Source organism: Marmota flaviventris, chromosome 14 (assembly GCF_047511675.1).
Source record: "Marmota flaviventris isolate mMarFla1 chromosome 14, mMarFla1.hap1, whole genome shotgun sequence".
NCBI classification, from domain to species: domain Eukaryota; kingdom Metazoa; phylum Chordata; class Mammalia; order Rodentia; family Sciuridae; genus Marmota; species Marmota flaviventris.
The window spans coordinates 37,707,625-37,851,803 of record NC_092511.1 but is presented as its reverse complement, the minus strand read 5'-3'; the positions used below and the strand labels follow the sequence as shown (position 1 = coordinate 37,851,803).

Below are 144,179 nucleotides of genomic sequence, written 5' to 3'. Positions count from 1 at the left end.
CCTAGTGAGTTTTTCTGGCTCTGACCTCCCACAGCGTATACTTCTTGACCCTCTTTTGTACTAGTTATCCTATTTGTCGTGTGGAACTTTAGCATAGAGGGTCCCCCCCCAAAAATCTGATTGCCTCCATAATAAAGCTGAGGAGAAAGGACACAGGGGATAGGAAGAAAAGTAGAAGATGTGGCTCCCTCATAGGGTACTCATTAGGAAAGTCCCAGATGACTTCCTCTGGGAGCACTCAGACTAGGAAGCAGTCTCATTCTCTGAAGCCACTCATTCACCTATCTTCTCATTCATTCATTCATTCACTTGTTTGATAAATATTTGTTGAGTCCTGCTTTAGCCTAGTGATTCATGGGATTGGTCACACTACAGCTGGGCCTGGCTGGTATGTGTGTATATAGTACCAGGAGCCTGGAAACCTTGTATGAGTTGCTTCTTTGTCAGTTCCTGTTCAGAGGTGCAAGTCTCTGTTGAAAAAGGTCTCAGGGAAAATTAGGTGGGTGTGGCAAGACCAGGCAAACCTGGTATAAGTGAAGCAGAGGAGGACATCAGCCTGCCCTGAGGGCCAGGCTCCAGACAGCCTGTGGTTCTCTCTGATTATTCTACCAAAACAGCATGTTCGCTTTAAAGTCCTTTCCTTCCATGATCATTTCTGTGTTTTTTTTTTTAATTTTATTTTTTAGTTGTAGGTGATGAGGTTTGAACCCAGTGCCTCACATGTGCTAGACAAGCACTCTAGCACTGAGCCACAACCTCAGCTCCTCATTTCTGGTTTTCTAACCAGCCTGTAAGGTCTTAGGTCAATCAGTAAGCCAGATGGGAGAGCTGAGGTGAGGAGATTTTGATTTTCCCATAGTCACTAGGCTATGGCTAGGGCTGAGCCTACATTGGTCTCCCCAGCTTCGTTAAAATGGGCTATATCCTAGACACCTTTGGGACTCTATATTCTATACTTTACACTTGGTCTGCAGTAGATGCTCAACCTGATCCATTTGTAAGTTCACCAGGCCTGCTGAGGAGCCAGTCAAAGGAATTTCTTCCCAGACAGGCCTCTGGAACAGAACAGTTTAAATTTCAGCTCAAACTGATGGCCTCCACCATGTCTAGACACTAGCAGCTCTCTGGCTTTCACTCAGAAATTTATGATAACTAATTTCTGAATCCTAACTCCAACTGACTTCCAAACTCTAATTTTAATGCCCTGATGCTGACCCCTCTTTAAATTATCACTTCCCTAATTCTAACTGGAATACATCACTCCACTCCTAAAGGCAACTTGACCGGCTCCCAAATATTCATTAGAGGCCCAATGCCATCGTTTTTATCCTTTATATAGCCCAAAGCAGGTCCTTGCTCACCAGGAGCAAGGAGAAGGTCCAAAATAAGATGCGGGCATGCCAGAGAGGGGCTGGTAACACCACAAGTCTGTCTTCATTATGAAAGCCACCCCCTGTCCTCCTCAGGTACCCTGGCCACCATGTTGTCCCAGGCCCTTCCAGAAGGAAGAAAGAAACAATGAATAACCCTTCTAGATATTTTCCAGAGAGGCCTCAAACAGGAAAGGCAAGGGCTGGGGATGTGGCTCAAGTGGTAGCGCGCTGGCCTGGCATGTGTGCGGCCCGGGTTCGATCCTCAACACCACATACAAACAAAGATGTTGTGTCCGCCGAAAACTAAAAAATAAATATAAAAAAAAAAAAAAAACAAAAAAAAACAGGAAAGGCAAGGCCTGACAGAAAAGATGAAGCATTAATGAAGGGATTTCAGGCACTTATTCATTCAGGGAACATTGTATGACCAATCAACGTGCCAGGGCAATCTCAGTGAATCATATGTATCTTCCTGCTTTCAGGCAGATTGCTATCTAGAGGCATCAGTTTTTTTGTTTTGTTTTGTATTGCACTTGCAATGAGTTAGGTACTTGAATTAACCACTTTTCCATATTTTATTGAATTGCTACAACCTAAAGGGAAGGAACATTTTTTTTTAATTAGGGATTGAACCCAGGGGTGCTTAACCACTGAGCCATACCCCCAGCCCTTTTCATTTTTCAAAAAAAAAAAAAAAAAAATTGAAACAGAGTCTCTCTAAATTGGTTAGGGCCTCGCTAAATTACAGAGGCTGCTTTCGAACTTGTATTCCTCCTGCCTCAGCCTCCCAAGCTGCTGGGATTACAGGTGTAAGCCATCGCGTCCGGCTATTATCCTATTTTGTGGATGAAGGAACTGAGGCTCAGCGCCAGTAAAACCTGTGTCAGACAGACTCCTAAGTCCCTTCCCTGCATTGCCTCTGGGTGGGGCAGGGAACAGTTCTCCAGTAACCAATCTGTTCCTGAACCATGTGGTCTTTGGCACCTCCTGGCCCCAAGCCTCAAGTCGTGGAGCCAGAGGATTGGCTAAATTCTCTCCGAGGCCCCACCTACTTCTGATATGCTGAGCCTATCAGATTGCAGGCTCGGCGGGCGGGCGGGGCTGTTAGAATGGCCGCCTGACATCTGTGATCAGGTCCAAGGACCCCAGGAGTTCGGTTTGCGGGTTGCTTCTGTCTTCCCTGATGTCGTTTTCTTCCCTTTTCCTATTGACCAGCATCGTTCCAAGCCATTAGAGAGTCATGGCCTACTCTGGCTTCTCATTACAGTCGCAGTCAAATTTGCTTTGCCCAAAAAGCAAAAAAGCACTTCCTTAAAGGAAGCAATTCGGCTTTCATTTTATGATTGTTGTAAAATAATCGGTATGTTAGGCAACTACTCTGCCCATCCTTGTGAGAGAAATGACCCCTGCCCTTAAGGTACTTACAACGTGGTCATAAAAAAAAAAAAATAGGAAATAATACACCATAATAATAATACCAGATCACATCTGTGAAGCACCAACTGCATGCCAGGCGCACCACTTTCAACAGTATTATCTCGTTTAATGTACAGCAACATCAGCACATATCACAGTAACTTTTCTCCTGCAATATATAACAGGTGGGAAGAGTCAGGGAAATGACATCAGAGAGTCAGGGAAATGACATCAGAGCCATTCAAATTTAAATCCTGTTAAAGACTAGCTATCTGACCCATAATGGGTGGGGCTGTGGGGAGAATGAACTTTGATTGGGCAAAGGGAAGGGAGGGAAGGGGAAAGGGCATGGAGGCAGGAAAGATGGTGGAATGAGATGAACATCATTACCCTATGTATGACTGCAAATATGGTGCCCCGCTACATCGTGTACAACCAAAGAAATGAAAAATTGTTCTCCATTTGTGTACAATGGAATCGAAATGCATTCTGATATCATGAATAACTAATGAGAACAACAACAACAACAAAAAAGACTAGCTATCTGATGCTTGGAAGTTACTTTAACCAGTTTGAACCTCAGCTTTCTTAACTGCAAAATGAGAATTTTTTATACCTTACGGTGGAGAGTTGTTTATGAGGGCTAAGTGAGAGCATGCCTATGAAACACCTAGAATGGTGTCTGGGACAGTGAATGGGTATGCATTCTTTCATTCTTTTTACAAATACAGACTGATTGCCTGTTACGTATGAGGCACAGTTCTAGGCTCTGATGATAAATATTAAAGAAAAGATAGAATGTAAGCTTATTGAGTCTGTCCTCCCCCGCAACCCCCATCCCCATGGTCCTGGGGATTGAACCCACTGAGCAAATCCCCAGCCCTTCTTATTTTTATTTTGAGCAAGATCTCCTAAGTTGCCCAGGCTGGCCTTGAACTTTCAATCCTCCTGCCTCAGCCTCTTGAGTAGGGATTACTGGCCTGTGCCACCATGCCTGGCAGGGCTTCTTTCTTTCTTTCTGAATATTCCCATATACTTTCATGTTCATTAGCTCATTTTAAGCAGATATATTTATTTACTCCATCTTCAAATCATCCTGGTAAAGTAGGGATAAAAGAGGATTCACTCCATGTGGTTGATGGCTGGAGAAAGAAAGACCCAGAGAGTAGATGATTCATACAACACATTTGTAACAAAATCTTTGCCACTGATTGGTCTTCTGTTGTCTGGCTTTATGCTCTCCAGGGATTGGCTCTCTCTTTTAACACCTTCTCTGGTTTGCTCTACATTTCTCCCGGGAGCTCTGAGTCTTCCAGAAAAAAAAAAAAAAAAAAACCAACAGTTTCTGCCCAGAATTCACTTCGGTAGGTCCTAGCCCCTCCCACTCTTAGGACACATCTAACACAGATGAGGCAGAGTACTGAGCACCAGGACAGAGCCCTTCCCTAGTGCAGACAGACTCAATCCATGTTGATGGGGAAGAATATGTGGACAAAGAAGTCAATGGGGACGGGATCTTCTCTGTCAACGTTCCTGCCAACCCTAACCTCCGTCCTCAACAAGCACAGAACACTACCCCCTTGGGTTTCCCATCTCTTTCTCCAGAGTTGCTCAGTTGATGAATGAGAACCTAGCAGGATCCCTGTGCAGAGTGGAAAGAACTCTATAGAGATCAGGTATACAAGGTCAGCAAGTAATGTTTAATAAAGCTGACCCTCAAATTTGTTAGTCTGAGGCAGAATTTATCCCAAGCAAAAGTCAAAGGAGCAAGCAAAGATGACATGCAAGTATGTTCATTCACTAAGGAGTTACTGAGGTTCGCAAAACAACGGAAGCAGGTGAAATGCCCAACAGTAGGGGGTTAATTGAGGGGAATGTGGCTTTCTCTACTCTGCAATATTAGGTAGCCAAGGGAAATTCTACTATAAAATATTTCTTGACTTGAGGATAGAATCATGATATGTTGCTAAGGGTAAAAACCAGGCCAGAATATCAAAGAAGGCCTCCAGGAAAAGGAGGCTAGGTCAGTTCTCTGGCTTTGCCATCTGTATGAAGTTTGTCTCCTGCAGGTTTGTATCCTGGTTTCTGATTCTCCTTTATATTCTTACTTTATTTTTTTTGTAACTACGATCCTTTGTTTCCTAAATTCCAATAGGAGCAGGATCTCATGAAGTCATGATAGCTCAACCAGAGTCTTTACACAAGGCGGTCCAGTTAAAGGAAGCAGGTGCTGAGTGTATATCCACTCCCCATCCCCCACTGCCCCCATGCCCTGCTCAGTCATCTCTGCATCCAGGAACCCTTCCTTAACTTCCCAGACGGGGTGGTCTCCTCTCTGACACATCTTCTCAGTCCCATATACTTCCTTCTCGTTGTTGCTCTTGCCTCAGTTATTATTTTTCATGGTTTTTGTAATCACCCGATGAATGTCCTTTTCCATCTCTGTTGTCTCCCATCATGATGACAAGCATCTCTTCTGTCCATGTTCCCTGCACCCTCAGCACTCAGCACTGCTTCTTGCCGGGGAGACACCCAATGAATGTTGACGCATTCATAGCTGAATGGCTGCTGCCCACAGGTGCACAGAGGAGCCTGCAGGCGATAGCAAGCAGGAGGGAGGGGAGAGATGACAGCAGATGTGCCTATGGGGTGGAATATAGCGAGGAACCAGGGCAGGCTCTCTATACTTAGGCAAGTAGGTGGTTGCCTGTGGTGCCATTTCAGGGTCACTAGGAAGGCCCTCCCCCACCTCTGCTCATGCCTGACAGCCCTTTTACAAAAGACAAAGCCTTTTGTTGCTGAAAGGTTCTAAAGCTCAGGCCTGAATCTCAAAGCTTGGAGGGAGCTTGGCTTACATTCCTGCTAAAGGGTAAATGACTGATAGAGGATTTTCCCTAAGAGTACACTGTGACTCGGGGACAGGGAATGTGGAGGAGGCGGGGAGAGGGAGTTGAGGAGCCAGGCTGAGACCCATGATGGGAGAAAGACACCAAAACAAGAATCTCAGGGCTTGAGGTCCACCTTGACCTGCTGTTATTTGTCTTTGCTGCTTGTATGCAGCCCATTCCTACTGGGGATTCACAGCCTCTTTGGTAAATCTGGTTCTGCAAATATTTTACGTCTGGAAAACTTTCAACAAAGATGGCGTTCAGAAGCCTGGCTTGGAGGCCCCAGGATGACAACCTAATTACGTTCCTTTTAATAGATTCTTCCCAAGTGCTCAGTCAGGGACATCTGCTCTGCTGCGGTTGCACCTTCAGGGAGGAATATTTTTAACACCATCGTGCCACAAAAGGAAACTTCTGAAGCTGGATGAAAATGGCCTATGCCTTCCCAGGGCCCCAGGGCCCAGGTAGGGCCTGATGATCTCCCCACTCCCACCTCTAACCCATCAGCCAACAGGGCTGAGCTCTTTTTCATAAGCAGAGGACACATTTGGTTACTAGGAAGTGGTTCTTTTCATTTTTCTTTCCAAATTTTTCCTTTTCACAGAGGTAAATTCAACATGCTAGACTGACACACCCAGCATTCTGGGTAAGCAGGGCGGCCAATTCTTTTTTTTTTTTTTTTCCCTTTTGCTGGGGAAAGGGGGATTGAGCCCAGGGGCATTTCACCACAGAGCTAATTCCCCAGTCCTTTTGTTTGTTTGTTTTTGTGGCTTTGGAGATTGAACCCAGGGCCTTGTGCATGCAAGGCAAGCACTCTACCAACTGAGCTATATTCTCAGGCGTTCCCCAGCCCTTTTATTTTTTATTTTCAGACAGTCTGGATAAGTTGCTTAGGGCCTCCTTGAGTTGCTGAGGCTGGCCTCAAACCTGGAATCTAAATTGCTGGGATTACAGGCATGCACCACCAAGCCCAGCCACTCCGGCCAGTTTTATCATACTTACCTCATGCCCTAACTGAGGGTCTTCTCCCAGACCCTATTTATGTCAGAGAACAAAGGGAAGGAGAAAGCTAGGAAGTGAAGGGCTTCCTGATATTAGTAGATCAGCTTACTATGAAGGTCAATGACTGGCGGGCCAAAGGAGAACCTCTGAGATTAAGAAAAGTGAAAGGAGTTCCGGAGACCATCTGCTCCAAATCCTCTCCTCCCTTTCTACATTCAGATTCCCCGAGGCCTAGACTGGTAAGGAGACATGCTTAAGGGATTAGCACCATGCCTGTGTTCTCTCACCTGTTTCAGCCCTTTCCATTAGTTCATCACAACATGTCAGCTGACCCCTGATTGAAGAGTGACCTCTTTAGCTAGGCAGAAAATTCTCTTTGACAGAGGAACACCCTTGGAGCAGAGGGAGCACGTAGTGACCTTCCCTGGTCCCAGTCCCTCATATGTCCTCCAGGAAGGAGCTGCTGAGCAGGAGGGGGCGCTGCGCGGTGCTGGTGCTGAGATTCTCCACCCCCACATCATTCGTGTAAATGATGTCTGCTTTTTTTTACTAAGGGTTATAGCGCATCATAGGGATGCTGTGGAAGCTTTGTGCTTACACTTCCTCCAAGTCCCTCCCATGCTTCTAGGGAAGACAGAAGCAGCAGCCCTCCTGCCAGGGAACAGCAGACTCAGTGCTATTTGTTTGTTTCTCTTCATTAAGTATCACTTCCTCCCTCTGCTCTCACTTGACCTTCAGAGTCTTCCTTGATCCCCTCTCCTCCAGCCTCTGTGGCTGCTCTGCTGTCCATTTATTCAAATTCGGGAGAGAAGGAATTGGAGTCCATTTGCCTTGAGTTCCAGATACCTTCCCTCTGGGGGGCCAGCATCTGGTGCTTTGGTCTTGGGTCAAGTGGAACTTCAGGGCCAAGACTGTTCACCCTCTTCTAGGAGGGGAAGTCTGTGCTGCTCCCCAAAAGGGTCTCTGGGGTCCCATGGTAGTCTACCACTTGGCCTGCATGGCACTTGGGTATGGCAGAGGCAGGCAGCCACATACCTGGGTAGAGATGGAGCAGAATCTTGGTGACATGACCCAGGAGTCATTCCTAAAACTAAGGGAATGAACAAGTGCCCAATAGGCACCATGATAGAAAATCCTCAGTGGTGTGGGAGAGGCTCCAAGTAGCAGCAAGAGTGACACCTGTGGTGAACTTGCCTTGGTCACAACCTTCTCCAAGGCTGTAATACAAGTGGGCAAATACTTCCACAGCTGCTGCTGCCACCACCAGCTGACGCTGGTCCATGCCAGATGTGGGACTCAGTGCCTACCATGTAATAATTTATTTCATCTTTCCAATGCCCTCTGAAGTAAGTACCATTCTTATTTTGTCTGTGAAGACACGGAGACTCAGAGAGATTATGTAAAGCCAACTTACGCCACCAGTCATCAATGGAGCTGGGATTCAAACCCAGAAAGCCTGTGCCCCTTTTGACTTTGCTATTCTGCCTCATCGATAGAAGCAGTGGCCACTTCCACCAGACTGTCTGAGGGACATCATACAGTCCTAACCCCCATCAGTTCTATCCTGCTTGCCTTCTGTCTAAGGGTTCCAAAATTTGCAGTCAGTCATTAATATACTGGAGGATTTGGGAACCCCGAAGAACCTTTTGCATTCTCTGGTAAGACCTTCAGCCTAAGCAGGTACAACATGACAGGATGATTTTATTTTTAGGAGGGATAGAGGGAGTGCTCAAAGGCTGAGTGTTGAAGGAAGTAAGCAGTAAAGGCATCGTGGGTTGACATTGTACTTAGGGAAAGGAATGTCCCAATATTGGGCTTGCTTTGAGGCATCTCAGGGAAGAAACCCACCACCCCAGTACCTGTCATCCCATCAATGTCATTCCAGAGTAGCCCTGAACCATAGAACTCTCTGTGGTCATGAAAATGTTCTTTGTCTGGATTGTCCAATTCAACAGCCACCAGCCAAATGTGGCTATTGAGCTCTTGAAATCTGGCTAGTGTGGATGAAGAACTAAATAGTAACTTCTAATTAATTTACTTTTAAACTTAAATTGTTATATGTGGCTAGTGGCTATCATAATGCACAGAGCAATTCCTGAGGCCTCCTTAGAATCTTTATCACTGGGAGGATTATACCATTAGCAAATAGTTACTAAAACCTTAGCACCTGCCTGAGAGCTGGAGGACCAAGCTATCAGGTAGGTAAGGCCCATTTGGCTAGTGTGGGTGGGGCTTCAGGATCTTCAAATCCAGAGCCTTCCAGCAGGGTAAATGTGACCCAGTATCTCCCTGCTTGATTTACACACATTTTGTCACCTTGGAAGGCATGGTTATTTGCAAGTCTTACTTGAAAACAGGTCTTTATTTTATTTATTGAATAAATAAATAAACTGGGGATTGAAGTAGGGGTACTTTACCACTAAGCTACATCCCCAGCCCTTTTTAAGTTTTTATTTTGAGACAAGGTCTTGCTAAGTTATTGAGAACCTCACTAGATTGCTGAGGCTGGCCTGGAACTTGCAAACTTCCTGCCTTAGTCTCCCAAGTTGCTGGGATCTACAGATGTGCACCCCCATGCCCAGATGCAAAAGTCTTTCAGTGGTTTCAATCTTATTTCATTTGTTCCTTATAGCAGCGGCCCCAAGCTGGAGATAGAGTTGAGATTCTTGTGCCCATTTTCAGGTAAAAGGATGAATGGCCCCAGGAAGCCAGCCACCTTTTCTGTCTCATTTTAACAGATATTGGAGACCAAAGGCTTGCATCTGGGACTGAGAGGGCCTCCCTGGGAACCCTGCTCCAACCTGGCTACTAACCTTTGCCATCTGTCCTCTGAGTGTTTCTTTCTCGGTGCTCGGTGTTTTTATTCAAATAGCATCTTGATTTATTTTTAATACAACCCAGTTGCTGTTCCATGGTTTACTTGATACTGTGTATCCATTCACCAGTGTGCCTGCCTCTCTGGACTCCCAGCCTTTGTCTGTGCTGCCAGAGTGGAATGCAGATTCAACTAGGCAGACTGGGAAAGAAGAGCTGGTCCTGCCACTCTACCACCAGCCTGTGCCTCAGACCTGCTCTCTGCACCAAATATGATCCTAGCTCCATCCTAGTTTTCCACTGCATCATGCTGCTTATCTACTGACTTCTGGAATTTAAAACCTTGCTTGACCCATGCACCTTTTCTGTATGACTGCCTCGGCCCCGTTCACCCACCCATCAGGGCCCCACTCAAGTTTCCTGCCACCCTGACCACCACTGCCCACACTGAACTTTGTCTGCGCCTCTGACTTCCCCACACTTACTTCCCCTTTTTAGCAATTTATTATTTGTGCTACCTTATGCAGAGTAGCCTAGGAAAGAGGCCTGCTGGCAATCAGGAAGTATAGGTTACATGACTTTTGGGTAAGTAATTAGACCTCTCAGACTTCTGCATTTGGGATTTGCAGGGATTGGGCCAAATTGGTGTTTTTTGTACACTTTTTCCCCCCAGGACAGTTCCTGGAGTCTATGCTGGACAGAGACATAGGAAGGAGAGGAGTCAAGTCCTTCAGGATTTCCCCATTCCCTTTAACCAGAGAACCCACCTTGGTTTCTCTGGTTGGATTAAGAGACTAGGCTTGTGAAAGTGCTGCTGCTAACTGGGTTTATAGCACACACCTGTAATACCAGCAATGTGGGAGGCTGAGGAAGGAGGATCTCAGGTTCGAGGCCAGCCTGGGCAACTTAGGGAGACTCTGTCTCAAAAAATAAAATAAAAATAAAGAGAACTGGGGTGGACATAGGCTATAACTCAGTGATGAAGCACCCCTGGGTTCAATCTCTAGTACTGGGAGAATAAATGCTGCTGATTAAAGAGAGAGAGAGAGAGAGATTGCTACCTTCAGATTATTCATAGTTAGATTGACAGGAAGAGTTACAACTCTAACACAATGGAGTCTAAGTCTTTTTTCTCCAGATGGGTTATAGGCACTCAGGGGCAGAAGCCACATCTCTACCCTGTGGTACGCAGGCCACTCAGTTGAGACAATCAATGCCTGTGGAAGGACACCCTCTGGACACTTCTTGCTTTGTTTTGATATTCTGAGAATCTCCTCTCACCACCAAGCTAAAAGGCCTAAGCCTGGTATCTGCCCTTCTCAGGCCTTCTCTAGCACAAGGCCTGCAGAGGACCTCAATCCCTCTTTCTGATTGGGAGATGGGGTTTGGTGGGGTGAGGGAAGCCCCTCACTCAGGTCTGTTAACCTGAGTGTGAAATATAACAAAGCCATTTACTGAAGGCTGAGTGAGTCTCTGTTCCTTTCCTACCTGCCCTGCCTCTGAAAGTAACCTTGTCCCTCTGCCCCTCAGCTTTCTCACTAGAGAGTCATGCTTATCATTTGCTTATTATTATTATATTTTTGGCTTCTGTCTCAACTGAGTATATATATATATATATATATATATTTGGTTGCTTATTATTTTGAAGCGGATTATTGTTTTGGTATATCCCAGGGTGCTTTACCATGAGTCACATCCCCAGCCCTTTATGTTTTTTATTTTGAGACAGGTCTTGCTAAATTCCTTAGGGCCTCACTAAGTAGCTGAGGCTGGCCTCGAAACTGCAAACTTCCTGCCTCAGCCTCCCACTAGGATTACAGGAGTGCACCAAGTCTAGCTTGAAGCTGATCTTATATCTAGACCCCAGACTGGGGGAGCAGGGTCAGAAGTATCCCTTTTGCCCTGAGGCATTGTCCTAGCATGGGAAGTGGGAGGAACACATTTTCTTCAGAGTGACAGATTTGTAGTTAAGTCTTGAGAAGCAATCACTTGCTAATAAAATCCACACAGAGAGATGGTTCTTATAAAAAACATTACTGAAGGACAGCAGAGGCCAGTATGGCTTGGCCAGGAGGGAGGGGGAGGGAAGAGTGGTTCAAGGAGGGAAGCAGAGGACCAGCTCCTGGCTGGTGTGACCGGCTCATTGCATGCAGAAAGAAGCCATGGAGCTGGTTTGGCCTCAGAGCTACCTTTACCTCCCAGGACCTGTGTCTGTGATTGTGGCTGGTGGGGCCAGCACACAGCACTTCTGTGGGACAAAACAATGAAGTCATATGAAGCTAGAGAGGAAAAAAGAAAAAATAGGCGAGGATCTCATGAAAATCAATGGGAGATCTGTAAAAGGAAAGGGATGGGGGAGGAAGAGAAGAGGGAAAGGGGAAGTACTGGGGAATAATATTGGCCAAATTATGTTGTTATATTGTGTGCATGTATTGATATGTAACAACAAATCTCATCATTATGGACAACTGTAATGCACCAGAAATATTAAACATAAAAGAATGAAGTCAGAGAGGCTTATTCTTAGCCTCGTGTCTCTTCTTTCTTGCTTTCTCCTACCTTTCCCATCTTCTTCAGCACCCAGAGCCTCTGGAACAAGAAAGGAGGGTCTCAGGGACTAGAAAGGTACCACTGAGTCACATCCCCAGCCCTTTTATTGTATTTAAAGTCTTTTTCTAGTGTATAAGAGTGCACTGGAGTAGCACTCCCCCCTGAAGATATTGGGGACCCTAAGTGAGACTTATCTCAAAGGAGCTGCATCTCCAAGGGGTCCTAGAGAATGGAATTCCCAAGCCAGAGGCCATGTGTGACCCACAGAAATTACAGAGCAGCAGAAGAAGCACAGAGAAGGCAAGATGTTTAGGCAATTGGAGTGGGGTTTAGTGAGATTTCGGTCCCCACCACCTCCTTAGCCTAGTACCTTATGCATGAACACACAAGACCCTGAGTAGGTTTGCTTGAGCCCTGACTCCCAGCCATTCCTGACTGGCCTCATCCTCCCACTGACCAGGCTTCCTTCTGATACCCATCTCCCAGTTCCTATCATTCCTCTTCCTTCTCCTCTGATACCCATTCCTGGGGAAACAAATGAGTAATATAATAATAATGATAATTGATATTCTGTCTGAGGTATTATATTAAGCATTACACATGCATTATTGTATTTATGTATTATACAGTATTATTTATTTATCTTTAACCACCATACAAAGTAGGACTGCAGTGCTCATTTTCCAGGTGAGTAAATCAAGGCATAGAGACATTAATGAATTTTCTCAAGACTCACCATTAATGAATGATAAAACTGGGATTCAAATCTAGGGATGTGTATTGCTAAAACTTAAGCTTTTAACCAGCTCTGTCCTCCAAATCAAAGAAAGCAAGAGGTTGGGGATGTAGCTCAGTGGTATGGTGCTTGTCTAGCATGAAGCCCTGGGTTCAATCCCAGCACCAACCCTCCCTGCAAAAAAAATCTGTTAGGGAGGCTCAGAGAAGCCAATACAGGACAGGCCTGTGCCAACACATCCAACTCTGGAGTTACTTTCTCCTAAACTCTCTCCAAATTGTTTGCACAAGGCAAGCACTCTACCACTAAGCTACATCCCCAGCCTTCCAAAGTACTTTGATGTCAACCAGCATGGCCTTGTCCTTAGGTAGGATGTTAGCTCAACCTCCATTCTCCCATCCTGGAGGGCCTGGGATTCCAGTCCAGAGTGTAGATTTCCTCAAAAGGACATGGATTATAATAAATTGGATTTAATGTCCTAACATCTCAGGATAGATGAATTTTTCAGAAGGTTTTCTGACAAGAAGATCTAGTTGCAGGGAAGGAAACTAAAGTTCTCATGTTTGGGTGAAGACAACGGGGCTGAACCTGTTTGGCAGGGTGTGCAGACAGATTTCTCATAAAATGACTGTCAATCAGGGCCTTCTAATTGTGCTTCCTTGAACTGTGACTCTGGGTCTGACCTTGTCTTTTGGGTCCTAGAAGCCCTCGGACCAGGCCTCTCTTTGTAGCTGGGGGAGTAGCTCAGACACTGCTGGAGAGGGTCTGGAGACAAGCAATGATCTAGGATAGGGCCAGAAAAATGCCACTTTCACACAGCAAGCTCTCACACCTGTCCCCTTCAGGCAGTCCTAGATCTGGTCACAGCCTTGGGAATGGTCCAGCCAACTAGCTTGGCTTGTTAGTGAGTGAACTGGACAGTACACTGTGAGACAGCCTGTAAGATCTTTGGATCCCCAGCCCATGTGAGGAAAGTAGGTTTCTCAGAGGCCTGTGCCAGACTTAGTTCCTGGCAGCCTGGTTAGGATTAAGGACTTTCCAGAACTTTCACCCAATCCAATTTAAATGAGCAAGGATTTACTTAGCCTCCCCTGAGTGCCAGCACTGTTTCTGGATACCAGCGTAGGAGACATCACGCTCTCCTCCTATTTCAATCCTTTTTTACATCCTGATAGCAGATGAAGTTTCTCAAAGCCAGCATGGCATAGAACATAGAGGCTTTGAAGTAACACAGACTTGGGTTCAAATTCCTCTGCATTCTGTAGTCCATCCTGTGACCCCATCACTGAACCTCATTTTCCTTATCTATAAACCATCAACCTCGTGAGGCTGAATATGATTTTGTTTGTTTGTTTGTCTGTTAGTTAGTACTGGAGACAGAGCCAGGGGCCTTCTCCTGTTAGTTACTCCCCAGCCCCTTCTATTTTGAAGCAAATCTTGCTCAGATGTCCAAGGTGGTCTTGAAATTGCAATCCTCCTGCCTCGGCTTCCCAAGTAACTGGGATTACAGGCATGTGTTACCACTCAACTTGAATATGAGAATTATCTGAGATTGGGCATGAGTTTAGATCAGGGTTATCTGTGGAAAGCCATGATTCATGATTCATCAAGAGCATTCATAAAACCAATAAGCCAACACAATCTGAGAGCTTCCTCTGTCTCCATCAACACACCCATTTGTTCAGACACATCCCATAACTCCCTACCAGTCACAAAGCAAAGTTTTATCTTTTTTTATCTGGTATTCAAAGCGTTCTGCATAAAGTCACAATGTAAGTACTTGATAGCCACATGTCGCTGATGGCTATCATACTGGGCAGCATATAACAGCACATCCCACCACTGCAGAAAGTCTTGGGCAGCCCAGCTGTAAACAATGTCATAGGTCACTAACCTGAGCCCCTCATCCTGAGCAACTTTCACTGAGGATTTAGAGAAAAGATGGTGAGCGCAAGTGCCCTAGAAAGTGGGGAGTAAGTAACCCCAAGCCAGAGAAAGAAGCAAACAGAGCCCAGGGAACCAAGGTCAGACCTTGAGGGCAGCTGCCAACACCTTCCCCGCAATACACCCCACTACTAAGTGACCCTCTGGCTCTTTTCCTCATTTTGGCCTTAGTCCTCCTAGGGGTGCCGTGGGAGGGTAAGGAGATCAGATAGAGTATCCAAGCAGGGACTTTGACTTTGTGGGCCTCTGTAATTGACCATGTGTGACCTTTCTCTCCCCTGTTTCATTATCCCTACTTCTCCAGTTATTGGGAGGAGGGAATGCCCTGCCCATGCCCCGGCATAGAGGGAATGTTTAACAGGCAGACCTTCTCCTCACCTTTAGCCCTGATATGGAAATCTGTCTCTGTCAGAGGAGGGTGTGTGTTTATGTTTTTATAAAGAAAAAAAATAATTAAAAATTAGTAGGGGCTGGGGATACGGCTCAGTTGGTAGAGTGCTTGCCTTGCATGCACAAGTCCCTGGGTTCAATCCCCCAGCACCAAAAAGAAAAAAAGGAAAAAAAATTAGTAGACGTTTCCTTACAAAAGCAGGTTATCTTGAAAGAGTATGCTCCTAACCCCCTGCACAGTTGGGGGAAGATGGACAAAAGATTGACCATGTATTGATCATTTTCAAAGCTCACCTAACAAAAAAGGAGGGTTTACTATTCAAGTCTTCCTATAAATGGTTAAAAATGTATTATAATAGAAAAAGCTGAAAAATTAAGAACACACTCCTACTAAGACTTAATGTAGGGCTGGGGATGTGGCTCAAGCGGTAGCACGCTCGCCTGGCATGCATGCGGCCCGGGTTCGATCCTCAGCACCACATACAAACAAAGATGTTGTGTCCGCTGAAAACTAAAAAAAAAAAAAAAAAAAAAAACTAAAAAAAAAAAAAAAAGACTAATGTACCCAGGGTGACCACTGGTCCCAGACTTGGAGTCTCTTCCAGTAACCTGAGGTGCACCTGTTCCTGATGGGGGGAGCAGGGAGTGTGGGGAGGGGCAGTGGGTGACTGTTCACTGTGGATGTTTCCATCCTGGTATCTGTTTATTTTACAGGCAACTTGAGCCTGTGGCCTCTCAGGTGTCGTTTTTGATTCCCAATGAAGGGATCTGAGGCATGGGCCCTGGTGTCCAGGTGTCCTGGCCTCTGGCCAGGGTTTCCAGTCACTTCTTGGTCTCAACCTGGCTAGGCTAGCCGGGCTCAGAGCCTCAGTTTCCTGGGTTGGGGGGAGTTATGCAGGGCTGCCTGGGCTCTCTGTTCCACATCTGCTCAGCCTGCTCCTTCCTCGCTGTGGCAGCTACCCCTACTTCCACCCTCCTGCAGCCTGCCAGGACTTTGCTTCCCTCACTCCTGAGAGTCCCTTCACTTCCCTGGGCCTTTCTCTCACTACATGGACCATATGGGGTGCTCTGAGATACTGGGCCATCCCTGGGGAAATCACTCCTTCAGGGTCCTTTGCTAACATCTTATCTTGTGGTAGTTGTTTCAGGGGCTAGCCTGGTCTCCTTGCTAGCATGCCAGTTCCAGGGGCTGGGGCTCTATATCTCCTCATTTATTTCCCACAGCACCTATCATAAAGCTGGGTACACACAGAGGGAGAATGAATGAATGAATGAATGAATGAATGAATGAATCTGACAGGCAGATGGCCCCAATTTTTTCCCACCTGCCACCCTCCACCCTCACCAGGGGCTCTGAGCCAACCTGAGAACCATGAAGGATGGTCTTCCATCCCAATTCCAGGAGGCCAGCAGCTCCAGACAGCAATCAGCTACAGAGATACTGTCATTCCATCTGTCTATCTGCCCCTGCTGGGGAGTGGTCGGAGGCTGAATGATTGCAGCCTGGGAAGGGTAGAAGGTACTTGAAGTCTCTTGAGGGGGATACTGAGAGAGAATTGGAAGAGAGAGAGAGAGGAAAGTGGGGGCGGAGTAGAAACAAGAGAGTGGGGGATGGGAGGCACAGGGAAGAGGATGGAGGAAGAAAGGGTCACAAAGAGAGAAAGGGAGAGATCCTCACCTTGCACATCTCCAGCTCTCTGACGTGGCTGTGCTGATATCCCCCAGCACTAATTGCTTCAATTAATAATACTGCTCTATAAAATTTCAGCTGCGGAGAGCAAGTGCAAGGAAAGATGACATAATGCATTAATAATGCAGGCGGGCGATCGGGTTGGGCTCCTGGGGAGCTCCATTAAGGAGCGGGCTGCTGCAGTCCCCTTACCAGCTAACGCTCCCAGCAGGGCAGTGTGTGTCCTTGGGCCTCTGCAGACCGCAGGGCTCTGTTGCTGTGGGGGCAGAGGTGGCGCCAATGGAAGGGAGGCTGGGGAAGAGTTTAACCTTCTCAAAAACTCCGGGAAAGCACCCCTCCCATTCTTTGATCTGGACAGTTGACGTTCTCTCATTCTTATGTAAGTGCTGTGCAGTTTCTGGTTTGCTGCCTTTCCCTCCAACTGCCCCTTCCTGGATCCTCTCAGATTAGCAGCTGCTCCCCCACATTTGACAAAGGCTGAAGTTCTTGAACAACACTGTTGTTGTTTTGCAAATTCTGCATCTGTATTCACTCTCTCTGCATTTACTTCTCTGGCTTTCTGTTTCTCTCTTTCTGTTCCTGGATTCTTAAATGCTTTGGGGGAGGTAATTCTTTGTTTTAGGACAAAACACTTGTATCTAGAAAGACAGAGTTAGTACCACCGTCATCATCACTAGCCACCCCACCTGCTCCCATTAAGTATCTGGACATATACACAGTCCATGCCCCAGAATAGACAAACAGTGCCCCAGGTTTAGCACTTGCAAATGCAGGAACCCAGAACTATGCTATAATACAGAGCTTCCTATGGAGCAGGAACAAAGGGACCAGCAGCAGGCATCCCTGATCTGAAGCTATACATCACTGAGTGATTTTAGAGTGATGCAAAACCAGTTCTTTTCCTATTTGCCTGCAGAAAGCAGGCTTGAACCATTCCAAATGACCCCTGTAATTCAGGCCTTCTCATTCTACCATCTAAATTGATGCTATAGAATGTTCCAGCAACTGTGGGGTTTATATGCAAAAATCTTTGTTGCTATGTGCATTTTTCTGATCAAAGGGTCCACAATTCTCCAATCTCTGATGAGTCTCCAATCTCTGATGGGTCTGAATGGTCAAAGGCTACTGAAACACATCTCAGATCTCCTGGGGAAGTTGGGAACTTAGATGACCAGGGCGCTTAAGTGAACCTATCTGTCCATCTCTGTATCCACGGCTTTATGTTCCATCCATGGACCTCCTGTTTCACACTTAGATTTCTGCAGTCAATGTTTATGTCAAAAGGGTTCAAGGTCTGGAAATAGAGAAGGCATGAAAAGGTCCACTCTCCTCTAAGACTCAAGTTCAAATGAAAATTCATGCTTTTAAGTCTTGGCATCCAAGCCCAGACTAGTGTCCCTACTTTATAGTAGGACTGAAGTATGTGTTGGCAACTCACTGTGTCTTCTAGAACAGACTTCATTTCCAAGGAAGGAAGGAGACAAATACATGCTGAGCAACATGTGCACTTTCTGTTCCAAACAGCTTGGGATGATCCTGACCATATTCCCAGGAGGCAGACCCTCTAGCTCCACTCCATTTGAGGAGAATATAGATTCCAAGAGGGTCAGAAACATGAGTAGCAGAGTTGAAATGTGAATCCATGCCTTTTTGTCAAAAATATACAGCTCTTTGCATTATGGAGAATTGTCTGGATTCAAACAGTAGCTCTTGGAAGCATGTTCTAGAGCAAGCCTGCTTAATCCCCACCTCTGGGTCTCCATTTTTCATTGACTGTTCTTCACATTTGTTCAAGTCCAAGCAGGCTTTAAAGACCTAACTTCAATCTCACTTTCCCCATCAAGCCTTTTCTAGACAATTTCAGCACAGAATGACCTCTCTGGACGAGGTGAAGGGTATGAGTAGGTTAGGTACACAAAGGAGCGGCTGTGGTGGACACTGTTGATTTTCATCCATTTTCCATGTATTCATATCTAACAAACAGATCCTGATTTTTGTGGAATATTTTCTCCTCCTTTTTGACACAGTAGGTAGTGACCTCATCCCAGTCCCAGGAGGGGACTGTACCTAGTGTGAGCCAGTGGTAGAAATCGGACCCCCTCACCCATTGGGAATGGTCAATAGTGAGATGTCAGGAGAAACCTTCTGGAAAGCTCTGGGGGAAGAGACACAAGACAAGACAGTCCTTCCTTCTTCAGAAGTGTATTTCCATGTCTAGAACTGCTATGGGCATCCTGCCACCCAGCTTGAGGTCAAAGCCCACTCAAGGACAACAGAGAAGAAGAGAAAGGACTACTTGAGCTACTGAATCCAACATCCCAAGCCTGTCCTTCCTCCAAACCTCTGCTATGAGAGGAAATAAATTCCCTTGTAGTTAATGCTTATTTGAATTGAGAGTTTTTTGACTTGCTGACGAAAACATCATCACTGACACATACACTACCACCACTACCCTTTATTTTTTTTGCAGTGTTGGGCATAGAAGTCAGGGCCTCATGGATGTTAGGCAAGTGCTCTACCACTGAATACAATTTTGAAATTTTATTTTAAGATAGGATCTCTGTAGGTGGCTCAGGCTGGCCTCAAACCTGTGATCCTCCTGCCTCAGCCTCTCAAGTAGCTGTGATTACAGGTGTGTGCCACCGTGCCCAGATGCTCTTCTTGACATTTATTACAATGTCATCTCTATTGTACTGTTGTCCTGTTATTTAACTTTTTCTGTGTTTGTCTAGTCTATATAACAAAACCTTCCAACTCACATGGATAGCCTCTGAATTCTCACGGAGCTTCCAAGTAGCAGTCAAACCTGTCGACTATTCATTTCAGAAATATTAATTGAGTCCTACTATGTGCAGGATACACAGATACAGTACTAAAGAGTGAGCAAGTCAGGCATAGTTCCAACAGCTGTGAGGCTTATGGTCCTAATGAGGAACACGGGTATTAGTGTTAACCTCAGAAATAAGCCTTGAATGACAACTGGGAAGAGTTATGAATGGAGGGACCAAAGCTATGCTATGGTACAGCAGGAGGACTTGCCCTCCTGGGGGTCAGGTAAGTATCTCAGAACCTGAGATCTAAAGGATGCATGGGCACAAACTGGTGAAAAGGTGGAGTGGGATACTCCAGGTAACAAGAATAGAGAGTGTCCTCTCTTCTCCCCAAGTCCCCCTGCTTTGACTCAGGCCTCTGTCACCTTGTTGGACTGTTCTTGTTGCTTTTTAACTGGTTCTTCAGCTCACAGTCTTGTCCCCCTCGCTCTCTCTTCCTCTTAGCTGTGAGAGCTAACTATTAGAGCATGTTGGGGGCCTCCACTATCCACCAGGACAAGGTCCATTTCTTTAACAAGGTCTGCGTGATCCAATCTCTAGTCACTTCTCTAACCTCATTTTCTGCTCTGAGAACACCTTGCTTTAATTATCAACCAAACAAGACCACTGGATCTTTTCATACTGTTCTCTGTGCCTACAACATCCTTCCAGGCTTCCTCCGCATGGTTGCCCCGACTCTGTTCAGATGTTACATCCTCCGGATTGGGCTCAGTAGCCCTCCTCTGCTGTGCCCTGTGCATACCAAATCATTCCCTGATGGGCATCTCCCCAATTAGAATGGAGGCTTTCCAATGCAGGGACCCGGTTTCATATATCTTCATATTCCTTAAATAGTATGCCCCCAGGAATCATTTGTTAAACTGCACTTTGACACTTATTGTCACACCACAGAATCTGTCACTGCTCATCTTATATTCCATCGGCTGTTTCACGTGTGCTGCCTTAGGCTAGAACTAAGAGAATCTGGGGCAGGGCAGGGTTTAACCCTCTCAAGTTGGCTCCTACTCATGTGCACTTTTTTTTATTTGGGGGGGGGGGTGATGCTAGGGATTGAACCCAGGACTTTGTGCATTTGAAGCAAGCACTCTATCAACTGACCTGTATCCCCAGCCCTAAGGACTTGACTTTTGTAGGGGAGCAGGAGCAATTCTCTTTTCCTTCACCATCTAGATTCTAAGTTCCAGAGGCCAGACCTTGTCTTGCACTTCTCAGCAGTCCTCATAGTATTGAACACAGCTGGTCCCTGAATAAGCATTCAGTAAGTATTAAATTAATGAAGGGATGAATGCATAAATGGATGGATGGAGTTGAATAAACAGTTACACATATTGCTTCTACCTCTCCAGTTGGGAAATTACAAATGAGTCCTTCTCTTATTGCCAAAATCCTCGCAGGCAGGCCTCAGGAGGAAAGGCATCCTAGACAAAGGAATATCCACGGGGATATTCGTCGAGCCTCTACCCTTCCAGCGTGTTCTGTCATGTTTATTGCTCAAGTTGCCTTCATCCTCCTGGCTAAGGGGGCTGAAGGAAGGGGAATCCAAAGGGTTCTTGGAACACGTGATCCTGAGCTTTCAGGCTGGAGCCCACCGCTCCCTCCTCCCTGACTGTGCAGCTCCGTGGCTAAGTCACCCTTATGGATTATGGCCCAGGAGCTCCCCTTTCTCTTTTCCTGCTGTGATAGCTTCCTCTGGAAGTGCTAATGCTCTGGAAGTGCTCTCTCCTGCAGGCCCTGACACTCAGTAGGCCTTGAGCGAGCAGAAGTCTGGAGAGATAATACAGGCTGCTCACTCACTTCTGGAAACACTGAGCAGGCCCGCTCCTGGGGTAGTCTAGACAACAAAACCAGCACATTTTCAGAGGGTTTACTACTGAATTATAGCCCAGGCCCTGGGAAGCAGGCCTGGAGGAGGAGTTGAAGGGAACGCTGTGTCCCTTGGGAGATGTCCCCTTAAAAATCGATCAGCCAGGCCTCTTTGTAGGTGACAGTGAGGACTAGCCTGCTGCTAGACATAGAGAGAAGGTGGAACTTCCAGCAGAGGCTGCTGAGGGCCTGGCTGTACATCTAGCCTTGCTTGGAGTTTGAATGCTGACCCCTTAAACAACCCCATGTGGGACTGTTTGTTCATTACTGTCTCTGAGAGGGCAGGACTACCTACATAACTTGGGGAAAATAAAAGTCTGGGATCCCTCGTTCAAAATAACATATGAAGAATTCTAAGATCATGGCAGGAGAGCCTTAAACCAAGCAGAAGGCCCATCTAAGCTTGAGGCTCTGTGATGTCACAGGTGGCCCGCCCTGAATTTGGCCCTGCAGAGGGTTTAGGTGAGGAGAATGTGAAAGAGGCTACAATGAGGAGAATGTGGGCAGGGCAGGGTTTTCCTCAGCATCAGCAACTGCACTTAGTTGACCCCCATCCTACAGGCTTTAAAGGCAGGGACTTTACCTTTGTGGGGGGCAGGAGCTCCTTTCCTCATCCATCACAGCATTCATGGCTGGCATACCACCTATAACAAAAGTCAGATTAATAAGAGAAGAACAGGACAAATTTATTTCACCGGAATTTTACGTGATACTGAAGTCTTTAGAAATACCTAGGGGAAACTAGCTTTCTGCTTAGGTTGAATGGACAAAGTGTGCTGAGGGTCATGGTGCATGCCTATAATTTTAGCAACTCAGAAGGTTGAGGCAGGAGGATTGCAAGTTCAAGGCCAGCCTCAGTAATTTTGCAAGACCCTAAGCAACTTAGCAAGATCCCATCTCAAAATTAAAAAAATATATATATAAAATAAAGTAAAAAGCTTAATGAGACCCTGTTTGGGGATGTGGCTCAGTAGTTAAGCACTCCTGGGTTCAATCCTCAGTAATAAATAAATAAGCAAATAAATAAATAAATAGGAATGGGGATGTAGCCCAGTGGTAACCAGACCCTGGATTCAATCCTTGATGCTGCAAAAAAAAAAAAAAAAAAAAAAAAAAGAAAAAGAAAAAGAAAGAACAGTTGTATAAAGATCTAATAGGTATGATTTAGACAAAATGGGCATGATCTAATGGCAATAAACAGGAGAATTTAGTTAGCGAAGGCTGTTTGTTCAGATTCTTCTTCTGTTTTCTTCATTTTCTTTTCTCTGGATACTAGGTCAGGGCATCTGTCATATGAGAGCTTCAGAGGAGAAGGGAGAGAAATTTTCTTTTGGCCTGAGGGTAGAAAGGTGGAAGAAGGTCAGACAGTGACCCTCCTGTCATATTTTGGGTATGCCCATCACCTTCCTTAGTTTTCCTCCCCAGGGCCCAAGGCACTCGCTGTGGACTAGATGAAGTGAGGGCTATTCTAGTTTAGTTGGCCTTAGAGATTTCTTACGTATGGTGTGGAACCAAAATGAAGGAGGCTGCAGGACCTAGGGCCTAGGTCAGCATCAAGGCCCACATACCCTAGGGGTGGCTGTTTGTTCCAGTACCTTCTGATTAAGTTAAGGCACCCAGGAAGCCTGCTCTCAAAATGTACTTTATCTGATAATCAAGGAAGAGGTTAATACATTATCCCCTCAACACTTAAAATTCTATAGTTTCTTCAGCAAATAAGCCTTTAAGGTAGGTAATTCAGAGCCAATATGGAGTATTAATTTATTTATTGCGATACAGGGGACTGAACCTGGGGGTGCTCTATCGCTGAGGTACATCCTCTGCCCTTTTTATTTTGTTTTTTAAAAATTTGAAACAAGGTATTGCTTTGTTGCTCAGTCTGGCCTTGAATTTGTAATCCTCCTGCCCTAGCCTCCCAAGTCCCTGGAATTACAGGTATGTGCCACTGCACACAGCTTAGAGTTTTAAAACGTACTTGTACAGCAAGAGTTTATTTATTTTTTCTTTCTTTCTTTTTTTTTTGTAGTGCTGGGAATTGAACCCAGGGCCTTGTACATGTGAAGCAAGCACTCTACCAACTGAGTTATATCCCCAGTCCCACAAGACTTTATTTAAATTGAAAATATATTTTAACTTGAAGATTCAGTTTTGTGAAAGTCTGAAAGTTTTTGTGAAAGATGGCAGAATATGGTACCTCAAAATATGCCATTTTGGCATATTATTATATAATTATAATTATATTATATATTATATATTTATATTATATATTAATATATAATATTAATATATATTAATATTATATAATATAATTATATATTATATAATATAATATTTGGCATATTATTATATAACATTTCTTGTAGTGCTAGGAATTAAGTCCAGAAGAGCTTTACCGCTGAGATAAATTCCCAGTCATTTTTATTTTATTTTTTTTATTTTGAGACAGGGTCTTGAACTTGAGATCCTCCTGACTCAGCCATCCAAGTAGCTAGGATTACAAGCATGTGCCATGTCATAGGGTGACATAAAAATTACTTTGAGCTAAAAGCACGTCAAAATAGCAGATTATAGTCTGGTGCTCTGATATTCCCCCCCCTTTTTTTTCCTTTTTTTATTATATATATATTTAGAGAGAGAGAGAGAATTTATATATATATATATATATATATATATATATATATATATATTTTTTTTTTTTTAGTTTTCGGCAGACACAACATCTTTGTTTGTATGTGGTGCTGTGGATCAAACTGGGCCAAACGCATGCCAGGCGAGCGCGCTACCACTTGAGCCACATCCCCAGCCCCTTTTTTTTTTTTTCTTGAAAGCAAGAGATAACACCCCTGAGCGTGTCCTCCCAGTAGCAGAAAGAAGCAACATTCTTATCACCAGGGACGGGGATTCAAGGCTGAAAGACATCCATACCAACCAACCTTGTCAGCTAACCCTTATTTTGTAGTCACTTCTTCATGATTAACTACTCCCGATCAAACACAAGTTACTTTGTGAAACTCTTTGTCCAACTCAATATATAAGCGTCTAACTCTATTTCTTTGGCTCTTTGCTTCCATATGAGGGTTCCTGTGCCATGTAATGTTTATGTTAAATAACTGTGTGCTTCTCTCCTGTTAATTTGTCTCATGTCCATTTAATTTTCAGGCCCAGTTGAAATTCCTGAGAGGATAGAGATAAAGTTTTGCCTCTCCTCCAGAGTGAAAAATTTCCCTTAATCTAGTAATTCTGCATAGTCCCAACCAAACATCAACAGGATTATCTTTGTTTTGAACGTGACAGAAACAGTATTAAAATTTATTTGGAATAAACATGGGAGAAAAACAGGGAAATAGTAAACATAAATAATATTTTGAAATAAGGGGCTGGGATGTTAGGTATTAAAGTATCTTCTAAAGGACGTATGACAAGGTCCCTGGGACCATCTGGGTGTCACACAGTTGCCTTCAATTCCCAAGGCCAGGGATCCTCAGGCTGTCCTCCATGAGCCCATGCAGCCCATCACCATCAACACTAGCTGAGCAGAAGGTCTTAGGAAGGACAGGGACAGAGCCCCTCTCAGTTATCTAGGGCTAGGACACACACAGCTGTGGAGGCTCCAGCGCAGTGTTTCATCTTTCTGCTGGTTATTACCTGGGTCCTTGGGCTTTGTGTACCTTGAGTGCCTCTATCCAAAATCCAAAGCATTAATTTAGAGGACAGGGAATAATTAGGGTCATGATTTGCTTTAGAAAAAAAAGTTGCACTAATGGAAATTGGGTGTGATGTTCCTCTGGGTGTAGTTGGATCATCCCTCATCCCTCTTCCCAGCCCTTCTCACTTGCACAGATAATTGAGAGTGGGGACTATTCCAGAAAACAGTGGGGATCCAGCCACGTGGACATTTTTTCTCTCCCTCAGCCTTCCTGGCAGCCCTGGACTCCCTTCCCACAGGGGCACTACTTGCTTCTCTATGAATTTGTTTTGGGGGAAAATGGTTTACAGGGAGTGTTGGAAGCCAAAGCCCACAACAGCAGTTCTCCCTTGCAGAAACTGCTCTTTGTTTTTGACAAACACTGGATATTCACAGCAAGAAGCTTTTATATTCAACTGGGAGCACAGACCTTGTTGAGCCCAAGGTAGATTTCCAGTCTTTCCCTGTCTCTCACTCAGGACTAGTCGTCCCAGGTGGAGTTATTGCTGGGGTCTGGGAGAGAGAAAGCAAACGTGCACATCCAGCAGGAGTCCAAATGGGGTCTGGGTGCTGTCACTTGCTGGCTGAGACAGATCAGTGTCTTTGCAGACTGAGCCTGCTTGTTTATTTGAATACTGCAGCAGGAACTGGAATGCAGGTTCTTGAAGCCCAAAGGCAGCAGGGGCTGGAGCTCAGGGCCTATCTGGTTCTTAATGGGTCCTCAGAACAGGCCTGCAGAGACTGGCTTCCCGGGAGCCAGAGGGCTGGGGCTGTGGGCCCAGCACCGCCCCTCCCCACAACACCCCTCCATCCGCCCGCGGCTTGCTGCATTGCACCACTGATTTTAGTGAAGACATCAGTCAGCCTCACTCCCTCCTGTGAGCTGCTTGCTGCTCTGCTCTGACAATTACATTGGCTGCTGCAGAGAAGTGCTCATCCCCACCGACATATGGCTTTTTAAAGTGATAAATTGCATTAGCAAATTTCTTATTAGCTCTGCTGTCAGGAGGGAGCTCCTGCCACGTTAGCTTGCTAAGGCTGATGCATAGCTTCCTGGCCATTAATTACCATGCCAAGGGCTAAAGAGACTCAGGGGCTTGTGGGTGGATGGGTGGAGGCCCTTGTTCTCCCTTCCCTCTCCCATGGGAGGTTGGGGAAGGCTGACCTTGGTGGCTCTTGAGCTGTCTTTGTTCTGATTCTGCAGTGGCTTTAGACTTGGGGCTCCTGATTTTCAAGGAAGGGCACAGAATGCCTATTTACCATCTGGGTTGCTTGAGGTTGGGTTCCCACCCTGGGCCTCCAGGATTTGGCAGCTTGAAATCTGCACAGTGTCTCTTTTGAAGCTGCATGTTCAAGGCAGAGCCTGGACTAGGTCCCAAAAAGGTGCTCTGGCTTCTCCTTGGGTTGGAGGCCAGTGAATCTCCTCATTCGTCCTCTCTTCATTCCAGACAGCAGAAGAGTCTCCTTCCTGAAGGTGACGTCATGTCTCCTGCTTCAGGCTTCTTTCCGTGGCTATCCAAGGAACTGCATATTCAAGATGCTCAACCTAGATTTCCATGGATTCAAGCTTCCTTCTTGTATAGGAATTACAAAAATTTAAACCCACTGGGGAGCAAAACATTTGAGAGGGGAAACATTTCAATTTCTTGTTTTACCTACCACCCCAAAATAATAGAATCAGACAAAAGAAACAGATCCTCATCCCCAGGAAAAATGCATTTCAAGGTCTTGCTAGATGCCCCACAGCTCATTTTTGAATTCCCATATTATAGGTGCCCTTCTCAATCTCCTCTGGGCAGCTGATCTCCAGAAACTAAGCATATCAGCAGCCCCAGCCACAGAATTGAGTTAGCTTTGACCTAAAACAGCAGTGAGAGCTCCCCAGGGTGACGCAGGGCACAGTTTGGGTGGAGGCCACTTGACACAATTGCATCATTTCTTGGGTTACATTAGACATGGTGAGACCCAATGACCTTGTGGCCAGGTCTGCATTAACTACTCATTCTGAGAAACCAGAGCTTGCGGCCTGGAGGCTCCTGTAGTAATATTTTCATGTCCTGGTATGCTCCTGCTGAGAAGGGAGGTGGCGGAGGAGGAGGCAGAGACTGCAGCAGAAAAGAGAAGATTCTGAAATGGGTGCGGGGGAGGGTACATGCATGGAGAAAGGCAGAGAGGACTTGAGGAAGAGCATCGAATTCCTCATTATTCAGTTCAAGGACACTTGAGATGGAATCTTTGAAAAATTTGTGAGAATAGATTTGCACTTTAACACACGTGGCCTCAAATTCTACATTATCTTGAGCTTTGGCAATGAGTAATCAGAAAAGTATTCTCCCTTCTTGTCATCTGTCAAAAGTCTGGGCTTTCAGAAATGGAATGGTGGAAGGGGTCCTCCAAGAAAGTAAGTGGCTACCAAATTATTGTCCAGGTCCCCAAGTTGTTTCCAACTGGATTCTTCTGACAACGAAAGGCACTAATTGCCAGCCCAACATGATCGCCTCCCTCTCTGAATGTCAGGAGCAGGACTTGACTTTCATTCAGGTCCCAATGTAACCTATGGCCGGCAGCCCACCCAGGGCCCAGCCTTACCTGGCCCTCCCCGTCTCTCTAGGTCTGTGCAGTCCTGGGCTGGGCTTTTGCTCAAATTGTAGTCTAGCATCTGTGGAGTTCCCACATCTACTTTCAGGATGAGTGCCACCCATCCTACCCACTTGCCATTCCCTTCCGGGCTTGTTGCCCTGAGCCCCAGAGGCACTACCTAGTCCTGATGTTAGTCTCATTTTGTAAGAAGCCACTCCTTGGACTTTCTAGTCCATTCCTTGCCCACTTTGCTTCTCCAGCTCCATGGTCCAGAGCTGAAGTGTGACAACCCCCATATCATCAACCTCTTCTTGCTCTTCCCTTTCTCTCACGGCACCAATAGGCCCACTGAGGGGGAAAATAAGACATGTTCACAGGGCCAAGATTCTGTGAACTGGAGAAGAAACAACTCAGGCTGACTTAATTTCTCTTAGGACTCATCAGGCCTGTTGCAGGTCATCTTCTTCCTGCCATGAAGGAATGAGTAAGAGGTGATCCAGTGGGACTGGTTCAGAGGAAGAAGGACCTTGTCAGCTGCCAAGAGGATGAAATTCTGCAATGGCTTACGAATGAAGGGAAGGAAACCATATCTGAAAATGTTCCCCAAACATCCTCCATCTGTTCAGCATGGCCTCAGCATTTCCCCCTCTCCACCTCTGGGATTCTGAGACGGCTCTCTCTGGCTGTCCCATTCTGTGTCTCTCCCTGACTTGCCCCCAACCTTCACCATGTCAGAATCAGTGTGGCTTTCTCTCTGAAGTTATGTATGACCTTTGGTGGGTGTGGGGAGGAGCAGCATGGCAGCTTAGGAATACAGGCAGCACAGAACCTGGTTCTCTAAGAACTTAGCTTACCTTTAGAAATGGATTTGAAATGGGGGTCACTGAATATCTCTCAACTCCCTGTGCTGAGACCCCTGTACCCTTACTAACAAAAGCTTCATGGAGAGAAGAGGAAACAAGAATTAAGAGAAGTGAGTGATTATCATAACCCACTTACACATGCTTGAAGGCTGTTTCCCAAGCCTTGCTCTTCCACTATACCAGGTTTCCTTCAGCAGACCTGGGTCCTCTCAGGGTGGACATCCTTCTTACCCCGGTGATGATACTCAGAAGTGCATATCTGCCTGATGGAGCTTGGAGGCTTCCTCTTTGAGAACAAAGGATCAGGTGGGCATAGGAGGCTACAGACATGTATGTTGTGAAGTCCCAAAGCTCCTGTCCAGAAAGGAGCCCAGCCTGCTATTCCCAGGTTGATGGTTGTTTCTGCCTGAATGGAAGGCTGGAGACCACCATTCTGTACAGCAAGAACTCTGCTGGAAATTCCCAAACATCAAGTACCCTGAGTGTTTCTCCTAAGCCAGGGAAAGAAACCGGTCTCTGCCTCCTCTCAGTTTCCCTGTCTCTTCACAGCCCTTCTCATAGCCAGGTCTCAAGATAGCGGCCACTGCCCTCCCAGTCTTCCTTCATCCCTGGAAGCATACAGAGGCCCCAGCCCCCCACTCTGTCTCACGTGAGGCAACAATGCCACTCTTAATGGTACCACCAATTCCCTGGGTACACTTCCCTAAGCTTAATGGCTGCCACCAAGCCCTTGCTAGGCCCTGTGGTGCTTCAAGGCCAGCTCTAGACCTGTAGTTCAATTAGTGGGAATCCATCCAGTTTCCTGTGGACCAAGAGCAGCACTGTGTTCCTGAAGGTTGTGGAGAGAGTGGGAGCAGGGCTGGGGTCCTGTCTCCAGGAGCTTATGGGAAGCAGGGGAGGGGTAGGCTAGGCACAGTAGGAGGGGCTCCAACAAGAGCTAGGGGATGGGTTGAAGAGGGTCCCAAGGAACTCCACGAAGGGCAAGCCAGTAGTGCAGACTTCCTCTGTCTTCCCATCTGCTCTCATTCTTCAAGCCTCCTTTGGAAGTCACTTCTTAGAGAAGCCTTCCCTGTTTGTCCAGAAGAAAGCAGCCTCCCTCCCTCATTGCTCTTATCCCATTTCTGTGTTTTGTTTTATTTTTTTTTTTGGGGGGGGGCAGTGCTGGGATTAGACCCAGGACTTCATGCATGCTAGGCAAGCACTCAACCATTGAGCTACACCCCCAGCGTGGTGCTTCATTTTTATGGCAGTACCTATCACTAGGCAATGATCTCTTTCATTTACATATATTTTTTATTGTTATCTGTCTCCCCACTCCTCCCTCCTCATTGTTCCATGAAAGTTGTCTTTATTTTGTTCCTTGCTATCTCCCCAGCCCCCAGAATGGTACCTGGCTTACATTCAAGGTACACCATCCACCATCCATATGTGTTGAGACGGATGGGGAATGATTAGGACTTGGAGAGGAAGCTAGAAAGGCCATCAGGGAAGAAGGAGAACAGAGACATTTGTCATGGACCTTTTCACTATCCTTTAGAGCCACAGCTAAGTGGATAAAATTCATAGTTGTTATCCCAACTGACATTCAAGGCCCCAGATCACCTCCCAGGCTCATTTCCTGCCGGCCCACTTTGTGCCTCCCCTGCCCTAGCCTCTCCTCTCTAAATGTTCCCCAGAACCTGGGGTTCTTTCACATGTCTTCCCATTTGGAATACTTTTGTCTGTGCAATTAAGAGTGCTAATATCTCTTTTTACAGGACTGCTGGATGAAAGGCTGGAGTACAGAAGGAGCACGACACAGTGCCTCTTTAGAAGTGAGTCTTCACTAAATGCTGGTTAGCAGTTGCTTTTCCTCTTTTGAAGGAGTGCATCAACACGGGGGTGGGGGGGGTACCTCCTCCAGGAAGCTCAGGCCCAGGGGCATGAATCACCCTGGTCTCCTTAGCACTTTGTTTATGGTCTCCATAGTTAAAGACCTGTTAGGGAGCCTGTCTCCTAGGCAGAGACGTCTGTGCTGCTTTTGTGCTTAAAATGATGATTTGACATATAGTAAATGCGAAAAGTGAGTTCACTAAGTGACTAGAAACCAGGTGGGTCTGGGGCTCATGAGACAATGGAGTCTGGCTCAGGTAGAGTGTTTCTTCAACCACCCAGACCCAGAGCATGGACACCTTGAGACTCACTGGGGAAAGAAAGTTGGTACCTGCACCTTCCTATGACCAGGGAACCAAGGCACTTGGGGGTGTATGGGGGCAGGGGGGATCTCTCTGAGGCCTAATCAGCCATCTGGATACTTCAACCGTGAAATCAGAATCCACATCCCAAGCACCATGGCCACATCCAATTTTCCATCAATGAAATATTTAGCTGTTCCATAGCCCTAACAAGATCTGTGTCTGGAAGGGAGGGGCCCCCCTCTATTCCCTGCACACACAGTCCCTCAGTCTCTAGGACAGGCCTTTTGCTCCCCTATCTCTGCACTTTTATTAGTGCTGTGTCCTCTATTCCTCAAGTCAGAATGGCCTTTCCCCTCCCTCCCTACTACCCAGCTCCAGCCCCCACTTGCCCAAGGCTCAGTTTTCCTATGACATTTTTCCTTCCCCTGAACTCCAGATACTCATCGGAATAGCAAATCCATATTTCACAAGCCCAGCCAGGAGGAAGTAATTCTCAGTGGGACCTATCCTCATTCTTTTGGGGTAAAGACCGTTGACTCTGGCTTGAAATAATGGATTTTTGCTGCTGTTGATTTCCCCTATGTTGATTGGTGTTGGAGCTAGGGTTCTTAGTAGGAAGCAGTAGTGGGGCTGGGTGCAGTGGTACATGCCAGTAATCCTAGCAAATTGGGAAGTGAGACAGGATTACAAGTTTGAGACTAGCCTCAGCAATTTAGCTAGGCCCTAAGTGACTTAGATCCTGTCTCTACATAAAAAATAAAAAGGACTGGGGATGTAGCTTAGTGGTAAAGGGCCTCTGGGTTCAATCCCCAGTTTTAAAGAAAGAAAGAAAGAGAAAAAGAAAAAAAGGAGTAATGGGAATTTCCAATGAAAACCATGGGGCATGTTCAAGGACCTCTGTCTGTCCTGGACACCTAAAGCCACTCCACTTTAACCAAGTACCATTTTCCAGTCTTTTCCCTGGTACAGACCAATTACCTGCAGGAGCAGGTTAGGGAAGAGGAACACTTGGGTTGACATATACAGCACTGTCCAGTCACAAGATGCTGCCTCACGGGGCACGGTGATTACTGCCCAGTGTGGTGGATTTGGGCATGTTGTGAGACTACCAAGTAACACAGCCATGAGCAGAGGGTGGCACACAGGCAGAGATCTGGGAAGAAAGGACCATCAGTGTAGGGCCTGTTGGCCAACCCTGTATAATCAAAGCGATGGAATCTTGCTCTACATATTTTGAAATTAGGTATAAATAAGATGGGTGATTAGGTGTGAATAAGATCAAATCTAATTTTTATACACAGTATTCAAATGACTTTGATAAATGGTGCATACAAAGCAGCACTGGTTAGCCCATAACCAGCAGAATAATGTTATGTGGAAAATGGGCTTAGGATATGGATTTGGAATAGGGCAAATGGGGCCTTGAACCTGAGCTCTGCTATTTACTTAGCCAAGTGACCACAGCTAGACCTTGACCTTCGTAAGCATCGGACAATATATGTACAAGCATGTTGAGTGTATATACACACATAACACCCATTTTATTTTTTAGTATTCTTTATATGCCAAGCACTATGTTGAGCTCACTCTTTGCTCCCTCCTTCCTTCTGTTCCTTCCTTCCTTTCTTTCTTTTTCTTTCTTGTGATGGGGTTGAACCTAGAGCCTCCTGCATGATAAGCACATGTTCTACCACTGAACCACACCCCGAGCTCCCAAGCATTTTTTTTCTCAGTTGTCTCATTTAGTCCACATCTTTGGGAGGAAGACATTGTTACCCCCATTTTATAGTTGGGTAAACAGAGATTTAATAGGTTAAGTAACTCGCTGTAAAATATGTTTATTAAAGGATAGATTAGGGATTCAATATCAGAGTTCCTAAGCATAATGAAATGCTTCATTTTTATAAAATGGGAATAAAAATATCTCCCTCAGGAGTCTGATGAGCAAATGAGGTGATCTGTATAAAGAAGTCTTTTTAATTGTAAACATTATTTTCAAAAGGAGAAGACTCAGTTCTTGCCTTCAAGGATTTATAATCTGGGTTGATTAATAAGAGCTGCATGAGCCAGGCATGTGGCACATGCTCAGAAACCCTAAAATTATACATATATATGTATATATAAGTGTATATGTGAATACAAAATAAACACATGGAAAGAGAAAGCAAATAGTAAAACATTAACACTTGGTGAATCTAGATGAAAGATTTATAGGTTTTCCTGTACTATCCTTTCAATTTTTCTCTAGGTTTGAAATTTTCCCGGTAAAAAATCAGAGGGTTAGTAGAGAAGACAAGTAATTTACCATAAAACATATTTATTAAAGGGCAGATCTGGGATTCAAAGCATTTTTCATTGCTAAGGGAGAGGACTACTTAAAGGAACCTAGAGCTGAAAACTTTCATAAGGTCAAAAAGATGTCCACCACACTTCTCTGTTTGCTATTTGTTGTTTGCTACTTTGCTGTTATTTTAAAATTGGGAGAGTGCAAGAGGGACCCGCGTTCCCTGGTCCTAAGGCAGCTCCTCGACTCTGCTAAGGAATGACTAGTAGTTTCATCAGGGCTGCTTTCCCTTTGGCTGCAGCGTAGTCAAAATAATTCCTGCCCCAGACTCCAGGTTCCTAGGAGACGAGGCTCAACATCCTTGCTGAAGCTGGGGAAACTTCTGAGGCCCTGGGGTTTCCATGGTGCAAACAAAGCTCCTGCTCTGCCCACAGGCCACACCTGCTGCACAGGAGGGACAAGATGGCAAGAGGACCTTCAGCAAATGTGTCCTGTCTGCTGCCATCAGTCATGATGGATTCTTATTTAAAATGCTCCATACCCACAAAGGCAAGTCCAGGAACATTTAGAGTCCAGCACCCCTCTAATACTATTGAGAAACAACAGTTAGTCAGCATGGCTGCACATGCCTATAATCCCAGCTACTCCTGAAGCTGAGGCAGGAGGATTGCAAGTTTGAGGCCAACCTTAGCAACTGTCTTGAAAGCAAATGTCTTGAGAGACTGTCTTGAAGCAAAATAAAAAGAGCTGAGGATGTGGCTCAGGGATAGAGCTCCTCTGTGTTCAATCTCCAGTACCAGCCCACCCCTCCACGAACCCATTCAAGTCCCACCTGCTCCCTGGAGCCTTCCTGATCACCAAAGCCCACTTCTAAGGGTCCCCTTCCTTTTTCTGATAGCATTTGATGTTCATTTGGTAGTATTCAGTTTAATACTTTATGATACATGATCCACTGTGGTTTCTCACTTGCTTCACTTGAGTCAATATTATCTGACTGCAACATTTTTGAGGGAAGGGATCACATCTTTCTCACTTCTACCCTCCTTGGTACTAAGAAAAAAGTTCCAGTTGCAGTTTGGTCTTCAGAAACAATTTGCTAATATCTAAACTGAAAAAGAGATGGGAGAAGAATAGAAGCAAAAGTGGGTGGCTGGAGACGTCACTCAGTAGTAGAACACTTCCTAGCACATACATGCAAAGCCCTGGACTCGATCCCCAGAAACACACACACACACACACACACACACACACACGGAGGGGAGAGAGAAAAGGAAGGGGTGTGGCTACGGCTATGTATACCCTGAAGCCTGGGATTCCAGGCTCTGTGGATGGGTGGAGCTAGGATGACCATCCTGCCTCCCCCATTACTATTTGCATTTAGGGGGTGGCTGCTTGGGGTCCCTGCCCCCACAAAATCATTTGCATCCATAAATTTCCATAGAACTAAAGGAGCTTCCTGAGAGAAAGGGTGGCTCTTGCCACCTCTTCATGTTCCTCCTTTGTCATTCAAAGTCCTGAATGGTGACTGGGATTGGGTGTGTGTGTGGGGGGGTGCTGGCAGATACTGTGTAGTGTGGCAGCATCCTGGGGGAGACAGCTTAAAGGGAGGGAAGGAGATGTGGGGGTGCCTAACCTTCTTCCTGGGGCTCTTGGTAATGAAGCTGCCACAGGCATACTGTCCTAACTCCCTCTGTTTGGGATTCCCTCCTTTCTCTGATACTGCCTAGCTGCTCCTCAAGGCTTGGATTCCTGCTTTCAGGACCCTGCTTGAAGGCCTCTGTCAACAGCTTGCTCTCCTGTTGCCCTATTTTGCTGGTAAGGCTGCTGACTCCATGCTCCCACCTTGCCCCAGGTGGTCTGTTCCATGGGTGCTGAGGGGGAGCGTTCCTAGGCAGAGAAGGCTCTGAGAACTCTGGTTGCTTCCAGACTAGGAGCTGCCTGTCCCAGCTCAGACAAAGAGCGAACTCAACCTTACCCACCACAGAACAAAAAAACAAGGTGGCAGATGGAAGAATTGTTGCAAAGATAATAGTCATTGGAGGAACAAGAAAAGGTCACTGACCTGTGAAATATAAGCACAGTTGGGACACAGAAGGTCAGGAACCACAGAGTAGGTTCCTAATGGAGACAAAGTGAAAGACAAAACTCGATGGTGCAGGGAAGCTTCTCCTTTCTCCTCCCATCTTGCAAACGGCTGCAGGGGGCGGAGGGGAGGAGGAGCTGGGAATATGTGAGCCGCCACTCCCGACTGTTACCAAGGGAGTGGTGGAGTCCGGGTCCCTGGAGGCCGCTCCAGAGATGGAGATAATGACGTATGTGTTTTAATACAACTCTGTCTCATGGCAAGCAACGGAATATGTGACCCCTCCAGAGTCCCCTTATCTGTTTTGGAGCAGGTTACCACAGGACAAAGAGAAGTCAGGAGGCTGAACTATAATTATTCATGTTGCGTGCTTCCTTTAGCTTTCGAGAAACCTAATAGAAGTAGTCAGTGCTCTAAGACCAGAAAAATTTGGTGATTTTACTACCTCCCCCACCCCCATCTTTTATTTAAAATAATCATGAAACCTCTCATCTGCTGTATTCCTTAAAACAGAAGCTGTAGAGTCCACAAGAACAGAATCTGTAATTTTCTTTGCCCACATTTCTCTCTGGTTAAAGGAGGGTGGAGTATGTTGGAATATTAATGAGGAGCATTTAGATGAAGCTCTTAATTTGGGAAGTATGTGAGAATTAATGCTTGAGTTTAATGGAAGCCCGAATCATCACAAATAGATTTTTACCCTCTTCTCCTTAATCAATTTCACCCTAATTAATTCTTCTGTGGCTAAGTCTTGTTACATTAGATAGTCTGCTGATTATTTCCACAATCAAGAGGCTGTATATTCATGCATTTTTAATAAGGAATGACTGCATCCTTTTTCATAAGTGATCCTGCTGGTTGGCAGTCATAGCCGCTGAAATAATTATGGAGCAGATTACTTACTTTTAAAGCATTGTTTACTGTCATATTCATCCTAGGTGACAATTTGGAAGAGCTCGGGAGGTTGCTGTAATGGACACAGTACCTCAGAATTTAATGTGGCAATTTTCAATGTCAAGTGCTGTTTATTCATAGGTCATTGACTTTTTAAAAATAAACATAGGGGTAATTTGTTCTTGCTGGCCAATAAAGCCATGTACTATAGTCCTGAAGACTATTCTAATTGTATGCTTAGTTTAAAACCTTAACTCCTGGAAGGACCTACTTCTGCAGGCTGACCAGCACCTCAGCCTCCATTCACGACTGACCCAAGTCTTGCTGTTCATGTGTGATTACTATTTATGTGCTGCTCTCATACCAGACCCTGAGACCCCTGAGAGCTTGAAGGCTAGAAGCAGGGCACACTGTAATTCTAAAGCTTCAACTGTTTCCTGTTTAGCAAGAGGAAGAGGGAAAATCCATCTAAGAGAAAAGCCAATGTTTTGTTTTGAGAAAAACACTGGACCTTTGGGTATTCAGAGGAAAAAGCTCAGGGCTGACCCTGGAATGGCCATGCATGCTAATACAAAAGGCTGCCATGGGGTTGGTGGCAGCCAGAATCTCCCTCACCCCATCCCTGTAGGAATCTTTACTCTTCTCTCTTGGGAAAACAGAGTATTAGGACCTGGAATCCAGGTAGGGGAACTGTGACCAAAGGCCCTCCTGTCTGTGGTAGTCAAATTGGCTCTGTGGTTGGGAGATAGGCCTGAAGGGGGAAGGCAAGCTGGGCACCATGAGCCAGCTTGGGTGGATTTCAGGGGAATCCATAGGCCACCTCCAGTTTAATTGCTTTTTTCCTCTAATTAACTCCCTTTTGCCTATATGGAGCCTTCGGCCTTGAAGGTTTTAACCTTGAGAAATAAGAGAAGACTCTGTTTCTGTGCCTTGATCTGGGAAGGGGATATAGCATGTGATCTTCATTGTAACCCCCTCCTCTAAAGCCTGCTCAAGGAAGCCTAGGGGTCCTGGAGCCCATGTGAGAGGCTATGCATTGGCCATGGGGAAGGAAGAGGCTCACAGGATCCACATAAAGATGGAGGCTTAGGTTGAGGCCTAGCCCAGGTAGAGAGGTGCAGGAAGTAAAATGAGAATTCCTCCAACTGTGGAGAGAGACCTTCAAAAGGAGAGGCTACAGCTTGCAAAGCACACAGGCATGGGTGGTTGGCTGGTGGCCATCTGGGTCGCCCTTAATAGACACTGCAGTTGGCTGGAGTCTCAGAGTTTGTCCTGCCCTCCCTGCTCTCCACACCAGCTGTTCGGGAAAAGAGCCCAGCTACAGCAGCCTCCAGCTTATTTCCCAGGAACATCACTGCCAGCTGCTTGGCAGAGCCCAGGGACAGTTAACTAGAGGTGTCATTGAACCTTAGGTCATTACTCTCATCCCTACCACAGATGAGGAAACTGAAAAATTCTGATGCAACTATTCTCTATAATGAAATGGGTCTTGAAATTGCCAAAGGCATTGTGGAGATTGGAAGGGCAAGACATGGACAACTGTTTGGCTATATGGTAAATACATGGCAAGCTGTCTCAATGTCTTGTGCCAGTTCCCTCTCCCCACACTGCACCCATAGGGAATCTAGGACGGAGAGAGATACATTGCTCAAGGTCATTTGATTAATTTGGAACAGATTTAGACCTCAGGTCCCAATCCAATAGACTCTTCCTTGGGTAACTTTTCTTTTGGCCAGAGAAAAAAGAGCTGGAGACACCTCACCAACTTGCTGTGTATTCGCATTTATTCAGATCTTGACCTTCCCATCTCCTCAATTCCTTCGGTAGGCTTCAGGACACTCCTCTGGATCATTTCACTATAAATAGTAAGTGCATCAGAAGTTTTCAGCTTCCTCCTCTGTACCATGGACATAACAATAGCAGAGTAAGGTACTGAGTTAATGCATGGAAAGAACTTAGAACAGGATGTGGCACATAGTAAGAATTTTCTCAAAAAGGAGAGACAGGGATAGATTGCTTGTCTAACATGCATGAGGCCTTGGTTCATATCCCCAGTGCTGCAAAAAAAGTGGAGGGAAGGAGAGGGATGTTAATCCACATCACTTTCATTATTTATGGAAATCTCAAACAGTTGCACACAAAGGAGACTGAAGTCCAATGTGAGTCAAGTTCAGGGAAGAAGCTTTGATTCCCTAGTGTTATATCAACCAGTCAGGGGGCCCAGAAGCTAGGAGAGGAGCAGCAAGACCCTAGCAGTCCAGGTTACCTTACCTGGTCAAGCCATCATGTCCAATCCAGCCCCAAGACTGGGATGCTACAGGAAGAATAAATGCAACTGGTTGATTGACTTACAAATTCATATGAACCACTCTCCTTGGTCTACACTGGACTGACTCAGGTTTAGTTATGCAACGTCTGTCCTGGGTTTGGTGGTGGGGAGCCTTGATCAGGGAGGACTCCAGGAAGGTCAAGGTGTAGTATTGGGGAGGGAGGGGATTTCCACTTCCTTAGAATACTGGGAACCTCCTGGGCTATGTGTAGGGAACTAATTTTGTTTATTGTTTGCCTTTATTGTGTATCCCACTCCTTTCCTTCATTTCTCTCTTCCTTTCATGTTTTTCAGACTCTTACCCACATCCTAATCACAGAATTTGCCTTAGAAAATAAAAACAGACTGGAGACAATGGGGGAAGGGAATGGGGGGAAGAGGGCTCTCCCAAGAACACACTTCAGTGAAGTGATTTAGCTCCACCAAGGTGAGAAAAGTTTTCAAAATTAGAAGAAGGGAGTTTTCAAAGGAAGCTGTATCCCCGAGCTCCAAGGCTGCTATAGAGTAGACAGACAAAACTCCATCCCAAGAGCTATACTGGCTGCTCTCTTGGCCTGACTGCTTAGTGGGGCCAGAGCAGCAGGTCTTGACTCTCAGCCCCCATAGGGTGGACACTGGGTCTCATGTGTGCTTTTAAAGATATAGGTTGGAAGTCAAAAGATCTGGGCTTGGGTTGGGGCTTGTCTACACTTAAGCTGTTTGAACTGGGGTCTGAACTTCAGTGTCTTTATTTGTTAAGTGGGGAAAATACTCACAGGTCTGGCTCAGATGATGTATATCAAAGTGTTATGTGATGTACATTACATGTCAAGTTCAATACAAGGGATATTCATTAATAGTATTACTGATTTTTTTTTCAGTACTAGGATTAAACTCAGGAGAGCTTTACCACTAAGCTACATCCCTAGCTCTTTTTATTTTATTTTGAGACAGGATCTTACTAAATTGTCCAGGCTGGCCTTGAACTCACTATCCTCCTGCCTTTGCCTCCCAAGGAGCTGGGACAGCTAGGTTTATAGGTGTGTGCCACCATGCCCAGCTATATTAGTGTTTTTTTTTTTTAAATCATCATAATAATTTTCAGTTCCTCTTGTGATACTTTGCATTTTTCAGCACTCAGTATGTAACTGATCATTTCAGATTTTTTTTTTTCTTTTTGCAGTGCCAAGATTATTTCAGACTTTTCTGCCTCAAGCTTTTATCAGTCAGCTTAGATAAAGTTATACTGTGTAGGGCTGGGGGTATAGCTCAGTTGGTAGAGTGCTTGCCTCCCATGCACAAGGGCAACCACAAAGGATTCTTTCTTATTCATATTACATGTTCATTATTCAGCACTGTTCCATGTCCTCTTTATTCCCGATTCAAGCTGGAGAAGTGGAACTTCTTATGTCTGCCTTGTGGCAGAGGAAAAGAACAATGAGGAATCCCACTCTTGAGACTACCTGGATGTGATGTGTATCAGTTCCTTTGGATAATAAATCATAAGAACAACTCTGACACCAGAGTTGGTGGGAAGTGTAGGGGTGGTAGCAAATATTTTTGAATAAAGAATACAGTCTATCCACAGAGTGGTTTCAGATTATACTGTATGGATTTTGATATGCTAACATTTATATAATAATAAGCTGTGCATTACAAATTTTTCTGTTTATTAAATCTGTGTGACTCTTGACTGTTTACCTAAAATTTGCCCATCCTTCACTGCCCACATTAGGCCTCACCTCCTCCCTGCATCCTTCTTTACTGACTGATTGCAGCATTTATCATCTCTACAATCCATTCTGCCACTATTGCCAGTCTTTTACTGACTGTTGTTCTATATGTGTAAGTCTTTTGTCCCTCAGTAGAATGAAAGTCCTGAGGATAAGGGCTACATTCTGCATTCCACTGGGGGTCTGTTACTTTAATCTGTTCGTAGAAAGTATTCACTAATTACTTATGGAGTAAAGTTTAATGTTTTAATAGAGAATTTTATTTCTAGAAAGTAATCTTACATGCTGATGTGACACTAGTTCTGCTTTTACAGATGGGGAAATTGAGGCTCCTAGGGTTTCAGGACTGACCTTCCAGTCCTCTGAGGACTTAAGGGCTTTTACCACCCAAGCTGCATCTCACCCCTCCATGGTCCACATTTATTTATTTTTTCCCCTTTTTATTTTTCAGTACTGAAAATTGAACCCAGAGCCTCATTTATGTTAAGCAATTGCTACACCACTAAGCAATATCCCTAACCCTTTTTTGAAAATTTTATTTTGAAATAGGGTTTTGCCCAGGTTGGGCTGGGACTTTCAATCCTCCTGCCTCAGCCTCCCAGGTAGTGAGATTATAGGTGTGCAACACTGAGCTTGGCAACACTTTTTTTTAAAACACATTTTTTACTCTTTTTTTTTTTTTTTGGTACTTGGATTTGAAACCAGGGGCACTCAACCAATGAGCCACATCCTCAGCCTTTTCTGTATTTTATTTAAAGATAGGATCTTACTGAGTTGCTTAGGGCCTAGCCAAATTGCTAAAGCTGGCTTTGAACTCACGACCCTCCTGCCTCAGCCACCCAAGCCACTAGCTAGTATTACAGGAATATGCCACCAACACCCATCTAAACACATTTACTCTATATAGATCTTTTCTAAGACTCATTTGCGGATTTGTCTGTGACCTGTGTCCCTGAGGTAAGATAAAGACGGCATCTACTAGAAGGTCAGCTGTTGCGGATATTGGGTTATAGTAAATCACTTGGTAAGTTAACTTAGAAAGGCCAAGATATTAAGTACCGAGCTAAACAGAATTTATTTTGTTACTGAGGTCAATGCCCCCCCCCCACCCTTTTTTTTTTTCTTTTTAAGAAACTACGTGCTTTCATAAAAACCTGAGCTCTGTGGTCAAGATTCCAGAGAAATCCTAGTTGTCATTTTTTCTTCCATTGGAAAGAAAATGGAGACACTGTCAAATTCAGGAAGAAAGGGAATAAAGAAAAACATATAAAACATTTCTTGCCTCTCCTGGTCTGCAGTCTTAGTTTCCAAAACAAAAGGAGTCGTGTTGTCTTCCTCACAGTGTCATGGCTGGGTTTCCCTTAAGATAGTTCTCTCTGGGAAGAGAGATCTCTTCTTGAGCCATCCTCCCTTCTTGGTTAGCCTGTTGCTTTGGACCATCTTATGGCCTGGATGTGTCCCCTCCAAAACTCTTGTTGGAAGTTAATTTCCACTGTGTAACTAAGAGGTGGAGCTCTTAGAAGAAATAGGCCGCAAGGGTTCTGCCTTATGAATGGATCAGTGATTTAAAAAAGCTTGGTTCACCCCTTCTTTTTTGCCATGTGAGGACATAGTGTTGTCCTATCTGGATGATGCAGCAACAGGGTGCCACCTTGGAAGCAGAGAGACCTGGTCCTCACCAGACACTGAACCTACTATGGCTTTGACCTTGAACTTCCCAGCCTCCAGAACTGTGAGAAATAAATTCCTATCATTTGTTCATTATCCAGTCTCAGAGATTTTCTTATAATAGTACAAAAGAACTAAGACAGATGAGAAGGTGAATAATATGGCAGAAGCTGGGCAATTTCCTATGTAGAGCTCAACAGAGAAGTCTGAAGCCCTGGATTCCCTCCCCCTACTCAAACCTGTTTTCCAGATATCTTTGGCTCATTCTGTTAGCTCAGATCTACTGCCAACTCCACATGTGCCCAGTTCACTTTAGACTGAAAGTCACTCCAAAAGCTTTTTCTTGTAGAATTTCCTCTCCAGTTCTATAGCCAAGTCAGATTTCTTCCCTGCCCCCACACCTCATATAAAGACTCTCTGTGAGATGGGGGTCTAGATCAGTGGTAGAGTGCCTGGTACACACAAGGCATCTTGTTTGATCCCCAGCATAGCAAAAACAAACCAAAAAACCCTATATTTTTTCAAGGAAGAATACCAGATTTGCATTCATCTGGTGCTATCATTCTGGGATATGTTCCAATTTAGGACAGTTATGCAGAGATATGTATCTGCTTGACAATAGTATGGCACAGGAGAAAGAACACCCGCTGGAGGAGTTAGTTAGGAGACATGGAATCTGTTCCTTACCCAGATAGTGACTGCATGTGGGACTATGGGACATTTGACAAGCCACTTAACTTCTCTGGGCCAATTTTCTTTACTGACAAAGATGATCAGAATGCTTTCCTTATTGACATTTTCCAGGGTTTTGTAAGAACCAAGAACAATGACATTTTATTCATTTAACAAATTCTCAATGGGAACTTACTTTTTGCTAGATCCTAGAGATACAGCTATGTATATGAGAAATCCAGGCTCTACTTTCTTTTAGGTTACATCTTGGTAGGGAACAAAAGTAATCAAATAACAATTGGAATACTCATGGGTCTTAGTTATTAATTGCTGTGTAACAAATCACCTGAAAATTCAGTGGTTTAATTTAAAACAACCATGATCATTTAATTATCTCTAGTGGCAATGGGGGTTAACTGGCCCCAGTGAGGTGATTCTTGTTCATGGTTTATCATGCACTGGCAGTTAGACAATGACTGGGGCTAGAGCTTGAGCCATTTCAGAGGCTTCTTCATCCACATAAGTGGTGGTTGATGCTGGGTATTGGCTGAGACCCCATTTAGGTCTGTCAGCTAAAACATCTACATTGTGGTCTTTCTATGTGGCTTGTGCTTCCTTATAGCATGAAGTTGGTTCCCCAAAGTGCGCACACAAGAGTACAAGGCAGCCAGGTGCAGTACCACACACCTGTAATCCTAGCAGCTCAGGAGGATGAGGCAGGAGGGTCACAAGTTCAAAGCTACCCTCAGCAACTTAGTGAGACCTTCTCAAAATAAATTTTTAAAAAGGGGTAGGGATGTGGCTTAGTGGTTAAGTGCCCCTGCTCCCGAGTTCAATTCAAACAAACAAACAAAAAGGAGTACAAGGCAGAAGAGCATGACATTTTTATGATCTAGCCTTGGAAATCAGATAACTTCACTTTTGACATAATCTATTGGTGAAAGCAGTCACAAAAGCCTACTCAGGTTTTTAAGAGGAGGAGATATAGTTGATGGATGGAGTGCCAACACCATTTTGTAAGAAGAGCAGCCATCTTTGAAAAATGCAACTTGATATACAATGCAATTATGTGTAAAGTGCTTAGATTAGTGCCTGACCCATAGGAAATATTCAGCATGTTCACTATTTGCTCTTAGACACTTTGAAGGAAATCACATTTTTTTAATGGTGCTTTGCTGTACATAATGGTGGGTTTTGTTGTTACATACTCGTACCCACTCGCACACACAAATATAACAATGTAATTTGACCAAAATCCTTTCCTGGTATTCCCCTTTTCCCTTCCCACCTCCCTCCTCCTGGTCCCTTTCCTCTACTCGAGTGCTCTCCCTTCAATATTCATGAGATCCCCTCAATCTTTCTTTTCCTTTTTCCTCTTTAGCTCCCACATATGATAGAAAACACACAACCCTTGACTTTCTGAGTTTGGTTTATTTTACTTAACATAATGTTCTCAAATTCCATCCATTTTTCTTCAAATGACATAATTTAATTCTTTTTAAAGGCTGAGTGATAATCCATTGAGTATATGTACCACATTTTCTTTACCCATTCATCTGTTGAAGGGCATCTAGGTTGGTAAAACTGCTTTATGAATAGTCACCTGGCACATAGGAGATATTCCATAACTATCAGTTGGGAAGAGTAAGAGAGGGAAAAGGAGATAACTAATTAGCACTCAGTTCTGTTTTATGATCTTGGAGATGTTCATCTATCCCTAAAACTTGGATTCACTCTCAGCCTGTGGCCACATGCAGTTCAGAGCCTGATGAAGGGTACTCCCAGACCTGGAGAACTCACTGGGGTCCATTATGGCCTTGGAAACCCTCTTGGAGACTGATGTCCCCTGCCCATGGCACCACTTCTCTCTTGCTACACATCTGCCATCTAACATCAGCTGATGTTGGGGCTTTCAAATCTGAGACTCTTTCCAGACTATTTTGCTTTCTACAAAGCGGCAATGGCTTCTAGACAGCACAGTCTAGCTCTGCTAGTCTGTCAGAGTACCCAAGGTGCTGCCTGAAGACACAGTTTGCTGGGAACCAGCCACTTAGCTGAGATGACCTTGGCACTCCTCCTCCAGCTGCCTCTGGGCTCTGCTGGGCTGTGAGAGCTGATCCAGGTCCGGACCTTGTGTGACTGTGTTTGTTACCCTCCCAGAGGTGGGTGTCGAATTATTACCCCTCAGTTTCCCAGGGACTCACTCTCTTTGGAGTTGGGAGAAAGAGCCAGATGGGAAGTGATACGCCCAGCAAACTGTGTTTTTGATAATGACTAATTTGGACACTACTTAACTTTGCTAGGAGTCATTTTATAAGTGTGTGTAATCTCATTTAATTCTTATGAAGACATTATTAGGCAAACATATCATTACTATTATCCTATTTTACAGGTGACACAATGGAGTCACAGACAGGTAAGTACATTTGCCAAGGTCAAACAACAAAGAAATGTCAATCAGGATTCACACTCAGGCCTCCATGCTGTGCTTTTTGGATCCCTACAAGATAGCCCTCCTTCACCCCCAGCAAGAAATAATTGCATTCTTCCTCACTCCTCTGCAGAAGACACAACTTTGGCTCTCAGTCCTGTGGTGATGCCGGCTATCTGGAATCTTCTCAGGGCACCCACTTCATGGCAGCCCCTCCAGGGCCTGGTGCTCCCCCAATGGGGAAAAACAGCAGCTTTAAGAGAAAAAGGAGGGCTGGGGTTGGGGCTCAGGAATGGAGTGCTCACCTAGCATGTGCGAGGCACTGGGTTCCGTCCTCAGCACCACATAAAAATAAATAAATAAAATAAAGGTATTGTGTCCCACTACAACTAAAAGAAAGAGAGAGAGAGAGAGAGAGAGAGAGAGAGAGAGAGAGAGAGAGAGAGAGAGAGAAAGGAGACACCCCAGCCTTGGCCTCTAGGCCCCCTAGAGCCCTGATTAGCAGTAACTTCCATAAGCCATTCAAGGAGACCTTAGAGCTTCCAACCTAGAGTCACTGAGATGGTTTATTGACTCATAAATAGTGCTCTGAGAGGTTGCATTGTGGGCTGTGTTGACTGAAATGCTCAATGTCTATATTTTCGGTTTGGATTTACCTTTCCTGGCTGTGGGTAGTTCCTTATTCCGGGCAGGCTGACCTTTGCCAGGGGCCGGTTAGTATGCTAGGCTGGCACAATGCCCTCCTGCCTTCCCCAGCCTGCATGACCAGAAGTTGGAGGGATGTCCTTCTTCTTCTCGTCAATCTGAGTGCACAGGGTTTACCTAAGGTGAAGAGGACTCAGAGAGGAGAGAGAAGAGATTAGGAGACCTACAGCATCCTGGTGCCACTGTTCCCAGGGCCCTCTGCTAAGACACTGTCTGAGATCCCATCAGTAGCTAATTTGTGCATTATCTCATGGAATTCACTTGACTTCCAGTGTCCCCGCTATAAATGAGAAAACAGAGCCCCGAGGTTGACAGCCCCAGGTTACTACGCAGCTACCTGGTAAGGACTAGAATCCTCTGAATATGGTTCAGATAAAGAGGTTTTGCTCAGAGAGATGAGGGTAGGTTAAAGAAGGAACAAAAGCTGGAGATGTACCCAGAGACTAACAGGAAGCTCTTACCACCAACAGGTCAAGGAAAGCAAAGACTATGACCGAAGTCAGGAGTAAGAACTGGAACCACAGGGGTGGACCTAGAGTCATGGAGGAACATGGTGACAGACAGGACCAAACCCCAAAGAAAGAAGGGAGCAGAAAAGAAATACCCTAACCTCTCTTTTCTCCTGCTCTCCTGTGCCCCCATCCAGGCCTCCCATTGGCCAAATCCATCCTGGAGCTGGAGGTAAAGGAGAGCCCAGGTGATATACTCTAAAGAGGGCAGTCATTTGGGCAGAGAGCCACATAAGAAAGATGGGAGTGGGGCAAATGGCATGTGGCCAGTAAGACCATGGAGCTGGATTTTGATCATGAGCTGCTAAGCTTCACTGTGCTTTCAGGCTAAGACACCTTTCTACCAAGCAGCACCACCAACCTGGGCACAAACCCTCTCTGAAGGGTGGCCTGGCTCACCTGCTTATTAATTTGAATCATCTTTTTCTCCATTTCTTTTTCCAGTTATGCTCCTACAGAAACCTCTCCTAGAGAATGAAATTGCCTGGCCCCAGGCTTCTGGCCAGCTGGATCCCACCACGGCCCCAATTGCTAAGTCCTCATTTTTTTCAATTTGTGCTTACGTGACCCCATTGTGGATTCTGGAAAAAAAGCTCCTTCAGTTTCTAACCAGCGATCTCCTCTCCCCACCCTCCATCCCCACCAGTCCAATATTTTCACCCAGGCCTTGCACTTTTTCTCGTAGATTTCCCTGTCCTCACCCTGAGTAGCCCGTTGCTAGCAGCATTTCTTTGCCCTATGGCTGTATCTGGGTCAGGGACTGAATGAGTGCTCACTCCAGTCACCCAGATGGCAACACAGCTCTGAAGGTGCTGATCTTCTCAAGTGACACCCCAGATCCAAGGTGAGCAGAGACTAAGCAATGAGGGGTGGTTAACTGGAAAGCCTTGGAATGCTGAAAGGACAGAGGACAGTCCATTTCCCAATTTGATTATTTCAACAGCAAGGCGTTTGCTAGAAAGTTGGGAATTTCAGAAAGGGTCCCCATACTGCCCGTCAGACGTCATCCTTATTTTTCATTCCCCCACCACCACCCCACCAGCTTTTATCCACTTATCTCTCTCCCCTGCAGTTTCTTTCTTTTAAAAAAAGTAATTATTAGCACATATGAATTGTGCAAGCTAATGCATTTCGTTGTGACATTTCTCCTGCAGTTTCTAACCTGGCTAAACCTGGTCTCTAGAGTTTGCCTTAAGGCATCACCAAGGGGTGGTGGGACTTCTGGGTACCAGTCAGACTTGAATTCTTGTCTTCTCCCCTATTCCCCTCCATCCATTCACCAGAATGCTGAGCTCTACTGTGCGTGTCCATTAGCAGCTTTATAGATGATGATGATGGGGAGTGGGAGAGGGGAAGGGTGGTGGCCAACATTTACCCTTCTTTAGCTGCTGTTTTAAGCACTTTACAAATACCAGATAATCTATCTTCACAACATTACTCTTATCTCTGTTTCACAGGTGAGGAAAGCAAGGCTTAGGTGGATCACATGGTTAGGCCAAGGTCACACAGCTAGAAACTCACACAATCTAAGTGAAGCCCCCAGAGCCCACATTCTAGCCATGACCCTGTGCTGCCTGAGGATGGCAGAAGGTAGATTTTTCCCCCCATCTTTCTTCTTTTTCTGAAAAGCTTTATTGAATTATAATTGGCATATAATTAACTGCACATATTTAAAGAACACAATTTGATGAGTTCTGACATATGTATACACCCATGAAACTACTGCTACAATCAAGATAACCAACATGTCCATCATTCCCGAAAGCTTCTCTGTGCCCCTTGGTAAATCCAGCCTCACTTCTCATCCCACCCTGTTCCTAGGCAACCAATTGTCTGCTTTCTGCCCCTATAGATTAATTTGCATTTTCTAGAATTTTATATATGGAAGCAGGCAGCATGTATCCTTTTTTATCTGGCTTCTTTCACTCAGCATAATTATTTTGAGGTTCAAGCATATTGTTGCATGTACCAATAGTTCATTCCTTTGTATTGCTGAATAGTATCCCATTATATAGTTATACTAAATTTGTTTCATCAGTTCACTTCTAAATGGGCATTTGAAGTGTTTAGAGCATTAGGCTATTGCAAATAAGGCTACTATGAACCTTTAGATGCAAGTGTTTTGTAAAGATATGTTTTCATTTCTTAGGGTGAATCCCTAGGAAAGTAAATATTGGATCATATGGTAGGCGTATGTTTTGCTTAGTGAAAAGTGGCCAAACCATTTAGCCAAGTGGTTGCGCCCTTTCACATCCCAACCAGCTGTGTAAAGAGTTCCAATGGCTCCAATTCATTAAACATTTGGTATACTTTTTAATTTTAGCCATTCTAGTGGGTATGCAAGTTTCTCTTTAAGATTTCAATTTGCATTTTTCTAATAAGTAATTAAATTAAGTATCTTTTCATATGCTTATTTGCCCTTCTATATTTTTGATGAAATGTTTGAAACTTTTGCCCATTTTTCTAAAAAAAAAATGAGCTCTCTTATTATTGAGGTGTAAGTGTTCTTTATATAGTCCAGACAAAGTCCTTTGTAAGTTATGTCCTTTGTCAATTTTGCAACTTTTTATGTCTCCTGCTTTCATTTTTACAAGGGTCTTTTGAAGAATAAAAGTTTGATATTTTCATGAAGTCTAATTTGTTAATATATATTTTTTCATGGCTCATGTCCCCTCTGATAGAATACCAATAGAAAATATTCTATGATGTTTAAAAATTGTGATAAGATACACATAACGAAATTTACTATCTAAGCCATTTTAAGTGTACAGTTCAGTGACATTAAGTATAATCACAGCATTGTAGTTCATGCTTTTCAAAGTCTTTGAAATAATTTTTGCCAAATTCAAGTCACTTAAGATTTTATCTATGTTTTCTGCTTAAGGCTTTATAGTTCTTATAGTTTTAGCCCTTACAGGTATCTTCAAGTTAATTTTTCTGCATGGAAGGAGATTAAAAACTGAGGTTTATTTTTGCATATTAAACATTTATTCCTTCACCACTTGTCAAAAAGATCATCCTTTTCCTATTCACTCACATTGACAACTTTGTCAAATGTCAATTGGTTGTTTTTAACTATTTTTCTAGTTTGCTTTTAGCTCCAACTCTTGGCAAATTGCCTACTGATTTCCCCATACTGTCTTCCTGAATGAAGTTCCCTACTTATCCCTGTATGGACCTGGCTCCTGACTTTCTCTCCTCATTGTTTGATAGACTTATAGTGAACTATTGCAGGCTCTACTAAATCCCCTGTCTATCCACTCATCTGCATTCAGCTTTTTCCAGCCTTCCTTATCTAGGCTCTCTGCACAGCACGTGAGCCCTGCTGCTACCCACAACCTGAGGCCATCAGAGTCCTGGAGGGCGAGAGCTGTATGTGAATCCTGCTCAGCCTGGGAAGCTCTAGCACAGCAGGCTTTCCTGACCACTTACTCAGACCAAAGACCCATCCCTTTTAGAATGGTCTGGCTGCAGAACTTCTAGAGACCTCACTGGCCATTGGTATCAGCCAGGTTGTGAACCTTGGTTGGATTGAGAAATGATATTTGGCTAAAAAGAATATTGTTGGATAAAACTGAACAAGGGAAATGCAGAACCTGGCAGATCAGTGTTCTCCCACATGGAAAGAAACCCTTTTACAGCATACCTGTGCACCAGGAGTTCTGTGAAGTCCATATATCTTATACTATTTAGAAGCACAAGGACCACAGAGGCTGATCTCCATCTAGTCAGCCATCTTGAATGACAAACACGTCCAGGAAGAAGGCTTGAGAAGACTTCTTTATGTTGTTTAGATTTCTCTTCCAGTCTGGAAGGGGACAGGCTGTCCTTTGAGTTTTGCAAATATTTGTTGAGGGATATCCCTCGGTATCCATCAGAGTGGATGCAGGAAGTATTGATCTTAGCAAGGACTATGTCCCTTGCCCCCCAGACTGGTTCATTTGAAAGCCTCAAAGCAGCCTCGGGGAGGGGAATCTTTTCTGGAAGAATTTTATTTTAAATTCAGGTGAAATGAGGGACAGCATAGATCCCCAACAAAGGCCAGGCTTTATTGCATTTTCCACAGAGAATAAAGAATCCCTGCAGTCAGCACATGTTCAGGGAGCATTTGAGAGAGGCTGTATCCTAGCACAAATATTCTACGATTCCGAAGAGGCTGGTAAAATGGGCCCTGTGAATGAAAGTGTTGTCTTGCCTAGGCACCAGGCTCTGAGTTGCTTTTCCAGCCACCAGCCATACTTAGGTTCCTGCTGTTGTGAGCCAACAGCCCAGTTTGGGAGAGAAACAGACGTGGAGACCAGGAGTTCTGCTTTGGTGTCCTGCCTGGTTCATTCAGGGATGACCCCACGAATAGCAAGCTCTAACCAAAGTCCCCACCACCTCTGGAAGGAAGCAAGCCACACACCTGCTTTTCTGGAAATGCATGCAGCCTGCTTCTCTTGTGGGCTGTGTCAAAACAAAGAGTACCTGGATGTGATGGCTGAGGAAGGGGTGGGGCTTGGATGGACATCATGGCACCCTGACCAGCCCCGTGGCCATGGGTCTTGTCCTAGAAGAAAGTAGACCAAGTTTCACTTCTTTTCCAGTCCTGCTCTTGGGAGCAGGCAAAAATCAAATACTTTACTAAATGTTTTACATGTATGCTGGAGCTTGCTTCTGACAACTCAAGACTCTAGAGACTTTCTTCTCTTCTCAGATTGTTGCTTCCCCAACAATAAGAGGCTGTGAGTACAGCTAGGAGAAATAACCTCCATTCTGCTGGGAAGAATGAAGGCGAGAAAACTGATGGAACAATTGCTCATGGTAAAGAAAGTCTTATTAAAAATAAAGCATCTTAGGACAATGCTCCCTGTGTGCCCACGTCTCAGGTTGGATTCGCTGGTAGGTAGATTAAACTGAGGCTTTTGTGGTTTGAGATTCAAATGGTGTCATGGGAAGAGCACATTCTTTGGAGTCAGGTATATTTGGATGTAAATCTGAGCAAGTTTGGGGAGTTGCTTAATTTTGTTTTTTTGTCTACAAAATAATATCTGTCTCATTGGGTTGTTAGGAAAATTACTATGTTTTTAAAAAGTAATAGCTACTTTTTTTTTTTTTTAATTTTTGGGTGGGAGGTACTGGGATTTAACTCAGGGGCAATTTACCACTGAGCTAAGTCTCCAATCTTTTTTTTTTTTTCTTTTTTTTTTATTGTGAGACAGTCTCACTCAGTTGCTTAGGACCTCAAAAAGTTGCTGAGGCTGGCCTTGAATTTGTAAACATTCTGCCTCAGCCTACCGAGCTATTGGGATTATAGGAATGTGCCATTGCACCTGACTGCTCTTTCTCTTTTTCTTTCTCTTTTTTGGAGCGGTTGGGGCAGCAGGACCAGGGATTGAACTCAGGGGCACTGAACCACATCCCCAGCCCTATTTTGTATTTTATTTAGAGACAGAGTCTCACTGAATTGCTTTTGCTTAGGGCCTTGCTATTGCTGAGGCTGGCTTTGAACTCACAATCCTCCTGTCTCAGCCTCCTGGGCCACTGGTATTACAGGTGTGTGCCACCAAGCCTGACCTACTTTTTCTTTTTTTTTGTGAGACAAGGTCTCACTATGTTGTACAGGCTGGCCCTGAACTCATGGACTCAAGTGGTCCTCCTACTCAGCCTTCTGAGTAGCTGAGACTACAGACATGTACCACTGCACCCAGTTAACTAATAACTACTTTGAATTGAGTATTTACTATGTGCCAGATACTTTACTAAATGTTTTACATGTATTAAATCAATTACTCTGAACTCATTATTTAAATATTTGCAAAATGCCTGGCACAGAGTAAGGTACACAGAAGGCATTCAGTAAATGGAAGTTGGTGCCATCATAATATTTCAGAGATATAGGGAGGGGCCTCTTGCTCCTCTTGCTCCCTTCCTTTCCAATTAATGCCTAAACTGTGAAATGTGGCCCTAAACATAATAGTCTCTGGAAAAGAGGAAACATAGGTATTGAAATTAATCCTAAAGTGTAAATAAGTGATAATAGAACCTGAACTGAGATTGGTTTTTTTGTTTGTTTGTTTGTGTTGTTTGGTACCTGGGATTTAACCCAGGGGGCACTCAACCACTGAGCCATATCCCCAGCCTTTTTATTTTTATCTTGAGACAGGGTCTCACTAGATTGCTTACAGTCCTGCTAAGTTGCTGAGGCTTCGAATCTGTTGTCCTCCTGCCTCAGCCTCAAGCTGAGGATTACCACTCAAGCCACTGGGACTACAGGTGGGTGCCATTGCGCACAGCCAAGATTTTTTTTTTCTTTCAATTTTTGACATCACTTTATTTATTTATTTTTATTTGTTCTAATTAGATATATATGACAGTAGAATGAATTTAGACATATTGTATACAAATGGAGCACAACTTCTCATTCCTCTGATTGTACATGGTGCAGACAGTCACTCTAGTGGTGTAATCATACATGTATATAGGGTGATAATGTCTGTTTCATTCTACTGTCCTTCCCATCCCCACAGCCACACCCATCCCCTCACTCCCCTCTACACAAACCAAAGTGTCTTCATTCTTCCCTATGCCCTTACCTCACCATGGATCAGCATCCACTTATCAGAGAGAACATTTGGCTTTCAGTTTTGGGGGATAGGCTTATTTCACTTAGCATGGTATTCTCTAGTTCCATCCATTTATAGGCAAATGTCAAATTTCATTCTTATTTATAGTTTAGTAATATTCCATTGTATATATACCACATTTTCTTTATCCATTCACCTGTTGAAAGGTATCTAGGTTGGTTCCATAGTTTAGCTATTGTGAATTGAGCTGCTATAAACATTGATGTGGCTACAACCCTGTAGTATGCTGTTTTTAAGTTCTTTGGGTATAGACCTAGGAATGGGATAGCTGGGTCAAATGGTGGTTCCATTCCAAATTTTCTGAGGTATCTCCGTACTGCTTTCTAGAGTGGTTGCAGCATTTTGCAGTCCCACCAGCAACGTATGAGTGTACCTTTTCCTCCACATCCTTGCCAACACTTATTGTTGTTTGAATCAAGATTAGATTTTGATAGGGGAAGGAGATGAGGAAGGGTGAAGGGCAGGGAAATAAGATGAACATTGAAGATGAACTCAGCTGGCCTAGCCTCATTCAGTCCCCTGCAGTGAGATGCCAAGTGGGTTTTCCTGGGCCAGAGGGGAACTTTCTATACATTTGTTTTTTAGCTATGGTTGAGTGGGGATGAAAAGTGACTTTCTAGAGAGCCAGTGAAATTCTATTTCTGCATTAATGAATTTAGAGGAGCACCTGAGGCTGAGGACCTGGAAGTCTTTGAGTCCAGAGGAACTTGCTGGGGACGGGGTGGGGAGAGCTGGGACTGTGAGAAAACCCTCTGACAGCTCTCTGGCCATTTCAGCCTACATCCTTTCACCTTGGGGGATGTCTGGCGGGTGACCCTAAAGGCTGACAGTGTTGTATAGTAGGGACCCTGACAATTTCAAATGGGTTTTCAAATGGGTTTGCCCCTGCGACAGGCTGTCCTTCAGATGCTTGCATTGGGCCCCAAACTGAGCTGAGCTTCTTATAAAAATATCCTTTACTGTTTTCATAACTTATAACACGCTTTTTCCAGGAAGCAAACACCTCCAAGGGCAATTAATAGAAAGCTTATGGAAATCTCCAAGGCAAGGCAGTACTGAAGCAAAGTGAAACATTTCCGAGAAAGGGTTTTGGGGAATTTATGTAATGCATCTCCTAAGATCTGATTTCAGGACAAAACAAAGCAAAACTCTCCCTGCTGGCCCTGGTACCCCAAGAAGCCAGGCCCCACAAAGGCTATAACTTTTGGGCTTTCATCACACTAGAAAAAATATATTTATGTGTCCTTAAATTTTTGTTTTGGTTTGTTTACTTCTCTCTGATTTTCAGAATTATTATTATTATTTTTGTATATATCTCAATAGATTTTGAATTTCACATCTAGAAACATATATTTTAAAAAGTGATTTCTGTACTGGAGATTGAACCCAAGGGTACTTTCTCACTGAGCTACATTCCCAACCCTTTTTATTTTTAATTTTGAGACAAGGACTCACTAAGTTGCCTAGGTTGTTCTCCAACTTGCAATCCTCCTGCCTCACCCTCCTGGGTAGCTGGAATTACAGGTATGTGCCACCATGCAGGACTTGAAAAAGAAAAGTGATTCTGGTTCTTTTGACTGTGACAGGGAAGAAAGCAAGCGCACAAGGCAGACCCCTCAAGTGTTGAAAGCATCCACCTAACACCGAGCAGGCTGACAGGATCTGCACGTCAGGGTGGCAGCGAGGAGAAGGGACAGTAAAGCGCTGGGCTGCCCAGAGCATATGTAACTGCTCCTTCATTCATTCATCAAATCCTAACCAACTTTGGAGTCTTTGCTCACTCTGCTGCGGATGAACAAAATAGACAAAATCCCTGCCCTCGGGGAGTTTGCTTCGTAGTGGGAGAACAGCATCTTTGGAGGCCCCGAAGGTGTTGTGGAAGAGCAATCAATCGTGTGTGTGTGTGTGTGTGTGTGTGTGTGTCTGTCTGTCTGTCTGTCTGTCTGAAGCAGGAACAGGATGCAGGCAGGGAGAGCCTCCGAAGAAGAGGTCAGAGAGTGGTGGAGCCAGACCTTGCATGCCATGATGATCAGAGTCAGCGCTGTGGCTTTTCTCCGTGGGAGCCAGAGGGAGGATGTGAGCCGAGGAGTGACATGTCCAACCTACAGTATAACAGGATGTCCCCAGTTGCTGTGCGGGGAGTAGATGTCAGGGGCACATGAGAAGCAGGACCTACAGCAAAAGGTTGCTGCCATAGCCTGGGCTAAAGACAATGGTGACTTGGACCAGGGCAATGGCAGTGGGGTGACAAGAGGTATTGTTTGAGTTTGGGGCATGTGTTGAAGGTACTGATGGAATGCGCTCAGCTTCTGGACACTGACTCAGTAAACTGTTGGTGTTTTCCTCTGATAGCAAATATTGGGCCTGTGGGTTTTTTTTTTTTTTTTTTTTTGCATCAAATATCAGGCCCTGTTCACATGAAATTACAAATGGGGATTTTTCTGGAAGGATATGCAGCACCTCAAGGACATCAAGGAAAGCTTTAGAACCAGGCTCTGAAAGGGTTGGGTTTGAGCTCTGGGTAGCAGGAGCTGTCCGTCAGGTACATCCCATTCCTGGGACAAAATGTTCCAGCAGCCTCATTTCAGGAGTTACATTTTAGTGAGAGCAGCCAGCAGGCCGACCTTGGGCCACTGTCATCTTTGTGTGGAGCCACCAGATTGGGGGAGTGCTTCACCAGAGCCAAAGTGGGTACTGGAATTAAAGAGAAGTGTCAGCTGCATGTTGGACAGGCAAACCCCAGAGACCCAAACTCAATTCCAGCCTCTGGTTTATGAGGTGAAAGAAAGGCAGGCCCAGGTTTCGACTGAGAGGCAATGGGCAGAGAAAGAAATCTGCTGGCTCCATCTGAGGAGCCTTGAAAAGAGTACTGCCCTGAGAGCCCAGCCTCTGGTCCCTGAACTGGGCTCTGCTGCTGCTCTGTCTATTTCAGGCCAGTGGCTTAACCTCTCTGACCTCCAGCTCACGTGAACCAGAGCAAATGCTATGAACTGTCTTCACTAATGACCACCTTGATTATTTCTCCCATCCCATCTCCACCTTCCCCTGAAAACCCCAGATTAATTCATGGCTTTAGCCTGTAGGAATGTACAATATGCGTTAGGGTTCTTGAAATTTCCAGACCAGCTGAAGAGGGGTGTGGGAGTGGTGCCAGAGCCGGGCTTGAAGAAGGGAGGGAATGAAGTAAGAGCATAAATTACAGGCACTACACAGCGCAGCAGCACTTCACAGGCGGGGTGGAGAGAATCTTAATATTCTCTCCCATTGTTCACTTTCTGCTTTAACTGAGACCAAAGAAACCATGTCCTCTGAAAGGTTTGATCCAGGGTTTTTTAGGCATCAAGATACCATTTGTTACTTTGTCACCTTGAATTCCGCCCCCTGGGGGTGCTGTGCAGGCTGTCAACGTTGAGGGAGCAAATTGCACTGGATTTCTTCTCTATCGGGGCGCCCCACTCCCTTCCATTCCCGAGGGCCCCCTCCTCCCCAGCACTTATGCCCACTTATGTTTCAAACCATCCTATTTAGCACTTGATTACATATCCCTTGAATTGTTCCCCAGCCCACTCTGATCAGAGCCTCCCACCTTCCAGCCTGCCCACTCCTAACTCCCAGTGTGCTAGATTTGCCACCTCCTCAAATCCGAGTCTCTTTCTCCTGCCATTTGCTGTTACCGCATCGAAACTCCATCCTCCTCTCCCCATACGCTTCAGTTCTTGGCTTTCCTCCCTCCTTAGCCTAAGCTTCATGAGCACCTCATCACCCTCTTTTGCCTTAACCCTGCCTCCCCGTCTCTGCTCCTGTCTGGTTGCACCTGAGCCCTATCAGGTCCCTCTCCTTCCACTCTGACATCTGGGCTCCCAGGCTCCGAGCTCTGCTGGAGAAAATCACAGCCCACGCAGATTGGCGCTACTACAGACTCATCATCTGCAGCCTCAGCGGGCTGCTGAGCAGCCTGAAAACCCTTCTAAGCCTCCCTGGCAGCAAACTTGCCCTTTCCCATAGCAGCCCTTCTGAACATTTCCCTCCTCTTGAACTTCACTGAGAGGCCATCAGGGAGGAATTCCCTCATCCTCTGTTCTTGCTTCTCTGACCCCCTAAGGAACAGATCTTCCTCTCCATCAATGAAAATCTGAGAGGAAGTGGGAACCCCTTAGCTGTCCAAGGTAACCCCTGCCAGCTCTGTGGCCTCAGAACCTCCTTGGCTTTATCAATTCTCTCTCCTCTTCCATCTTTATCTTTCTTTCTCCTGAACACACGAACACTCTCTCTCTACCTTGCTGTGTACACACTCTTCTCCTTCCCAGATGAACTTCATGGTAAAGTGCACTTGGAGAGGCCACAGCCCACCAAGACCATACAACTTGCGGAGGATAGGAGCGACCCTCTCACTGTCTAACCCATGGCCACTTTCAGCTCCTGTCTTACTTGACCTTGCTGAAGATCTGACACTTATTGACTTTCCTACTCTTCTGGACTTTTCCCCTGTCGAGAGCCCTGTGAACCACTCCATTCTCCAACAAGGGACTCCGCCATTTGGCCTAGCCACATGATTTCCCTGCTGATCTCTTGGCCGCCTCCTCTCTCATCTCTGTCTTTGTGCATCTCTTTGCTCTGTCTGGAGTGCTGTTCTTCCCTCCTCGCCACCTCACCATTTTAACCAGTTGAAAGTGTGCAATCCAGAGACATTTAATATCTTCCAAATGTTGTGCAATCATCACCACTTTCTAGTTCTAGAACATTTTTCTAGTTCCAGAACTTTCTAGTTCACCCCAAAAGGAGAACCTGTACACATTAAGCAGTCATTTTCCATTCCTCCATTCCCCCATCCCTCCATACCCTGATTCCCTGGCAATTACTCATCTGCTTTGTATCTTTATATATATGTCTATTCTGCACATGTCATGTAATGGGAGTCATATAACAAGTGAGTTTCTTTATCTGGCTTCTTTCACTTAGAATGATGTCTTCAAGGTTCCTCTACATTTTGGCATGTATCAGCACTTCATTTCTTTTAATAACTAAATAATATTCCTTTCAATTGTTCTATCACATTTTGTTTACCCATTCATCCGTTGATGGAATTTAGGTTGTTTCCATTTTTTTTTTAACTTTTTTTTTTTTTTTTGGTACTCAGTATTGAATCCAGGGATTACTTTACCACCAACCCACATCCCCGGCCCTTTTTTTTAAATTAATATTTTATTAGTTGTTGATGAAACTTTATTTATTTATATGTGGTGCTGAGAATTGAACCCAGTGCCTCACACATGCCAGGCAATCACTCTACCACTGAGCTACAACTCCAGCCTTGTCAGCTCTTTTAAAAATAAATAAATAAATAAGTAAATACATATATAATAAGTAAATATATTATAATAAATAATAATAAAGTATAAATAAATAAATATAATAAAATAAATATATGTATATTTACTTATTAAATAGATATACATTTATTTTGAGACAGGGTGTCACTAAGTGCTTAGGGCCTCACTAAGTTGCTGAGGCTAAACTTGAGCTAGAAATCCTCCTGCCTCAGCCTCTAAAGTCACTGGGATTATGGGTATGCGCTACCACATGCAACTATTTACACCTTTTAGCCATCATGAACAACATAGCTATCAACATTTATATACAATCTTTTTTACTTAAACACCTATTTTCTCTTCTTTTGGGCATATACCCAGGAGTGGAATTGTTAGGGTGTCTGAAAGTTCTATGTTTAGTTTACTGAGGAATAACCAAATTGTTTTCCACTGTGGCTATACAATTTTCAATTAATACTTATATTACCATTTTCATTACATAAGAGTTCCAATTCCAATTTCTCCATTTCCTTGTTAATATTTATTATTTTCTATTTTCTTTCTTTCTTTTTTTTTTTAGTACAGCCATCATTGCAGGCAGAAGTGATAGTTATCTTTTGAGGTAAATGCTTAGCTTAAAAGATTCTCATCTGTAAGTACCTTACTGACATCTCTGGATGGTGACTCCCAATAGCTATTTACATTTATTTACAACTACTTACCCAGGGACCTAATGTGTCCCTGACCCTTGGGTCATATTTGATTGAATTGGGGATTAATTTCAGAGACAATTTTGTGTGTGGAAGGGTGTACCAGGGTTTGAACACAAAAGCACTTTGCCACTTAGCTACACTCCCAGCCCTTTTAATTTTTGAAACAGGGCCTGACGATCCTCTTGCCTTGGCCTGGTGAATCTCTGGAATTATAGGCGTGAGCCACCACGTCAGCCTTCAGAATCAATTTGGGCCCCAAGAGTTCCTTCCATAGGAGTCTATGGGTAGACTAGCTCATATGGCTAAAGCATGGACTCAGGAGCTATGGATGTTTGATTTTTGACCCACATGTGAACAGAGCAGCAGAGAAAAGATGAACACAAATGACGATGAACAGAAATGAAGTATAAAGGGAGCTACGTCCCCTGAGTTTCTGACAGTACGCAGGTTCCTAGTTCTAGACCTTCTTAAGGCCAACTGCATTTTTGTCTGAGGATCTATAATTTGCTCTTCTGTCTTATTGAGGTTAAATCTTCTCCAGTGAATTTTTGTCTCTTGCAAACAGTAGAACTAAGGCAACAATTTATTGTCACTCTTACAACCTACTTATCTTAAAAAGGGTTCTCAAACTATAGGCCAAAGCATAAGAACTGTAAAGCTACTTCCATTTTTTTTAACCTAAAAATAATTTCTTGTGACCTCACTGACCTTGTCTCTGCCCACCACCCCATTGTAATTTGGAGGCAAATTTAGTGTATTAACATCATCCAATATTCATGAGGCATCTTCAAGGGCAGGGTGTCCAGCACTTGGCCATCACCTTGATGTGTCTCTTGGCATCTGTTCTAGATTTTTTTCCCCTAATAGCAGAACTCTTTAGTTCAGTTCACAAGTGTCATGTTTTCTTGTTTCAGTTATCACTGTAACTTTTCCCTTCTCTTCTAGAGCTTCAAGGGCAGCAGGGCTACACAGCATGGAGGAAGGACATCCAACTGGAATTTCTAAAGGACCAAATTCTGCTCCTATTCCTGCCACTAGCTTTGCTCTGTAGTGCTGAGTAAATCATGAGACTCTTTATCTGTTTTCCCATCTGTGGAAGTAGGAGAGAAAAATAATACTTTCTCTGCCTACTGCACAGAGATGCAAGTTAAAATTAGGTCACGGATGTGAACATTCTATGAAGCAAAAAATATAAATTACTGAATCCATAATAGCAATGAACTCTCTTGATTTTTATCCCTCTCTCAGATACCAGGTTCAAAGCCCTTACTCAATAATTACTTGAATTTAGCTCTTATTGCTTGTTTTGTTTTTTAAATGTGGCTCTTCATCCATTTTTTTCTTGGACACTGATAAAACACTTTTAAAAATTATATATGAGAAAAACAAGGATCACAGATGCTGTTCGTTTTAAGGCAGGCTAAATTTCTTGCCATTTCTTTTTTTCTTTCTACTTTTGTTTTTATGGTGCATTTTGGTTGTACATAACAGTTGGGTTCATTTTGACATAATCACACATGCATGGAATCTTGCCATTTCTTATTTATTTATTGAATCTTGCCATTTCTTAATGACTATATTTATTTCCCTTTAGGGCAAAACCTAACATGCCATTTCCTAGCATGCCTCTACTATTTTACCCACTGACAGTGGTTCCCAAACTCGTTTGCACATTGAAAAGAATGCAGAGCTTTGGAAAATTCTCATGTCTATAAAACACACCAAGAAATTGGAATGTAATTGGTCTGGGCTATGATTGGAGTTTTGGAAATTTTAAAAGCTTCCCAAGTGATTCAAATGTGTAGCCAGGTTCTGGTTCTTACTCATGTTTGGGTAAATTTCCTGCTAGGCCCTCCCCTCAGGCATTTCCCTTATAAATTAAAATAGCAAACAATATAAGGTTAATCTTAAATCCATCTCTTCTTCCTACTGTGATTGTCTTGGTCTTCATTAAAATTAAAATCCCTCTTGATATATTCAGTGAAGTCATTAATGGAGGCTTCATTTATCTGCATGCCAATTTCCTGTTTGGACTGGTCTTCCCTCTAACAAGTTATTTATGATTTGCTTACCTTTTTTTTTTTTTTTTTCCTATTCTAATTGCTTCTCTCAATTCCTGAGAGGCTGTTGAGGTATGTCTACCTGCTATAGTCGGTCAAAATTTCCTTTTCTCTATTTATGTCATCTCCATCTTCCAGATCTAGCTAGCCAGTTCTAAAAGCTTGTTCCAAGGTTGCTTGGGTTGCACCTCAGACTGAAATGTTTCACAATTTGGAGACAGACATGGTAAAGCAATTCTGCGCTTCTGTGTTTATCCATTTCTGCCTGACTGGGGGCCAGATTGGATCTGCTTTGGATTCAGTAGTACAAGCAAACCCTGTCAGGGATCCACTGATGGCTATGGTGGATACCACATGGGCTTCAGTCAGGAGCATGGGTAGATCTGAACCTGAATGCACATTGCTTTGGGCCTTTAGGGACATCTCTTGCCCTAAGAGATAATGTGAGCTTCATCTCAACGTGGGTCTGAATGCATAAGGTAAAAACAAGGGCATCAGCCCCACTCAGGATGAGTCACTGTCTGTCATCTGCCTTGGCCCTCTAGATTTATAACACCATCTGATTTCCAGGGATTGGGAGGGGGTGGGGATGACAGAAGAATAGATACTTTCAGTCCAACAAGCATTGCTGAGTCCCGGGCTGCTTGGGGCCATATGGTGCCTATGACAGTCCTCATTCCCTCCCTGCTGCTTGTCAGTCACTCCCTTCCCTGTTTCTAGAGCTAGAGCACCAATCCCAGCCAAGGGTGACAGTTCAAACTCACCCTTGCTCATCAACAAAGGGCCTAAAATCGTTCTCTTTCTTTCCTTTTTTTAAGGACATTTTAATTCTTAGAGTTGTTTAATTTTTTTTTTAATTCTGTCCCTTCCTGAAGAAAACAATGTTTGCATTTGAAATATAATTTGAGCCAGTGGTGCATGCCTGTAATCCCAGCAGCTTGGGAGGCTGAGGCAGGAAGATCGTGAGTTCAAAGTCAGTAAATATCGAGGTACTAATTAGTACCAAGTACTAGTACTTAGTACCAAGTACTAAGTATTAGCAGTGAGACGCTGTCTCTAAATAAAATACAAAATAAGGCTGGGAAGTGGCTCAGTGGTAAAGTACCCCTGAGTTCAAGCCCCAGTACCCTAGTCCCCCCCAAAAAAATATAATTTGAAACATAAGAGCATTTGTCCACCTTAACTTTGCTTCAGGGATCCAGGGCAGCTGATTCCTGAGGCAAAGGTTGCTTTTCTAGATCGGGGCAGGCAAGGGTCACTTCTCTTAGGTATTCTAAATGTCATATCCCTCGTACTAAAGACTAAACCTATGGAGCACTAACTATTTGCCAGACATTAGGTCTTAATTATGGTGCCAGATACTTTCCATAATTATTTTCAGTTGCTCCTTGCCCATTTTACACATGAGGACATTGAAGGTCAGGGTACTGAAAGCTCACACAGCTCGTAAATGGAGGTGCCAGAATGCAAGCCTATCCTGACTGCTGCAAACTGTGATTTTCACCTCTATAATTTCTAAAAATGATGTCCTTTTGTGAAAGTACTGTCTTTAAATCCCAATAACAGGGCCTTCTCTGATTTTGAAAACCAAGGCCTCTATGATTATTGGGGCTATAAATATGAGGGATAGTTTTATGCACTTAATAGTCACTTGAAAACTCATTTTCTCTAGGCTGATAGACCAACAGCATTTTGTTCACTGGGATTCTGGATAGCGTTCTGGATGTAAAGAGATGATGTCGGTATGGCCTCCTGGGGGCTTCTTACAGGTGCCCTCCTCAGCCACACCTGGGCCCTGGCATCGCTTACTCTAAGCCTACTCTAAAAAGCTTCCTTATTTCACAGAGACCTAATATAGAAGTAATGGAGTAATGTCTCACTAAGCTGAGGACAGCCAAGGCTTTGGAAGGAAAAGATAGCAATTTCAGAAAATGAATCCAGTGGTTTAGAAAAAAGTCAGCTGAACTTATGATCTGAGCTCATTTTGTTCTGTTCTATTAAAAAAAAAAAAAAAGGAAGAAAGGAAGAGAAAAAAAGATGTTACACACACACACACACACACACACACACATACACACACACACACACCAATCTCGTTAGGCTTGGACAATTAGAGTCTATTTATGGAGCCTGCAACTTTCGGAGATCCCTAAACTTTTAGAACCCAACAGGGCCATTTAAAGGTAGCTTTTTCATCCTAAATTTTATGGAAGGAAAACTGAGGCTCCGAGAGAGCCAGGGATCACAAGACTAGTTAGTGGAACCTGACTCCCAGGCTGCCTACTGCTCCTTTCTATGCCCCCGGCCCTTATTGTTTTGCTTTTGCTTTGTGAATGGCAGGGCATCCACAGGCCACTGGAGGAAAAAAATAAGGTAATTTCTGCTTCTTCAAGAAAGAACAGTGAGAGCTCCAGAATGTCTAGAAAGAGGAGAGTCATTTTATTTAATCTGATTTCATTAGCTGAGGGACTAAATGAGGAGGCAAAGGCCCCACCAAGAAAAACTTATTACTGCTCTCCATGAAAGACAAAGGAAAATGAATATTGGCTTAATGGGGATTTGGGCTTATAATTTAATTCTTCATCTCATTTTAGAGAAGCAACCCTCAGACAAAAAGGTCAATGGATCCTAGCAGTGATCTTCTGAGATAGTGAGGAAAGCTTACCTGCCATTTCTCCAAAGACTCCTAGGATTCAAAGTCTCTGCTGGTATGGAACTCTAGAAAGGACCCTGTCCCCTGGAATCTCATTAGTGTGGAAAAAAAATGCTGTTGCTTCACCAGACCAGGCAAACAAACTTAGAGGAAAATCCCCAGCAAAGATGTGGCCAGGGATACTAATATTAATTATTGGGGGAAGAATTGGCAGTGAAAACGGAGAAAAGGAAGGAAGACTGGAGCCATACCAATTTAATAAGCATTTATTGACTGCTAACTACATAGTAAACACCAAGAGATACATAAAAACTGCCCCATCCCTGAAAATGCCTGCTGATGAGTAGGGACTAGCAACCAGAGGAACTTGTTTCCAGGATTCAGACAGCAGCATGCAAAACCTCCCAGCATCCGCAGAAGCTCATTTCCATTCCTAGACTCTTGTTCTGCTACATTGATTGGGCAGCACAGATCACTCCTATGGGCCACAAAACTCCCCAACTAATTAGCAGCTCACAGATGTTAACTGAGCAGCTGGGTGTTGGATGAGGCATATACTTCCAGCCAAAGTCTGGTGAGGTTTAAAAGAAGAAAGAGAAATTCAGAGTCAAGTGAAGGATCCAGGCTTCTTGCCTAGATGCCATCAGTGCAAACAGGCAGCAGGCCCTGTTCTGGCCACACTAGGAAATCCAGCTCTGGAAGCCTGCTACATTCTATCAGACCTTACCCAGGAAAGGAACTGTTTGCTGGTGTTAAAACAAAAACAAATAGCATTATCCATCATGGGATCTGATCCAGGCCAGTGCCCGTCAGATCAATCAACCTTTTAAAAATCTTTTTAAGATAAATATTCAGCTACAGTCATGAATTAAAGATGTGAGGGAGAGAAAAATAGTACATAGCTTCCAGTGGTTAACACTGGGTTTAAAACCAAAATGTGACACTGCATTAATCTTCCTGTTGAGGCCTAATAGAAATTGAATAAAATTTGTTTTAACTGTTTCTGTTCTGACAAATGTTAAAAGATCTTGAGTTTTGTGGAAGATAAAAAAAGAAATGATATCAGTGGGGAGATGGGGAGGCCAGTCATGGCTAAATCAAACTTAAAAAAAAAACAGAAAACCAAAGTCCAGAATTTTTCACCTAAGTTGTTTATGTGATTGCTAAATGTTCAAAAAGTGCCTTGCTGGCCCATTTTACTCATTTCTTTAGAAGACATATTTCCAAGTCATGGGTTTTATGTACATACCAAACAGCAGATAAGGTAAGGGGTAGTATCCATAGCCATTAGGGTAACTCTGTAATTCCATAAATGAAATGCTCATTGTTTCCCTGTATTTTTACACATTAGTTATGACACAGATTTCAGGGAGCAGGTTGGCAAGCAGGGCTGGTCTTATGGGCCTGCGACCCTGTAGTCACCCAGGGTTCTATGCTCATCAGGGCCTCACAAAGGACAACAGATGAACACAGACCTCACACCTCCAATGTGACACCTGGGGTTTAGGGCTGTAAGGTTGCCATCTTGAAACTCTCATTAATTTCATCTTTGCATTTGTGTTCTGTGAATGAAGTCTAAGAGGACAATGGAACAAGAGCCTGCGGTTTATGGCCTGGACTCTCCTGCATCCTTGTCTTCTTATGCCTTCTCGCCTCTCCAGTGTGAATTCCCGACTCCCTGTCCCCTGGCCTCCTGTACTCCACACTCCACCAAGCCTCCTCTTCCCTACTCTCATCTGTGATTGCTATCACCCTATCACCTGGGAAGACCACCCGGTTGAGTCAGCAAGGGGATGCCAGTGTTCATTCTGTTGCTTTGTGTTCCTGACAGGGTCAGAGTACAGGCATGAGGAGGGTTGGGTTGGATGTACACCTCGTGGCATCTCAGGTTAGGGCAGAGTGGAGGCAGTGCCTCTGCACATTTGGCTGGTGATTTGGTAACAGTTTCTTGCCCATCCCTTATCCAGGTGCAGAGTTGCATTTCCTTGGGGAATTACCTATTGACCCATGGGTAGAGGCATTGGACCAACCAATGGGAATGGGGAGGTTGAGTTCTGGCTTAGGCTTTACATTTTCTTTCTTTTCTTTTCTTTTTCTTTTTGTTTTTGCATGTTCATTCTTGTCAAGTGGCCAACTTCAAAGACTGGGGATAAGGAGGGTGGGGAGAAACCTACTTTGTGCTTGTGTATGTGTGTGGTAGTTGAGATTGAACCCAGGGATGCTCTACTATTGATCTACGTCTGCAGCCTTTTTTATTTTATTTTGAGACAATGTCTTGCTAAGTTATCCAGGCTGATCTTAAACTTGGGATCCTCCTGTTGAAGGCTCCTGATTTGTTGGGATTACAGGAATGCACGATGATATCTGCTATTTATTTATTAATTAAATTTGTTAATTTTTAAATGTCATCTACAAACTACTAAATACATTAGAAGAAGAAAAAATAAGTTTGTGCCCTTAAGGAGCTTATAATCTACTTGGAAACAGATGAAATTGAAATAGACAAAATAATGAGAAGCTTTCCCAAAAGAGGTGACATTGGAAAGGGAACCTGAATATAGGATTTAGATATGGAGGGTAGAGGGAGGAAGAAACCTGGAAAATGTACTCCAAAATGTAGGGCTAGGTGTGCAGGTGGCCTCATCACACAGCCAAGTAGAGGCTAGTGCCACCTCACAACATAGGCTGACTTGATGATCCTGGTATATTTTTGGCTCCAGGTCACTCAGAGCACCTGGGGTGAAGGGTTATTCTGGTGAGGGGGGAAGATGTGAGAACACACACAGCTGATATGGACCGTGAGGAGAGCAGCTGACAGAATAAATGGTGTGGGCTTAAGGTTGCAATAGGCTGCTTGGAATTGCCTGAATTTCTGAGGACAGAGAAGAGAACATGGGTTCAGAGCCTCTTGGATGTGCATACCGAGGCACAGCAGGCTGCTTCGGTGGGCTGCTCAAAGTTCTTCCTAGACTGGAAATGAAGGAACCCAGGGAACTGACCTTGCACTTAAGCAAAGGATGGAGCCAAGTCAAGTTTCACAGTGAGCTCAATGATGAGGGGGAAAAGCAAATATTCTCTGGTGAAGGTTGACTTAATTAGCCATTTTAATAATTCATGAGTCTTTAAAATGTTTGCCAGAAGATTCAGAGCTCAGATTCTGCTTCTGGGGTTTAACTCTGGGGTTTCTCTATCACAAATGGTAGTGCTTCCTAGAACAACCAGCAGGAGCAAGCCTGAGAATGTGAGGCCTGGCTTTGGCCAAAACGTGTACAGTTTTTAACCCTTTACAGCTTAAAATCTCTTTGAGAATCTGATGAAAATTCTGGATCCTTGCCCTAGGAAAATGCAGGAATATACAAATTTGGGGCACTATAGGCTCCGGAGAGGTCACCTTCTTGAATCCTAGTTTGAGGACCCTTGATTTAGATTATCTCTATGATTCTTAATTAACTTACAAGCCAGCCTGGTAATGTCACCTGAAAATGCTGTGACTCTTTGGGCATGCAGGCAAGCAGCCTCACATGGATGTTTGCAAAGTGAGAAATGCATAATGCAATATTTTTTCATTAGGCTGGGGCAATGTTGAGGCAGAAAAGAGAACTGAATGAATCAAAAGCCATGAGTCAGCTCCCTCCCGCCACCTGCTAGGGAGGCAGTACTGAAACTGAGGGGGTGGGCACAGGGCCCTCCAATAGCAGCCGAAGTACTTTCTGGCTGTGATTTGGGGGAGAGATTTAACCTCTCTTAGTCTTGGATTCCTCATTTGTAAAAGAGGACTAATTAATAAGATCTAGCCTATAGCCCCAATTCTGAGGATAGGTTGAGTTCATCTCTGTAAATCATCACACCTAGTGCCAAGGGTAGTGTTTAGCAAAGGTTGTTAATTCCCCTAATCTCACCCAGAGGGAGGAGAAGTGCTATGAATTTGGGAACACGGTGTTGATTCAATTCTGGGGGAGGGACAGACCGAGAAGTGACTGGAACTGTCTGTCAGAACTCCTGGCAACACAGCCTCACCCTTCTTCTCCCCCTTATCTTCATCCCCTAAGAGAACATGGGCTGGGCCTGGCTGGCTCCGGGGGCTGCAGAAACACTCCTTGTAACAACAGCCTTGGCCTTCTCCCCTCCCTGCGGCTCTGGAGTGTGGGGAGGCAGGAAACAATGGCAGGAGAGTCTGGGTTTTTTTCCGGCTGCAGGCCTGATGGCTGCAGGGAAAGCAACAGAGAGAAAAAGAGGGAGAAGACAGAGAGAGCAGGATTCTCCATTTCCCAAGCAAGCAGCTTGCTATTTCAAGAACACATGGGCAGCTGCTGCTATAGGTCCTGCGGGTGATGCAGGGCTGGGCAAGCTGCAGCTCCTGTACTTCAGGCCTCACATGGGGAAATAGGACCAGCTGGAGAAAGGAGTAGGAAAGGCTGCAGTGCTGAATGGATGCAGAACCTCCTATCTGGTGCAGGATCTCAGACACTGAGGTCAAGATGGAGAGAAGAAGGTTGACTCAGTGCTAGACCCAGAGCTACACATGCCACATGCACTAACTCCTCAGTTACATTCCAAGACAGACACTCTCATCCCGTGTTGTGCAAATGAGGAGACTAAAGCACAGAGAGGCTGACTCACTCAAAGAGCTATTAAGTGCTGCTAAGGATTCCAACCAGGTCAGCCTGCCTTCCCCCTTCCCCACACTCTGGGTGTTAATAGGAAGTCTCCACAATCTTAACAGGTCTGAGAAGCCATCACCCAGCTGCCTACAACACCGTGTGGAGTCCCAGCTTAGCAAATATTTGCACCATGACTGTTAAGGAGGGAATGCTCCTTTCTTTGTTCTGGACAGCTCTTGGCAGTTCCCATGCCATGTTTACCTTTCCTTCCTAGTCTTCCCCCACCCCCCCAGCCTCCCATCAGGAATCACCATCCTCCCTTCCTGTAACTGAAAACAAAGGCATAATAGAATGAAGTACCTGATGTATACAAAGCCAATCTCAAATCTGCCCTGTGTGACACTGGGTCTCCTTGCAAATGGCAACTTCTGTCAGAGAATTCTAGTGAAGGAAAATGCCTCACATCATTAAATAAGGCAGACTTATGAGAAAAGGATGCCTTAAGGCCCTCCCTGTCCCACCATTGAGGATGAGAGTGGAAGGAGAACATTATGCATTTCCTGGGAAGGCTGGCAGCCCAGAGACTGACAGATCAGCCAGAAGAAGGTCTGTAGCAGGCTGCGGCAGGGATGCTGCCACCCAGCTTGGGCCTCTGCCGAGGAGGAACTCTGTTGTCCTAGGAAATTTGCTGAGCAGAGTCTCTAACCTTATTCGTGACTGGTGCCAAGCAGAGAGTGAAAGGAAACCCCCTTTTCCATTCATTTATAGCCTTTGCCTTGATGATGTTGATGAACTGGGACTGTTAAATGGAAAGGGTTTGTCACCATGATTTTTTCCATGAAATTCTAGCCCTAGGCATCCTTTTTAACACGTTGGGTAAGACAGGTTCCCCAGGGTCAGCTTTTTATTTTGTTGTCATTTTAGGAGTATCGGAGTTTGTGGTTAGAGTTTACATCTAAATAATAGATTTCTGAGTAGTGAAAGTCTATATTATTACTTACATTTAGTAAAATCCCTTTGGATAGTAAGAACCAGTGTAATATTAATTTTTCTTGCTGTCACTTGACAATATGAATTGGTTTTGTATAAGATTCAAAAGCTCATTGGATTGAATTTAGGAAATGGGTAAAACAAATTTGACTTCAGTGGGTTTGAATGATTACAGTGTAATAAACATTAGCTAGGAAGCTAATTTATCATTGCTTTTCGGTTTTATTTATGTGAGACTCCTTCATCATTGGTATAAACAGGCTTTATTAAAGATTATGAATCCAATTTCCAAATGAGCTGTAAATGGCTTTCTATAGTGAGATTACTTGATTTGTTGTTTTCCTGAATAAAACATGGTGTTGCCCAGTGGGGTTATATAGCCCATATATTAATATTGGAGGATTATTCTGTTGTGCTTGGCATCTATGATGTGCAACGCCTGATTTGTTCTCTGATCTGTTTGTCTTCACTCTCTTTAATAAACACTGAGACGGAGACCGAATATATAACCTCTTAAGACCTGCACTTCAATGAATCATAAAAGAATGTCTGTCTGTGTGGCAGTTTATCATTTGAATGATAATTCGGGTTCCCTTTAGAAATGTTAAAGTGTCTGCTCTTCAAAACAGGCTGCAGTGAAAGGCTTGAGAGATGCCCTGGGTCACTGCTGGGGAATCATAATCGACCTCAGCTTTTGTCGCATGGTAACAGACTGTCAGGGTATTAGATCATCACATACCACGGAACTACCAATATACTGCCCTGAAAGTCAGGGTTGGGGGGAGGATTTTGCATTTTCAATTTAGAAAATTACATAGAGCAGACCTTGGAGAGAGAGAAGCCTGTCGGCAGAGCTGGAGCCTCTGGGAGGAGAGCCCTCCAGAAGCCTGCCATATTGTAAAAACCTGTTCACTTTTAATCCTTTTGCCAAAGGATTATAATTTTCATAGCCCAGTGCTTACTGGATGGATGCACTGCAGAAATGCAAACACTGCCAAAGGAATTAGTGTCTAGGTGAAGTAGCTCAGAATGCTGGGGATGGGAAGGTCTCCGGAAGGCCGTTTATTTTAATTCCCTCCCGACCAGTTGGCATATTTTAATTTATTAAAACCATTGTCTAAAGAGCTAGAAAAGTAAATTGTCTCAAGAGGTGAGATTCTACCTCTCCCCAGGAAACCCTATTTGCAGCTGTCGTTGTTACTTTACTGCATCATAAAACTCCAGAACAAAGGATGCAAGGTTCTAGTGCAGGGGAAGTCATTACCAATGACAGTTTTGGGAGAAATGAGTCCATACTGTAAATGATAGCAATGTGTGTTCACTCTATAGTTCAACCAGTTTCCAGTGAAGGGACTTGGGCATCTCAGATCAAAGGAAATTGTACCACAGGCCAAACTTGTTATAAATTTATTGTCTTTAAGATTTTAAATTGACTCAATTATTCTGAAATTTAGCAAAGAAATACAAATAGCTAAACTATGTACTCGGAAGTGTGTACCAACCTCAGGAATGAGACAGTCTAGACTAATTCAGGGAAGTGAGCCCAACTGCCATTTAAGGGAGCCTGTCTCTGAGGTAGAGGGTGACAGGAAGGTTGGGGGTACTGATTGGCCTACTTTTAAGTTCCCACTGCAAAACCCACAGTTCCTCTTCTCTTCTTAAATGCTCCAAATATCCAAGTTTGTCATTTTCTTCTTTCCATCAGAAGGTAATTCTCTTTTTTTCCAAGATACTTCCAATAACCCTGTAGCTCAGCCTCTTTTTTTTTTTTTTTTTTAAGTACCAGGGATTGAACTCAGGGACACTTAGCCACTGAGCCACATTCCCAGCTCTTTTTTGTGTTTTATTTAGAGACAGGGTCTTACTGAGTTGCTTGGGGCCTCACTAAGTTGCTGAAGCTAGCTTTGGACTCATAATCCTCCTGTCTCAGTTTCCCAAGCTGCTGGGATTAGAGACGGGCACCACTGCACCTGGCTCAGTCACCCTTATCACATCCACAATAAGGTATTTCATATACCCCAATCTGACTTCACCTCTGACTGACTGACTGTCTTGTTATCCTCCTTTTCTCCGTATCTTCTAGCTGTATGTCATAATCTAGAATAGATACCCAAATTTTCTTATTTATTTATTTATTTATTTTTATTGGTTGTTCAAAACATTACAAAACTCTTGACATATCATATTTCATACATTAGATTCAAGTGGATTATGAACTCCCATTTTTACCCCAAATACAGATTATTGTTAAAACTCTGTTAATACAATTTTAGTGGAATCTGAAAATCTGTATGGATTTATTCAGTTTGACTCTCAGCAGTAAATCTCCTTTTACAAACACAACTATTTTCTGTCTGATGAGATTATTTCTAGCTATTGTCTGACTGGAGTCTCTCATTATTCTGGAAACCATGAATTTAAACCTTCCCTTCAGACAGTTTTTTGTTTTGTTTTTAAAAATTTTGCAGTTGTAGATAGACAGCATGCCTTTATTTTTATGTGTTTATTTTTATGTGGTGCTAAGGTTTGAACCCAGTGCCTCATCCATGCTAAACAAGCACTCTGCCACTGAGCTATAGCCCCAGCCCCCAGAAAGTTTTTAGCTAAATAAATTTTGACTAAGTAAGAACTACTATGCTTGGAATTTTCATATGGCACATGTTGCCTTAAATTGTATTTGTGTTGTTTCATGTTTATAGATTTTTACATCTTGAGTTAAAATAGGAACTTCTCTTTCCATTTTCTGTTTTTCTCTCCCCCCTTAGTGCCAGTGTTGGGCACTTGTGGGTACAATGAATGGGTGAATGACTGAACACAAGTACTCACAAGCAGAAAAGTGCAGTGGTTAAGTCTGGAAGTCAGACAGAAATGAGTCAGAAATCTGAAGCCTACTAGCTGTGTAACTTTGAGCAAATTATGTAAATCCTTTAAGCCCTAGCTACTCCATCTGTAAACTTGGATGGTTTAGAAGTGACCCTATAAGTTTGTCATGAGGATTAAATGTAATACTAAATGTAAAATACTTAGAACAGTACTTAGACACAGTGGATCATATAGCGTTTGAAAAATGTTAGTATAAAAAGAAGTGATAAAGCACATGCGAAGAGGAGGTGGGGCTGCTGGAGTTAGTAGTCTGGGTTAAGAGATTAGCAGAATTTTAAACAGGTGGAGATGGGAGTCAGCCATGCACAGTACAGAAGGGACTAGATTGGAGCCAGAAATTCTAGACCTGACTTTTTCTCCAACTAAATGCAGCACCTTTGATAAATCACCTCACCTTTGGGTTCTTAATTAGAAGGCTACATTAAACAACCTCTGAAATCTTTTCCCATGCAAATAATCTATAATTTGTGAGAAGAAAAAACATAAAATCTCTTTGTCTTCCTCAAAGGGACTGTAAAATCATGAGGTTATGTGATAGATTTGCGATGGAAGCCCAGAGAAGCTACAAGATTTACCCCAGAAGACAGAACTAATTAGTGATAACAAGTGCAAATTCCTACCCCCTGGGTCCCTGTACAGTGGTGGGTTCTGTATGTACTATCAAATGATTTGGAAACAGAATAGAATGGAGCCTGTTAGGTCCTTTCGGGGGACGAGGGGATACATAATGCAGGGCTTACTGGGAGAAAACACTGCTAAACACAGAAGGACACAGCTGAAGGAGACCCTTAGCCCCCAAAAATCTTAATTTGATAAAGATAATTAGGGTTTTCTGGTAAATAAATTTATTCCTATTTTATTGATTACTAAAAAATATACTAAATCCAGACAGAATATACTCAAAGACAGAAACTTCAACATGAATACAAGAGGAAAATTAGCAGATATTTCCTACATAGTCAAAATAACAGTTTATTAGCTCATATGAATTTAGTAATGATCTTTGGGGACCTAGGGCAGTATCTACTGCCCCTTTTCACTCCTAATCTTGGGGTTTTGCTCTCTCAAGCATAAACTCTTAAAAATAAAGCAAAGATCCTGTTCTTCCCCAGTCATGTCTGTCTTCCAGGAAGGTTGCACAGAGCAGCTGCAGTTGGAGTGTGACCATGAGAATGGGGGCTGTAGGATGGTGGGGCCTCTCTGCTGGGGGTATTCTGACTGTGTCCTGCCAGCAAATGTCCGAAAATGTCTGGGCCTTTCTCTTCTCCAGGCTCTGCCCATCTGGGCCTTCCATCTGCAGCTTCCCAGTTGGCTTTGTGAGGTGATCCATCTTCCGGTTTGGCCCAGTGCTTGCTTTTTATATCCCCAAATGGGACACTCTGGGGAAAGGGCTGAAGGAGATCCGAAGATCTACCCAGAGATGGCACAAGAACAGAATGCTGAGAGCAAGTCCCAGGATAATGGCTGTATTGAGAAGGAAAATTTCTGAGAACCAAGTCAGTGAAGCATTTATGGATAGACTGAGTACAATAAATGCAGAATGATGACTTTCAATAAGTTCAAAATGAAAGAGAGGAGGGGGAGAGATAGAGATAGAGTTAGAGAGAGAGAGAGAGAGAGAGAGAGATGCATTTAAAATCTCTGAGGATTCTGAACAAAATGGGTGATTCTAGGTCTTGGCAGAGAAAGAACAAGTTGAGTCTGGAATATTTTGTGCCAGCGTGGAAGAAAGTACCCCAAAACCGATGGAGACATGTCAAAAGGACAGAGGAGCTGGCCTAAACAGCTCACACTGGCCAAATCTGAGACAACTTGAGCACCAAAAACTAAGATAAATGTAATTGACTGTAATATATTGAATTGAAAAAAAAATTTTTTTCACTAGTCAATAGTAAGGGGAAAGGAAAGTACTTTTTTTTTTTTTTTTTACAAAAAGAATGCTAGCTAATACATATAGAATGGATTATAGAACAGAAAAAAATTATAATTTCGCAACCCAGAAGATAATTATTGAGTTAGACAAGGGTCATCAGTGGATGATAAAAATCACTAGATGAGGAGTTATTGAGAAACAGGATGTTTGTTTACACAGTGACATAGTATTGCTCCACAGATTACTCATTAAAGTGGTAAATGTACCTATACAATGGTAAGGTCTAGTAGGTAGCATCTGATGTAAGTAATCGAATATTCATCTTTAATATTCAGTGTGAAAAATACAAATATTATCTGTGAAGTACTTTGCCAAAAGTTTTTGACTTGAATCTTGCAAAGCCTTTAGACATGAATTTTAGTTTATAGGCATTGTGGGATATGCAGGGAAAAGTTAAATAACACTATTAGGAAACAATCAGAAAATCTAGACTGCAGACATTTTTAAAGAAATCTGGATTCTTAAAGATTATCAATGTCAGGAATAAATAAAGAAAGAAAGGTGGGAAAACTGATCTAGAGTAAAAGAATTAGAAGGATCTAAAGACACATAACCTTGCAAAAAATATGACCCTCATTGGATCCTAGTTAGAAACTAAAATAACACAAAAATTATTTTGGGAACAATTGGAGAAATGTAAATATAGATTGGATCTAAGATGATATGGAATTTTTAAAAAGTATAATAATAGAATTGTGTTTTTTGTAGGAGAATATCTATTCTTAGGAGACATATGCTAGAATTTAAAGCTGACATATATCTGCAAACTCTCAAATTATTCAGACAAAAAATGCACATCTGTATTAAATATGTGTTGTGTGTGTATGTAGAAACAAGGAAAGCAAATGTGGTAAACATGGGCCATTAATGAAGCTAAGTGGATAGTGTATTGGTGGTGTTATCATTTGTATCTTATGTATCTCTCAAAGGCCCATATGCTAAAGGCTTGGTTGCCAGCCTGTGACATTACTAGGAGGTGGTGTAAGATTTGGGAGGTGGAAGGCCTAGTGGAAGGAAGTTAGATTATTGGAGGCACAACCTTCCTTGGCTCTTTCCTTTCTCTTTCTTACAGCCACGAGGCAAACAGATCTCTCTGCCACATGTGCCCACCATGACTTACTGCCTCACCACAGGTTCAAAAGCAACTATGGACTTTAGTCTTTGAAACCATGAACCAAAATACATTTTTCCTTCTTATAACATGATTGTCTCATGTTACAGCAACAAAACTGACTGATAAGTGGTTTATTGTACTATTCTTTCAACTTTTCTGAAATTTTAAAAATTACGCGGAGATCTAAATTGTTAAGGATACATTTGGCCATTACAAAGCATCTACCTGAGAAAATAGAAGCTCTTTCACTCCTAGTGAATCCTGTTACTGTAATATTTGTACATCTATGTCTTCCCACCTGAATGACAAGGATTGTGATGTCTCTTAGAGGTTATTTCACCCTAGGCCCATTATAGGTGAGAAGGTGGCTCTAAGATATGGATATCTTCCCTGAGTGACTCTCATTTCCTCATATAGAGGAGAAATTGGGATCTTCCCTTCCAGGATTCCCCAGAAATTATACTTTCTTGTATTGACATGATTTCAGAATGTTAAAAACAAAAATCAGGGCTGGGTGTGGTGGCGCATGCCTGTAATCCCAGTGACTTGGGGGGCTGAGGTAGAAGGATCTCAAGTTCAAAGCCAGCCTTAGCAACAGGGAGGCACTATGCAACTAAGTGAGACCCTGTCTCTAAATAAAATACAAAATAGGGCTGGGGATGTGGCTCAATAGTCCAGTGCACCTAATTTCAATTCCTGGTACCTCCCAAAAAATTAAAAATTAAAATTAAATAAATAAATAAAAATCCAGCTGGGCGTGGTGGCACATACCTGTAGTCTCAGGGACTCAGGAGAGTAAGGCAAGAGGATTGCAAGTTCAAAGCCAGCTTTAGCAGCTTAGAAAGAACTTGTCTCAAAATGAAAAAATAAAAAGGGATCAGGACATAGCTCACTGGATTCATAGTGCCCCTAGATTCAATCCATGGTTCCAAAACAAACAAACAAACAAACCATGGAATAACATGGAGGTTTCCACAAATGTAGATATTCATCCCTACCATTCCACTCCAGCCCTGACAGGATATATCTAATCTCATGGGCTCATCAAACCAAGAGCTGCCTTCTCTGACTACCTACTGACTGGTCCCTGGCTTCTGGCTTTCCTTCAAAAGAGAGGTTAGTGCATCTCAACCAGAGAGAAAAATAGCAGGTGAGCATCCAAAATGACATTGTGACCAAGACTTCTCTAGAGAGTATAGTACACAATGTGATCCTGAGCACAGTATAAAGAAAATTGAAATATGGAAAATGGAGGAGAAAAGGAAAGTGAATGGGTAACTGAGTTAGAACATTTTAAAGTCTTCCAAAGCAGACAATGATCTGCTCCAACTTCCATAAGCAAAAGTAGTAATATTGGCCAGATAGTTAGATGGAAATGGAAAACAATAAGAGGGAGGAAAGAGAGCGCCCCAACAATGCCAACTTCCCAGATATTGGAATGGATATTCAAAGTTTTACCTGTCAAACCATCCATAAGATACTAAAAAATAAATTTGAAAGAAAGAAAATAAAGTTAAAATTTGAGGGACCCTTGCAAAAATGTATACCTTCACGTAGGTCTCTCATACTGCCAACAATGTACCAATATATCAATCACCTCTCTTTGGGGAGACCATTCAAAGAGTAAAGGCATGATTTTTATAGCTTAATTATCTGGTGGTTAGTTGCTTTAATTCTTAATTTCATGAAGCTAATACAGTCTGAACTATAAATTCTCTAAATGAGAACAAAAGTACAACGCAAAAGTAGTATAAACAATTATTGCTCAATAGTATAAACAATTATTTTTCTCAACAGCATAAGAAAATCTAAGCTATAAGCACATATTTAGCATGCTCAAACTGATTTAAATAATAACTTACTTAAGAAGATCAGAAAGGTCCTACTGGCCACTTTCTCTTAAAACAGATTTTCATTATTTTTAAGACAACTTATACTGTGTAAAAGTCTTCTGAGTAGTTATTAAAAGCCACACAGAAAAGTCACGTACACAAATGACATCTTTATTCATTCATCCACATATCATTCAACAAAATTTATTGAGCATCAACTACATCTTAGCATCACACAGAGTGTTGAGAGATAAAGACATGAGGCCCCCAGAAGGAACTCAAGTTTAGTTGGAGCAAACAACCTATTAGGAAATAGTACCATAAGACATTTTGTTTTTAGGTACTATATATTGAACCGAAGGCCTGACTCATTCTAGGCAAACACTGAACTATATCCCAATCCCATTTTATATTATCTTGAGGCAAGTTTTCACTAAGTTGTCCAGGCTGGCCTCAAACTTGAGATCTTCCTACCTCAGCTTCCCTAATAGCTAGAATTATAGGTGCACACCACCATGCCCAGCCCATACAGCATTTTAAGTTTTTTTTTTTTTTAATTTACTATTTATTTTAGTTGTAGATGGACACAATACACTTATTTATTTATTTATTTTTGTGGTGCTGGGAATTGAACCCAGTGCCTCACGCATGCTAGGCAAGCTCTCTACCACTGAGCCATACCCCCCACACACCTTTTTAAGATAGTGATTATTATTCTTTAGGCCAAGGGGGAAGGGGCCAGTAGAGTTAGGAGACATCATAGCGGATATGATGCTTGGACAAGGTATGAGCAGATGTCCAGCAGGCAATAGAAAAGGAAGAGGGAGAATCACAAAGACAGGGAAGCAGGAAAGAGCACAGCACATTCAGGTACCTGGGACCACTTCAGAGCAGCCTGGGTGACAGGGTAAGGAGGTGCTTTTCAGCAAAACCAGAACAAAGAGAGATCAGGGTGAAAGATGATGGGTTCAGTTTTGGATGTGATGTTTTAGGGCCCCCAGGAGGAGTTGCCAGTAGTATTTTTCAGGACTCTCTGCAGTCTTGTGCAAGAGAGGGCCTGCCATAGGCTTCCTTAAGAGGACATTGCTGGCAACTTATGGAACCAGCCAGGTGCCTGTCAACAGATGAATGAATTAAGAAATGTGGTACATATACACAATGGAATTTTACTCAGCCATAAAAAAGAATGAAATTATGGCATTTACTGGTAAATGGATGGAACTGGAAAACATCATGCTAAGTGAAATAAGCCAGACTCAGAAAGTCAAGGGTCAAATGTTTTCTCTCAGATGTGGAAACTAGAGCAAAGTAAAGACAAAAAAGGGGGGGATCCCACAAAAAATAGAAGGAAGACAGTGGAATAGAGGAAGGATATTGAGGGTGAGGGAGGGTGGCTGGGAAAAGGGAGGTAATACAAAATGAAATTGTCAAAATTACACTGTGAGCATACCAGTGTGGATTCCACCTTTGTGTGTAACTATAAATCACTAATTAATAATACATATATAAATAAATAAATAGGTGGAAAACCAGTAGAGGAGAGGAAAGGGAATAGAAAGAGGGAGAGAGGGTGAGGGGGAAAGAGGAAGTACAGGGAATCTAAATGGAGCAAATTGTATGTCATGCGTGTATGACTGTCAAAATGAATCCCACTGGTATGTATAACTATAAGGCATTAATAAAAAACAGTAAAAAAAAAAAAAAAGAAAAAAGAAAAAAAGGACACTAGTCTGGACTTCCTGCAGACATGCCCCTCCAAACAGGGCCAACGACATTTCCCCACCCAGAGCACACATCCCTTTCTAGACTACTTCAGTTTCCTAGGGTCACGGAAGCTTTTGCTCAAATGGCTCAGAACCTCTGGGTGTGGTGGCATATACCTGTAATCCCAGCGGATGGGGAGGTTGAGACAGGAGGATCACGAGTTCAAAGCCAGCCTCAGCAACAGTGAGGCGCTAAGTGACTCAGTAAGACCCTGTCTCTAAATAAAATACCAAGTAGGGCTGGGAATGTGGCTCAAGGGTTGAGTGCCCCTGAGTTCGATCCCCTGTACCAAAAAAAAAAAAAAAGGCCCAGAACCTGCTTCCAGGGCCTGTATATGCTTTTTCATCAGTCTACTCTCCAAGGGATGTGTACCCAGAAGTGCAGTCTCTCTCTGGAGTGGCCCTGCAGTTGATATTGATGATGGAGGTGGTAATGATTATATCTTTGTTCCTTGGTGTTTTTTCACTCTGCCTCAGACGTCTCTTTCCTCTTTTTTCACCTCAACCCAAACGCCTATGTGTTCTGGTCTGTATGTGTCTACCAAAAGTTCAGGTGTAGAAATTTATCATCCAAATTCATATGTTACTTGTATTGGAACAGGGGCCTTTGGTGGTAATCAGAATTGGATCAGATCATGAAGGTGGAGCCCCATGATGGCATTAGTGGCATTATAAGAGAAAGAGACCTGAGCTAGCAGATTACTATGTCTCACCATGTGATGCCCTCTGCCATGTCATGATGCAGCAAGAATGCCCTCACCAGATGCCAAGCAGATGCCAGAGCTATGTTCTTGGACTTTCCAGACTCCAGAACCTTGAGCAAAAGAAGCTTCTATTCCTTATAAATTACTTAAGTCTTAGGTATCTGTTATATGAACAGAAAATAGACTAAGACACAGGAAGCCTTCCCCTTGTCCATTAAGTTGCCCTCCATGCGCTTCCATGGTCTCCTGTTCTCACTTTACCACAGTGCATTTATAGCATACGGTAGACTATCCGTATTTCCTGGATGTGTGGTCATGGTTTCTAGTATCAACAAACACCCTGATTTGTCTGGAACTGTCTGGCTTTAGCACTGAAAGTCTAGCATATCAGGAAGCTCTTCAATCTTAGGCAACCCAGGTCTTGGTCACTCTAAACTCACATCTCAGTTTTTTTGTTTATTTTTGTTTTTGATGAACAAATAAATGAATAGCAACATGTCAATATTAAAGTTGAAGGCACTCAACTTTTCTTAGGTATATGTGAGCACAAGCCCCTTCAAGAGGTCTGGAGGATTCCGTTCTTTTCCTACACTCTTCAACCTTCATCGATCCAACAAAACATTACATGGCTGGATTCCTGCCCCAGCTCTGTTTTCCCTGCAATCCTGAAGGCCTGGAATCTGGTTTCTTCATCAGTGTTCCTTATCTGTACTACAGAAGAACAAAATGATTTCAGTTCCATTTTCTCAATCCTCTCAAGGTTGGTACATAGCTAGTACCCTTTCTAGACACACAGAACAAAAGCTAATATCACTACAAATGACTGATGCCATTTAGGACTTCATTCTTTCACCTACTGAGAAATCCATAGGCTGTAAGATCAAGAATGTTAACTGGCTCAGTGGTAGTGTGCTCACCTAGAACCAGCAAGGTGATGGGTTTGGTCCTCAGCACCACATAAAAAAAAAAAATTAATTAAAAAAAAAGAGTGCTACTATGATTGTCCCTCTGCCCTTGTTCATTAGCATAGCTGACTGGAGGAGGGAAGCTCTGGGGAGGAAGTGTCAGAGGATAGCACTTGTGTTATCTCTATTCTGCAAATAAGGAAGAGGTCTAGAGAGGAAGTGCATTCTCATTTACCAAGATGGGCAAAGGTAGAGAATTGTAAGATCTCATCATTTGTGTGTGCGTATGGGGTGAAGAGAAAGATACTTCCAGGCCTTCATGTGGCGGTCAACACCAACTTTACTTCTTAGCTGGCAATTGCCAAAGTCAGGCAGCACTGTATGTCATGCTGTGGAAGACAAATGCTCTATAAATAAATTGATTTGGAATACTCTCAAATACGCATAAACCACAATGGCTTTAATGTAACTCTTGACTTTTCTCTCATTTTCTTTCTCTTCTTGAGAGGTCAGCAAGAAAGATTTTGTAAGAGAGTCTTATCAAAATTCAATCTAAGAAACCTACAAGAATTTTTTCTGTATCCCTCTTTAAAAAACCACATTTTATTTCAAAATATTTGCTGAAAGCTCCTGGATACAAAATATACCTCTTTGAGCACCTACCTGTATATTAAACTTAAACTCACACTTGTTATATGTTATGCATTAATTCTTTAAAAATTCATTTTCTAGAGATGATTATTCATTTTGTCATTCAATTTCCCATCATTACAATTTTCATATGTAAAATCTCTGCATGCTAATAGGGTACTGTGTAAAGAGATTATTTTTAGTGACTCAGCTGAAAAGATCATTGATGGATCTTCCAGCTGAGTATATGAAGAGGAAACAGGGACAAATGTCTGAGGCATACCTTGGAAAGACTTGGAAGCTACCAGAAGAGATTTATAGAATGGTGACCTCAGATTTTGAAGCAGAGGAATCCACTTTTAAGGAAAATTCTGCCTTAATGACATTTATTTCATCTGTAGGACAAAGTTAATTAAATCTCCTTCCCACCCACTAGCATTACATCACTACATTATCAAGGACAATAGAAACACAAGGTTCTGATTTTTCATTGAACGGGTCATTCATCTGAAAGGGTCACAGGGTTGCCAATGCTAATTAGAAGAGCACTTAATGCCTGGTTTGCACAGTTAAAAGAAGACCGATCTCTAACTAGTAAAGAAATTAATACCCTCCTCCTCCTCCTCCCCTCCTCATGTTTTTATTTTTTGATTCTGGGGCTACTTTGCCTTATTTTTAAAAATTTTCAGACAGGGTTCTAAGTTGCCAAGGGTTTCACTAGTTGGGATCCTCCTGATAGCCTCCTGAGTCCCTGGGATTACAGGAGTGCCCAACCCCGACTGGCTAATACTTCCCATTTTTTTTTTTTTTAGTTGTTGATATCATTATTTTATTTATTCATTTTTTTAAATGGGAATCGAACCCAGTGCCTCACATGCTAGGCAAGCACTCAACCACTGAGCCACAACCCCAGCCCAAGAAAATATTTTTGATGGTGTGAGAAAACGCCCAGTTTGGCTAAAAGTGGTTAAATGCCACTGATGTTTTCCAAGTAGGTACAGATTTCTGTTAGTGAAAATCAAATGGTCTTGCTGGACAGGAAATATTCGTTTAAGGCCACTTTCTGGGTAGGTTAGATGTTTAACTCAGCTTACTAAAAATGCTGCTCACTAGGTTTCAAGGGTCCACATAACGATGCTTTTTACGGGGAGGCCTTGATATGGCTTAATATGATTTTTTTTTTCTGGGCTCAGATTCTACCATCAACCTTCTTAAATAACTGCATTTTGAACATTAATCCCCAGTTCCTCTTTAACTTCTCAGCATCTGCTCCACCGGCTGTCTACTTTGGGCTCCCAGAATCGAGAGGCCATTTGGAAAAACCAATCCCACAGCATCTTGGGATATGGGTTTTGAGTGACTTCCCCCCGCCCCCCCCCCCCGCCCCCCTGATAAATTACTGCTGGCAAAGGAAAGTGAAGGGGAAGTATAAACGGAAGACCTTTTCAGATTAGTCTGTCAGCTGAGCAGCTGCATTTGCCCTTATCCAGATTTCCATGGGTTTTGTAAGGAAGTGAAACAATAAATGGCCTCTATGAGGCCCAGAAAACTAGGCTGAAAAACTGAGTGGGGTATGTGTTTATTGGGGGTCTTTCGGCTTCACAATAGCTTAAGGAGTTTTCATCGACCCTTCAATAAAGGACAGGAAAGTGTTTGTGTGAATGTGGCAGAGAAAGAGAGATGGAGCTGGAAGGTTCTCCGGACAAGCGCAAAAGAAGCGACTCTGCCTCCTGGCGCAGTTGCTAGGACAGCGCGGCCCGTGCAGCAACGGCAGAAGCCGCACCGCGTCTCGGCGGCGGCGGCGGCGGCGGCGGCGGCGGCTGCGAGTCCGAGTGACGCATTGCAGGTACGAATCAGCCAATCAGAGGCCGTTTCAACGACTATCGTAGTGCGCGTCGTCCCTGAGATGCTCCTCCGCGCCGCAAAATAGCGCTCCACAGGCGCGACTCCACCGGCCTTTTAACGGCTCACTGTTGAACGAAACCCACTTACGTCATCCGTTCCCCCATTTCCCTTTATCTCTTGCCTCGTCGATCAAATAACTGTGGATAAAGGGGTCTCGAGGAGAGTTTGAGGGGAGGGGGCTGGCCGGGACTCGTTTGCGATGTTCCGTTATCTGGCGTACGGCGGAGGGATCTAGCGGAGGGAGGTGTTTATGAGGCACTGGGGGCGGAGGAGGAGAATTAGTCCGAGTGGAGCGAGTGAGCCGAGTGGTTGTGTGGTCGTGTCTCGGAAACCGGTAGCGCTTGCAGCATGGTGAGTGCGTCGCTGAGCTGCTGGCGCTTGACCTGTGGCGGGGAAAGGCTGAAACAGATAAGCTAAAGAAAGGGATTTCGCCTCATTTCCACCCTCAAGGAGTAGCTTTCCCCAGAGGGATGGCGCAAAAGAGGCCGGGGGCGCCCGTGACGGTAGTGTCGCAGGTTCTCCCCCATCCCCCCTACTCCACAGGGGGGCTTCCTCTAGTCAGTTGGAGGGCTGGGCTCACAGCCCCTGAGGCTGGGAAGCTTCTGCGGGAGCTCGGCTAGGGAAGGATGGGTCTGGGGTGCGGGGCAGTCTGGCACATGGGAGAGAGGAGGAGAAAAGAGGGGGCGAGGGAGCGAAGAGTTCTTTCTGTCGGACGTCTTGAAAGGTCAACCCAGTGGCCAGATTCAAACACCCAACGGACGGTTAGAGCGGGCGCCAGGAAGCGCCTTTGTCCGCTGGCGGCCGCCATGCGCCTGGGGGGGGGGAGGAGCGCGCGGGGCCCCGGGGCGAGCGCTGGCGCCGCCGTTAGCCCCCGCGTGCCGGGGTCCGGGGGGCGCGCGAGCGGGCGGCGCGCTGTGTGGGCCGAGCCCGCGCCGCGCAGGGAGCGGCCAGTGGGGGCGGGGCGGGAGGGTTCCGCGCGGGGCCGGGAGCCGCCGCCCGCTCTGCTCCGCTCGCGCTCCAGCTGCTGCGTTGGCACCTGCAGGACTGCGGAGGTTTCAGCGGCCCGCTGCACTGCGGGGCCGGCTGGCGGAGGAGGGAGCCTCGGCACTTTCCCACCCAGCTGGCCACCCTGTTATTTCTATTCCATCCGAACCTTGGGGCCGTCTTCTAACAACCAGGCTGGATTAAGAAAAAAAAAACGTTTTAAGTGGCTTTACCTTTGAAGGAAATGAATTTTATGCCTTTAATCAACGCATTTCGAAAGACCTATCCTGTTAGGAAGAGCGTTCTGCTCTGGCTGCGGTCTGAAAGGTGTTTTATATTCACTGAGCCGGGGTGATTGCCATTCTGTTGTGAAAGTCGGTCTTCATGTAATCGATCTTATCTTCATATAATAATTGCACGGGTCCCTTTGAAAGGGGCCACTGCCCTGTTCTTGAGTACTCGTGCACTCCTAATGGTAAAAAACCACGACCACACAGCATGCCTTGAAAATGACTCTTATTTCCGTGTAGAAGTTGCCAGCTGATCTTAACGTACAATTCATTTATACAATAAGGGCTGTCAAATACTGTACTGGTAGAAGAGTGTACGGGGAGGGCAGGGGATTTTAGAAAGCATTTTTCTGTTACCCAGGACTCTTGGACCTCCCATTCCTTCCTGTTTAAAAAAAAAAAAAATGCGGGTGATAATTTGCAATACTTATTTTGTGGTTCGTTCTGCCAAGTGGTTAATGGCGATGGGTGTGTCCAAGAGGCAGGGTGACATCTTAAACAGGAGTTTGGAATCCTTGCCAAGTGAAACCTCCAGCCTGTATGGGTGTGGGGAGAGTTCACCATGGTAAAAACTAGCGTTCATATAAGTTTGATGGATTCTTCTCATCTTGATATTTTACATTATTTTTAATTCAAATATGCTGGCCGAATTTATTCTTTAAGCAAAAGAGGATTACATTATAGGGATGTAATAATAATTTCAAAATATGCAGTATATATAAATTTTTAATTAAGGAATAGGTATTTTCTAATCCAGTCTCATAACCGAATTAAATATTTAAATAGATTTTCTTGGGGAAGTATAGTTTGTGTCTAAATCTGTGGTCCTTTGCCAATGATAAGCTTTTGTAGTTAATGTTTGCGTCATTGCTGTATTGGGTTTTTTGTTGTTGTTAAATTGGCAGTCATCCTCAAGTAATAAATTAGTTTAAAAATTGTTCTCAACTAATTTAATAATATAATATTTTTGAGTTTTTTTTTTCAAAATTAGGACTCCATCAAGAATTAAAAATTATTCCATATGTATTTTTTAAAAGTATATAATAAGCCCGCTTATAGATATTGTAGTCAGTACATGTTTATTGAGAGGGGATTGATTCAAGAAGAATTGAGCAGTGTGATAAGTTGAAAAAGTGAAAAGCCAGAAAATTTTGTTACTTCAGTTTAAATAATTGTTATTCAATCATACTGTAAGGTCTGTTTCTGTTAGACCAGAAAATCAAATAATTTGCTTTGGCTGTATTACAGAAAATTCTAGCTTTGGCTCGAAATTAGACCTTTTACTAAAAGATCCTAATTTTTATGAAGTGATTTTTTTTCCAGTAGTTTGTTTTGGTTCAAGATGCTATATAATAATTGCTGATCTGTCAGAATTAAAGTATCTACTGAAATAATTTAGACTGATTTTGATAAAGGCAAAAAATTTAGCCTGGCTTATTTATAGAAAAAATGTTAGCTATTGAAGCCTTTATATCTAAGTAACAGTTGGGTGGAATGAACAGATAGAAATGGACAGAGGGTAGCAATTTGTATTTCCTTTTGAGCCTGTGAACTCAGATAAGACCTTCAGATTTTCTAAACCACTTTTCCCCACAGAAACTTCACACATTATGGGTACCTACTTTTGAGTGCCATTTCATTTAATAGGTACATAATGTATTCGCTTTAGGGCAAGCAGTAGTGCAGGTTAGTGGTTCTCTAAAATGCACATTGGGTTCAGTAGGTTGGGGTGGAACCTGAGAGTATACTAATGTCTGGAAGTCTGCTTTGGATTGACAAAAGCAGTATGAAGAATTATGTCAGCAGTTGAAAAAATAAGAGTAAGAACTAGTCATCTCTAGTGAATTAGTCTTCGCTTTACTGAGATAAACACATGTTAATGAGCTTGTGTTTTCCCAGAAGTATAATTCTTATTCTTTTAAATAAGAAAATGGCACTCTCCATGGACAGAATGAAGAATAAAATTTATTTGGAAAAGTTAGAGTGTTAGGAAGTCTGATTGATAGTCTTGCTTTCAAGAGGTTACAACCTGAATGTTGCTGGCAAAGTTTATTTTAAAATTTTTAACTTAGGTAAATAGTATATACAAAAAAACTTCTTGAAACCTTCTGAGCAAAATTGAAAGGTTTAATGTTATATAATTTAGTCTCTATTGTGCTTAGTTATTTCCAGTTCATTTTTTTTTTTTTTTGATCAGTTCTAAGGTTGCAGTTTGCGTGGAGATCTAGAGCTAGAGAAGATGGCTTAAAGTTCTTAAATTTTGACATTGCAAGCAAATTTGACGATTTCAAAATTTCTTTTTATAGCTAGCATCTTCAGGCCTTCTCATCTTTCATATTTGTGAGCCCGCCCCCAGCAATGGGGTATGAGAGAACATACCCATGCCTCCTGGTATATAGCACTAATTCCTTTAGCTTTCACACATAATGCAGTGCCTGCCAGACATTTAGCTTAACATTTTTTAGTTTTCAGCTGATTTCATCTGCCACATCTGTTGAGCCTTGTGATTTTTAGTTTTCTACCCTTAAAATTGACACAGAAAATGGTACCTTTGCTGGAAAGGGCTTTATAATGCCATGCATGTTTACCACCTTTGTGAAAATTGGGCTAGTCAGGTTTATATTTAACATTGTAGGTTAATTAATTTATGTAAATTAATAGTTACCATTAACTGGACCTTTAGACTATCTCCTTATAGTTTTGCTCTGTACAACAACCCTCAAAAGGGTATTGTGTTGCAGATGGAGTTGACTCTGAGAGGTTGAGTAACCTGTCCAGGGTCACACAGCTAATTAAGTGGCAGATTTGGGAACCAGCTCCAGTATGATTCCAAACACTGTACTTATTTCTATACTGTCCCTGTGGCTCTTCCTTCAAGAGACCTGCAAAATGCAATCTGACTAGAAGTAAATTTTCTGTAGCTTCTGTTATAAATAAATTAACATTCTCAGTGGATTCCCTGGATTTTAAGTTTACTGCTAGGTAAAACTGCTTGACCTAATATTACACCAAATGTTTGTTAGTGGAGGATTGGGACTTGTAGGAGAAAGAGTTTATCTTGGGAAACTTTTGCATTGGAACTTAATTGCTAATTTCTTTTGGTTTTTTTTTTCTTTAATGGAAACATTCATTTCTTATCATGGTCAAATTAGAATTATTGAGCAGGGAAAGAAACTTCTTACTGGGTTCATTTGAAAATTTTCTCATATGTACCATTGAGAAATTTGAGGCCAATTCCATATTAAGGTTAGCCTTCCTCAAGGTGTGTTCATTTGTTAAAGAGTGAAACCAGGCAGTGTTTATTTTTCTTCTCCCAACAAGTAAGTGAATGGATTAATCAGGGTACACTTTCACACTGGTAGGCATTTTAGATAGTCTCTCTTGGCAGCACTCCTCAATACCATGCTGTTTTATGGATGTATGTACTAATAAGCAGTAAGCAATGAAAGATGAAAAATGAATGCCACAAAAACAACAGAAAAAAAGTGTATATTTTGCAAATGTTATTATGGTGTTCTGAAATTCAAGGTACAAGGTATGTGTGACACTTTTGAGTCTTAATTGTGGCTCTGTTATTAATTTTGTTTTACCTTAACCCACCTAAATTAAACCTGACCCTGAAATTAAAGAACAACAACAACAAAGCCTCAAGAAACTCTTCTATATATGCTGTAAAAACATCACAAACCAGCTGGGTGCAGTGGCACAGCTACTGGGGAGACTGAGGCAGAAGGATCCAAAGTTCATGACCAGCTTCAGGCAACTTAGTAGTGAGACCCTGTGTCAAAATAAAAAGGGCTGGGGGTATTGTGCAGTGGTAAAGTTCCCCTGGGTTCAGTTCCCAGTCCTTCCCCATATCCTTTCTCTCCCCCATCCCCATGCCCATTACAAACTTTAGGCTGACTTTGGGATTTCAAAAAGAAAAGAAAATAGATGGCAGGACTTAGATTTGGTAAATATTGTAGTTAAGATGGTCAGAACCCTGGATTTTTTTGCATTTGCCTGCCAGATGAGAAGTACTAAAAACTGGCAGTACTACTTCTTTTTGGGGGGGGGGGGAATCACTTTTTCATATCAGAATGGCGTTTCAAATCATTCATGGTAATAACTTTCAATTTGGGATTCTTAAATATTTGCTCTCAGTGGCAATTTCTAGTAGTAATGGCTTGTATCTGCCGTGGGTCAGCTTAAATTTTGGTATTCTCACCTTGAAAAAGAAAACACCATTTTTACTGGGTTCTGTGCTTTAGAAGAACAATTCCTGATGAATTTGTATGACAGATTTTCAGTTGTGGATAATAAACTTTCAAAAGTATTCTGAAATATGTATATCCTAAACATTGAGTCAAGACTTTATATCTGTGAAGGTAAACCAGATCTGTGTTTTCCTGATACTAAGAAATGTTGAACTAACTGAAGTTCATGATATAAAATGAACCTTGAAAGTTTCAAAACTTATTTCTGCAACTGTTAATTTACATAACTTCTAAATCACTAATCTACCTTTTGATTTCTTTGTAGGCTGACCAACTGACTGAAGAGCAGATTGCAGGTGAGAAATTGCTAGATTATGCCCATTGGTTTTTTTTTTTTTTTTTTTTTTTTTTACAAATTAACTGAATAGACAACTCAAAATAGGTACTTATATGAAATAATTGGCTTTGTTGTATTTCAGAGATGGTAACAACTGGATGGAATGTTAATATAGTAATTCAGCCTGCTTGGACAAGTGAGGAAGTAAACATTTCCTGTAAAAGATGCTTGGGGCTGTTGCTTAAAGCAATGTATTTTAGTCTGTGTGGATATGCTTAAGAGCTCGGTGGTGGTCTTTGTATTTTGAAGATTACCTTACCATAAAACATGAATTCTGGGCTAGTAAACATTGAAGCTCCGAATCGGTATCCACAAGAAAACGAGCCAAGTAGTGACTTAAAATAATTTGAAATGTAGAATTAGGAAATGAATATTGAGCTTGGTGAGATGGTGTGCCCCTGTAATCCCAGCAACTCAGAGGCTAAGGCAGGAGGATCAAAAGTAAAGGCCAGCCTTGGCGACTTAGTGGGGACCCTAAAAACTGGCTGGGGGCATAGCTAAGTGGTAGAGCACTGCTAGGTTAAGTCTCCAGTACTATGAGCTGGGCTCCAGAGGTTGAGGCAGGAGGATTGAATATTCAAAAGTTAGCACCAGCAACTTAGACCCTGTCTCAAAATAAAAAAAAATAATAAGGGGTCTGGGGATTTGGCTAAGTGGTGTTAGGTGCCTCTGAGTTCAATCCCTGGTACAAAATAAAATTAAAAAATCCCCAGGACCATGAAAGAAAAAGGAGAAGGAAGGAAGAAATTAATTCTAAGGAAGAAACACTGAATTTACTCTGGCTTAAATTAGTATTTTAAATTTAGAATTGCATATATAGGTTGGGCCTCCTTAATGTGAAAATCTGAAATGTCCCAAAATCAGAAACTTAATGAGGGCTGACATGACATCATCAGTGGAAAATTACATACCCAGCTTCATTTGATGGATTGAAGTCAAAATGCTCAGATACTAAAGATAAAATTACCTTGTGAGGTTGGGTATATTAAGGTGAGTGGGAAACAAATGAATTTTGTGTTTAGACTTGGGATCCATTTACAGGGTGGGTTATAAATTCATAAATATTTTAAAATCTGAAACATTTCTGGTTCCAAGCATTTTATATAAGGAATACTCAACCTGTGTATTCTCTATTGGTGAATAATTATTTTCTCTAGAAAAGAAGTTTATAAATGTCACTGAATTTTGACTTAAAAAGTAGTGACAGCTATTGAAATGAAGTTTTTAAAATGCGGTTTGCTGCGGAAATATGTGAAATTATTACATAAAACCCAAAATCCTGTTTTCTTTGTACTATATCATTTAAACATTAATACTTTTAAAATTTTTATTCTAATACAGACTTTGAGATGGGTAAAATGTTGGGGGAACCTCCCAAATTTTTTGTATTTTAAAAATTAATTGCAGTGTTAGAATGTTTTTCAACCTGTTCATTTGCTTTCAGTAGACTTTATTTAGCACAAGCACCAAGTAATTTAATTTCAAATTTCCCAGTAAGTCAGGAAGAGTTCAATAAGTGCTTAGAAGCACCTGAACATTTTCTAAAACCCACATGGAACTCAACTATGGATCTCTCAATAAAAGCTTAAAGCAAAGGCTGGGGTTGTAGCTCAGTGGTAGTGTGGTTTTCTAGCATGTGTGAGGCACTGGGTTTGATCTTTAGCACCACATAATAAGTAAATAAAGGTATTGTGTCCATCTACAACAAAAAATAGTTTTGTTTTGTTTTTTTTTAAGCAAGTCTTCCACCCCATGAGTTTACAGAAAAAGTTAAGTCTCCTCAAACAATTAATAAAATATTATATGAAATTACTTACATTTATATATTGGTACTGGGGATTTAACCCAGGGATACTTTACCACTGAGCTATATCCCCATACCTTTTATATTTTAAGACAGGGTCTCCCTGTTGCTTAGGGCCTTGCCAAGATGCTGAGGCTATCTTCAAACTTGTAGTCCTCCTGCATCTGTCTCCTGAGACGGTAGGATTACAGGCATGCACCAGCATGCCTGGTGTGAAATTGTTTTTATATAATGTTTCGTTCAGGAGATAGACAATTTAATGTTTCCAAATCTTTTTTTCTTTGCAGAGATACACATGAGAGTTTATTTCTCAAAGCTGACAAATAAAGACCATCTCTCTATAGGAGAGATGGCCTTTAGTATTTCCAGTCTTAAACTCTGACCTGTAAATATATTTGCTTTTCATTTATCATTTCCAATCAGGTAGTTGTGTCTCTTTGTATATCTAATATATAACATTCACTTCAGTATAGAAAATGTTACCCCAGGTGAAAGTCACCCGATTGATATTCATTACTATTCTCTTAACCACGCAACTCTTAAAGCTTACAAGTAGATGATAGACTTTTTAAGCTGGATGATATCTTTATTTTTATCATCTACTTGTTCTCAGAGCAAATGTTAGCAAGCCCAATAAGTACTGTAACATTGAGTATGCCAACATACTTTGAAAACTATTTTTATTGACATGTAATGATCATTACTAAATCTTTGTTCAGAAATTCTAATAAGCCAGGGTTAGGGTTGTGCTTCAGTGGTAGAATGCTTGCCTTGCATGCATGAGGCACTGGGTTCCATCCTTAGCACTACATAAATAAGTAAAGGTATTGTGTCAATCTACAACTAAAAAAATATTTTAAAAGAAAGAAATTCTAATAAGCCAGGTGTGGTAGTGCATATCTATAATCCCAGCACTGGGGAGGCTGGGGCAAGAAGGTTATATAAGTCAAAGCCAGCCTCAGCAACTGAGCAAGATCCTGACTCAAAAAAGGGCTGGGGATGTGACTTAGTGGTTTTGTAGCCCTGGGTTCAATCGCTGTTACCAAAAAAAAAAAAGAAAGAAAAATTCCACTAACAGCAAATAACTTAATCTTATTGAGGTAAGGTTACTAAACTTGTTATATTACTAGGTCTTAAAGAACACCCCAGCCTGTTGTATCATTAACAAGTTAATTTTGTTTGTGACACGATATCTTCAGTTGTTGGATTTTAGACACTCAAAAGGACAAGATACATAAGAAATTTCCTTCCCTCACTTCCATGAGACTTTATTAAATGTTGAAGGCCCACATTTGAAAAAACATTAACCTTATATAGTTTTTAGCAACAATTACATATGACAATATAGTTTCCATACAGTAGACCTTTAAAAGGGATATTACAACCTATTTTAACAGAATTATAGATATATGTAATGAACTTATTAATTAGGAAAGGGTCCTGAGGTTGCTAATGAAGAAGTAGTAAAACTTGGTGACTTTTCTGAAAATTTCAACTTAGGCATAGCTCAAATGAATTTTGGGAAGTTCCTTAAAACTATCAGTTATGTAGAAGATAGCTGTTCTGACATTCAGGACCTGTTCTTTATTGTGTATTTAGGTTTTAACTCCTGGATATATTAGGTCATTTTAGGGATTTCCCTTATGCAGAGTTAAATGCTTCTGTACATAAAGGTTATGCTAGTTCTGAAAAGACAAGTGAATTTAAATTGTACTTTGGAGTTTATTATTTTATTCTTATTTCAAGCAGAACTTTGGAATAAAACTTGGCTTCCTCCCCTTCCTTTGTTTGTTTTTGGTACTGGAGCTTGAACCCAGGGGTGCTTTGCCATCGAGCTACGCCCTCACCCTTTATTTATTTTTTAATTTTTTGAGTTGGGGTCACACTAAGTTACTGAGGCTGGCCTCATACTTGCAATCATCCTGCATTAGCCTCCTAAATCACTGGGATTATAGGTGTGATCTAGCTCTAAAAATCTGACTTTTTTTCAATGCTGAGGATTGAACCCAGGGCCTGTGCATACTAGGCAAATTAGGCAAATGCTCTGTCACTGAGCTGTAACCCAGCCCTATCATCATTTTCTTGCATTCATAAAGTAAATAGTAGGTATAGGATTGTGTTTAATTCTCATTTATTTTAGCAACATTTAAAGGCTCATTGGATTTTTTAACTTCTTGAAATTTAGAGCACAAATATATAAACTTAAACCATTCCTCTTTCATAATTTAGTTAATAGTTAAATCATTTAATTATTGCTGCTTTAACATTGGGAAAGTATGTGCTTAATGATGGCATTAAGTAATGCCCGTAGCTAGATGTTCCATAGCAGAGAAAGCAATGTAAACAAATATGCATCTCTAAATACTTTTGTTTTTTGTAACCTAAGTTATTAAGTGATACATTGTGAGTATGAATTATAATGGTTTATATGTTTCTAGGTAATGAGTACGTCTTTTTTTTTAAACCTTTATCAAATCCTTTTCTTTATAGGTAGGGAATTCCTAATCTATTTTTGTCATTAGATTGATGTAGTTTAGTGCTATAGTATTGTCATAAAAGCTGTTATTAGTGTGGCACTAAGCTTCTGATTTGAAATGAGTTCCTCTAGAAACAAGTGATATATAAATGAATGGAACTATTATAATACTACTGAATGTGGCAAGCTACTACAATTAGTCAGTGATATCTAAATAAAGCTAAGCAGTTAAAATAATTTTAAGCAGAAAAAAGTAACATGGTGTGTGATCCAAAGAGATAATAGATCCAGGCTGACTTGTGGGTGATTGTAAAGAATCCCATGGGTGGGGGGAGGTGCTATTGCACATACCTGTAATCCCAATGTCTTCCGGAGGCTGAGGCAGGAGGATTGCAATGGTAATAGTCCTAGCAAAAGACAATGACACTTAAAACCAAAATATTGGTTGTAGAGGTAGAAAAAGAATCAAGTAATATTAAAATGGTAGATTTCAACAAAACTTGTTAATTAAGAAGTTTTTGTTTTAAGTAGTATAGATGAAATGGTCAGAGAAAGTGGTAAAATTGGTTACTCTACAGATTGAGATAAGAGCCAAGGGCCTTTTGTTTGGTGCAGTGTAAAGTGGGAGGGTAAACCAAGAGAATTTTGAGTTTTTCAGTGCAGTAGTTCTAAGTGTTTACATAGATTAAACTTGGGAAGGTAGGTACAGTTAGTCCTCCTACCCCCCCCCCTTTTTTTTAACATAAAAAAGTCCCTTAAAACTATCAGTTATGTAGAAGATAGCTGTCCATTTACAACATATTTTTAGTTGTAAATGGACACAATACCTTTATTTATCTTTATGTGGTGCTGAAGATCAGACTTGGTTCCTCACACATGCAAGGCAAGTACTCTACCACTGAGTTACAACCCCAGGCACCCCCCTCCCCCTCCCCCCCCTTTTTTTTAAAGAAAAATGATACAGAAGCAGATTGAGTTTTTTGCCCTTTTTACTTTGCTGGTAAGTAGCAAAGCTGAGATGTTCTACTCAGGAAGTCAGGTTCAACCCTGCTGTTAGCTTCTGTGCCATATGGCCTCTACATATCAAAACATATCCTGGCTAATCAGGCAGCTAAGGGCTTATTGATTAACTTATTTCACACACCCCCGCCCAAGGTTGGAGCTGAAAGTGATTTTTAACAATGGATTGTTTAAGTAGTGGTGCCTTCCAAAATTTGGGAAGGGATAAGTACAAGCACTTAAAAAGAAAACATAACATAACTTAGGTGTGACTTTATTTTTAGGCTGAGAGACTTGAAGATATATATGTGTCAATGGGCGAAATCAGTAAAGTAGTAGTTGAGTTCAAAGAAGAGATGGAAGAACACAATTTCACAGGATCTTATTTTATTCCTTATAAGCTTGGAGTTTTATGTGTGAAAGAAAAGTCTAAATTGTCTTTGTTCTCAATAATTGAGCACTTGGTTAAAACTTGACATAATCTTTCAGCCCCTTTTTGCCATCATTATAAATTATTTGGTGATAGTCCTGTATTCTTTCCTATAAAAGAAAACTAGCCTATTGTATATACTGAAGTTTAAAATTATTTGGTTTTGAATATGGTAGGCAATTGATTTAGACAGTTTTCACCTTTGAAGCAAATTCTTAATGCACTAATAAACAGTATAATTACTCTGGAAATATTTATTTGGTACCAGTAATTTTATTTTTCAATTGTCAGTATAGGTTAGATCTGTAATGTTGAATTATGTTCCATGAAACAGTTTCAGTGGCAAATTCATTTGGTTGGGGCTTTGGTTCTTTTCCTCTTTCAGCCTGGAATACATGTATTTTTTTAATCTGGTCTAGATAACTAATTTCCCTGTGAGATTTTAAATGTAAAACTCCCCAGTAGCTCAGTGTGAAGCCTATACTAGGGTGTGATTGGCCAAAAAATATTTGAAATGTTATGTTTTCCCACCTATTTTGTTAGAAATCCATTTTAGATGCTGTCTTTAAATATATCTTTGCTTTATTAAGAATGAGTGAGTACATTTTTAACATTTTTTGGTGAATTGGTTTTTGTTGTTGTTGTTGTTAACCTGTATTTGGATTGTGGTCTTTCAAACAGAATTCAAAGAAGCTTTTTCACTATTTGACAAGGATGGTGATGGAACTATAACAACAAAGGAATTGGGAACTGTAATGAGATCTCTTGGGCAGAATCCCACAGAAGCAGAGTTACAGGACATGATTAATGAAGTAGATGCTGATGGTAAGTAAGTCTTTTTAATTTGGAGGGAATAGGATCAAAGAAGAGGTATTTACATTCTATTTAATATTTTAACTAAACAAACTATTTTAGGTAATGGCACAATTGACTTCCCTGAATTTCTGACAATGATGGCAAGAAAAATGAAAGACACAGATAGCGAAGAAGAAATTAGAGAAGCATTCCGTGTGTTTGATAAGGTAGGTATTCAAGGACTGGATAAAGTCAGATTTTAATTTGAGGATGAAGTGAAGATGCCAAGACCTAAGTTTTTGAAGACATGCTTCTGATGATTTACCAACATAATTTAAATGTCAATAAAAGCTTTTTAAATACAATGTGCTGGTCCATGCCTATAATCCCAGCTACATAGGAGGCTGAGGCAGGAGAATAGCAAATTTGAGGTCAGCCTCAGCCTTGTAGTGAAAACCATGTCTCAAAATAGAAAATAAAAAGGACTGGGGATGTGGCTCAGTGGTTGCCAGTACAGAAGGAAAGTTGTTTTGTATAAACTTAGATTTCCTGATAACATGTATTTCATTGATCTTCTGGAACAGAAGATAATCACGTGACTTTGGAATGTGGGAATTGTGGTTCTATTATTTTTTTGTGGAAGGGGGATGGGTGTTGGTAACCGGGGATTGAACTCCACCACTGAGCCACATCCCCAGCCCTCTTTTGTATTTTATTTAGAGACAGGTTCTCACCAAGTTGCTTAAGGCCTCACTTTTGTTGAGGCTGGCTTTGAACTTCTCTTGCCTCAGCTTCTCAAACCACTGGGATTACAGGCATGCACCACTGCATCCAGTGGAATAGTGGCTTTAAACATAGGACATCCTGCTTAGTGACATTCCGAAGGTGATAGATCAGCTCAGTTATTTGTAGATTCTGTAGTTTGTATGGATTTCTAATTTTAACTAAATTTCCATTATAATTCTAATTTACTCATACATTATGCTAAATTTTTCACTAGGATGGCAATGGCTATATTAGTGCAGCAGAGCTTCGCCATGTGATGACAAACCTTGGAGAGAAGTTAACAGATGAAGAGGTTGATGAAATGATCAGGGAAGCAGATATTGATGGTGATGGTCAAGTAAACTATGAAGGTAAATCACGGTCTCATGCTGTGCTTTTATTTTTTTAAATTAAAAGTAAGTTGGAATGGATGTGTAACTGATGTGATTCTGCAATCTGTGTATGGGGTGAAGGTGGGAGTTCATAACCCACTTGAATGTGGAATATGATATGTCAAGAAATTTGTAATGTTTTGAACAACCAACAATAAAAAATTAAAAAAAAAAAAGTAAGTTGGTTATCTCAGGTTAAAACTAGCAATACAGATTTTTTTCCTCTCAAAATTTGGATGCTAAAATAGTACATATTTACTAACCTTTTTTTGCTATTCCAAATGTTATCTTCAGTCTAGGCAATGTCACTGTCACTTAAGAACTTTTTAGAAAGATCAGTTTTGCATCTATACTTAGAATTTGCATTTATGGATGATTATGTGATTCATAGTACATTAAAGTTTGAGAAGCACTGTACAATTTTTTGTATTAAGGATTGTGTGAGACAATTCAGAAAGCTTTCAATTCCCTATGTGAAATTAAGGAACTTTATTTCTTTTACTGCCTTTTCTTTATTCCCTCTAATTGACTTTAAATATAAAGCTGTTTACATATGCTTGAATTTAAAATCAGATGCATCTTTAAGCTTCAGGATGGCCATTGTAGAAAGCAAGGCCTTCAGAAATTTAAAATTTTCCACAAACATTTGCCTTATATTTTCTCACTTGTATTTTGACGTAACTACTCAACCTAGAAAACAGCATAAAATTAATTCTAAAGATTAAATCTGGTTCATTGCTCTGAAGTGTGTTGTTCACTGGTAACCCAGTCTAAATTAAAAAACCAAATTGCTGCCTTATTTTTTTTTTTTTTTTAAGTTGTAGTTGAATACCTTTGTTTTTTGTCAAACCCAGGTCCTCACACATGCTAGGAGAGCAGTTCTACTGCTGAGCCACAACCCCAGCCACCGCCCCCCCCCCCAAATGCTGCTTTTTTAAAAATATAGCTTATATAAAACATTAGTCTTATACATTAATAATCTTGAATAATTGCAGTTTATGAAGTTATAGCCTTGGCAGTAAACTAACTTTCATCTATACTTTGTGGTAATTTCAAGGAAAGAAGTGAAATAGAGACTACTACTTTATGACTGAGTGTATGTGACTGAACCTGTTATGTTTTTTCTTTTCAGAGTTTGTACAAATGATGACAGCAAAGTGAAGACATTGTACAGAATGTGTTAAATTTCTTGTACAAAATTGTTTATTTGCCTTTTCTTTGTTTGTAACTTATCTGTAAAAGGTTTCCCCCTACTGTCAAAAAAATATGCATGTATAGTAATTAGGACTTCATTCCTCCATGTTTTCTTCCCTTATCTTACTGTCATTGTCCTGATAACCTTATTTTAGAAAATTGATCAAGTAACATGTTGCATGTGGCTTACTCTGGATATATCTAAGCCCTTCTGCACATCCAAACTTTAGATGGAGTTGGTCAAATGAGGGAACATCTGGGTTATGCCTTTTTTAAAAGTAGTTTTCTTTAGGACTTGTCAGCATGTTGTTGTTGAAGTGTGGAGTTGTAACTCTGCGTGGACTATGGACAGTCAACAATATGTACTTAAAAGTTGCACTATTGCAAAACGGGTGTATTATCCAGGTACTCGTACACTATTTTTTTGTACTGCTGGTCTTGTACCAGAAACATTTTCTTTTATTGTTACTTGCTTTTTAAACTTTGTTTAGCCACTTAAAGAAAATCTGCTTATGGCACAATTTGCCTCAAATCCATTCCAAGTTGTATATTTGTTTTCCAATAAAAAAATTACAATTTACCCAACTGTTGCTCTGAATCTGAGTCATTTAACTGGTGAAGTTTAATTTAAAGAATAAAATACAGAATTGGTTTATCCTTGTTATAATTCAGATGTTTTTGCTTTTCACTCAAGATTGTACCTCATAAATTAGGATAAAACATCTTAAAAAGGTTTAAATGAAACATTAACAAATCTTTCTAAAGCTTATGTATCATGGGAATCAGCATAAGGTTGATGCTTGTTGTTTCATACCTTTTAATTGTACTTTTAAACTGCAATCCATTTGTCCATTTTGACTTGAACCATAAAATGAATTTTTAAATGTTTGCTTAGTTATCTTTTTTTAAACTACCTTTTAAATAGTTTTTTAAAATTACAAATACAAGCCTAAAATATTATATATAGTTGTTACCGGCTTATTGTAGCCCTCAATGTTTTGAATCAGCAGATTTGACAAGTCATGCCTATCTATTTAAATCAAGGGAAGTTATAGGCCTTGATAATCCTGGTGGGAATGTTACTTTATTGCAGTTGACAGATTAAATAGGAAGAATTAAGATGGGATGTCTATTATACCAGTGTTTTCTGTATTAGATGTAACAGTTTTAGTTAAAATCTTACAAGGTAGTGGAATAAGAGCTTGCTTTTCTGTTTCCCAATGAGGTAGTTTTCTCTAGGATATTTTGGACTTTTTGAATTTTATTGCAGCACAGTGTTCAGATCATCACTGTGTAACACTGAAGAGGTCTATTCAAGTTTCAGTTATCTTACCTAAAATGGGTATAGTTTCCTAAACTGGTTCCTAACAATGTAATTGTTTCTGAACCAAGAACTATGACTTTAAAAAGTCATTTTCAGGCTGGGGCTGGGGCTGAGCGATAGAGCGCTGGCCTAACAGGCGGGAGGCCCTGGGTTGGAACCTCAGCACCCCCCAAAAAAATAAATCAACAAAATAAAGATATTGTGTCCAACTACAACTAAGAAATAAATTAAAAAATAATGTATCACTTTCAAATCTTAACCATGTTATTGTGTGTTAGCATAGTTGGTAATATTTCCCACAATACCTTCCATAGAATTTTGGCTCTCAGATGTTTCTTCCAGTAAACCTTTGCTATTGGAGTTGAAGTTAATCCACAGGTATAATATATTTTCCTTGGAGTTTCTAGGAAAGGGTAAAAAAATTTTTTTGTCTGACAGCAGAAATGATGTGGGGCTCTAATATTGCAGACTTGTTTTTTTAAAGGAAATTCCTCCTTAACTCTTACCCTGAAAATAAGACTTAGTGATAACTATACAAGACATTGTTTTCTTAGAGAACATTTTGTTTATCCTACATGCTTAATCTGGTTTATGGATAAAGTCCTTGAAATCATTGACCCATCCTGTTTCTATTTTTGAGATACATAAAACTATTTTCTCATCAAGATGTTCTTTCTGTTCAATTTCACACCTTGTATGGGTTTCTGGACTTCTCTGTACCCTTCATATTCTTTTAGTCTCTAGGGTCCCAGTCCCTCGTCTGCTGAGCCAGTTTTATAGACTCAGCCAAAATAAGAAAATGAAATGAGGCAAAGGGATGAACCTGATTAATCTATTAAATTTATAAGTACTCCTGTTTACTTCCTTCTTGGCCCTAATTTGATTTTAAACCTAGTGCCTGGTTCTTTTTTAAAAGTGAATTTAGGTTTCCAGTATTTTAAAAGAATTGAAGTCCTGTTGTCAAAAGCTCACTCACAGAATTGTGTTAGAATTACTAGAAATATAAAATCTGGGCTGGTGATGTAGCTTAATGGTAGAGTGCTTGTCTAGCATGTATAAACACCTGGGCACTGCAAAAAAGTACATATATATGAGGCCCTGTTCTGGAATTGGGCTCAGTTTTAACACTACGGCCAGATGTTTTATGTGAACATCAGTGTTTCAAAGGCACAGCTGTAATCTATAGTTTTGTTTAGAGGGGAAAACTGGCACTTCAACAAAATATTAACTTTCCTGTGTTCCAAGGGTTCAAAATAAAGAAACCATGTTATAAATTAGCAACTTACTGAGGCTGTGGTTTTTTGTTTTTTTTTTTTTTTTTTTAATATTTTAGTTGTAGTTGGACCCAATACCTTTATTTTTATATGGTGCTGAGGATGGAACCCAAGACCTCGCATGTGCTAGGCAAGTGCACTACTGGTGAGCCACAACCCCAGCCCCTGAGGCTGGTTTTGAACTTGTGATTCTGTTTCAACCTCCCAAGCCACTGGGATTACAGGCATGCTATGTTACAAATTTTAAAGTTAGAAGACAAATGATTTTTCAATTATTCCTTCAATAAAGATAAACAGTCCTTTGGGACATGGCAGGTTACATCTAGGGGTACTAAGAGGAATTGACTCTTTGAGTTTTCTAGGTGTCAAAGAAGGGAATAGTATTTCATACAGGAGGGTTAGCATATATTGAGACTATAGATGTGAAGATCCCACATTTGGGGTTTACAGAGAGCATGAAGTTGTAATGAGAAAAGAGGTGAGAGCTTGGATTGTAAACTTTGTTTTTGCCCACACTTTGTGAATAATGTGTCACAGACATGGTTCCAAACAGTAGCCAATGTAGCAGGTATTACTTTATTATCCTCTATAGAGGATAGGAAAGAAGCACAGAAGCAAATGCAAGTCGGTGTTCAAATCCTGGTAGTCAAGGGAGGAGAGGGATTCAAGAATGAGGGAGTAATTGATGCATTAATGAAAAATTAAGGCTTCCTTAGATAAGAGCTGAAAATCCCCACTGGATTTATCAGATCACTGGCAAGTTTAGCAATTTCAATTTTAAGTTAAAAGGTGTGTGTGTATGTTACATTAAAATGGTTAGGAAAGTACCCAAAAAAGGAAAGGATCAGGTAGTAGATCCACATTAGGGAAGCAGAAATTTCATGGTATGAAGGGCAGTGGAGTCAAATCTGTATTTGGATGGCTCTGCCACTTCTGTGTGATGCTGAGTCAAATGGTAAATTGTCCAAGGAAGCCTCAAATTAGGACTTAAGATTTTTCATAAAATCTTCTTTCCTAAAGCCGTTGCAGGGTGGTTTTGAGGATTAAATGAGATTAATGTATGTGAAGTCCCTGGAACATGGTAGGTACTCTGTAAAATGAAATTAAGGTTGAGGGATGGTTGATTTGTAAAAAGAATTTTTCTAGATTGAGAAACCCAAAATGAATTTAGTTGAATTCTAGATTGAGGCCCAAAATGAAGAGTCTATAGGGAGAGGGAAGGGATTGATCTGTGGTTTCACAACTGGTGAAACCTGCTGTCTGGTGCTCACTCCTCAAAGGAGAAGTGACGCCAGAATTTCGACTTGGATGAATACACACAGTGTATGCTCAAGCAAAGTATTCCTTTATGCCTCCCAAGTGATCTGGAGGGGGCTGCTGGAGACTGCGGAGTTACCTCCCGGTAACACTCCTTTGACGCAGATACTCACCCAGGACACTCTGGCGACTCCAGAGCCGGCTAGATTTTCATCACAAGCGCATGATGGTCTGGAGGGATTTCCTCTGCATTGGCTTCGCTGGCTTCGCTGGGCGCCTCGCTGTGAGTGCCCGCATCCCTTCCCCCACCACTGGAGACAAACCTGGCGGTGCTCTGCGCACGCTCCGGAGCCACAGCCGCACGGCGCCTCCTAGCAACCCGACGCCTAGGGAGAGGAATGGCCTCGATGGACCAAGCAGTTGTCACCGAAGCCTCCAGCGCAGCATTAGAAGACCTCGGGCGCGGAGAACCGATAGTGTTTGTCAAGCCCCCGGTACGGTGGTACTCCTCTGGCCGCCCCGCCACCGTACCCCTCTCTGGACCCCTGTCCTTTTCCCAGTCTCTCTACTCCAGGCTCTTGCGCCCCTAGGCGCTCCCTCTCCCTGTGGTTCTCTTCCTGCCTTCACGCCTACACTGCAGTCCTTTCTTCCTGTCATTATTTGATCTTTACTTCGTATTTCCTTTTCCCTTACTGCCTCTCTTATTTTCCCCTTTATCCTTTGTTTTCCACATTTCCCTCATTGCCCATTACTAATTGCTCTGGGAAAATGCATCAGTAGAGTGATTAGATTTCTTCCCCTTTTCAGAGACTCCATTCCCTGCCCCGCCCGTCCCTGTGGTGGTGCTGGGGATTGAGAGAATGGAAAAATTTCCTTCCTTAGTCCATCACTTTTCCCCCTGTCTCTTACTTTAGTACCTACAAAAATGTTTGAAATTGCCTTTGTTTAGTTTTTAAATAAATTTGAGTGAGGGGAGTTTTATATTTTCCCTTTGACGTGAATTTAAAACAGTAGATGGGTGGAATTTAGATTACCTGCCTGGGGCCAAACAAAACATCAGCTTCTGTTAGCTTCCTTTGGATTTATCATGCTTACCTCTCTAATCTTTCTACTTCATTTCTCTGCTTTTGGGTGGAGATGGGAGACCTGCCTTGATCTTCCTGAGAAAGTTTTCCTTCTGTAACTATTAAATGTGCTACAGGAGATTCAACACACATATTTAACAAAGGAATGTTTAAAAAGAAGTTCAGACTTCATATTGTGTATGAAACTGTTTTTTGTTTGTTTTACTTTTGTTTGTTTTTAGAGAAATGCACATATTTCATAGTAAAACTAAAGCCCTGTGATATTCATAAATAGAGTGGATTTCAGTTATAAGACAAAAAGAATTATGTCAGGTTCTTTTTACTGATTACATTATTTTTTAAAAAAAAAATATTTTAATGTGGTGCTGAGAATCGAACCCAGTGCCTCACACATGCCAGGTGAGCGCCGCTACCACTTGAGCCACATCTCCAGCCCCTGATTAAATTATTTTTAATGCATTCTTGCTTGAGATAACCCATATTTCATAGTAATAACAAATATATTATAAAATGAAATGAGCTGGATGTGGTGGCACATGCCTATAATCCCAAGTACTCAGAGGCTAAGGCAGAAGGATCAGGAGTTTAAGACCTGCCTGGGCAACTTAGCAAGACCCCCTATCAAAATAAAAAAAAAAATTTAAAAAGTGCTGGGGATATAGTAGAGAGCCCCAAAATTCAATCCCCAGTACTGGGGGGTAGGGAGTACAACTCAATATTTTAACTATTTTTACCTACTAGAAATAATACAAAAGAGTAAAACTAAACAATTGTGGGCAGTGAGGCTAAAACAAATGTGGAGTAATAATCAATAAGGGCACTTAACTATGGAAGACACTTTTTTGAAAATTGAGGATACCAAAATAACCTGCTTCCTAGTTTGGCAGAGGAAGTGTTAAAACTGAAAGCTATCTAGGTGCAGTGGCACACACCTGTAATCCCAGCTTTTCAGGAGGCTGAGGCAGGAGGATCAAGTTCAAAGCCAGCCTCAGTAACAGCAAAGTGCTAAGCAACTCAGTGAGACCTGTCTCTAAATAAAACACAAAATAGGGCTGGGGATGTGGCTCAGTGGTTGAGTGCCCCGAGTTTAATCCCCAGTACCCACCCTCTGAAAATGAAAGCTATCATTTATTGAACACTGGTTGTAGGTGCAAGTCTTTATGTGTACTATACCATATTCTCATGCTATCTCAGTAGTATCTCAGTTTTATACTCAAGTGAGAAAGTGAGAAAGCAGTGCACACGAGGATTGAGTAACTTGCCCAGTGTACTTAGCTGTTACATGAGGGAGCCGCAGTTCAAGCCCCACCCTATTCCTCAAAAGAACATCAAATTTTGTTACATCTAATATCCTTCCAGCACCTCAGTGAGTTGAGAATATTTATTACTCTAATTTTATCAAAAGGAATTTAGATATTTAAAAGCATTTAAAATCGTAAAAGAGCAATTTAAGGAAATGTCATGGGCAAAATTTATCATTCTCTAGCTTTTATTTTAATGACAGTTTGATGCAGGTATTAATTTCTTCAAGTAATGTTTTATAAATTTAATTTCAGGGGAATTACCTCTCAAATGAATAAGCATATTTTGTATTTGTTAATAGAAACCAAGCCAGAAGAGTTCCTCTTTTCAAAGAGAAAGCTGGTGGAGAATAGCATTAACAGTGTGTATATTTTTGGTCTTTCCTCTTCAAATTATTTTTGTTCCCATTAAAATTTTAATCATTCTTACCCTTTAAATCAGTAACACTTAATTGTAAAAAAAAAAAAAAAACAGTGATCATGTAGGTCTACATGGGTCTCATTTCATGCTTATAATTTTAATATTAGCATACAAATGAGAAATTCACTTTAAATTTTGAATGTAATGGAAACTTATGAAGTAAAACAACTCTAGGAATCCATGTGCTTTACAAAATATCTAAATAAAGTGAACTTTTGATCTTATGATCTTGGTGACACTGGACAAGAAAGAAAAAGCATCTATTCCAGAAAGGTGACTTGGCTTCAGATTTTCTCATAGATGGTACAGAACCTATGATAACACTTAACATGACCAGTGTATACAAAATGTTTAAGAACAAGATGGTAATATATGAAAGAAAAATGACCAGAAGATCACTTGTAATGAAGGTCATTTGTAATGAAGCTCCGTGGGTCAAAGCCTTCTTGGAATTGATCTAATTTTAATGGCTCAGCTCATTGGAAAAAGTGGCTGCAGAACAGCAGTTCCAATCTGGCCATTGAGCCACACTGTGGTTGTGATTTGAAGGTACCAAACCTCTTTTGGAACTAAGTAGACCATATGCTCTGCCAGTTCATCCTCAGGCTCATGTTATTATGTGGTAGCTTCCCACCTGAGGCTAGTTGAAACATAGTATATACCAAGCAAAAGTAGGATAGCTTTTAGTTGACCAAGAAGCTCTGTTGAGTAATCTCATTAGAGGCCTGAAATATATACTCAAAATTCAATTGGCAAATATAAGTATATGCCTGAAGTTACCTTTTTAAAAAATTAAATTTTAACTATTACCCATTTGTGTTAATTCAGGATTTGTTTCGGAAATAAATAATCACGATTCTCTTGAAATAGTGTTCTGTCAAGGGTGTTATATGTACCGGCACAGTGGCCCACGCCTGTAATCCCAATGGCTTGGGAGACTGAGACAGGAGGATTGTGAGTTCAAAGGCAGCCTCAGCAATGGCAAGGCACTAAGCAACTCAGTGAGACCCTGTCTCTAAATAAAATACAAAATAGGCCTGAGGATGTGGCTCAGTGGTTGAGTGCCCCTGAGTTCAATCCCAATAACAAAAAAAGAAAAAAAAAAGAGTATTATATGTGATAGAATTTCATTAAATTTAAAAATAAAGTAGAATGCTACTTAGGAATGACTCTTCTAGGAATGGTGCTTTGGGGAAAGTTAAAGGTTTACAGTGATCTTAAAACTGCTGTCAATTTTCCACAGAATACTCCTATACCTGGCACTTATCACTTGAAAACTTTTATTGAAGAATCCCTATTAAATCCAGTGGCAGCAACCTACAATTTTAAAAATGAAGGAAGGAAAAAGCCACCTCTTGTGCAAAGAAACAATCCAGTCTTAAATGATCTTCCACTGTACATGCCTCCTGACTTCCTGGACCTGTTAAAGAAGCAATCGGCCAGTTACTCCTTCAAAGACAAGCCCCGGCCCAGCCCCAGCACACTAGTTTACAAAGATAAGGTAAAGTTCTACTAGCAGATTGGGTTTTGTGGGAAAGCTTCTAAAAGCTTCAGAGGAAGAGATTCTGTATTATGTACCCCACTCCACACACAAGGGAAAAATGGCAAACCTCTAGGTTGTCTCACTTCTTATAGTGAGACAGCCAGAACTGCCTGGCTTGCAAATGAATCCAGAAAGATTTTTTCCTCATGAGGTATTCTAAACCTAAGGATAGAACTTTGGGGGGAAATTTTCCCCTCTGGGGTCACTCTTATCAGGGTTCCCCTCTGAGATCTTATCTATGTTTGAGCCATGTTCTGGCTTCTTCAAGCAGTTGATATGGTGAACCCTCTTCGTTTAAAGAGAAAACCCTGGATCTGGGTGAGTATTCCTATTAGAACATGCATAGAACTGTCTACTGCAAGAAGATTTTAAAATATTTTCTTGGCTGAGGTGTAGCTCAGTGGTAGAACATACATGAGGTCCTGGGTTCAATCCCGGCACCAATAAATAAATAAATAAATAGATAGATAGATAGATAAATAAATAAATAAATGTTTTTCATGCACGAATGAGCCTGTGGTTACAGAAAGGTCAGATTTTACTCAGCTCCACCCGTTCATTCATAGTATTGATAATATAAGCACTGCTTTACTTACAGCCTTGTAATATGACCTTGGGGGGAACAAGTTCCTGAATTAGAAATATTTAAGTAACAATATAAGACAAAATATATCAAGTGCTGAGATGAATAGTGCTGCAAGAAATGCCAAGGGAAAGCTCAAGGTAGGCTGGACTGAAAGGCTGGAAAGCTCCCTGGATTAAGTAGGATTTAGTTGGACCTTGACCCTTCCATGCATATTCTCTTGGTTGCTTCTTCATCTTCTGAAGTAGCTTGAACAGATATCATCTCCTCTACTTGCAACAAAGCTGTGCAAATAGAGACTTTTAGTAACTTGTTCTAAGACACATAATTTGATAAATAAGAGGTAAGGACCACTCACTGAGGACTTTTTAACCCAGATTCAGTCTTCTTTCCAATCTACCACCTGTCCCACACCTTGAATGAGGGGCAAGGTTTTGACAGGTGGAATCCCAAGGAGGCCCCTGCAGTGGGGAGCCTCACCTTGTTGAAGGCATCCAAGTGGCAGCAGCAGGCCCTGTTCCAGGGACACAGCTGTGACTTGGACTCTGGGCACTTGTCTCAGTTCTCTGTGCCCTAATGTCCATTGACTGGAAAGGAGACACTAATAGTATCAATCTTCACTTTATTAGAATATTATTATCATAACCTAAGAAGTCGTCCACGGCAGCAAAATGTCTGACTTAAAAACAAGGAAGTGTGATTGCCAAGTGGACTAGAATTTTCAGCAGGATGAGCACATGTGTCCAACATGTAGACCCTTCTTACCGCTGTATGAATTATGCCATAAAACAGAACAGAATGATAAATGTTCATTGGGTAAATCTTATTCTATTTGCTCCAGTGGATAAACATAAACACTAAGTTATCTTTGGACTTTTATGACTTGTTATCAGGTAACCAAGCCACATGTGACCATGCTGTGAGTACTCCAAACACAAAGGCATCCTATTGTTCTCTCTCCTGCCATTTCTCTCCTTTCTGTTCCATCTTTTCTTGCTCCTATGGGTCTCTAAGCATTGGCTCAAAGGCCCACCGTGGAAAGGAGAAAACAGAGAAGTTTGTTATTAGGTAAAACTTATAAGACCAAATGAATTCAGCTTACCTAGAAGGATGAACAAACTTTCTGAAAACACTTCTTCTGGTTTTTTTTCTCTTGTCTTTCTTCTCTACCTCTCACAAAAGATTAAGCTCCAAGAACTAGAAATATTCGATGTTTCTCCTAATTTTCTATTTCAAAGGTATTTGAGAATATATTCACAAAGGGAGTGATATTTATATATAACTTTGTATACCCACCTATAAAAGTAAAAAGTCTGGTGTTTTAATAGCAGAATTCAGAATAATTTGGATTTCGGGTAGATATTGTAGACATTAGTGTTGTTACCAAGATAGGACAACATTCTCACATTCTATCCTTTTTAATAGAAATATTCACTTTATACCTCATCAAGGCTACATTTTATTCCTAAGAAAGTTTTTCCTGGCTCAGTGGTGCATGCCTGTAATTCCAGTTCTCTGAGAGACTGAGGCAGGAAGATCACAAGTTCAGCCTGGGTCACTTAGCAAGACTTTGTTTTGTAAAAAGGGCTGGTAGAGTGCTTGCCTAGCATGCTCCAGGCCCTGAGTTCTTTCCTGCTTGCCCCATACACATGAAAAGAAAGGTGTGGGGGTTTTTTTTCACTATTTTTGTACCTTTGATCTGAAGTATGTAACTCAACTAGACAATCTCTATCAAGTCTTTTTTTTTTTAATATTTATTTTTTAGGTGTAGTTGGACACAATATCTTTATTTATTTTTATGTGGTGCTGAGGATTGAACCCAGTGCCTCACAAGTGTGACACGGGTGCTCTACCACTGAGCTACAGCCCCAGACCCTCAAGGAGTCTTATTAAGTGTGAGTATGTGAGCGCACGTACGTGTGTGTGTGTGTGTATGTGTGTGAGTATGTTTGTGTGTGCATGCATATGCTCATCTATATCTGGCCCTTTCCAAAGAGGATTTAGGTGGTCTCACAATATTTACAATAGCTTCTTTTTTTTATGTTAGAGAAATAATATGTTTTCATTGTAGAGAATATACACAGTATGTGGCTTCCTTTTTCTTGATGTCACAATTATCCACTGGCCTCAGAGTTACCTAATCCCTTTGCTTTTTGATGATTTTAGCTCCCTTACCTCATGGCCACACCTTTCCCTACTCCTGTCATGATTTCAATACACAAGTGGATGACCTTCCAACAACCTGGTTTCTTGACCTCTCCTCCACCTCTGCCGCTTACTTCTTATATATATATATATATATATATATATATATATATATATTTTTTTTTTTTTTTTTCCTTTTTGGGTACTGGGGATTGAATTCAGGGACACTCAACCACTGAGCCACATCTCCAGCCTGATTTTGTATTTTATTTAGAGACAGGGTCTCACTGAGTTGCTTAGCGCCTTGCTATCGCTGAGGCTGGCTTTGAATTAGCGGTCCTCCTGCCTCAGCCTCCCACACCACTGGGATTACAGGCTTGCACTACCGTGCCCAGCTACTTCTTAGATTTAAAAAAAATTTTTTTAATTAGTTGTTGATGGACCTTTATTTATTTATATGTGGTGCCTTTATTTATTTATATGTGAGAATCGAATCCAGTGCCTCCTACATGCTAAGCAAGCACTCTACCACTGAGCCACAATCCAAGCCCCTTAGATTTTTTGTAAGAGCTGTAATTTCACTCCTCCATAATCTCAGTTACATGAAGGCAGTTCTCTGGTGCTAACCTAGTATACTAACCCCAACAATTTCTTCATTCCCCTACGTATAGCCCATTGATTTTCCTATCTTTTCACTTCCCCGCAAACCCTGATGTTCTCTCTTCCTGACAAAGCTTGAATTTCCTAATTAATCATCATAGTTGCTTCCCATGATATTTAATTGACAATGCACTGTAGTTCCCTTGGCCCTGACTATTCCTCTCTCCCTCATTTGGCAAAGCCGCACCCTGGTTAAATTTCATTGCACACATTACACCTGAATTTCTGTGGCTAAATGCCTAGTTTCATCTTAAACCCTTCACCTCCATTGGGTACTGAAAGGACTTTCTTAGTTTGTTAACTTTCCCACTTTCCTGGGTGGCCTGTGTCTTTTCAAACCTCTAACATCTCCTTGATCTTGACTTTTTGGCCTTTGCTGTCTTTGCTATTTCTCCCCTAAAACTGTTGACCTGGGAGTGCCCTCAGGCTTTCAGACCTCTTCTCCATCTGCATTGTCCCCTGGGGTGCTGATCTTGTCCAATCTTAAGGCTATGAACACCATCTATTTTGGTGATTACCAAATACTTATCTCCTGTCTAGACTTCTCCTTTGAAGTCCTTCTGCCTTTTCAACATCTCTACTTGCAAGTCTAATCCAGGGTTTTTCAGCCTCAGCACTATTGATATTTTGATAGGATAAATCTTCATGTGGGGGAGCTGTTCTGTGTTTTGTAGGATATGTAACAGTATTCCTGGCCTCTACTCACTAGATACCAGTCTCCCTTCCCAATTGTAATACCCCAAAATATTACGAGACATTGCCAAATGTCCACCTATGTGAAAATGCTCCTAGGTGACAACACTGAGTTAAGGCAGTATCGTGGTGGATGTGATCTCAAAGTGGTTTTTCTCAGGGTCGACAGGTCTATGGTGAATGGGATTCAACTATTGGTGTATAAAAATGCTACTTTTTTTTTTTTTTTGGTATGTTGATTTTGTATCCTGCATCTTGATTGAACTTATTTTCCAATTCTAACAATTATTTAGTAGAGTCTTTAAATTTTTTCCATATATAAGTCAAGTCATGTTGTCTGCATGTGAGTATCTCTGACTGGATGTCACTTATTGTTCTTGAAATTTTATTTTTCAAGACATTCCCCAAGGCCTGGAACTTGTATTTTCCTCCTGCTTTAGCCTCCTGAGTCACTGGGATTTCAGGTGTGTGCCACCACACCCAGCAAGCTAATGATAAAATTAACAACAATATGATTGCTATAATGAGGCATGCTGCTTTTTTGAGAAATCCTATGTGTCTGTTTCTCAGACCTTAAAACATCTGAGCAGTGAGTCACTGATGTTTCCACATAGATGAAGAAAGCCCATGAGACTTCTCCGAGAAAAGAGACAATGAAATTTCTACCAGTAGCACCTGGAAATGCTGCACCTGCTGGCTCTTTGGCTCTGTTCACCTTATAATGATTCTGATAGTGGCTTCTCAAGTCTGAGTTCCCTAAACAGGGTCACAATGATTTCTGGTTTCTAGTCCTGTGTGTAAGTAGCTTAGAAGTTGCAGTCCCATCCTAACAGCAAGTTTAAAACCAAACAAACTGAAAAATCTACTCCTGTTAGATGAGTAAGAGAAGTGAGATCACAGGGCTGTCACCCCCAGAGCTGGAGAGAAGACAGGTCACAGAGAATCACAACTTGCCAGAGCAGAAGTCCACAGATTGCAACCTCCTCAGGTTCTGTGGCCAGGGCAGAAACCCCTGAACTATAACTGATGAACTGCTGGAGGCTTGGTGTGGGCAAGCCTGAGAGTTAAAAGCACTAGGAGGACCCATCAGGCCATAGGCTTTCCCATGCTTAACGTCAGGAGCTCAACCAGGTTCTCACAGTACATGTAAAATTAAAAAAATATATATATTCACATTCCTGCCTGGGTGATGGGAAAAGAAACTGTTTGAAACCCATCAAAAGACTGTTCTCAACAAGGTGTGCCTTAGGAGAAACTATCAACCAGAGCCTGGATTGCTAGGGTTTTCTCAGAGACTGACCAATGGGGAAGGGAAATGCCCAGCTCCAGCCAGCTCTGGTCAGCCTATCCCACCTAAGAGGACAGTCACTGAGAAGAGCTTGCAAAAGCCATCCAGAAAGAGGCACAGGTTCACTAAAAGACTGGACCTAACCCCCATCCCACCTCTGACCACCGCATTGCTAACTGTCTATTTACAGCAGCTCTGTTCACCGAGTACGTCTTGCCTAGCTATCAAGAAAAAAAATGACATGGCACACTGAGAGGAAAAAACAGTTTGAAGAGACAGCAAGCATCACAATCAGGCATGGCAAGGCTGTTGGAATCATCAGAGTAGTGATTTGAAGCAACTATACTGACTATGCTAGGGACTCTAGCAATAAAGTAGACAACAGGGAACAACAGATGGGAAGGAGCTGGGGGTGTAGCTTGCTCAGTGGTGGAGTGCCTGCCCAGCAGGGACAAGGCCCTGGGTTCCATCTCCAGTACTGCCAAAAAATAATAATAATAATAATAGAAGAAGCAAAAAGAGAAGATGGGCAATGTAGGCAGAGAGATGGAAATCCTAAGAAAGAATCAAAAAGAAATGCTAGAGATCAACAACACTGCAACAAAAATGAAGGATGTATTTGAGAGTCTTAAAGTACACTAGACATGACTGAGGAGAGAATCTCTGAGCCTGAGATAGTTCAGTCTCAGCCTCCACAACAGAAAAATAAAGAGAACGAAGACTGAAATAAACATAATATTCAATAACTGTGGGACAACTGCACAGTGTGTGTGTGTGTGTGTATATATATATATATATATATATATATATATATATATATATATATATAATATTTATATAAATACAAAAGCAGGGGAGAAAGGAAGAGAAATATTTGAAAAAATATTGACTGAGAATTTCCCAAATTAAATGTCAGATGCCGAACCACAGATCTGGGAAGCTCAGTGAACACCAAGCAGGATAAAGGCCAGAACAAAACACAGCCATAATTAAATATATCACTTTCAGACCCCAGAAAATTAGAGACAAAAAAAAAAATTCTGAGTGGGTGAAGAGACACCTGTAGAGGGACCGAGATAAGCATTGCCTCCAACTTCTCTTCCAAAATCTCACAAACAGAAAGAGCCTGAAATGAAGTATTTAAAATATTGAAAGGAAAATCACACCAGCTTAGAAATTTGTACCCTGTGAAACTCTTTCAAAAGTGAAGCAGAAGCCAGGTGTGGTGTTGTACACCTGTAATCCCAGCGGCTGGGGAGGCTGAGGCAGGAGGATCGCTAGTTCAAAGCCAGCCTCAGCAAATTGTGCTAAGCAACTCAGTGAGACCCTGTTTCTAAAGAAAATACAAAATAGGACTAGGGATGTGGCTCAGTGGTTGAGTGCCCCTGAGTTCAATCCCCAGTACCCTGCCCTCCCAAAAAAAGTGAAGCAGAAATAGAGACTTTCTTGAACAAACAAAAGTTGAAGAAATTTGTTACCAGTAGATCAGCTTTGCAAGAAATCTTCAAAGAACTTCATTAAAGAAAAAGAAGTTAATACAGGTCAGAAATGAAGAGCCTTTGAAGAAGGAATAAGTGAAGGTAAAAAATCAAACTTTCATTTTTTTTTTTAAATTTTATTTTGAAGTGCTGGGATTGGACCCAGAGGCACCCTAACACTGAGCTATACCCCAAAGCCCTTTTAATTTTTTCTTTTGAGACAGAGTCTAAGTTGCCCAAGCTGGTCTTAGACTTGTGATTCTCCTGCATAAGGCCTTGGGTTTGATCCTCAGTACCTGTCCCCACCCTCACCACCAAACCCCACCCCCCCCCAAAAAAAAAAGAAAGGAGGAAAAGAAAAAGAGAAAGAAAGCAGGACAAGCTATATTGATTTAAGAGAGCAAGGAAACATATCAGAGATAGAGGGCATTATATAAATAAAGGGTTCAATACTCCAAGAAGATATAAAAATATGTTAGGCAATATGTGTGTGCCTAGCAACAGACCATTAAAACATGTGAGGCAAAGCAGATGGGATTACAAAGATAAACAGATGAATCCTTATTATAGTTGGAGACTTACACAACCCTTTATCAAAAGCACAGAAAATCAGCAAGGATATAGTTACTCAATAACACCATCAATCAACTGCTATAATTGATGTCTATAGACTACTTCATCTAGGAACAGCAGAAAAAGAATCTTCTCAGGCTCACATGGAATATTCACTATAAGATAGACCATATTGGGGCTGGGTTGTGGCTCAGTGGTAGAGCACTTGCCTAGCATGCATGAGGCACTGGGTTCAATCCCCAGCACCACATAAAAAACCTAAATAAACAAAATAAAGGTACTGTGTCCATCTACAACTAAAAATAATAATAATTAAAAAAAGATAGACCATATTCTGGACCATTAAACACACCTTAAGAAATTTAAGAAAAGTCATAAAAAGTGGGCTCTCATGCCACAGTGTCATTAAATTAAAAATCAATAATAGAAAGATAATTGAAAATCCCCAAATATGCAGATACTAAGCAACATGCTCCTAAATAACATGTGGATCAATTACATGATACTTTGAACTAAATAAAAATGAGAACACATTTCAACAAAATATGTGGGATATTGTGAAGTCAGAGCATAGAAGGGAAACTGGTAATGTTGAATGCTTATATTAGAAAAGAAGATTGACAATCAAGCACCTAAGTTTCCTCCTTAAGAAAATAGAAAAAGAAGAATTAAGTAAATCCAAAGTAAGCAGAAGAAATAAAAATTAGAGCATAAGTCAATGAAATTAAAAATGGCAGTAGAGAAAATCAATTAAATAAATGTTTTCTTGAATAGATTGATAAAATTGACCTAGATTAACTAAGGAAAAAACAGGAGGATACAAATGACTAATATTAGAACAGAGGGGATATCACTAAATCTCATACAGACTGAAAGGATGATAAAAGAATGTTGTGAACAATACTATGACCACAAATTTAATAACCTAAATGAAATGGACCAACGAAGTCCTTGAAAGACACAGTTCTGTTCTTGTATGAGTTTCTGCCAAAACTCATACAAGAAGAAATAGACATTCTGAATAGGTCTATAGCTATTAAATAAATTGAAATAATAACAACCTTCCCAAACAGAAAATGTCAGTCCCACATGGGTTTATAGATGAATTCTACCAATCATTTAAGGAAGATATCATATTAATTCTTTATAATCCCTTCCAGAAGATAGAAATAGAGCACGACCTGTCTAACTCATTCTATGAGGCTTGCATCACCCTTATACCAAAAACAGATTAAAACATCACGAGAAAAGAAAATTACAAACCACTCCCATGTCTTTCATGAACATAGTTACAAAAATCCTCAACAAAATACAAAAGTAACTACATATCACAACCAGGTGGAATTTATTCCAAGTATGAAAAGCTGGTTCAATATTCAAAAATAAAGAAATCTAATCTATCTGATCAATTACTAAAGAAGAAAAGTCATGCAAGCATATCAGTAGATGTGGAAAAAGCATTTGTCAAAATCAACAACACCCATTCATGATAAAAAAAAAATTCTTAGTAAACTAGGAATATAAGGGAACTTCCTCAACCTCATAAAGAATATCTATTTTTAAAAAACCCTACAGCTAATATCATAGGTAACAATAAGGGTAGGAAACTAGAGGGTTTCCTACTGAGATGAGGGACAAGGCAAGGATGTCCCTCTAATGCAATATGTCAAGAAAAGGAAGGAATAAAAATATAAAATAAAATAAAAATATTGTCCCTATTCATAAATGACATGATTGACTATGTAAATAATCCAAAATAATACCCCCCCCCAAAAAAAAACTCCTACAAAGGTCAATTATTCACCTATATACCAGCAATGAACAAGTGGAATTTGAAGTTTAAAACAGAATACCATTAAAAAAATAAATCCCTCAGGAGCCAGGAGTGGTGGTAATTTTCTATAATACCAGCTATTTAGGAAGCTGAGGCAGGAGGATCACTAATTCAAGTTCATCCAGCGGAACTAGCAAGACCCTGTCTCAAAATATTCTGGAGATATAGCTCAGCGGTAGAGTGTTTACCTAGCATGCACCAAGCCCTGGGGTCCCTGCATTCAATCCCCAGTATGTCGGGGACGGGGGCAAGTGGAATAAGTACTGTCAGCCTTTTTTCACCTTATTCCTCTTTTGTGACATTGATGCTGTTGGTGCAACATATCTGAATATATAGTCACACTAATATTATCCTGCCACATTTTATGATCTTCAACAATTAAAAGATCTTCAAGTGTCTAATCAGTATGAATTGAAACATAAATTAGCTAAAATCAGATATTTTGGGGGGCACAGATTCAATGAGCTTCACATTATACATTATAAAATGAAGAACTGAGAAGCATACGTGTGAATTAGAAAATCATGTGTGTGTGTGTGTGTGCACGTGTGTGTTCCATTAGACCCATGAACAATGGAACCACTCAAAGTGTGTAACGAATTGAGAAATTTAAGTCAGTCTCTTAAATCAATCCTTTTAGTTCTGTTCAACTGCAAAGGGTAGACAAGGCCAAGTAGAGCAGGACAAATAAGGACCCTACAGGTGACCAATATTCTTTTCCAGACTGAGTCTTTCCATAAGCATCTTGCTTTTTTTTTTGGTACTGGGGATTGAACTCAAGAGTACTCAACCACTGAGCCATATCCGCAGCCCTATTTTATATTTTATTTAGAGACATGGATCTCATTGAGTTGCTTAGCACCTTGCCATTGTTGAGACTGGCTTTGAACTTGTGATCCTCCTGCCTCAGCCTTCCAAGTTGCTGGGATTACAGGTGTGCAGCATCACGCCCTGCAAGCACCTTGCTTTTTTTGTTCTTTTAAATTAATTTATTTATTTGTTCTAATTTGTTATACATGGCAGCCAAATGCATTATAATTCATGGTACACAAATGGAGCACAATTTTTCATTTCTCTGGTTGTATACAAAGTAGCATCACACCATTCGTGTCTTCATACTTGTACCTAGGGTAATGATGTCCGTCTGTCCGTCTCATTCCACCATCTTTCCTACCCATTCCCCCTCCCCTTTGCCCTATCCAAAGTTCCTCCATTCCTCCCACGCTCCCCCCACCCAACCTCCATTATGGATCAGCATCCACTTATCAGAGAAAACATTCAGCTTTTGGTTTTGGGGGATTGACTTACTTCACTTAGCATGATATTCTTCAAATACATCCATTTACCTGCAAATGCCATGATTTATTCTCTTTTAATGCTGAGTAATATTCCATTGTGTATATATACCACAGAGAAAAAAATAGCCTCTTCAACAAATGGTGCTAGGAAAACTAGAAATCCATATGTAGCAAAATGAAATTAAACCCCTATCTCTCACCATGCATACAACTCAACTCAAAGTGGGTCAAAGACCTAGGAATTAGACTAGAGACCCTGAGCCTAATAGAAGAAAAAGTAGGCCTAAATATTCATTACATTGGATTAGGCCCCTTCTTCCTTAACAAGACTCCTAAAGCACAAGAAATAAAATCAAGAATCAATAATAGGATCGTTTCAAACTGAAAAGCTTCTTCTCAGCAAAAGAAACAATCAGTGAGGTGAATAGAGAGCCTACAGAATGGGAGCAAATTTTTACCACATGCACATTAGATAGAGCACTAATCTCCAGGATATATAAAGAAATCAAAAAACTTAACACTAAAAAAAAAAAACCCAATTAATAAATGGGCCAAGGAACTGAACAGATACTTCTCAGAAGAAGATACACAATCAATCAACAAATATATGAAAAAATGTTCAACATCTCTAGCAATTAGAGAAATGCAAATCAAAACTACACTAAGATTTCATCTCACTCCAGTCAGAATGACAGTTATTAAGAATGCAAGCAACAATAAGTGTTGGCGAGGATGTGGGGGAAAAGGCACACTCTTAAATTGCTGCAAATTGGTGCAGCCAATCTGGAAAGCAGTATGGAGATTCTTTAGAAAACTTGGAATGGAACCACCATTTCACCCAGCTATCCCATTCCTCATTTTATACCCAAGGGACTTAAAAACAGCACACTACAGTGATGCAGCCACATCAATGTTTATAGCAGCTCAATTCACAATAGCTAAACTGTGGAACCAACCTAGATGCCCTTCAATAGATGAATGGAGCACCTTGCTTTTTAAGGGTCCTTCCCTTTCAATTCTCTCTTCTTTCTCCATGTGTGTGTGTGTGTGTGTGTGTGTGTGTGTGTGTAGGGGGGGAGAGAGAGAGAGAGAACATACGCATGCAAGCACAGTTTAAGGTAAATAGAAAACATGCATGAACCATATCCAAAATCAAGAAATAGGACATTGTTGGCCCCCAAGAAAGCCTTTTGCTTAAAATTTGTTTCTCTGCTTCTGTAGTATGATGCAATCCCTTTGTTTCCTCTGTATTTATTATGTCAAGTGGGCAATTAGTAAAGCACAGGTGCGTCGGGACAGCATGTGTATTTCATCATAAATTCATATATACTGTTATCACTGTATCACAAAAAGCTGCCTCTGCAATCAAAATTGTGTGCTATCATGGGAAAGACAGCTGCAGGGTGAAATATAATAGCTGAACTTCCAGGTGACAGCTAGGCCAGGATGAGGATGCTTCATTTTCAACAAAGGCAGCATCATTTCTCAAAATTCTATATAAAAAATACCAGGAGGTGGAGGGAGATGGTTCTCCTCAGCCTCCCGAGGAGTTTCTGATCCAGCTCCTGCCTGGCAGCTCCTTCGACAGAGTCCTGAGCTCCTGCCCTTGTTCCCTCCTGTTCCTCATTCTCCTTCCTCTCTGCCTTCCTCCCTTCACATATCCTCTTCTCCCTCATGAACTCCCTTGCTCCTCATCCTCTGGGCATCCACAGATAAAGGGACAATGGAGCCACCTAGATAGTCTGCAGCTATTTTGACATAGGGCAGAAAGACAGTTTCACATGGAAGGCTCTTCTTGAAATCCCTCCTGGTTCGGCTTGAGCCAGGGAACCCCCTCAAATCTCCTCTTCTTTGCTGTCTTTAGATCACCCCGTTGGGTTTACTCTCCGCCCCCATCCCTGCCCTGGTTGTCAATCTATTTCAGCATTGACTACAGTGTTAGAATCATTCCTGAAGGTGCCTCTCACCCCTGCTGTCAGGGGCCATGTCTCTCTCTCACCACTGTATTTCCCACCACCAGCCCAGTAATAAATGGTCCAAGTGATTTTTTGACTCTAGCAATTCAAAATGTGATTAATGAGGCAGCATTTTCCCATGCAACATCTCAGGCAGATTGTCTATAAAATTCACCATGGAAAATGAATACATAATGAATGCTTGGGAGCTCAACCTTTGGAGAGGTATACCTTTCCTACTATTAAAGCAGAGAATAAATGATGAAATGTTGAGTGGTCATAAAATAAAGGATTATTGAATAAGAGATAATCAAGTGAGTTTACAACCTCTATTAATCTATTATTGTGTCCTTGTTCCTTCCATGTAGTCACTCCATCTTTACCCAGGGCAATACGAGATTCTTCCTACACCAGTTCCCAAGTACGCTTCCAGGTAATCAATGAAGTTGCTTTTAATCATTTCATTCATGCCTATTTACATACATATTTACATACCGATACTTATGATTTAAACTTCATTTATGCACCTCATATTCAGATTAGCATTTTTAAATATTAAATGATACATAGGGAATAAGTTAACAAAGACCTTCACTTTAGAAATAAATTTAGGGTTGGGGATGTGGCTCAAGCGGTAGCGCGCTCGCCTGGCATGCGTGAGGCCCGGGTTCGATCCTCAGCACCACATACAAACAAAGATGTTGTGTCCACCAAAAACTAAAAAATAAATATTAAAAAAATTTCTCTCTCTCTCTCTCTCTCTTAAAAAAAAAAAAAAAGAAAGAAATTTAGAAGCTGGTGAGTTGGAGCACACCTGTAATTCCCAGCAACTTGGGAGGCTGAAGCAGGAGAATCACAAGTTTGAGGCCAACCACAGCAACTTAGTGAGACCCTGTCTCAAAACAAAAACAACAACAACAAAAAGATTGAGCATGTGGCTTAGTGGTTGAGCACCCTAGGTCTAATACCCAGTACCAAAAAAAGAAAATAGATTTAGAAAACCATTTTTTTCTCCTTTTTTTTTAAATACAGGAGCTTTGTATTTCGTTCTACGGTTCAAAGATTCCCAACAATCTACTTTACTCCTGTAAGTATAATGCAGACAATTAATACATGATGAATTTGATGTTTAAATATACAGTGATTCCTTTTAATATATTAACATTTTGCTCATTGTCATAAGACATGAATGATTAATACAATTACTTTAAGTTATACTTTAAGTACATCTGAAAATACACTGGGAATTTCAATGTAAATAACCCATTCATGGCAAATTACAGAAGAAAATGTCCAGTCCCTTAACTTTCTGAAGTTCAAGATATATACTGTACAACATGGTGCCTCAGTAGCCATCAGACTGAAAAAACAAACAAACAAAAAAGGATCAAACATGATTTCTTAATTTTGTTTATCTATTTTTGTGGTGGTGGGATTGAACCCAGGGCCTTGCACATGCTAGGTAAGTGTTCTACCACTGAGCTATATATCCCCAGACCCTTAAAATATTTTTGCTATCATCACCAACACAATACCAGTTCATGGTTAAATGTCAGTTGGTACCATAGATATCACACATGGCAGTCCTCCGCTCTGCCTCCTACCACCCATTCCATCTTTTGAGGGCAGCCACCTTCAACTCTTAGCCATTACTCCTGGTATTTTCATCCATATTTTCAAATGACAATGTTATACAACTACTACTTTATTCTCTTGAATTTGAGGCTTTATTTCTTAATTTTCTGCATGGAATATAAGCCAACTACTCTCAAATCTTTCCCACAGATATCACAATTTTTATATCTGATACATTTTAATTTTACTTCCTGTGGACCCACATAGTATATTAAATTGAATTTCTTGAACTTTTTATTTTCTTGGAATTCATGGCTTTATTTACTTGGTCTAGAGATGTAGCTCAATGGTATAGTACTTGCCTAACATGCAAGAGGCCCTAGATTCAATTCCAAGAACTGTGTACACACACACAAACACACACACACACACACACACACACACACTTTACTTTGGTTTGCTTAGTTTGTTAAAGACCCAAGTTCTCAAGAGAACTATAAATTCTCAGGAATGATGATATGCATCAGATAATTTATCAGTTGCTCTTCTTTTTTTCTCCTTTGGAGATATCCCTCCTGGAATATTCTGTCATCATCCTGCAATCTGAGCTGGTTGCTTTTAAAATGTACTGGGGATTGTACCAAGGGGTAATTACCAACTGAAATACATCCCCAATCCTTTATATTTTGTATTTTTAACATTCGGTCTCACTGAATTGCTAAGGCTGGCCTTGAACTTGTGATGCTTCCTTCTCAGTCTCCCTAGCTGCTCCACTATGCCCTTACAGGTCTGCTCCACTATGCCCCATGGAACCGAATACATTCTAGTTTGATGCACGGCGCCCTTGGGACATGCCTTCACTATTCTCTTGGAAAGTTCTTGGTATAGGCCACCATTTTGGTAGGACATGTTCTCCAGTGGTTCCTCCTTCAGACTTGGTTTTGGCTCCTTCTTTAATGCAGGGGTTCCTTGGGGGGAAAATAAAAGCAGGAACCTAGGTCAGAAGCATAGAGCAGACCCTCCAGGGATCTACACAAAAGGAGGTTTTGGGGACATGTGACAAGGCAACTAGCTTCAACTCCCCCAGGGTCTGCAGGATCATTATGAGGATCAGCAATGTCTTTATAAAGAAGCAGCCCAGCCTCATCTCTGACGTAGAATAGGAGCTCAGCCCATGGTGGCTGCTAATGTTGTTTTTATATTAAAATTTCTGTGGAAGCTCAGAGGATGAGGGCAGCCTTGGTCAAGAAGGCCCCCCAGAGATCAGCTCCTCTGCTTTCTTTAGGTCTTGACTCAAATCATCTTCACCAGGAGGTCTTCCCTAGTCACCTATTCAGGATTCCCACCACCCCTTCCTAGGTTTCTTGTTTCCCCAAAGCATTCTTCACTGTCTGACACACTGCCTTTTAAAATTAACCTATCCTGTTTGTATGTGTCTTCTGGACAAGGATAGCAAGCTTCACAAAGGCAGGGATTTCTATCAGCTCTTGTCCCGTATTCCTAGCTCCCAGAAAGTGACTGCCTCTGTGTTTTGTTGACTTAAGTAATTAAAAAATCATCAGAGTTGTTCAGTTCATCATTGTATTAACAATAGAGAGGAAGAATATCTAGTCTCTTTTCTTTGAAAATATGAAATAACCTTTCTGTTTTAAAATATTTCCAAGCTGGGTGAGGTGGCGCATGCCTGTAATCCCAGCAGCTCGGGAAGCTGAGGCAGGAGGATGGCAAGTTCAAAGCCAGTCTCAGCAACTTAGTGAGGCTCTAAACAACTCAGCAAGACCCTGTCTCTAATAATATATAAAAAAGGGGATAGGGATGTGGCTCAGTGATTAAGTGTCCCTGGTCCTCCCCCCAAAAAACATTTCCAAATGCATGTACATGAGTTATGATAAAAATGAGATTTTTTAGATAAGGAATTAATCAATAGGATATCAAAAAATGAACAGGATATAAGCAATCTGAAAGTGAAAAATAAAACATTATTTTAGGGTAGTTTGATGGACTATAGTTAAATTACAAACTTGGGATCCAAAAAGACCAGAAAGTAAACATTTGACAAAGAAATTGAGGTAACTGAACAGAGCTCAGAAACAAACCCTAGAATACTCAAGATTTTTATGCTTGGTTGATATGACAAGTCAGTAGAAAAAGGGGAAAATGTTTTATGCTAAAAAACTGATTAAGCTCAGTGGTAAAGCTCTTGCCTAGCACATGTGAGGCATTAGGTTTGATCATCAGCACCACATTAAAAAAATAAATAAATAAAATAAAGATATGGTGTCCATCTACAACTAAAAAAATATTTTGAAAAACTGATTAAGTAGAAAAAAATAAGTTATACTCTTCATACCATATATTAAGATAAGCTTCATACTGATTAAAGAATCAGATACTTTTGAAAATCATAAACCAGGAGAAAATATGTGAATATATATCTAAGGGTAAGTCAGACTTTCTGAGATAGTAGCAATGAAAGAAATTTCAAAGGAAAGGAAATATCACATTTGACTTCAGAACATTTAAAATTTCTTCTATATCAGGAAACAAACTGTAAGCAAAGTAAATCGGCGGATGCAAATTAGGAAATGTATTTTCACTTGGCAGATAGCAGGTGGAGTGACTCAGTGGTACAGCGTAGGCCCAAGCATCACGCAAAAAAAACAAAACAGGAAAGAAAAAAAAAAAGGTAGATAAAGGGTGAATGGCTTTATCTATAAAACTCTCTTAACAATCTATAGGGAAAACATCAATGGCCAGGAGTAGAGAATTCATATTAAGAAATTCAGATATCCAATAAAGGTGGGGAAAAAAACCTTTTGATTTCAATATTTCCGTGTGAAAAACTAAAAAGCTTAGTGGAAACTATATGCAGGTGGTGTGGTAGGCTAGGTAATGGCCCCCAAATATGTACCCATGGCCTAATTCCTAGATCCTATAAGTGTTACCTCAGATGGCAAAGATTTTGCAGATGTCATTCAGTTAAAGATTCTGAGATGGGGAGATTATCCTGGATTATCTGGGTGGGGTCTAAATGCAATCACAAGGGTCTTTTTAAGAGAGATGGGGAGATGTCACACACGCGCGTGCACAGCAGGCAGTACAAATATAGAATCGGAGATTGCCATGGTGTAGCTACAAGCCAAGAAATGTTGGCAGCCACAGAAGCTGGAAGAGGCATGAGATAGAATCTTCCAGAGTCTCCTGAGTGAGCCTGGTCCTGCTGATGTCTCAGCTTTAGCCCAGTGAAACCGACTTCAGACATCATCCTCCAGAACTATGACAGGTTTTGAGACTGTGGTTTTAAGCCATCAAATGGATAGTCATTAGTTACAACAGCCATAAGAAATAAATACAGGTGGGGATTATCGGCAGGTGAGTTTCAGGGGAACGGATGGGATGACCATCTGGCTTTTCCTTTGGTGGTCCATGGACGTCTGTACCTGAAGGTCTCTAGGACACTTCAGTTGCTTCAGAAGGACTCGTGGGTCTCCCCTGGGGTGTAAGCCAGTCACCAGTGATCTGGGTGCTGAGTGGGGGAAGGAGCCTGGGAGCTCACCATTCATGTGCAGAAGTTCGCTGTGTTGCAAGGCCCCTGTACTCACAGTGTGTCTCCGAGTCCAGCTCTCTGGTGAAGTCTTCTGAACTTTTCCTGGATTCTGTGGAACACCAGCCTGCTGATGAAAAAACTGAGGAATCTGAGGCACTGGGCACCTGTAGGTGGTAGGGGGCTGGCAGCAGGAGGTCTGCAGACCAGTTTCACTGCACGTCCTAACCCCACCTTGGCTCCAGCTGCTAGGCTACTTCCCTTCCCACCTCCCTATGGGAGACAGAGGTTTGGTTTCTGGGGAGACTGCACCAGAGATCTGGATTTTGGAGATCCAGGTACTGGAAAACACAATTAAGAATAATTTTATTTATTTATCTACTTTGAGCTGGGCATGGTGGCACAGGCCTGTAGTCCCAGCTACCCAAAAAGTTAGGACAGAGAATTGCTTGAGTCCAAGAATTCAAAACCAGCCTGGGCAGAATCATGAGACCCCTGTCTCAAAAGCAAAACAAAACAAAAAAACAATAATAATTTTCTTTTAGTTCGGGTTGGTGTTCTGTAAGACGAGCATTCTGGCATGTAAAATAGCACAAGGTGGTAGATTCTGAAGCGTTTTGCTAGTGTTCTTGTGCTTTTATGGAGAAGATTTGGCGGGTTTCTTACTCTATCATTTTCTCTGTTATCACCCCATCCATTCCATTTTATATATAAAAGTGATTCACTGATTTGGAATATCCTGACCTTCAAGAAAGAGAAAAAAAATACTTTCATGGAAAATGTTTCAACACAAAGAACGAGCCCCGGGCTGTTCTTTGTGACTGTCCTACTCAGGCACAGGGAAACCAGAGCAGACTTGTGGTTTTGGTTTAGATCCATAAACTTGTAAACTGCAGAGAGCAAGCCCTCTTGATCCCAGCAGTGGGAGATGGTGGACTGCTGTGTTAGCATGGTGAAGCTTACTAGAAGAAGGTCTTCAACCCTCTGGCCATAACATTCATTAATGCTCGTTATACTGTGCCAAGCAGCTTTTATCTGAAAAACTTATTTGGTTGATTTTATCATTCAGTTTAATTGTTCTAGAAATTAACATCACAGTCATGGAACTGTTAGGGACTCTTAGAACAAGAAGGAAGTACATAAATCTGTTATTCTCTTGGGGTCAACTTTGATAATGATTTTGACTACCATTTATTAAGTGTCCTCTGGTGCCAGGCATAATATAATGCTCAGTGAGTGACACAGACCGTCTCGTTTAATTGCCTGAGATCACATGGTTATTAAGAGGCAGAGTTAGGACTTATGCCCAGTCTATAGTGACCTTGAAACCTGGGCTCCATGCAGTCCTGCCTAGGGAGAGGGCATCAAAAACCACTTGCTTAATGTCTGTAGGTGGTAAGAAGTTGATGTGGTGCCAAAGTAACTGCTCGAGGCTGCCCATTTGTCCCTTACGACCACAGCAAGGCTGGGGGCTTGGAGGGAAGGTAAGGTGAGACATACCGCTCCAAACCAGGGATTTAATTAAAGCTGTATACAGAATGATAGGGTCTGGAGGCCCCACCCCATTCTCCTCATGTGGAATGCTGGCCATCTAGTATTTGCCCCTTGGGCAAAAGATTGGTAGAGTTGGCACAGTGGCACATGCTTCTAGTCCCAGTTACTTGGAAGGCTGAATCAGAAGGATTGTTTGAGCCCAGGTGTTTAAGGCCAACGTGGGCGACATAGTGAGACTCATCCCCCCAAAATGTATATGTTTGGAGCTGGGGATATAGCTCTGTGGTAGAGTGCTTACCTAGCATGTGAGATACCCTGGGCTCAATCTCTAGTGAAGCGCGCGCGCGCGCACACACACACACAGAGGAGTGGAGTTTATCCTTTGGAAGATCTCAGTGATTCAGAGAAAAGAGTACCACATCCTGACACTTAGAATACCCCAAGGGAAACAAACAAACAAACAAACTGGATTTCCATTCAGTTGCCTGATCTCAACATATACAGCTATAAAAACTTTTAACATGAACTAGAATTGGAGATAGACAGAATGGACACCTAGTTGAAAATAGAATTCAGTGAGAAGAAGGGGAAGTTATAGAAGGGGAAGTTGTTGGGGTTGTTTTAATACAGTTAGAATCCACAGAGAAATGAGAAAGGAAAAATGATTTTCAATTTAGGATTCTATGTTCAGCCAAACCATCATTAATTGTAAAAACAAAACAGAAACATTTTCAAAATAGAATACATAAAAATTACCTGCTAATTTTTTTTTTAAGATGCTCCAAGTTATTTTTTTAAAATACAGCAAAAACAAGGGAACAAATCCAGAAATAGGAAGGTATGGGATCCAGGAGAGAGTGGATCCATCTGAGCGAATAATGGAGAGCTGTCCCAGTTGGAGCATTGGATAGCAGATTGAGACAAAACCAAATCCGTATTGAGAAAGAAAGTAGAGAATTCCAGAAGGAATGATTCTAAGGAAAAGGGGCTCAAGAACCGCTGGTATCATGGGAAGAAACTGAGAAAATAAGTAGAGCAAAATGTGCAAGTAATAGGCACTAACTCCAGGCAAGACAGAAGGCTATCCACGAAAAACATTATATATACATCATGGCTCGGCAAGAAGTGATATTTATTTAGTAAACAATTGATTAGTGTCTTAAAGTTCTATTTTGAGTAAATGAGGCGAGAGGAGTGGTAGGTAGAGCAAGAGAGCCATATTCTCATTTATTCCAGGAAGCACTCAATAAATGATTTCTAAAATATAAATTAGGAAATAGCGGTAGGAACATAGTAATAAGATAACCGTCAGAAGAACACCTAAGAGCTGAAAAGAGTTGTTTGGGATTCTCTAAAGAGACACATGCAAAAAGGTGTTTCGAAGAGTGCTGGTTGCATGAATGAAGCTGTCAAGTGTTATTTCAGTGAAATGTTGTGTTCACTGTTCTGTACAGCATGCTACACGCTCTTAGGGAAAAAGTGTCGTCTTGGGGAATGAAATTGGGGAGGGTTGGGACCAGATTTCTAGTTTTTTCTTTCTTTCTTTTGGAATTGTGGGTTGAACCCAGGGGTGCTTCACCACTGAGCCACATCCCCGACCCTTTTTTTTGTATTTTATTAGAGACAGGGTCTCACTGAGTTGCTTAGGGCCTCACTACATTGCTGAGGCTCACTTTGAACTTGTGATCCTCTTACCTCAGCCTCCCAAGCCACTGGGATTGTAGACATACCCCTCTACGCCTGGTTTGTTGAATGATCATTTTAAAATGAGGGAGAGCCTGATATGATGGTGCATGCCTGTAATCCCAGCTCCTTAGGACGCTGAGGCAAGAGGATCACAAATTCAAGGCCAGCCTAGGTGATTTGGTGAGACTCTGTCTCAAAATAACAAAAATAGAAAGGGCTGGGGATGTAACTTAGTGGTAGACTGTCCCTGGGTTCAATCCCTAGTACTGAATGGAAAAAAAAAAATGGAGGAAGAAAACTGACTGAAAGAGTCCAGTCTGTCAGTGATGGTGGATGCCAGTGTTAAGCAGGGTAGATATTTGAATAGGGTGTGGTTTTTATATGTGGTTGTTCATTGAAGAACTCTTTCATGTTATGACAACTTTTGTTTATATGTACAACTTTGTTATGCAAGAACATTGTTACTGAATACTTAGATGAAAAGCCTAATGCTGTTGTACAGAGACTCAATGCCCAGTCTTTTCTAAATTTATAAATCATTTTTTACGGATTGTCACAAACAGGATTTACTAGATAGAGCTTATGTATAAGTTCTCGACACATATTGCATCAGCAAAGAAGAGAATGTGATTTTTTTTTTAAAGAGAGAGAGAGAGAATTTTAATATTTATTTTTTATTTTTTGGCGGACACAACATGTTTGTTTGTATGTGGTGCTGAGGATGGAACCAAGGCCCCACGCATGCCAGGTGAGCGCACTACTGCTTGAGCCACATCCCCAGCCCCGAGAATGTGATTTCTCTAAGCCTGGGTAAATCTTGTTTATTGTTATTTTAAAAAGTATTTCAAAAATATTAATTTGATATTAAAATAATAATAAAAATATTTTATTATTTTGATTTAGTATGTCTGACTGATCTTAAATTCCACATGCTGATTATTTCTTAACCAGTTCCCTGTGAGTCTTCTCTAATACTGTGGTCACAGTCTTTGCTCAGTTGTTTATTGGGTCGAGTTTAGGTAATCTTTTGCTGTTGCTGTTGATTTGTATAAACTCTATAGTCAAAGAATATTGCACAGTGCAGTGGCACATGCCTGTAATTGGCTCAGGAGGCTGAGGCAGGAGAATCAAGAGTTCAAAGCCATCCTCAGCAACAGCTAGGCACTAAGCAACTCAGCAAGACCCTGTCTCTAAATAAAATACAAAATAAGGTTGAGGATATGGCTCAGTGGTGGAGTGTCCCTGAATTCAATCATTAAAAAAAAAGAATCTTTTCCTTTTTTATTTCCTCCACTGCTTAGAATATTTCCTCTAGAGCCATGATATTCTCTTTAATTTCCTCTAGCTTTTAATCTTGATTTTTAAAAAACTCTTAACTCAAATTCTCCTGAAGTGTGTTTTGTATTTGGTTGCATGGTGCGGTCACAGTGTCATCTGAGCCTATTGACTCAGGACAGGTTGCCTCTTTGTTGGTATACATGAAACCTGCAATCATTGGAAACCTGACCTGCAGATCTGGTGCAATGGAGTCCAGACCCACAGACAGTTGCCAGGTCCCTCTTACCTCTTTTGAGAACAAGCCTAGTTATAAAAGATACATACAGGTAACCATTTCTCCTCCTTTCTTTGTGTGACCTATGAGAAGGAGCTCATTGACATTTGTTAATCAGTAATGCACTATAATCTCTATTAAAAAATCATTAGTGACTGAATGAGGGCAGAGTAGATTACTGTGTTTTTTTTTTGTTGTTGTTGTTTGTTTGTTTAGTTATAAAAAATACACAAAGGGGCTGAGGACTAGCTCAGTGCTAGAGCATAGCTCAGTGCTAGAGCACTTGCCAAGCATGGGAGCGCTCTGGGTTCCGCCCCGCTCAATGCAAGAAAACCAAAACACACACACACACACACACACACACACACACACACACAAACCCAACAACTTTGAACTCAAAAAATCTTCTCGGATCTCATGTGCCCAAAGTCCTCTCAAGTGTGGAGGAACCACTCTTACTTGTTTTAAAACAAACAAAACTTTGCAGACTTCTAGTTCCCAGTGTCAGAGATTGGATCGGTGAGTTACATTTTATCCCCAAAGTATTAGTGGCCCACAGGAGAAGGTGTCAGTAAGGAGTTTGACTGGAAAATGATTTTTAGCTTTCAAATGATCAACATAAAGTTCTATACTTATTGGCTCTTTTGGTCATTGTTCACTTAATGATTGATAGTGGATAGTTTTTTGTCCAGTAAAGACAGTGACAGAGTATGTGTCATTTTTAGGTAGATGCCAGAGGACATGTTCTACCATAAGGTCCCTTTTTTCACCCACAGAAAAATATTGTATTGAAAACTTCTACCAGCCACCAAATGCTTTTAGCACTTAATAAGATCAGGCCCTACATATCCTAAGCCTAAAAGATGCAAGTCTATTTGTACCAAGATGCTTTTAAACAGGAATTAAAAAAAAAAAAAATAGACTGCAACAAATCCTAGTCATTTTCATCCAAGGGACTTGAACAAGGCAAAATTTATCATTTGTAGTTTCTTCTCCCCTCATCCCTCCCAGTATTGGTTTTCTTGTTATAAATGACTTAAATAAGTCTCTTGATGTACAGAAATATTGCATGGTTTATTTCCTCCTGAATTGTGTTTCCAAATATGGGCATAAGGAATATCAGTTATGGCTGGGGTTGTGGCTCAGTGGTAGAGCGCTTGCCTAGCATGCATGAGGCACTGGGTTCGATTCTCAGCACCACATATAAATAAATGAATAAAACAAAGGTCCATCAACAACTAAAAAAAAAAAAAAAGAATATCAGTTATGGGGTTGGGGTTGTGGCTCAGTGGTAGAGCGCTTGCCTCGCACGTGTGAGGCACTGGGTTCCATCCTCAGCACCACATAAAGATAAGTAAATAAAATAAAGGTATTGTGTCCATCTACAACTAAAAAAAAAATATTAAAAAAAAGAATATCAGTTATTCCGCCCAGCTTTTGTGAACACATGGGGGCTATTGATGGCTTTATTTAATCCTCCTGTTAAGGTGACATGAAGTCAGGAAGATTTTATTTTTCTGAATCTTTTCCCTGCCCCAATATCTGCTTAGCATGTGAACTAGAGACTCAGTGCTTTTCTTATTTATTGCTGGTGGGAGTAGATATCAATCTAACCCCTTGAAAAGCAGTTTAGCAATATATATATTAAGCTATAAATTTTGCTTATACCTTTTAATTCACTAATTCTACTTTGAGAATCCCCCCAAGTAATCATCTTAAGCACAGAAATATTCATCTATACAAAAGTGTCATCAAGAAATCGTTTGTAATTGCAAGATAATAATTGTAACACTTTACTATCTGGTTGAGGGAAATAATCTTTAAAGAATCTTTAAAGAATATTACATATCCACCCAAAGAAATATTTTGCAGTCATTTAAACAATTATTATAAAAATTATAAAATAGCATCCCAAACTTTTATAATCTAATATGTAGTGGAAAATGCAGGAAAAAAATGATATGTCTGCAGGGTTGGGGCTGTGGCTCAGTGGCAGAGCGTTTGCCTGGCATTTATGAGGCACCAGGTCCCATTCTCAGCACCACGTAAACATAAAAACAAAGGTTTTAAAAAGAGAAATCGTCAAAACAAAACAAAAAACCCAATGCATCTGTAACCTGGAGAGACATGTCCAACTAAGCTGCTTGTGACTGGGTGATTTTGTTCTTTGTTTATATTATTATTTTTCCTATAACGCACATATTAACTTTAAAAAAGAAATGAGGGGGCAGAGGGGCTGAGGCAGGAGGATCAAGAGTTCAAAGCCAGCCTCAGCAAAATTGAGGCACTAAGCAACTCAGTGAGACCTTGTTTCTAAATAAAATACAAAATAGGGCTGGGTATATGGCTCATTGGAATGCCCCTGATTTCAATCCCCAGTAACCTCCCCCCAGATTGATGCATATGTTATGATTAAAATAAGGTAAGAAAGATCATATATACAAAATAGGAAATGAACCAGAAATCTTGTACTGGCTATGCTGAGGTGCTGTGACTAAGAGTGGTTGTTTATTTCCTTTGTCTTCCACTGCCTTCATTATTTTTCTAAATATAATTTTTGAAAGCAAAAAATAAACAGTGTTTGGGGAAAAGTGCCGTTAAAATTGTCAACGAGAAAATGTTCTGTTTCTTAAATAAAAATAGTCTCACTTACTACTACGTAATTAGGACCCAGTCATTCATCTGATGTTTGCGAAGAAGATTCTTTACAATTACAATTTCTCATAGTTTATATAAAATAAAGGGCAAGATGCACTCATCTTTCCTGACAAATCTTACAATGTCAAATGAAAACTGGTTTCTTTTGTTTGATGTCAGAAATATTTCAAGGCGCTTCTGTGTTTCTTAAAACCTGACAGGTCTATGAAAAATAAGAAAGAGATTAGAAAAACAGGAGTCTGTATAGACACAAATGACGGTTATGTGATTTGTCTATTTTGGTTCACATTTAATAGAAGGAGTGCTCAAAGTGGGTATCGGACCTGTGGCATATACTGTGCATTACGACCAGCATTAGAAGAGATTGCAGGATCATTCCAGCTGTTTTTGCATTTAAGAAATTAGTTCAATTAAAAACTAAGCAGAGGGCTGGGGATATAGCTCAGTTGGTAGAGTGCTTGCCTGGCATCCATAAGGCCCTGGGTTCAATCCCCAGCACCACAAAAACAAACAACAACAACAAAAACTAAGCAGACAGTCTGAAATTCCACGGGGAGCAGAAAAATAACTAATAAACATGGTCTGACTGAATAAAGCAGAAAATTGGTTTCTGCTTGAATGGAATCTGGAAGTCAAGATGATTACAACAGTTTCCAGTATCAATCTTCTTAAAGATGAATTTCACTTGTAGGTAGTATTTTTGGAAAAATATAGCATTTCAAATAAAGCTACAGATATGCTAGAGTTTTCAGGAAAAGATATCTATCCTGGAAAATTTTCTTCTTAAAAAAATCTGTGCAGCATTTGCAATGGCATTAACATCAGGAGAATGATGTTTTACTGTCCAGATGTGAGTAAAACATCTCCTGAACTTCTTTCTTATAATAATATCTTTTTTAAAAAATATTTTTTAGTTGTAGATTGACACAATACCTTTATTTTATTTGTTTTATTTTTATGTGGGGCCAGGGGTCGAACCCAATGCCTCACACATGCTAGGCAAGCGCTGTATCACTGAGCCACAACCCCAGCCCTTATAATAGAATCTTGACTGGAAATTTTAAAAAATGAAATAGGACTTTTTCCCCCCCTTCATGGCAAATGACATAAACCCATTCAAAATTAGCTTAAGCAAAAAATCAAAAACATAAAGGTGGGGGTGGTATCTTAGTCTGTTTATCAGTTGCTGTAACTGAGCACCTCAGACTTAGAAAGTTATACAGAAAAGAGGTCTATTCTGCTCATGGTGGTGAAGGCTGGGAAGTTTGAGATTGGGTGCCACATATGATGGGGTCCTTGCTGGCATGGACTGTGTTGTACTCAGGTGGCGCAAGGCATCATATGGTAAAAGCCTCCTATATCAGACGTCTCTTCCTCTTCTTAAAAAGCCACAGTCCCATTGGATTTTGGACCCCACCTTTATGGCCTCTATTAACCTTAATTACCTCCCAGAGGTCCCACCTCTAAGTACCATAGTCAGATCAAGTTTCTACCATCTTAATACCTCCCAATAGGGCAGAAATCTCAACATGAGTTTCAAAGGTGACAAACATTTAAACCATAGCATTTATTGGTGCTGTGGTGCAGCCCTTGGGTGTGTTTTATCTTCCTCCATCCTTTGGACATGACCTCTCCATGAGCTGGTAAGAGGGGATTCTAGCCTCCTTGCTCGGACACCTGTTTTCTTTCTGGGCAGGATGTTCCTGCTTATCACACACACCAAATTTTGGGGCTATCATTTTTTACCACCTCATAGAATAAATTCAGTTCTGCGGCTTCTTGTGCTTTAGACATATTATTTATGAATATTTTGGACCATAAATGTATTTCCAACCCTTTCTTCAGTGCAATCAGCCGAAAGCTATGCCCAGGATAAATGGGAATGAACTCTGTGGTCTTTCTAGGTTCCCGTTAGCATTAGGATTTTAAAGAAACACAACTTAGAACTGAGGACTGTTACTTGCAGCACCGAGCAGGAAGGCCAGTGACTGGCTAAGGTGATAAGTCACTGGTTCTAATCTTGCTGAGCCTCCGAGGCCTCCCACACCAGGCTGTCATGAGGAAGAGATGAGAGCAGGTGACTGAGCGACTCTGCCAGCTAGAGATGGCTGGCAGCCGGGAGCCTGTCTGCTGGAGCAGGCTGGAGAGGAGCCCGGAAAACAAGCACCTGCCTACAGATGCTTCACGTTGACAAAGACTTGCAGAGACTGGAAATGCTTAGGGACATTGAAAAGTTTAACTCTGCAATAAAATTGTGGAAATCCTTTCTCAATTTACTACACATGTAAAAAGCAACTAAGTAACTGTTGAGAAAGTTGAATGTCAAGTCCCTCACTGCATTTTTCTGAGAGAAGCCTATGCAAACATCTGTTGACATATATCTGTGAATTGGTGCAAAGAGATTCTTCACCTGAGATATGGAATGTGTATATTTTCTGGAGAAAGATGATATTATAAAAATAGATTTAGCAATAAAGTTGGTTACTGTGAAGTAACATTTAGGTCATATATCTTAGGATAAAAGTTTTGCTGTGTGACTTTTTCCCCATGTGTTTATATAAGCTCAAATTTTGCAGTATAATACAGTTATACCTCAGTATCCATTAAGGATTGATTTCAGGAACCCTTTGAATACCAAAAGCCATGGATGCTCAAGTCTCTTATATAAAACAGCAGAGTTTGCATATAACTTGTGTTCCTTCTCATGTATACTGCATATAATTTCTAGATTCTTTATAATATCTAATACAATATAAATGCTGTATAGATAGTTATTATGCTCTCTTTGTTTCGGGAATCATAATAAGAAAAAAATCTAGAAAAAAACGCTTTAAGAAAAAACTGGGGATTTGAACCCAGGGGTGCTCTACCACTGAGCTACATTCCCAGCCTCTTTAGATTTCACCTTTTATTGGGGGGGGGGGTACTAGAGATTGAACTCAGGAGCACTCAACCACTGAGCCACATCCCCAACCTATTTTGTATTTTTTAAATTTAGAAACAGGATCTCACTGAGTTGCTTAGAGCCTCACCTTTGAACTCACGGTCCTATTATCTCAACCTCCTGAGCCACTGGGATTACAGATGTGCACTACCACGCCTGGCTAGATTTCACTTTGAGACAGGCAGTTTTGTTAAATTGCTGTTGCTGTCCTTGAACTTGCAATCCTCCTGCCTCAGCTTCAGTAGCTTCAGTGTACCGTCTTGCATGTAGCTGAGATCACATTAAACAACAACAAAAATAAACATATTTTTGGTCCTTGGTTGGTTAAGTGCATGAATGAGGAACCTGTGGAAATAGGGCTAACTGGGATGATTAGAAGTCCCTTCTATTTTTTGATACTAGGGATTGATCTCAGGGGCACTCGACCACTGAGCCATATCCCTATTTTGTATTTTATTTAGAGATAGGGTCTCACTGAGTTGCTTAGTGCCTCGCATTTGCTGAGGGTTGGCTTTGAACTAGCCATCCTCCTGCCTCAGCCTCCCCGCTGAGGATTACAGGTGTGCACCACCGCACCGGGCAGAAGTCCCTTCTTGAGTAGTGCTTGCCCAGCATGTGATCCTCAGCATTGAATAAAAGTTTCTTCTTGAATATTGACAAGGGAGTACCACATCCCATCCCGTGACACTGGTCTCTGCCTGACTGACCTGTGGCCTTGCCCTCAGCTATCCTTCCCTCCCTGTCCATCAACCTCGTTCCTTTCTTCAAGGGGCAGCTCTCCAGCCCTTTCTACCGAGCCTTCTCCCTCTGTGGCCTCTTCTCACTGCAAACTGGATGCAAACTCATCCTAAGTCCTAGCTCATACCTCTCATATAACATTTAGTTATGTTCCACCAGCATTTGTTTTATTGTTGTTCTTTAATTCTTGTTCCTTTTACTGAAAATTTTGTTCTTGTGTTCACAACTAGATTTCAGGCACCCTGAAGGCAATGATCTTAGACCAAATGTTTTTCACCTCTGCCAGAACCCCTGGCATACATACCTGGCACTCAGCAGGTTTCAGTGAATGTTTGTGGGCTTGAGTATTAGGCTTTGTTGGACTGGGATTTGACATATTCAACCCAGCAGTAGTCCCTAACCCCCTGGGACACTCAGGGTTCAGAAGGTTGAATGGAGGAGAAGTCCCACTGTTAGCTTGCATACATATTAAGCTATCCCTGGACCACTAATCACTTGCTTTTTTTGGTCTTTCTGCTAATTAAATCAGAACAGGCCACTGAGCGCTTACTATTTGACTTTTGTAATGCAGCACATTTGTCCAGCAGGGTTCAAATGAATAATGTTCCTCTCTTTAGGCTTGTTCTCAAGACCTTGTCCATTTTGTCCCCTGCTAACTTCCCTACCGCGGCTTCCTACACTAACCCTTCCTCCAGTCTTCTTGCCCTACAAAGTTTTCCTCATTTTTTTTTTAAGAGAGAGAGGAGAGAGAGAGAGAGAGAGAGAGAGAGAGAGAGAGAGAGAGAGAGAGAGAGAGAATTTTTTAATATTTATTTTTTAGCTTTCGGCGGACACAACTTCTTTGTTTGTATATGGTGCTGAGGATTGAACCCGGGCCTCACGCATGCCAGGCGAGCGTGCTACCGCTTGAGCCACATCCCCAGCCCTCTCATTTTTCTTTTAGTCTCAGCTCAGATGCAGTTCTCAAGGGGATTCTGGAGGACCAGGGATCAGATTAGTGTACCCTCTTTCATCCTACCATCCCTGTGTGTGACACTCCACATGCTTGTGATTATATATATACATATTTTGTAAGTATAAACCCATGAAAATAGGGAATGCATGCTCATCTTGTCCATTAGTTCTGCTGCTAGGAACAGAGGACCTTGATAATAACATTATCAACAATGTAGGAATTTATTTCTCTTCTGTAAACCCCCTGTAGTGGGCTGGTGTGGCGAGGCCATAGCACCCTTCTCCTCCGTGCTGCTGTGCTGAGCATAGCTTTTGTTCCAATGGTCGCAGAGAGTGGAGGACGCAGGGCCAGCTGGCAGGAAGGAGGGTGGGGAGGGAGCACCGTGCATCTCCTTAAGGATGCTCCTTGGAATTGCACACACCTCTTCCACCTCCCTCCTCCCTCTGAAATGAGTCGTGTGGCCACACCTGGATGCCAGGGAGGCTGGGAGATCGAAACTATTCTGGGAAGACATGGGCCCAGTTTAAAATTGTTCTGACACTAAGAAAAGGGCAGACTGATATCGGGAGACAATCATATGCCCAGCCTCCAGCCTACTACCCGGAACATCGTATGTCAGTTGGATGAAGAAATGAGCTGGACACTCATGTATTTGTTTGGCTGCTGTAACAGAGTCCCACAAATTGGGTATTCACACCAGTACAACAGAAATTTGTTGTCTCACAGTTCTGCAGGTCAGAAGTCCTAGATCAGTCCCTGCTGGGTTTCTGTTCTCACGACTAAAAGGCTCAGGGGTCACTCCAGTTAAACTGGGCTAACTGAGCTGCACGAAATAACCACACAAGAGACACAAATACCTTTTTCTTTGGGGTCGCTGTGACGGCTCCTCTGACCTTAAGGGTCCGCAGAAAGAGAGCGAGAGCACGTGCTGACCCCTTTTATTGAGGAGAAGCTATTCAAATGAGGCAAGGGGTCAGGTTTCAGGGGGGTGAGTCTATCTTCATGATGTCCACTGTCAGCAGGTTGACTGACACCTGGGTAGGCCACATCCAAGGGCACAGTAAGAGAAGGGGACACACACAAAGGCACTTCCATGGAAGATTCTATCCTAAACAGGGCAAGGGGTTATATTACAAAGGAACAGGTGAACATAGCTTCACCCATGGGGCTGTAGCAAGACACACCCATGCACGAGACACCGACCCTCGCACTCAAGAAGGGTGCCACATTTCTGCGACTGAGAGCCTCAGCACCCAGCCGGGAAGTGTAACTCAGTCACGTGTAAGGTTGGCCTCCCACAAGTCCCCATTGGTTTCTTCTGGGTACAATGAGGGACAGTTTGCTCCATGTGTCTCTCCTAGCTTGTGGTCCTTTGCTGGAACATTTGTCATTCCTCAGTTTGTAGAACTCTCCTTTTGCTTTCATGTGGCTTTGTGTGTGTGTGTGTGTGTGTGTGTGTGTCTGTCTGTCTGTCTAAATTTTCCCTTTTAAAAAATGGGCACTAGTGGGGCTGCAGTTGTGGCTCAGTGGTAGAGCACTTGCCTCGCAAGTGTGAGGCACTGGGTTCAATCCTCAGCACCACATAAAAATAAAATAAATAAAGGTATTTAAAAAATGGGCACCAGCTGGGTACGGTGGTGCACTTCTGTAATCCCAGTGCCTCACAAAGCTGAGGCAGGAGGATGGCAACTTCAAAGCCAGCCTCAGCAACTTAGCAAGACCCTGTCTCAAAATAAAATATAAAAAGGGCTGGGGATGTGGTTTACTGGTTAAGCACCTCTGGATTCAATCCCTGGCACAAAAACAAAAAAAAAAAAAAGGAAAAAAAAAAAGAAAGAAAGAAACTAGTAGTCAAATAGGACTTTCTCAAAGGGAAGACAATGACACTACCAGGTAGCAGTAGGGTTGAGCTGGAATTAGGCCCCAAAAGCAGAGGGATGGTCCCATGACACCTTTCCTGAAGTTTCTCTTGGCGTCAAGTCCTGGGACTTTAATTGGGTGGCTATTCTGTTCTCCTCTGAGAGGTTTGGCTTTGGAAAATCCCGAGTTGCCACAGCAAAGCCCTGACAAAAGCAAGGTGTAGGGAACGGGCCATGGGATTGTGTGAGAGGTGCCGAGGGCTTAGCTGAACCCGGAGGCCTCCCTTCCCATGCACATCACACGGTGTGGGACTAAAGCCCGGATCACCCTCAGTGATCCCTGGTACACCAGGGAGCAGAGTGCTCAACTTCAAAACAGACCTACTACAAATGTCCTCCTTGTTTTAAACACCCTCCCATTGAACTGGGTCCAGAAAAGATACATCCCAAGCCTCTGCCCAGTTACAACGCCCTCAGGTGGGGTTGCAGCCAGGACCCTGCCAGAGCTGCTTCCTGGCTATTGCAGGACCCTCGAGTGACCAGTCTCAGAGCCGTCAAGGCTCTGCCGCAGCATTCCTGTGGCTTTTGAAATATGTACTTGGGTCTGGACCCACTTCCCTAATGTTTCCCTCTTAAGGATTCCATCTGCCGCAAGTGGCAGTAATTTCTTTCTGTTCCATGACCCAGTTCCTTTGAATCAGGTGACCCAGCCCATGCAGGGCAGCTGCTGGATGGCATGGGACCTCATCAGTGCTTCATTGCACTTGACACTCAGACTTCTAAGGGACCCGTGATCTGGAAGCTCAGAAAGAAAGCCACTTTAGGCTTGGGAGCAGGGGCAGGGCAGTCGTAGGTGTGGAACTGATGGTGCACACAGCGGCATCTTTAGCCAGCTACCTATCCAGCTCAGAGCTGCACTATTACAGTCAGAGGTTGCACAACTGGATTCCCGGGGCTTGTGCTTCCTCGTGTTTATGATTTCTTCAATGTTGGTGCAGAGTGCACACCAGAGAACCTCACCTCGATAGGGACCTTTGTCACATGTATGCATAGTTTGAAAACATTACCCCTTTCATCTCTCTGTCATGAGGTATAAAACAAGGAGGTGCATCTGTCCCTTGATTTATTAGGCTTGTGCGTGTCTGTTAATAACATATTCCATTCATGGTAGAATAATTGAGAGTGGCAGTCCTAATTACATTTCTGTGCCACCAGCTAGAGCAAACAGGAAATCCTGGCTCTTAAATCTTGCAGGAGGTCTGCAGTCCAGTGTTTGTTCTGCTACCCCCCAGCCCCCAGGGCTCATCTGTGACCAGCTTCAGTTACCAGAAGGATGGTACACAATATATGGCTCTGTTCTAACCTTACTGTTGGCTTTATCTTTGTTTTTTTTTAATTCCTTATTTTTATTTACCCAATTTCCATATTCCCTTTTTTTACCTTAAGTATTTTTTCATTTTTCAAGAACACTCATATTCATTGCAGAAAAATTTTTAAATGTAGATAGATAAGAAAGTTGGGCGTGTTGATGCACGCCTGTAATCCCAGCAGCTTGAGGCTGAGAAAAGAGGATCGTGAGTTCAAAGTCAGCCTCAGCAAAAGTGAGGCACTCAGTAACTCAGTGAGACCCTGTCTCTAAATAAAATACAAAATAGGGCTGGGGATGTGGCTCAGTGGTTGAGTGCCCCTGAGTTCAATTCCGGTATCTATCCCTCACCCCCTGCCCCAAAAGGCAGATAAGCAGAAAATTTTTTTTTTCCTTTTTAACTTAACATGCCATCACCTGGAGAAAGCTACCATCCATGTATAAGTCATTTAAAAATTTTAAAAAATATTTTTTAGTTATACATGGACACAATATCTTTATTTTGTTTATTTATTTTTATGCGGTGCTAAGGATCGAACCCAGTGCCTCACATGTGTGAGGCAAGCACTCTGCCACTCAGCCACAACCCAAGCCATGAAATTTTTTTTTTTTTTTATTTTTTTAATAAAACATCCTTATTTTATTTTTACGTGGTGCTGAGGATCGAACCCAGCGCCCCGTGCATGCCAGGCGAGCGCGTTACCGCTTGAGCCACATCCCCAGCCCAATGAAATTTTTTTTTAATATTTAATTTTTAGGTGTAGTTGGACACAATGCCTTTATTTTATTTACTTATTTTTATATGGTGCTGAGGATCGAACCCAGGCCTCGCACTTGCTAGGCAAGTGCTCTACCACTAAGCTACAACCCCAGCCCCTGAAATATTTTTATAAACACATTTTAAGGTTACATTTTTCACTTAATGATATTTGGGAATCCTTTTATGCCTATAAAGTTTCATCAACACTGGACAGCTGGATGGAAGAATCAATCTGTTTAACCAGGCACCCATCACTGGTCATTTAGTTTATTTCTAAACTTTTAAAGTAATGTTACACTGAATGTCTTGGTGGGTGCATATTTGTAAACATTTCTCAATTATTTCTTAGGATGAATGTCTAAAAGTGGAATAGCTGGGTCAAAATAATAAATATACATTGTTTTAAACTTTATATTGTGAAAACTTTAAAAACACTTACATAGCTAGGCATGGTGGCGCAGGCCTGTAATCCCAGCAGCTTGGGAGGCTGAGGCAGGAGGATGGCAAGTTCAAAGCCAGCCTCAGCAACTTAGCAAGGCCCTAAGCAACTTAGTGAGACTCTGTCTCAAAATTAAAAATAAAAATAGGCTGGAGATGTGGCTCAGTGGTCAGGTACTCCTGTGTTCAATCCCTGCTACCATAAACAAACAAATAAATATATATATAATAGTATAGAGCACTATGTTACAGCTTCATGTGCCCGTTCCACAATGGTCAACCCCTGGCCATTTTTTAACCCATCCGTTCTCCCACCTGTTCCCCCCCCCCAATTCCTGCATTATTTAGAAACAGATCCAAGACATCATGCCAGAAGGGCTCATTTCTGGGGTTTGTGGGGTCCCACCCCTAAGGCAGTGAACTCTGGCTACTTGAAAATGGGAGAGGAAAAAGTGAATTACTGGGGAAAAGGAAAAGGTTGTCACCACGTCAGCAGTGTGTGTTTTTGGGTGGTCCCTCTCCTCTTCCCTCCCCTGTCCTCTCCCTGCCATCTGCAGTCCCCACCCTCCTTTATCTAGGCTCAGGACTCATAATTTTTCTCCTGGACCCTGCAGCACCCTGGTGATCGCTCCTTCCTTCTTTGCCTCCCTCCCTCTGCATGGGCAAGTTCATTTTTAAACCATTTCACATCTTTCCAGATTGCACTACAGAAAAGGTTGATTGGATTTATACTCCACCAGCATCTGTAGCCGGGCCTGAGCTTGTTGTTAAATCTTTGGGTTCCTTCCTCCCCTGCTTCCTTCTCTCTCCCTCCCTCCCCTGCATCTCTTCCTTCCTTTATCTTTCTCTCCTTTCTTTCTTAGCCTTTGTTCTAGATGCTGTCTTCCAAAAAGAGAATGTCACTGTCCTAATTAGACCTTACTTGGTGATTAATGTGGTGGAAGCCCTCTTCCCCGCAGCGCGCTCATTGAACATCTGTGTTTTGTCTCTGTGAGTTGCCTTACGCTGATTTTTCTATTGGAGTGTTTGTCTTTTTAGTTGTGTTCATTCATTTATGTTAATCTCACAGCTTATTTCAGTGAATTGCTGTGAATACTTTTTAGGACTCATAAAACAGATATTGCATTTATATGAAGGAATAAGTGTGCTTTATGAAGCAAACGGCTCAGAGCAGCAAGCGTGGCGGGAGGCGCGGGGATGGGAACAGGGGCCTGTGTGTGGGAAGGTGGTTCCCCTGACAGGGCCAAAGGGATAAGGTCACTTTGTCTTCTCCAGCCCTCACATTATGCATGAGGCAGCTAAGGAGGGCTCTCAGGTGTTATTCCCACTTCCCATTTTCCAGGTCATACCTTAGTGTGATCTCTCAAGTCCAAATCTGGGAATTTTTTTTAAAACCGTATCATATGAACTCATGTATTTATTTGTAAAAGGCTTGAGATTTTATATAAGATATATTATATATATTATATATATATATATATATATATATATATATATATATATATATATATATATATAACATGTAAGATATATATTATATATTTTTATTTATTACATATATATAAAATATATCAAGCATTAGTAATAGTAAAACTTTCTTATTTTTTATTTTTATTTTTTTATGTCCTCCAGCGCGAAGGCCCAGGACCAGGTCACTATAATGTAAAAATACCTTCACCAAGTTCCATTACTTCTTGTTTTCAATCCAGAGTACCCCGGTTCAAGCCCAGCTATTCAGTGAGTATTCTAAAAGACAGACATCCCCAGAGGTGTGGCTGGGGGGGGGGGTGTCTTAAGATTCCCTGGGTGTAGAAGGTGGGGGACAGGGAGTACAATCACCTACAGTCCTGAGTGTGGCCTGTCAGGCAGGAAGGAGCATGGAGCTCCAGCATCTGCAAGCCTCAGCCAGCCTCAGACCCAGGGTGACTCTAGGCCCGAAGACTGTAGCTGAATTATGGGTTGGTTGAAAATAGCCAGCATGGTCGTCAGCCACTGGTGCTGTGACCTGGATGCTTTGAGAGGGCACTGTTAATGGACTGCAGTGAGCAGTGTTCATGGCCACCTCCAGCCATCCAGAACTGATGGTCTCTGTGGGTGGCTTCCTGGAGCTCAAGGAAGCAAAACGTTGAAGCAGAAACATTGCCGAACCAAAAGGGGACCTTTAAGACATGAGCCATCATCTTGCTCCAAGGACTCACAGAAAGGAAGAAGCCCGATTCTGTGGAGAAAGCAGATTCTGGGGATGTGCAGGGTCTCCAAGGCCCCAAGAAGACCAAGAATGATTACAAAAACATTATCAACTGTGGCTTTTTAAAAATATTTTTTGATGCCAAGAGACCATTTTAATTCCCATGGTCTTATTGCCGCTCAGCCTGAGCCCCAGTTTGAAAGTTTGTAGACTCATTTGAGATGACTGGAAAGACAGAAATATAAATTCTGCTTATAAGAGAGGAGCTTCTCTAAAGGTTCAAGGGGATGGGGAGAAGCTGAGGCATTGGGTAGGATGGGCTGCACTGCAGCTGGCTGGACTGCAGTGTGACCTTTCTTTGGAGGTGTACTGGGGAGGCCCAACCAATAAAATCGCAGGGTGACTCACAACAGGGGTCTGGAGGATCCTACCACCTTAGTGACATCACCATGATCCCCAAACAGATGTTTGTCAGGGCCCATAGGACTGAGCATTCTCAGGAAGACTTGAGTCATGCTAACCAAACTCTCAGGAAACTGAGCAACACACCATCATGTGTAGCATTAATTTTGAAGCATCTACCCAGAGGGCCTGCTGTGCTCCCTTACAGGAAATATTCATGGAAGCCAAGGACCACAGAATTTCACTGGTGACAGTGAAATGAGGGCACGGGGTGTCAAGCTGGGTGTTTTCAGGGTGGATGAGCCACAACTGGCAGCCTCCTGTAGGGTGGCTGCTGGCACAGGCCTGCTGACCCTCCGGTTCTGTGGCCTGGCCGCCCAGGACTCCACGCACATGTTGCATCCTCATTAATCGCACTAATAAAGGCTTCCGCTTCCTTTGACGTGTGGCCAAGACTTGATTAGATTTCCAGGCTGCTGCTCTGCTCTTGGCAAGGAAACACGCTGTCATTGAGAGTGGCTTCTGTAGGCAGCTGATCTCATCCTCTGGGGCTGACCAGGCTGACCGCTCCATTCCCCTCTCAGGCAAACACTGTCTGTACCTTCACTGTCTCCTGAAGGGACAGCCAACTGTGAGGAAGGATGGAAATGACCAGTAGGTGGTAATAGAGAATGGGGGGCGGTAAGCGTGGGAGGCTTGTTACAGGCCCTGCCAAGTACGGACTGTTTTGAAGGGACTCCAGTGAGCCCTATCCCCTCCTATCGGCAAGCACTGTGCCCTGATTGATGGCCCAGGGTCACACTGAGCCAGTGGAGGTAGGACTGGGACTCAAACCCAGGCCTGTTGGACTCTGAAACGCTTGTCCTCAATCATTATGCCGTTTCTTCAAAATGGGAACCTGATGGTTACAAACAAGAGCTCGTGGATCCCTTGGGAACACTTTGGGCCCTGGGGCCACAGACCCCACTTGACAAACACCTAGCGTTTTCACACTGGGTTAGTGATAGAAACTCAGCCATATTTGGGAGGTAGCCTGGGCTCTGGAATTAGACCATCCAGATTCAGAATCAGGTCTCTCCAGCCACTTGTTTCTAGATGGAGGTCACTGGAGCAGGGCAGGTGACATTCCCTGGGACAGGAGCTGTGCAGGTGGAGGGCCTTGAGGTATGGTGGGGTGTGACCCTGTTTCCCTAGCAGGTTCTCGTGGGCCCTGGATGGTCCTGCCCTTTTCTCCGCCCCTCTCCAGCCACATGGTGATGCTGACAGGAGCCGCCTCAGCTCCGAGGGCACCTACGCTCCAATTCAAAAACCCCGCAGGCCTCAGTCCAGGCTGGTATGGTCCTGTGGCCCTGCACAGGGGACTCATCCACCATCCACATCCAACCCAGCAGCCAGGTTTTGGTGTCACTGCCTCATCAGTCTTATTTTCTTTTCTGGTTTCAGAAAACCCCAGGCCCAGGAGCCTATGTATCTTCCAGACAGTTCCCTAAGCAGAACCCAACCATAGCCAAGATGGGCCGAGAACACAGCCTTTTCTTCAATAACACGATTGGCTATTAAAATAAAGTGATATTGGTGCCAAACCACTTTGAGTTTTTTTTTTTTTTTTTTTTTTTTTTTTTTTTAGCAAGTTCTTGGTGTTTAGGGAAACGTGCTTTGCCTGTTCGGTAGAGGGCCTTGGCCTCGGGACATGAGGAATCGCCATCTTTCCTGTTTGTCTTTGATAGTTGCAGCTTAATTATTAACTCACTTCTCAAAAGGGGCCTGGTGTGAAAAATTTATCCTGTGCTGCTCTACCTATTACCCAAGAGCATGTCCCCAGAGACTGGGCACCAGGATGCTCTTGTAGTCACCCAGATGCCCCACATATCCAGGC

The 144,179-nt window shown here is 42.0% G+C and overlaps 2 protein-coding genes and 1 non-coding gene across 3 annotated transcripts; all 3 read left to right on the top strand.

The window, feature by feature from the left end:
- The first annotated feature begins 82,975 nt into the window (after positions 1-82,975).
- On the top strand, positions 82,976-98,017 carry Calm2 (calmodulin 2). Its single transcript, XM_027934428.2, has 6 exons — positions 82,976-83,061; positions 88,506-88,536; positions 94,968-95,111; positions 95,202-95,308; positions 96,082-96,217; positions 97,371-98,017. The coding sequence occupies exons 1-6, from the start codon at positions 83,059-83,061 to the stop codon at positions 97,397-97,399; spliced, it is 450 nt and encodes a 149-aa protein (XP_027790229.1). The 5' UTR covers positions 82,976-83,058; the 3' UTR covers positions 97,400-98,017.
- A 3,677-nt stretch (positions 98,018-101,694) lies between these two features.
- Positions 101,695-143,868, top strand: Stpg4 (sperm-tail PG-rich repeat containing 4). Its single transcript, XM_027934267.2, is given in 8 exon segments — positions 101,695-101,781; positions 103,976-104,035; positions 105,338-105,595; positions 118,513-118,577; positions 119,177-119,231; positions 141,346-141,450; positions 143,747-143,846; positions 143,849-143,868. Coding segments are annotated over 8 exon segments (750 nt in total).
- Trnaa-agc (transfer RNA alanine (anticodon AGC)) lies at positions 113,237-113,308 on the top strand. The gene has a single exon. It is a non-coding gene; the product is annotated as a tRNA-Ala (tRNA).
- Positions 143,869-144,179: the final 311 nt, after the last annotated feature.

Excerpts from the sequence above, each read along its gene's own strand:
- Calm2 (XM_027934428.2), top strand. Across the intron at positions 88,537-94,967 it reads GACTGAAGAGCAGATTGCAG|AATTCAAAGAAGCTTTTTCA; the intron begins GTGAGAAATTGC and ends TCTTTCAAACAG. Across the intron at positions 96,218-97,370 it reads TGGTCAAGTAAACTATGAAG|AGTTTGTACAAATGATGACA; the intron begins GTAAATCACGGT and ends TTTTCTTTTCAG.